This window comes from Hyperoodon ampullatus (assembly GCF_949752795.1).
Source record: "Hyperoodon ampullatus genome assembly, chromosome: 18".
NCBI classification, from domain to species: domain Eukaryota; kingdom Metazoa; phylum Chordata; class Mammalia; order Artiodactyla; family Ziphiidae; genus Hyperoodon; species Hyperoodon ampullatus.
The window spans coordinates 13,747,125-13,891,303 of record NC_136931.1 but is presented as its reverse complement, the minus strand read 5'-3'; the positions used below and the strand labels follow the sequence as shown (position 1 = coordinate 13,891,303).

At 45.8% G+C, this 144,179-nt stretch overlaps 3 protein-coding genes across 4 annotated transcripts; 1 reads left to right on the top strand and 2 right to left on the bottom strand.

The window, feature by feature from the left end:
* Nucleotides 1-36,994: 36,994 nt before the first annotated feature.
* SF3B3 (splicing factor 3b subunit 3) lies at nucleotides 36,995-81,707 on the bottom strand (the record flags this gene model as incomplete). The annotated part of the gene is made up of 25 exons (XM_079723789.1): nucleotides 36,995-37,579; nucleotides 37,982-38,086; nucleotides 38,703-38,846; nucleotides 39,522-39,620; nucleotides 40,133-40,345; nucleotides 40,772-40,897; nucleotides 41,864-42,020; nucleotides 42,119-42,324; nucleotides 43,032-43,206; nucleotides 47,697-47,851; nucleotides 48,584-48,706; nucleotides 51,175-51,318; nucleotides 51,824-51,979; nucleotides 52,994-53,149; nucleotides 53,456-53,607; nucleotides 59,098-59,170; nucleotides 61,961-62,056; nucleotides 64,326-64,491; nucleotides 71,724-71,827; nucleotides 72,621-72,758; nucleotides 74,901-75,013; nucleotides 77,080-77,221; nucleotides 78,158-78,330; nucleotides 79,035-79,361; nucleotides 81,638-81,707. 25 exons carry the CDS (start codon nucleotides 81,705-81,707, stop codon nucleotides 37,439-37,441), a joined length of 3,654 nt encoding a protein of 1,217 aa, XP_079579915.1. The 3' UTR covers nucleotides 36,995-37,438.
* Nucleotides 81,708-84,571: 2,864 nt separating this feature from the next.
* Nucleotides 84,572-111,318, top strand: COG4 (component of oligomeric golgi complex 4; the record flags this gene model as incomplete). Of its 2 annotated transcripts, XM_079722957.1 has the most annotated exons (19): nucleotides 84,572-84,742; nucleotides 86,626-86,708; nucleotides 87,406-87,520; nucleotides 90,233-90,407; nucleotides 91,657-91,850; nucleotides 94,120-94,225; nucleotides 94,754-94,911; nucleotides 95,642-95,700; nucleotides 97,775-97,908; nucleotides 99,609-99,727; nucleotides 100,288-100,454; nucleotides 101,256-101,421; nucleotides 105,515-105,577; nucleotides 108,185-108,301; nucleotides 108,902-108,994; nucleotides 109,836-109,919; nucleotides 110,122-110,223; nucleotides 110,472-110,600; nucleotides 110,823-111,318. In XM_079722957.1, 19 exons carry the CDS (start codon nucleotides 84,572-84,574, stop codon nucleotides 110,955-110,957), a joined length of 2,370 nt encoding a protein of 789 aa, XP_079579083.1. In that variant the 3' UTR covers nucleotides 110,958-111,318. The 2 variants fall into 2 exon arrangements, with proteins under 2 accessions (XP_079579083.1, XP_079579084.1); XM_079722958.1 differs by lacking the exon at nucleotides 105,515-105,577 and having other exon boundaries at nucleotides 84,584-84,742.
* A 347-nt stretch (nucleotides 111,319-111,665) lies between these two features.
* Nucleotides 111,666-126,025, bottom strand: FCSK (fucose kinase). The gene is made up of 23 exons (XM_079722881.1): nucleotides 125,926-126,025; nucleotides 125,419-125,570; nucleotides 124,275-124,325; nucleotides 123,184-123,309; nucleotides 122,782-122,854; nucleotides 122,279-122,376; nucleotides 121,797-121,877; nucleotides 121,190-121,309; nucleotides 120,839-121,010; nucleotides 120,311-120,423; nucleotides 119,554-119,655; nucleotides 119,262-119,432; nucleotides 118,709-118,773; nucleotides 117,594-117,964; nucleotides 116,705-116,915; nucleotides 116,364-116,530; nucleotides 116,048-116,269; nucleotides 115,564-115,707; nucleotides 115,281-115,400; nucleotides 113,505-113,692; nucleotides 113,324-113,423; nucleotides 112,598-112,821; nucleotides 111,666-112,422 (listed from the first exon to the last, which is right to left on the bottom strand). The coding sequence occupies exons 1-23, from the start codon at nucleotides 126,005-126,007 to the stop codon at nucleotides 112,336-112,338; spliced, it is 3,240 nt and encodes a 1,079-aa protein (XP_079579007.1). The 5' UTR covers nucleotides 126,008-126,025; the 3' UTR covers nucleotides 111,666-112,335.
* Nucleotides 126,026-144,179: the final 18,154 nt, after the last annotated feature.

The following is a 144,179-nucleotide window of genomic DNA, read 5'->3' as shown; positions in this document are numbered from 1 at the left end:
ATTTCAAAGTTCAAATAGAAAAACAAATAAGCAAGAGTAGCCTGAAAGAGATCTAAAAATAAGGGGCAGCCCTTCAATACACCAAAAGATATTTTTAAATATTGTAAACCGTAGCAAGCAAAACTGTGAACATAAATGAACATGAATAAACAGAGAAACCAACGGAAAAGAGTAGCAAGTTCTGAAACAGACCCACATATGTATGAGAAAAAAAGCTTATGATAAACAGCTTATGATAAAAGTAGCTTTTCAATTCAGCAGAGAAAAGATAGCCATCTGAAAAAAAAAAGTTGGATCTATACCTTACAGCATGCCTCGGGATAAATTCCAAATGGATCAAAATTTGGATGTAAAATCATAGAAGGAAATAAATAACATGTTATCTTGAAGTGGGGCAGACCTTTGTACCTATGATTCAACATTCAGAAGCCGTAAAAGAAATGACTGATAAATTTGACGGCAAAAAATAAAAACACATGCAAACAAAACCAACCAACCATCAACAAAATAAAAGAGAAACACTAAATTAGACACGACTTTTATCAAAGGTGAAAGGCCAACCTTCCCTAATAGATAATCAGTTCCTAGAAATAAAGAAAAAGGCGACTATACAATTTTTTTTAAGATTTTTTTTTGATGTGGACTATTTCCAAAGTCTTTATTGAATTTGTTACAATATTGCCTCTGTTTTATGTTTTGGTTCTGTGGCCTCCAGGCATGTGGGATCTTACCTCCCCGACCAGGGATAGAACCCGCACCCCCTGCATTGGAAGGCGAAGTCTTCCCTGGACTGTCAGGGAAGTCCCTACAATCCAATTTTTAAAATAAGCAGAATACTAATAGTAAGAGAGTCATAGAAAAAGAAATAGAAATGCTCTGTAAACACATATTCTAAGTTTAAAACTTTCATTACAAGTTTAAATGAAGACTCAATTGAGTCACTGTTTTTCACCTACCAGATTGGTAAAAATCCAATGATGTGACAATTTAATGAGCTGACAAAGAGGTGAGAAAACAAAAACTTCTCATCCAAAGCTGGTGGAGGTGCAAATTGGTACTAACTTAAGGAGGGCAAGTTGGCAATATCTCTTGAAATTACAAATACAGATACCTAGCAATCTCATTTCTGGGAATTTATCCTACACATATAATAAGCACTGGCAAAATGCCACCTACACAAGCAATGTCTGTGATAACAGAATGGAAACAACTGCTATCACACAATAGAATTGTGTAATATATTCAGTGAAACAAGCAAGGCACAGAACAGCACCGTGTATTCTAGTTTGTAACTTGTGTCGGCAAAGGTGACAAAACATTAAATATATGTGATATATGCTATTATATATAGTTAATATATGTTATATAGAACACATATATATATATTTGTATATGCTTATATTTGTATAAAGAGATGCTGTATTAGAATAATTCACACTAAAGTGTGAGAGAGTGGCAGCTCAGAACCTCTTAGAGATGGTGCATCCTTAAAAGAAGATGCTTGTAACCCAAGAAAATGTGTAATTTGATGGACTTTTTGTCAGGATGATAAAGTGAATTGGAAAAATGCATATACTGCAAGTTCAGAGATTTTGGGGGTAATGAGGGTAGCCATATATCAGGAGATTCCACAGCTTTGCCAAGGATCAGCTTTAATTAGGTTAAATCCAATAAACTAAAAACAGTTACCTGGTGGGGAACTTCCCTGGTCGTCCAGTGGGTAAGACTCTGCGTTCCCTATGCAGGGGGCCTGTGTTCGATCCCTGGTCGGGGACCTAGATCCTGCATGCGTGCTGCAACTAAGAAGTCCACATGCTACAACAAAAGATCCCTCATGGGGCTTCCCTGGTGGCGCAGTGGTTGAGAGTCCGCCTGCCGATGCAGGGGACACGGGTTCGTGTCCCAGTCCGGGAAGATCCCACATGCCGCGGACTGGCTGGGCCCGTGAGCCATGGCTGCTGAGCCTGCGCGTCTGGAGCCTGTGCTCTGCAACGGGAGAGGCCACAACAGTGAGAGGCCTGCGTACCGCCAAAAAAAAAAAAAAAGATCCCTCACAGTGCAATGAACAGCCCATGTGCCACAACTAAGACCCGGAGCAGCCAAAATAAATTAATTAATTAAAAAAAACAAAAACAGTTAACCTGAGGAGGGAGGTACTGGGTGGTTATGGAACAAGAGTAAAAGAAAAACTTTGACTACAGTCCTTTATTATATGATGTTTAAACCATGTGAACATATTATCTAATCAAAACAAGAAACTGTAAAAGAAGAGCTGCAGTTCATGAGCTCCTAAGCCTTGATCAAGACCCACAAAATCTATCCCAGTTCATGTTCCAAGAGCCTCTGTCATTTATCAACAGGTAATCTTAAATATTTATGAGGACTTTTATTACCCTGTTAACAGCTGACTTTGCCAGAAACATCTTACGTCAATAATACTATGCAAGACATTGTGAGATAGAAAGATCTTGGGAAACTCACTTAACCTCCCTTAAACTTCAGTTTTCTCTTTGGCAAAGCAAGATAAAGACAAAAGAACATCCCAGAATTGCTGTGGAGTGCAATGTGACCGTTTCCAGAACCGCAAAGCAGCTCTGAACAAGTTCTGTATACAACAGCTGCTCTACAGCCAAACCTCTGCTAGAATAAATGTTACTTGACTGAGGGTGCTTCTCAAAGGTCAGCGTGCTTAAGAATCACCTGGAGAGGCTGTTAAAACACAGGCTTTTAGGGCCGACCCTCAGAGATGTGATTCAGTAGGTCTGGAGCTCAGGAACTTACATTTCTAACAAGCTTGGGTGATAATGATGCAGCTGGTTTAAGAACTACATTTGAGTGGTCTTGTCCAGAGCAGGGCTCCTCAAACTGTGATATGTATACGAATGGCTTGGGAATCTTGTTAAAATACAGATTCATAAGGTCTGGGGTGGAACTCAGGACTCTGAATTTCTAACAAGCTCCCAGGTGTTGTAGATGCTCCTGGTCTGCAGACTATACTTTGAGGACCAAGGTTCTGGAATATCCAGCTCCATTTGTTTAGATGAGGAAGCTGTGCCAGGCAAAAAGTAAATGACTTGCCCAAGGCCACTTGGACGGTAAGGTGAAACACCGTCCAGGTGAAACCCCATCCAGGGAGGCTGCCATTCCTCAGGAGTGCCTTCCCTGCCGTGCCCAGACCTATATCACAAACCTGCCTGAGCCAGCAAGTGATGCCAGCCCTTTAGAAAATGGTATGGAAATTTACTAAATCATACACAGTCCTCTGTGCTTCTGAGAAATCAGTCACTTACCGGGAGCTTAGCTCAAATCACCAGTCTGTTCTTTACAAAAATGCACTTTTGGCCAAATTATTTCTTTAGCTGAGTCACTGTCCCCTCCAGTGACTCGCACCTCTGACAGGCACTGCTGTTGAAACCTGAGGAAGACACCGGCACTTCTCAACGTATCTGACTGTGGGGAGAAGAGGGTGAGGAGAAGCAGAAATGGGGGTGGGGAAGCTGATCCTTGGGAAAGCTGAGGAATTTCCTGATATATGGCTCCCTCATGCCCTCAAAACCCTACAGAATTGCACTGTATGCATTCTCCCAACTCACTTTACCACCCTGACAAAAACTCCATTGAATTACAGATTCATTGGGGTTAACAAGCATCTTCTTTTCAGGATGCATTGTCTCTGAGCTGCCAATCTTTCACACTTTAGTGTGAACTACTCTAATACAGGAGGAAGGGGGTGGAATTCTGGACATAAAGTCTCTGGAGCAATTCATGCACAGGGGGTCTTACCTGAGATGAAGCTTCATCTGGGAGCACAGCTGCTGGTAAACCACAGCTGCGGCATGGGCTCTGCACCACGTTCACCAGCAGACCTCACCCCATACCCCTGATGCCTTCTGGCTGTTGGGTAGTTCCTGGGCCTGGCCCTGCCACTAACCTGTTACATGATTGAGTAAATCACACAGTTTTAGGGACTTTCAGAGCTGGAAGTTTCTAAACCTAGAACCTCAGTTTCTAATCCAAAAAACACATGGTCTCTAATGGCCTGTCTAAGCTTGGCTTCCCCAGAAGCAGAGCCTGAGACGGGGTTCGCTTTTATATGAGTTATTGAGGGAGAGCTCGCCGGAGAAAACTTTCAGGTGAAGGAGTGAGGGGAGAGGATAGGGAAGGGCAGGTCTTGGGGTGTTAAAGCATTTTTAAATAACACCAGAGGACTTCCCTGGTGGCACAGTGGTTAAGAATCCGCCTGCCAATGCATGGGACACAGGTTCGAGCCCTGGTCGCAGAAGATCTCACATGCCGCGGAGCAACTAAGCCTGTGTGCCACAACCAGTGAGCCTGCGCTCTAGAGCCCGCGAGCCACAACTACTGAAAGCCCGCATGCCTAGAGCCCATGTTCCGCAACAAGAGCAGCCACCACAATGAGAAGCCTGCGCACTGCAACGAAGAGTAGCCCCCGCTCACCACAACTAGAGAAGGCCTGCGCACAGCAACGAAGACCCAACGCAACCAAAAATAAATAAATTTATTAAAAATAAATAACTAAATAAATAACAGCAGAGTCCTCCCACCCTAGGGCAAGGCGGCTGGGTTTTCATACCCGTGACTAGTCAGTGGCCTCCCCCGCCCCGGGGTGTGTGACCCCACCAAGTAACTCTGGCAAGGTGGCTTAGAGAATGACATGGGGTCTGCTGTTCGTGACAGCCAGGAAGTAGGTACAACAGTGGCTAAAGGGGACCTGGTGGGCACCAATACTTCCTTCCAGTTCTGAGAGTCCCTCAAATATGTTTCCAAATAAGAGGCCCCCCAAATCACAAAAGACAGAAGGTGAGAAAAGAATACAAGCATTTTTTTCATTTTCAGAAGAATCCTGGAATCTGCACTTAGAATAAGTCCTCACTGTTCCCCCTGACTTCCCCCACACACTGCAAGGTGACCCCTCCCCCAACTCCACCCACTGTCCAAGCAGACACTGACCTCCAGCTACACATCAAACCGACTCCTCCTTAAGGACGATGTCTGTTATCTCTGCCTAGAATGTCCCACCCCAGATTTCTGCCCAGCTGCCTCCTTCTTGTCAACTCAAACATCACCTGCATAGAGAGGCTTCTCTGACCTGCCCAGGTCATTCCCTGTCACACTCCCTGTGGCACTTCTGCATTTATCTTGGCTGTGTTCACTTGTATGTTATCTTGTAAGAATGGCCTCCAGAGCCTCGTTCTGACCTCCTCACTGTGTCCCCAGAGCCTATGCACACAGAAGACAGTAACATCTGATGAACAATATCTGAGTGAATGAGTAGGACATTTGGGCCAGATGCTGAAATGCCAACAGAGAAGGAGAACTAGGTCAGCTAAACCCTCAGCCCAGGAAGCTGGAGGAAAAGCCCCGCCCAAGGCCAGGATGGGGAAGGACAGAATCCACCAAGAGTTTCTTTGGCTACTTGATTCCCTTCTCCTCTCCCAGCTCCCTCTCTCAACTACCCTTCAACGTAGGACCAGAGTTAGCATCAACCCTGGGGAGATCCTTCACCTTTTAGAAAGGCACAAACCCCTCAAAACAACCAAGGGCGTCTGGATTCCAATTCTAGCTCTAGCTCTGAGGCTCCCCTTCCCTGCTGGTACCTGGGTGGGACGCAAGGATCATGCCAGCCTGGCAGGGTTGCTGAGAGCACCGGCCCGTGGCACAGTGGCACCGCAAACGCACATCACTGCACACTTAAACCAGGGCAGGGTACATTCCTGCCCCTGGCTGCTTCTGTGGCTCCTCCAGCTCCAGAAGAGTCTCCACCGCAGCCGCACCAGCTCTGGGCACCTGAGATGCCCCACATGTTACCCAGCATTTCCCACATGCCAGGCACTGTGCCAGGAGCTCGCTCATCTGCCTGGTGACACCGAATTATCATCGGTACCCACACCTCTTGGTATCATTATCTCCATTTTACAAGTGAGGAGACTAAGGCTGAGAGATTCAGCCACTGGCGGAAAGACACGGCTAGTGAGTGGGGGGCATCAGCTTCGAACATAGTCCATCGGCCACTTTTATCTAGTTTATTTAAGTGGTTTGGCACCATGGGTTCACTGAAGAGAGCAGTCCTGGAAGGAAGGATCATTACCTTCATTGCACACAGAAGGGAACTGCCGGCGCGCGTGTGGCCTGGTGGGCGGTCTCTGCTGCACTCAGGAACCCTTCGTGGGGCGCGCAGACTGGCCGCAGCTTGCGGCCTCCTGGGTCAGTGCGTGTGCTCTGGCTGCCCAGCCACCACCAGCTCCGTTTCGCAGATGCAGAGAACGAGGCTCCAGGAGATGCAAGGGCTGAGCGTTGAGACCCTGCAAGAGAGCCTGAGGTCAGGAACCGCCTCACCCCAAGAGCACACAGGCTGTGGGGAGCTGCCGCTGGGTCCCAGGTTGGCCTCTGGCTCAGCTGGGGCGGCTCACCTGGGGCGGCAGACGCACGCAGGCAGCTGGGTCCGGCAGTACGTGCTGGCCCCGCCCTTGCCCTCTGTCCCCTCCCGCCTTCTCCCCGGATGACTGGGCACTAAACCCAGTTTACTTGGAGGACAGTGCCCGGGATGCTCTGGAAGAACCTGGATGCCCACGTCCTATTCTAATCTCACATGCAGTACCAAGAATGAAGGGTTAGTTTCACATTTGAAAATCGAGCATTGTGAATCCCCCATGTTAGCAAACTAAAAAAGAAAAACTTGTGATCACCTCAGCAGATGTAGTAGATTTTGTCCCTTTGACAAAATCCAACATCCACTCTCAAGGAAACTCTCAGCAAATTATGAATAGAAGGGAATTTCCTCAACCTGAAAAAGGGCATCTATGAGAAGCTTACATGGTGAACGACTGAATGTTCTCCCCTTAAAACTGGGAACAAGATGAGCTAATAAACGAGCTCAGCAAGGTTGCAGGACACAAGATCAACATTAAAAAAAAAATCTACTGAATTTCTGGGGCTTCCCTGGTGGCACCGTGGTTAAGAATCCGCCTGCCAATGCAAGGGACGCGGGTTCGAGGCTGGTCCGGAAATATCCCACATGCCGCGGAGCAAATAAGGCGGTGCGCCACAACTACTGAGACTGCGCTCTAGAGCCCACACATCACAACTACTGAGTCTGCGCTCTAGAGCCCGCACGTCAGGACTACGGAAGCCCGGAAGCCCGCGCACCTAGAGCCCGTGCTCCGCAACAGGAGAAGCCACCACAATGGAAGCCGGCGCACCGCAACGAAGAGTAGCCCCGGCTCCCCGCAACTAGAGAAAGCCCGTGTGCAGCAATGAAGACCCAACGTAGCCATAAATAAATAAATAAATAAATAAATGTTCTTTTAAAAATAGTTCTGGAAGGGATAATGGTTACACAACATTGTAAATGTGCTTAACGTCACTGAATTGTACACTTAAAAATGTTTAAAATGGTATGTTATGTATATTTTACCACAGTAAAAAAAAAAAAGTAAAAGTAACTAAAAAAATATTGCATGTAAGTGGACATGTGCATTTGAGGGGAAAGAGGAGGGTTCTCTGCTTTTCTCAGCTTAAGGGGTGTCTGGAACAGCCCTCCTCCCATAGGACCGACAGCCTTCCCCTCTCACAGGACAAGACTCTCATGAACCTTTGCTCCATGGAGCCAGGATCAGCAGGGGGTCAGGCTCTCACCTCTGCAGCCCACCCTTTCCGCCAGCCACACGATGACTGACCTGACTGACCAGCCTCAATCCCTTTGCTCCTGCTGTTCCCTGAGCAGAATGCCCTTCCCCCTTCCCCTGCCAGCCTAATTCTCCCTCCTCCCCACCTCCCCTCCCCCACACCCATACCCTCCCAGACCCTCTCACACATGCTGCCCCTGACCCACATAAGGTGGCCAGTCCCCTGATTGCTCCAGCTGCCCCCCCTCCAAGGGGGCTGTCCCTCTGTACTCCCCCCCATGCCCCCTCCCCACCCTCTTCCTTTGACCTGATCAGAGTGTCCTGAGCATCTATTCACTGTCTCAGCTCTAGCTGGGAGGTCCTCAGAGTCTCAGACTTCTCCTAATTCTGTCTCCTGACTTTTCAATTCTGGTTTAGGGACAGCATAGCCAATCAACTGCCAGGACTCGGGCTGCGCCAGTCCCTTCTTTACCAATTCAGGAATGTCCCTAGTGGAGAACAATGGAGAAAATAGAAATCTCGGTGAACAGAGCAGCTTTGTTTCTCATTTTTTGGCTCACAGAGGATGGACTGTGAGGACTTGGGCAGGCTGAAAACAGTGCTGAGAAGCCTGGCTTTGGCTTCTCCTTCCTGATTTGGGACCTAGTAGAGCAAATTGGTTGTTTCTCTAGGTCTCACTTTACCCACCTGAAAAATGGAGCTTGAGAAACTCCTCTTCAAGCTGAGTTGAGAGGGAGGAGCGGTGGAGGGGAAATGGGGATGTTTGCTGAGGTCCTCGCTGTGGGGAGCGTCTTGGTCACACAAGGCCCAACTTCCCGCAAATGTTTGGCCTCACACTTGTTGAGTTTGGGTTCAAGCCCTGCTCTAACAAGGCTGCTGGCAGGGACACAGGCCCTGGCACACAGGCTCTGTTCTGGCTCATCATCAAACTTGCTCTGTTACACCTTCCAAGAGCAATGAGGCCTGTGTTTTATAACAGCTACTGCAATTGTAATTAAACAGGCATCAGTAGTTTCGCATCCATCCCCGCCCCCATCCCCACCGGAACATAAGCCCCACTGAATTCCTAGCTTAGTGCCTATCATGAGGCGAATTCAATCACCGTGTTAACTAATTAATGCAGGGAGGCCCGCAGTGGAGGCCTGGTCTGTCTTTTCTAACATGCATATATCGCAGCTAAAGGGGAATCAGACGCAGTCTCCTGTCCCCAAGCCACTTGGAACGGGGAGGTCTGGGGCCAGGGGAGAGTTGCCAGCCTCCACTCTCATCACACACACCAGTCTGACCCAGGACCCTCCCTGGTTCCACCACAACCCCTACTCTTGCCCATGCCACCTGTATGAGAACGTGAAACTTGTTAAATGAGTCAGAGTTAAAGTCTGTTCTGCATGCATTTGTGACCCGAGCCTCTCCCGTGTGCCAGGGGTTGGCACACAAGACAAAAAGCTACAAGCCTAGCCTGGAGCAGCTGACACTGGTGGGGAGGCCTGGTCACAGAGCAGGTGGGTGAGAGAGAGGGAGGCACAGAGAGGACGGGAGGCTGGGAAGGGGCGGGCCTTCAAAACCTTTCTAACACATGATGAGGAGCCACTCAAGGTCCCTCACAAGGGGACCCAGCCTGAGTAAGGAGGGTTCCTCAAGAACTTCCGGAAATGTCTGTTACCAGAGTCAGTGGCCCATAGACTGGAAGTCGGGTCCATCTCTCAACAGGGAGCACAGCAGTGGGCAGCCTCGGGTTCTATCAGCAACCCCCCCATTCTCCCCCTACCCTCCCCCCACCTTTCCCACAGTGGGCCTCAAACCCAAACACAGGAGTGAACCTAGGAAGAGACAAGGAGGAATCCAGCCTTCAGAGGGAGCATGGCCCTTGATTTCAGACTGCTACCGTCCAAAACTGTAGGAGATAAAATGTCAGGTGCACATTACGTGCCCCAACTTTACCTCACGTGTCTGGCTTTATGTCAGTTGCCAGCACCTGTCCTTCCACACCTTTCTCCTTGCTCACACCAACACATGAGCCCATATACATAGGGAGGAGGTATGCTTGTTTGTATGAATAAAATGGAATCGCCAGATCCATATAACTTGCTTTCTCCCCCACTTCACAGTGGGCATATCTGCAAGTCAGTATTCTAATTTTTTTATCCTGTGGATACAAACACACAATCAGTTTTCCTACTCCATAAACAGGATCAGAGCAGAGAGGCTGAAGGTTGAGTATTGTAGATATTTTCATTTGCACCAAAATCTTTTTTTCCTTCTTCTCTTCCTTCACCTGCAGCCCTGATGGGAAGCCTTCACCACCTTCTTCATGCTCATGTACCTATACAGAAATACACCGAATACAAGTGTGGGGTTTGGGGTCAAGTTTGGCTTTATTTGAAGTTTCTTTGCAAAAAGGGGATCATAATAGTACCTGTCTCTATTTCTTACTTTTCTCACTCAATAGTAAAATTCTTCAGGAAAATCCCTCCAAATCTTTTTTTTTTTTTTTTTTTTGCTTTTTTTTCTTTTTGGCTGTGCCACGTGTCTTTCAGCATCTTAGTTCCCTGACCTGGGCCCCTGGCAGTGAAAACACGGAGCCCTAACCACTGGATCACCAGGGAATTGCCCCTCCAAACCTTTTAATGGCTGCATAATATTCCCTGACTGAGGGACTTTTACTTTGTTTCCAGTTCTGGTGGTGGTGGTGTGGTGTTTGTTTGACAGTAAACATCCTGGGACATTTATCTTTTTTTTTTTTCTTTGCAGCAAAGAGAGGGTTTATTTGCAAGGCAGCCCAGCGAGGATTCAGGAGAACAAACCTCAAGTCCACGAAGGCAAGGGGCTTAGGGTATTGATGGGATAACAAATAAGAAAGCAGGGCAGTCTGAGGCACAGGAGAGCGTGGGGAAAGCTGATTGGAGAAAGGTGCACGGTTCTGCGCAGGCCTAAGCTCTGCATGTTCAAGAGGTCACTGAGGGGACATTGCACATGCCCAGCTGGAGGGGGGGTGGTCCTAGCCAGTCCTTAACCGACTCAGCTTGATCTAGACGCAGCTGACTCCAAGTTCCTAGAAAACAACTCGGGCAAACATCTTATTGTTAAGGCTACATGCCCCTCGGAGGACCTGCAAATCTTAAAATAACCTTGATTAGTGAAGGCAGGTGAAATGGATTTAACCATGTGAAACCATGGGCGTTTACAGAGGTAAGTTAAAATGAGGTGGTAAGGGTGAGCCCTAACCCAGTATGACTAATATCCTTCTGAAAAGGAGAAATTGGACACAGAGGCAGATGCAGAGGAAAGACTTTATGAAGAGAAATGGGAAAAAGAAGAAGAACTACAAGCCAAGGAGAGAGGCCTGGAACAGATCCAGCCCTTAGAAGATGCCAACCCTGCCAACACCTTGATTTTCTTTTTTTGTTTTTGCTGTTTTTTAATTTTTATTGGAGTGTAGTGGACTTACAATGTTGTGTTAGTTTCAGATGTACAGAAAAGTGAATCAGTTATACATATATATATCCATTCTTTTTCAGATTCTTTTCCCATATAGGTCATTACAGAATATTGAGTAGAGTTCCCTGTGCTACACAGTAGGTCCGTATTAGTTATTATTTTATATATAGTAGTGTGTATATGTTAATCCCAATCTTCTAATTTATCACTTCCCCCCACATTTCCCCTTTGGTAACCATAAGTTTGATTCTCTTGCTTTCTTTCTTGATCTTGCAGCTGACTCCCTCATGGTGGCTGGCTTCCTCATGCATTTCTAATTTGGACTGTTCAAGTTTGACAGGCATCCTGTGGGCAGCCTGAGCAGGCTGGGTTGAAGGTTTTGCTTTTGCTTCTTCCAGATGTTCCAAGGAGTACCAGGTAGGAGTAGTTTTGGGGGTTTTTTGTTTTTGTTTTTTTTGTGTGTGTGTGTTTTAAATTGTGGTAAAATATACATAACATAAAATTTACTATCTCAGCCATTTTTAAGTATGCAGTTCAGGAGTGCTAAATATTTTCATCTTGTTGTACAGTCAATCACCAGGACTCTTCATGTTGCAAAACAGAAACTCTATATTCATTAAACAACTCCCTATATACCCCTCCCCTCAGGTCCTGGCAACCATTCTACTTTCTTTCTCTATGAATTTTCCAGCCAGGAGTAGCTTTTATGATCACTTCCTGGCCTAGAGACTCTAGGATCACATGAGCAGTGTAAATTTGATCCCAAATCCAAAAGAGGGCAGATGTGTGATTATACATTTCTCAGAGGAGGTCTTCCCCTTCTCAAACCAGACCCAGGCCAGGTTAGAAAATCTTCCTTCTCTGCCTCTTCCAGAGGTTGAATTTTTTCTGGCCTAACTTCACTTAAAAGAAGCTTAAACCCTTAAGGGTCCCAGCTGTATGTGGGGGTCTCATTTCTACCTCCCTGCTTCATGTGGGTTCAAAACTTTGGCTGTAGTCCCTATGGCTATTCAAATCTACTTCCCTGGATATCCGGACCAGTGAAGGGCACTCAGGGAAGGTAAAGCAGCCTCACTCCCTCCCAACTTCCTTTACTGTCTTGTCCAGGGCTATCCTGATTCCCATGCAGCTCAGCTATGCATAAAAAAATTTGCTGATTGTTTTATATCCTAAGTTTCTGGATGTTTTTGTAGAGTTTCCCTGAAAAACTATCAAATCTTCCATTCTGTTGAAAAGGAACCTCACTTACATTTCTTTTTCTTTGTACTGGTTTTTAGCCATAACCTTCCATGGAAATTTGCCTTATTTTTCCAATGAAACTAGAGCTCTGGTGTTCACTCAGCACAGCCCCCAGTGGACACACAGGAGGTGCTCAGTGAAAACTAGTAGAATGAAGGAAAAAGAGCGAGAGCTCCCAGTCACGGCTGGGGATGGCCACGGAGGTGGTGCTGCCTCTGCTTCAGGGATGTTTGGGGCCCATAAAATCTGGGTTGACAATGTAGGCAGTGTCCATGAGAAGCTGGGGCTACCTGAGCTTGAATAAAGGGACTAAAGGAACAATGACGATCGTCATCATCATAATAATAGCTAATGTTAATCACTTTATGTCATTTAATCCCCCACCACCACACACACACATCAATACCAGAATTAGAAATTCTAGCCCTCATATTTTATTTATTTATTTTTAATTTTTATTTTTTTTGGCCGTGCCATGTGGCTTGCAGGATCTTAGTTCCCTGACCTGCCCCCTCGGCAGTGAAAGCACAGAGTCCTAACCACTGGACCACCAGGGAATTCCTTCACCCTCATTTTAAAGATGAGGAAAGATGAGGAAAGCAAAGCTCAGAAAGGTCTACAAGTTGCCAAAAATCACACAGCTAGCAAATGGGACAGCAAGCATTAAATCTAAATATGTCTGACCCCAAAGCCCTTGCTGATAACTCTACATTAGAGGGCAGTCGGAAGGCAAAAGGAGACCACATTCCCCCACCCAGCAGCTTTATGCAGCTGGAAGAGCCTGACTGTGAGGCCAAGGAAGGCCCAGCATATGGGATGGAGCCCAAAAGATTCTGGAGCTGGAGGGGTAACCTGAGCACCCTGCAACTTCAGAGTCAGGACCCAGAGGTTACCTCTGTGAATCAGCCTCTGAAGTAGCATATGCACAGAGGACAGGAATATGGAAGGAAGGAATAGCTGAATCAATTCAGAATGATTCAGGAAGCTTCTGGGCCCAATAGGGTACCCTCCCGTCCTTTTCTAGAATTCCCCACTACTCCCAGCATCCCTCATCTCCCCAAGCATCCTCCACTTTTCCCAGCATCCTCTCCTCACCCCGTGTCCCTTCATCTTTCCCAGAATTTCCTCATTTCTCCCAAATGCTTTTTCCCATGTCCAATCCAGAAACAGCTATCAACAGATTCTCTCATCAACCAGTAACGCCTTATTTCATCAAGTCTAATGCACAATGGATTATAAAATGCACCAATATTTTACGTGACACAGAAAGAGGAGGAAAAATCTATCAGTTAAATTGTGATTTGCCATTGATCCTGATTTCAGAGATGTTAAAACATGGGGAGTGGGGGAAACGTGTGAATCAGTGGAATATGGTAACACTAAGAGCCCTATTGTGCATTTGGTGCCTTGTCTGAGAGTTACAGAATGTTTCCATATACAGTGCCTCGCTATTAATGGCTAGTAAGCAGGCAGTATGCCCAGAACCATCTTAGACTCTCAGGGATTCAGTTTTCTCCCTTATGGAAATCACAGGCTAGTTGGCGGTCTTGGAGGCAGGCTGAGAGAACATATACAGAATGGTTCAAGGCTAGTCTTTATGGACGATAAATGTAATAAGTGTTTGAAGCAGGGATGGATCAAAGTTGGCCAAAGTGATCAAAGTAGGCTTCATGGCAAGGAGAAGGAGACTTAAACTAGAGGATGAAGGATGGAAAATGGGGACAAGAGAAGACACTGAGGGGGGGAGAAGTGGGGAGAAAGTGAACAAAGCGTGGAGATGAGGCCCACATGGCAAATGCTCGGGACAGCAGAGAAGGTCCTTTGTCTTGGAGCCGAGAAGTGGCATCAGGGAGTCATGGGAGTCTACTTTGGTCAGGCAGGCCAACACAGGACTACAGAAGGCCTTGAAAGCCAAGCAGCTCTTGAGTGTCAGGCAGCAGGGAGCCAGTACAGGTTGTGAGCAGGGGAATGACCTGGTGAACACACTCAGAGAACACTGATGTGCAAGATGAGCTGGAGGCCGAAGCTGGAGGCCAGGACAACAAACATTCCTCCAAGCCCTGCAGTGAAAGAAGGTGACCTCTAAAGAGTCTCTACTGGATGTTCATGTGCCTGGCAGGGCCTGGGGGACAGTTCTTCTAGGCGGTTTGAGCCATGCCTAGATGGAAAGGAGTCCTAGACCCTTTACAGAATTGTCCCTTCAGGGCCGGAGCCACCCGGGCATTTGCCTGGTATATTCCCAGGAGGTACAGCTATATGAAGAATCATCCTCTACTCAGTAAAATTGGTAACAAACACCTAACAGATGCAGGGGCTCAAGAACACATTGCTTACATTTGTACAGAGTGTAAATCACCATATAAGTAAATCCTTTCTGCCTATAGGAATTAAAGAGATGTATTTGGTAAGAGACACATATGTCTGATACATGCTCACTGATAAAATACTCCAATTTTTCTGGATTGGTCCTACCTGGCAATTTGTAACAAGAACCATAAAACTAGTTAAACCCTGTGAGGGGGTAACTCCACTTTAAGAGGTGGATGCCTAGGAAATAATCAGAAATGGCCCAAAGCAGTGCCACTTGGGAAGGTGGGAGCCAGAGAACCACCCAAGAACCTAAGAGAGAGGAAAAGGCTCAGATCAGCCAGGAGGGTCAACATCAGGCACTACCTGAGCTGCCTGAGTGAGGCACTTAACAAACGTGTCAAGTTGGGGAGAAGAACCCCAACTGTGTGTGCTGCTACCCTGGGTGCTGGGACCCTCTGGAGGCAATGCAGTGTTATTTGGCTTCAGAGCTCCCGCTTCCTCGTCTATAAAATGGGAATGAAATGTGCGGTTATTGGCCCTCAGCCTGGTCAGTGGTGAACTGTTATTACTACATGTATGACACATACAGATAAGAACAGCTCCACCCTCATTGCAAATGAACACAGATAATTTTAGCTGGGCTGGGGGATGGGTAGAGGGTGGCATATATGTGGCTGCAGGGCGTCCCTTGGCTCCAGTGTCTGAGGCAGACGTGGGAAATGGGATGCCAGAGAGCTCAGTGCCATGTCTAAGAGTGTCACCTCCAGCCTGGGAGGGAGACCCAGGCAGGAAAGCCAACTTGGCCCACATGTGCCACTCAGACACCTTGATCCCAGCAGCTGACTGCCTCTCCCCGGCTCTTCATCATAACCTCTCATGACCACAGTTCCCTCTGCACCTCTGGGGATACCTGATCACTCCCCTGGCAGGGTTACTCACAGTATAGATAAATCCCTTTCCTCCTGAGGTCAGCCAAACAAGGTTAGACTCGACCCAGAAGAATGTGTCTAAGAAGAAACCAAGAAACTAAGGAATTAAAATGCAGCCATCTGGGAATAGGAGGGCTTCCAAGTCATTAATCTGATATGAATCTGGCTCCAGACCAGGCTGGCAGCCTCCTTTAGCTGCTTCCTCACCTCCTCCTCATCTCCACCCATTTGCCTTAGCAAGAAGCCCTCCCTTCAAGAACCTGCTTCTTCTGGCCTTGAGCAGCCTTGCCCCTAGCTCTTGGCAGGACCAGCCTCTCTGCTTGAGCTCTTGGAGAATTTGGTTGGCCCCAGAGAGTCCTCCTTCAATCCTGAGCCCTTCCCACAGGGATAATACCTGCTGGGCAGAGTTCTTGTGAGGACTGGAGATCTAGTTGGTGATGCCAACTGCAACAAATGTAAACTCCATGAGAGCAGGACTTCCTTTTGTTCTCTGCCCAATCTCCTGTGACTGGCCCATCGTAAATGCTCATGGATGTCTGTCAAATGAATAATAAATATAAATATGAGCTTGAGTATATATTTCAATCTCTAGAAGGACCCACAGAACCTACTATCAGTGATTGTATTTGGACAGATGAAAACAGAGTCCTAAGGAATGGGATACGGAGAGGAAGCTACTTTTCACTGTAAACCAACCTTATCTTTTTTTTTTTTTTTTTTTTTTTTTTGCGGTACACGGGCCTCTCACTTTTGTGGCCTCTCCCGTTGCGGAGCACAGGCTCCGGACGCGCAGGCTCAGCGGCCATGGCTCACGGGCCCAGCCGCTCCGCGGCATGTGGGATCCTCCCGGACCGGGGCACGAACCCGTGTCCCCTGCATCGGCAGGCGGACTCTCAACCACTGCGCCACCAGGGAAGCCCCAACCTTATCTTTTGACTTTTTCTTTTTTTTCCCAGCTGCGCCGTGCGTCATGTGGGATCTTAGTTCCCTGACCAGGGATCAAATCCATGCCCCCTGCAGTGGAAGCATGGAATATTAACCACTGGACCTCCAGAGAAGTCCCAGATTTTTTTTTTTTTTTTTTTTTTTTTACTGTGCACATGTATTATCTACTTGAAATTAAAAACACACCACCAGGCTTCCCTGGTGGCGCAGTGGTTGGGAATCTGCCTGCCAATGCAGGGGACTCGGGTTCGTGTCCTGGTCAAGGAGGATCCCACATGCCGCAGAGCAACTAAGCCCGTGCACCACAACTACTGAGCCTGCACTCTAGAGCCTGCAAGCCACAACTATTGAGCCCGCGTGCTGCAACTACTGAAGTCCGTGCGCCTAGAGCCCATGCTCCACAACAAGAGAAGCCGCCGCAATGAGAATCCCATGCATCACAACGAAGAGTAGCCCCCGCTCGCCACAACTAGAGAAAGCCCGCATGCAGCAACGAAGACCCAACACAGACAAAAAATTAAAAAAATTAAATAAATAAAAACACAACACCATTTACATTAGCACCCCCAAAATGAAATACTTTGATATAAACCTAACAAAATATGTTGAAGATCTACATGATCAAAACTATAAAGCTGTGATGAAAGAAATCAAGGAAGACATAAATAAATCCAGGGATATTCCATGTTCATAGACAGGAAAACTCAATATTGTTAAGATGTTTGTCCTCCCCAACTTGAGCTATAGATTCAATGTCATCTCAAACAAAATCCCAGCAAGTTATTTTGTGGATATCTAGAAACTGATTCTAAAGTTTATATGGAGAGGTAAAAGACCCAGAATGGCCAACACAATATTGAAGAACAAATTTGGAGGACACACACGACCTGACTTCAAGACTTATATAAAGCTACAGTAAACAAGACAGTGTGGTACTGGCAAAAGAATAGACAAATAGATCCATGGAACAGAATAGAGAGCCCAGAAGTAGACCCACATAAATATAAGTAACTAATCTTTGACAAAGGAGCAAAGATAATTCAATGGAGAAAGGATAGTCCTTTCAACAAATGGTACTGGAACGAGTGGACATCCACATACCAAAAACAAACAAAAAAAAGAATCTAGGCACAGACCTTATACCTTTTACAAAAATTAATTCAAAATGGATCTTAGACCTAAATGTAAAATGCAAAAGAATAAAACTTCTAGAATATAACATAGGAGAAAATCCAGGTGACCTTGGATTTGGTAATGAGTTATTATGTACATTAAAAGCACGATCCATAAAAGGAAACATTAATAAGTTAGACTTTATTAAAATTTAAAACTTCTGCTCTGCAAAAGACACAGCTAAGAAGATGAAAATATTTACGAAAGACCTGATAAAGGACTTGTATCCAAAATATACAAAAAACTCTTCAAACTCAACAAGAAAAAACAAAAGAACCCAATTAAAAAGTGGGCAAGAAATCTGAACAGAAACCTCACCAAAAAGATATATGGATGGCAATAAGCATATGAAAAGATGCTCAACAACATATGTCACTAGGGAATTACATTTACAACAACAATGAGATAGCACTATATACCTATTACTTGTGGCTAAAATCCAAGAAACTTACACTACTAAATGCTGACAAGAAGTAGAGCAACAGGAACGCTCATTGATTGTTGGTGGAAATGCAAAATGGTACAGCCACTTTGGAAGACAGTTTGGTGGTTTCTTACAAGCTAAACATAGCCTTACCATATGATCCAGTGGTAATGCTCTTTTTACCCAATTGAGTTGAAAAGTTATGTCCACATAAAAACCTGCACACATATGTTTATACCAGCTTTATTAATAATCACCAAAAGCTGGAAGCAACCAAAATATCCCTTAATAAGTGAATAAACTATAGTACATCCATACAATGGGACATTATTAGGCACTGAAAAGAAATGAGCTATTGAGCCACAAAAAGATATGAAGGAACTGGAAATGCATATTTCTAAGTATAAGAAACCAATCTGGAAAGGCTACATACTGTGTGATTCCAACTGTATGATATTTTGGAAAAGGCTAAACTACAGAGATGGCAGAAAGATTGGTGGTTGTCAGAGGATGCAGGGAGGGAGGGAGGAATAGGTGTAACACAGAGGATTTGTAGGGCAGTGAAACTATTCTGACATTGTCACTATTTCATTATACATTTGTCAAAATCCATAAATGTACAACACCAAGAGTGAACCCTAATGTAGACTATGAACTTTAATAATGTTTTAATATACTAATAATAATGTATTAATATTGATTCATCAATTGTAACAAACTTACCACACTAATAACACGTTAATAACAAGGGGCACTGTGTGACTGGGGTAGGGTGGCCATATGGAGCTCTTTATACTTTCTCCTCAATCTTTCTGTAAATCTATTGATAAACTGTCCTAAAAAAACTCCCACGAATTATTTTTTAAAAGCTTAAAAATTATAAAATAAAAATTATTCAGTCAATGTTACGGGCTTTGCCAGCAGACAATCCAGGGTTTAAGTCCCAGATTCTGAACCAGCCTCAGCTTCCTCCTCTGGGGTTAACAGTCACGCCTTATAGGCTTACAGGTTCCAGAACTCCGTTGCTGCAGCCTGACAGTCAAAAATTATGTTGCCTATGTGATTTCCACAGACAGGGAGAAGAGTGGTCTTCTCTTGGCTGGGAGGGGAACCAGGGCAAGTAGGACCAGGAGGCACCCTCTGCAGAGATGTCATCCAAGAAAGGTTTCCCAGCTGCAGGAGGACACTGGAAAGCACCTGGCCCCAGCCCAGCCTCTGCTGGGCCAGCTGGTCTGCTGGCCTCTGTGCAGAGCCGCTTCACTGGGGCCTGGGACAGACCCTACAAAGAGACAAGCAGGAGGGCTACGTAGCCTGAGACCCAGTGCAGTGGAGATGGGAAGAGGCCTGCAGCAAGGGGGGCCAGAAGGATCACCACCCTGCTCTGGTGTACCGCTTCCACTATGGGACCGTGGGAAGCCCCTAATCACCTTCTTCATCCACAAAATAGCACTACCCAGGCCCACTCCCAGGGTGGCAGTGAGGGTACCAGGAGGGAGGAGGAGAGCAATCTTAAATGTACAACTTCTCCACCAAGCAGCAAATGGCACTAATATTACTGCTATCGGATCAGCTACCAATGCAAAGCCTCCAAAGCAGCAATGGGGAGAAAGATCTGAGCTTCTGAACACGTGACTTAACCTCTCCAAGCCTCAGTTGCCTCATCTGTAATATGGGAAAATTGCAGTTCTTCACCTCCTGGGCTCTGTGTGAATTTGGTGAGATAGTGCCTGTACAGATCTTAGCACCCTACCTGGCATGGAGATGTCTTTGAACGGTAGCTCCCTGCATCTTCATAAGGTGTGAATGGCATCCCCACTAACTGGGTCGTTCTGGCTCAATCGCCGTCCCTGCCAGGGCTTCCTCTGTAATTCCAAAGACAGAGGAGGCCACCGTATTGCCACCATTAGGGGTAGCATTTATTGACTTGCGGGTGCTAGCCTGGGAACTTGGACAAATTGAATCATGTGGACAAGGTCTTGGCACCCAGAGAGCTGGGCTGGAAAAAACACAATTGCAAAAAAAGGCAGAATGAACTCAACAGCTATGGGAAAGACTTGGAGCCCTGAAGAGAGTTGTCAAGGAGGGTCCTGTTAAACAGAAGGAGAAGGGGGACACTGAGTGACAAGGAGCCTGACTCCCAATAAGACCAGTGTTGTCTGCACAGTGTTATCCTTGAACCCTGGAGACCCAAGCAGGTGGGGTCTGGCACCGCAGAGAAACCAGCCAGAGTGAGGGGGGCAGCGAGGACTCACAGGGGGAGGTGGCAGCTGCTAACTCCCTACCTGTGAGTGTCAGGACCCAGGAACTATCAGCCAGGGGCAGCGTGGCAGGGAGTAGTCAGCTTGAGGAGACGGATTTGGAGACTTCCACCCAACAGAGAGGGCTAGCACCAGACCGCCTGGTTTCAAATTCCAGCTCACGGCCTACTGGCTGACCTTAGGCAGGAGATTTAACCCCTGGGCCTCAGTTCCCAGGAGTAAAATGGGGATGGCTGTAGCACCCACCATACAGGGTTGTGGTGAGGATCTGAGATGAAACCGGTTTAGCATTTAACAGTGTGTACCCAGAATAAATGGCAACTATTATTACTGTTGTTTAGGGGAAGGCTGGCAGCAAGTCTTCTCACCTGCCTGCCCCCTCCCTCTTACTTGGGTCCCACCTTTACACAGGCCTGTTACATATAACTTTGCCTGGACTGGATCACATTAGAGAGGCGCAGAGCCTAGGAAACCCTCTGATTCCACCCCTACTCCATGCAGGAGTCTCCTCTACAGCTTGCCCAGCCTCTCCTCACATGCCTCCTCTAACAGGGAGCTCACCACTCCATGAGGCAGCCTGTTCCACATTCGGACAGCTCTGGTCACAAGTCCTCTAGGCGGAGCTAAAATCTCCTCCCTGCAAACTGCCCCTTAGTGGAAGTGATTTTTTGCCAGGGACTTTCCGATGTCTGGAATCTACCCATCCCACAAATGCTAGGAACCCTCTGAGCAGTGAAGAGAGACTTCAACCCCATCCTAAGCATCTCATGCAGAATGGCGCAACTGCTCCCCACAGGGATACACAAATCTCCTCCAATGCCTGGGTCCATGAGGCAAAAAAGTCTTGGATGTTCCCAGATCTGACATTAATAATAATTCACATTCACTTGCCTCACTCAACTCTTACAAAACCCCTGTGAGGCATATATTACTTTCTCCCCCAAGTTTTAAAATTGTAGTGATATACATATAACATAAAATCTTAACCATTTCTAAGTGTACATGTCAGTGGTATTAAGTACATTTACATTGTTGTGCAACCATCACCACCATCTATCTCCAGAAATATTTTCATCTTGCGAAATTCAAACCCTAAATCCATTGAACAATAACTCCCCCATTCCCTCCTCGCCCCGGCTCCTGGCAACCACCATTCTACTTTCCATTTCTACAATCTGACTACTCTTAGGTACCGTACATAAGTGGGATCATACAGAATTTGTCTTTCTGTGTCTGGCTTATTTCACCTAGCTAATGTCCTCAAGATTCATCCATGTTGTAGCATGCATCGGAATTTCCTTCCTGTTTAAGTCTGAATAATATTCCAGAGTGTGTGTGTGTGTGTGTATACATACACATATACATATTGTTTATCCATTCATCTGTCACTGGACACTTTAGTTGCTTCTACCTTTCTGTCTATTGCAAATAATGCTGCTACAAACTTGGGTGTACTAATATCTCTTTGAGACCCCACTTTTAATTCTTTTGGGTGTACACCCAGAAGTGGGACTGCTGGGTCATATGGTAGTTCTAGTTTTAATTTTTTTAGGAATTGCCAAACTGTTTTTCACAGTATCATGGAAATGGATTGTACCATTTTACAATCCCACCAACAGTGCACAAGAGTTCCAATTTCTCAATATCCCAGCCAATGCTTGTTATTTTGTTTTCTTTCTATATAGTAGCCATCCTAATAGGTGTGAGAGGGTACAGGGAGATCCTATGCTTACTCCTATTTTACAGCTGAGGAAAGTGAGACTGGAGAGGTGCCCTGACTTGCCCAAGGTCTCACAGGCAGCATGTGGCAGAGCTTGGATTCAAGCTCAGGCTGTCTAAGCCTGTCCACTGCTCTCAACAGCTCCCATCCCAGCAAATCCCTGCAGTCCAACTGATCAGTGACCACCCTGGAGCCTCCAACATCCTCTGAGCTCCATCCAGGGAGCCCTGGCCAGGGAGGAGGGGTGACCTTGGACATACCCCCACCCTGCCCCAGAGTGCTAAACTAACCCCAGCCCCTGGATCGTTTCAGCAGAGGCCTTACCCTGCATGGCCCGCAGAGATGACAGCCTGGAGGCATCCTCTAGTTGGTCCCTGCTCTCAGGGCAGGAGCGGGGAAGGGGCCGGGGGCTCGCTCGCTCCACAGCTGCCTGACGGGCTGGTGGCTGCTTGGATTATCTTGCACGAGAGCAGGGACAGCCCTGGCAGCGCAGGGCAGCCCGCAGACTCTTGAATCCGGTGGGACCGGGGCTCGGCAGAGGCTGGAGCGCAGGGTAGGGCCTCTCGGGAGACGAGGCAGGGCACACGAGGTGACAGCAACCTATGCAGGGTCGGGCGTGTCCTCTGCACTGCCTCATCACGCCTGAGTGACAGTGGGAAGCTAGGAGTCCTCCCTGCACCTCAGTTTCTTCATCTGTAAAACGGGGGAGACTAAGTCAAACCTACCAGGGAGCTGTGGACATTAAATGAGCACCAGACACACACTGCCTGGCTGAAGAGTGGGCACCGACAGTGCTGGCCACCACTGCCTCCTCCCAGGCTCATGTGATCCTCCACCTACCCCACACTTGTCCCACCTCACCATTGGTGGGCTGGCAGAGCCTTGAGATTAAGTGTCCAGTCCCCCAGGTGACTCTGAGGACTAATACATTTGAATGTGTTAGTCCTGGTCTGATTCCTAGAAAGACAAATAAACACCATAACAGTAATTCCTTCAGGTAAACAAAGACATGGTGACAACGATGTTTGCGAATGCGTTTCTAACAGTGATAACTTGGTAGCACCTTAACTTCTTCCATAGGAACTAGCTGAATTACCATCCGACCACGCAATGGGATAGTACGTGGCCACTATAAAGAATGATGGAGGGCTTCCCTGGTGGCGCAATGGTTAAGAATCCACCTGCCAATGCAGGGGACATGGGTTCGAGCCCTGGTCCAGGAAGATCCCACATGCCGCGGAGCAACTAAGCCCATGTGCCACAACTACTGAGCCTGCACTCTAGAGCCTGCAAGCCACAACTACTGAGCCCACGTGCAACAACTACTGAAGCCCATGCACCTAGAGCCCATGCTCCACAACATAGAGAAGCCACTGCAATGGGAAGCCTGTGCACCCCAATGAAGAGTAGCCCCCACTTGCCACAACTAGAGAAAGCCCACGTGCAGCAACGAAGACCCAACACAGCCAAAAAAATAAAATAAATAGTAAAAAAAAAAAAAAGTCAAGTATAGAGGATCCCATAGGACATAGAGCTGTGTGTGTGTATACTTACAGACCCCTGCTCCTCCAAGTATGGTTTCCTAATCAATAGCAGTAGAATCACTTAAGAGCTTGTGGAGTCTTGGGCCCACCCCAGGCCTTTGTAATGAGAATTTAACAAAATCCTCAGGTGATTCATGTGCAGGTTACAGTTTGAGGGGTGATGAAGTAAGGCACTGTCTGGAGAGTTGCCCAGTAAAATATTATTAGGGGGTGGTTCCCTTTGGGGAGTGGGATTGAGATTTTCTCTTCTTCCTGTGCTTTTCTGAATCGTTGGTATTTTTTATAATAAGCACATATCATAAAAACAATAAAGCTATTAAATGCTTACACAGGCTTAAGATCCAAAACTATAAAACTCCTAGAAGAAAACAAACGTAAAAAGCTTCATGACGGGCTTCCCTGGTGGCGCAGTGGTTGGGAGTCCGCCTGCCGATGCAGGGGACACGGGTTCGTGCCCCGGTCCGGGAGGATCCCACGTGCGGCGGAGCAGCTGGGCCCGTGAGCCATGGCCGCTGAGCCTGCGCGTCCGGAGCCTGTGCTCCACAACGGGAGAGGCCACAACAGTGAGAGGCCCGCGTACCGCAAAAAGGGAAGAAAAAGAAAAGAAAAAAAAAAAAAGCTTCATGACATTGGATTTGCAATGACTGCGTAGATATGATATCAAAAGCACAAGCAACAAAAGCAAAAATAGACAAATGAAACTACATCAAAGCTGAAAACTTTTGTGCATCAAAGGACACAGCAACACAGTGAAAAGGCAACCTATGGAATGGAAGAAAGTATTTGCAAATATGATATGGAGTTAATATCCAGAATATATAAAGAACTCCTACAACAACAAAAAAATCAAATAAGCTGATTAAAAAATGGCAAAGGACTTGAGTAGATATGTTTTTCAAAGAAGACATACAAATGGTCAACAGCTAAATGAAAAGATGCTCACCATCACTGATCTCCAGAAAAACACAAATCAAAACCACAGTGAGATATCACCTCACACCCATTAAGATGACCACTACCAAAAACCCAGATAATAAAAAGTGTTGGCGATGATATGGAGACACTGGAACACTGTACACTTGTGGTAGGATTGTAAAATGCTGCAACTGCCATGGAAAATAGTATGGAGGCTCCTAAAAGTTAAAAACAGAATTACCATACGATCCAGCAATTCCATTTCCAGGTATATACCTCAAAGAATTGAAAGCAGGGTCTTAAAGAGATATTTGTATACCCATGTTCATAGCAGCACTAGTCACAACAGCTAAAACATGGAACAACCCCAGTGTCTATTGACAGATAAATGGATAAACAAAATGTGGTATATATACAAGGGAATATTATTCAGCCTTAAAAAGGAAATTCTGATGCATGCTACAACACAGATTAGCCTTGAGGACATTATGCTAAGTGAAATAAGCCAGATACAGAAAGACAAATACTGTATGATTCCATTTATGTGAGGTACCTAAGAGTAGTCAAATTCGTAGAAACAGAAAGTAGAACAGTGGTTGCCAGGGACTGTCTGGAGGGAGAAAGGGGGAGTTGTTGTTTAATGGGTACAGCTTCAGTTTTACAGTATGAAAAAGTTGTGGAGATCTGTTTTGTAACCATGTAAGTGTACTTTAATACCTTGGAACTATACACTAAAAAATGATTAAGATGGTTAAAAAGGGCTTATGAAGAGATGTTAATGATTTGAGAAAGTAGGAAGACAAAGAAGCAGGGAAGTTCTAGCTCTTGGGAAAGAGGGAAAGGCAGATGTGGCAGCAGGGAGGGGAAGATTGAGGAGAACTGTGGGTGATAGATAAAGTCAGAAGTGGGGGCTTGGATGTGGTAAAAGAGTCCTGGACCAGAATGTGGACATTCTCATGCTACGACAGATAACAGGCACCCAGAAAGCTTGAAGAGCAGGGCGTGACCTTTCTGAATAGCTGCCCACATGGCAAGTCCACATCTCTTTGGCCTTTCAAATTCTTCACCTTGACCTCAACGTTGCTAACTGTAGCCACATCCCCACTCATCTACCTCTTCATCACCTGAGATCGACCCAAGGGGGAAGTTCTGGCTGGTTCTCCAGGCGTTGGCTATTGAGCCTTTCCTGGCTGAGATGCACAGACAGAACACTCCCAGCAGCCCCTGGGAAGTTTGGGAGGTACGTTCCCAGGATGTCCACAGCCCTGTTCCAGGGCACACCATCCCCCAGTTGTGGAACAGGGCCCTCAGGCAAGCGTGCAGGAGAGTCGGAGCCCAGAAGCCCCCTGGGATTGTCACAGGGTTACAGGCCACAGTTCTCAGACTTCCATGGAGCCTCTCAGGGCCAAGGGGTCAGTCCACTTCAGACAAGATGCCTCTTCCTCCCAAGGCCAAGGCTGGGTCATGGACAGCCACCATGGACAGTGTTGCAGGGGTGGGGGGATAGGATGAATGCAGTCTCCAGAGACATTTTGCACACCTCCAAAAGGCAAGAGCTGTAAGAAACCGGACTGCCCTGAACTCTCAGCTGAGGCAGGAGAGGAGACCCTGGGTCTGATCATAGAAGATCTGGGACCAGAACCCCAGAACCCTGGGCCCCAACTTGCAGGCCAGGCTTCCCCAGGCCAAGTCTGTCTTGAGAATCCCACTCTCTGCAATGATTTATCTTGGGTACCATCAAAGCCCCTGAAATGGGGTGGAAGGCTGGGGGCATTCCAGGCCTCCAACATCATCCTCTACCCCCAAAGCTGCCACAACAGGCATCCCCAAAGCCACTTAAATCCCCATATACTTGAGACAAAGTCCAAATTCTCACCTGACTTTCAGGGTTTTTCAGAATTTGGTCCCCACCACTTCCTCTCATCTCCTTTTTGCAGCCCTCCTGAACTTCCCACCCTTTCCCAAATGCCATTGGGCTTTAGCACTTGCTTCCTCCCCATCTCTGCCTAACAGATTGTTCTTCCTTCTTAAGCAGGGGTCTGTCCTGAAGTGCCCAGGCAGCTGCATTCAGTCTCCTCTGTCCCTTGGGATGGGCTGTACACCTGTACCAAGAGCAGGGAGCCTGTGTTATATATTGGGTTGGCTAAAAAGTTCTTATGGAAAAACCCGAACAAACTTTTTGGCCAACCCAATATCTCTCCCTAGCTTCCAGCACCACGACCAGCCAGCCCGATAAATGTTTATTGACTGAGGCAATGAACATGAGTTTTCTGCCTGTCTTTTATGGCTAATTCTGGTACTTTCTCAAAGGCTCTGGAACATGGCCTTGACCTTCCACAGTAATGGACCCTTAAGTGCCAGCTGCTTTACCTATATTCTCATGTAATTCTATGGCACAGGTATTAACATTCCCATTTTACTGCTGGGAATTTGTGCAGCCAGGTTAGAACCCAGCCTATGCGTATTCCATTGTGCCTCCATGTGGCCTCCCAGTAAACTACCAGAGTGGGGAACAAAAGGTGTGTCCACAGACTTCCAAGGAATTCTCCACTCTGTCCAGTGATCCCTTAAACCTGCCCTTTGAGGAAGGTGGCTAAGAGATGGGACTGGTGGCATCCAGATCTGATGGCAGGTGGCTGAGTCTGGAGACCTTTGGAAAGAGGCTGATCTAAACTGCAAGTTCCCCGATGCCCAGTTCTCCAGCCTTAGCATAGATAAGGGCCCAAGTTAAAAAAAAGAAAGAAAGGGCTTCCCTGGTGGCGCAGTGGTTGAGAGTCCGCCTGCCGATGCAGGGGAAGCGGGTTCGTGCCCCGGTCTGGGAAGATCCCACATGCCGCGGAGCGGCTGGGCCCGTGAGCCATGGCCGCTGAGCCTGCGCGTCCGGAGCCTGTGCTCCGCAATGGGAGAGGCCACAACAGTGAGAGGCCCGCGTACCACAAAAAAAAAAAAAAAAAAGAAAGAAAGAACCTCTAACAGGTGGCTGAATTAGAAGAGAGGAAGGGGTCAAAAAGATGCACTTGAGATGACTCTCAACTCTACCCAGCTTCTAAAATGGCCCAGAGAAAGCCCCAGGTTTGAAAGAGCCTTCCAGGGGTGCTTATTAAGCACCAATGTTGTTTTACAAATACTATCTCTGCCTTTCCTATACCCCGAAGGAGTTTTATAATCTGTATTTTACATGTGAACTAATTAAAGTCATTAGGTGAGAGTTCAAGGTCAGGCAGCTACGCATACAAACCCAGGCTAGCCTGCCTTCAAAGGCCAAGTCTTAACCACTGCACTAGACTGCCTCCATCCCACTTCCTGAAAAATCCAGAGAAAACAAGTTACCCACCCACTGCCTCATGTCATCATGGTCCTGAAAAGTATTATGAGTGAGCTCATAATACCATGTGTAACATGAGCTGAGCTACGAAAATGTTCTTGGGTTTACCTCAAGTATTTATTCTGGATGTAGAATAAAATCTAAGGAGAGATTAAAAAAAGAAAATCTAAAAGACAAAGTTATTTCCACAGAGTTGCCCATAAAAGTCAAATTATTAATTGCAAAACACCTGGAAGCAATCTAATTTCACAATTGAGGGACAAAGGCTGCATATCCTGGAATGGGCTTGTTAACGTGGCAGACACCGCATGGACTTTAAAAATCACAGTTAGTTGGTTTATGTGCATTTATTAGAATAAATGCAAAGTGTAAAAGCAGAACACTTCATTTTAATTTCAGAATACCAACTGAATGAGGAAGGCTCATGTATGCCATTTTATTTTTTTCCTTTCCATTAAAGAATTTTAAATAAATTTTTGATAGGTAATTCATGTACATAAATCATGCACATAGTACATTAAGGTCTAAAGAACTAAAGCAATATCCAGTGGAACAGCCCCCAGTAACCCATGACAGCCATTTAAGAAAGTGGGTTTGCTGAATTACAAAACTCAGAAGGGAACGCAGAGAGAAGCAACTTGCTTTATGGTTATTTGGATGTTTTTCCCTACAAGGCTGATGAAAGCAAAGGTTTAAAAAAGAAACCCAGAGCAGAGAATTCACACCATTTTTCTGAGACACAATTCAGAGCTTCTTTCTGGGACTGTGTTTTTCAAGTCTAGCTCAAATCCCTCTTGCTGTGATCTGTTAAGGAAGCAAGCAGCTAAGTTGGGGTGGTCAAGTCAGGCAAAGGAAACCATGTGAGAGAAAATCGACCGCTTTCTTACCTGTTCACATACCAGGATGGAGTTTTCTAGGGCTTGGAACAGGTACCTAGGAGCTGGGGGCAGTGGGTGCCAGGTGGGAAGAGCTGTGGCTTCCCCCAGCCCACAATCCAGGCTTCCCGACTGATGGGAAGGGCGGGGAAAGCAGGCCACTGCAACTGACTCAGAAACTGGAGCCAGCAAGGGCGGGGCCGGGCCACGTGGCCCCAGCCTGCCTTGGAGAGTGGAGTAGGAGGGGGCCACAAACCCAGACGATCAGCCTGGAACTCTTCTGACCAAGTGCGCCTGGCACGTTCACGGTGGCAAGTTAATGGTGGGAGTCCGCAGAACCAAGTCTTGGCTCCCAGGCAGGCTAGGTCGTTTTAAGGGGCTACCCCAGCTCCTCTCCAGAACACGTTTACTCTAACAAAAACCCTTCTACCAAACTTAATAAAACTGGGTGATGTGGTAGTGACTGGAGTGCATGTGTACATAGGGGGACAAACATTAGATGGAGAAAAGGCCTTTGATGAATATCATCAGTGTTGAGGACCAGTCAATTACCCAGTCTACAGATGGAGACATGAGCCCAGAGATGAAGTATCTAACCCAAGATCACACAGCCAGAGGGCTTCCTTCCTTACATAACTTGGCCCGTCCTGGTGTAATACGTGATCTGGCACAGCACTTGTGGGAGTTCCTGATGACATGAAAGAGAAATCCTTTGCTCAACCCGATCTCCAAGGACAAGGGGCACTCTCACTTTGCCTGCGTCAGAGAGCTGAGAATGGTTCTGCTAGCACAGTTCTGTGGGAACTTAAGGGGGAGCTCCATCTCTAACAAGCTCCCTGATGTACTTATGACTATATTTGGAATATTTAGGGGTGGGCCAATTCCCCAAGGGATACTTTTTTTTTTTTTTCCCAGCCTCACTGCATGGCTTGCAGGATCTTAGTTCCCTGACCAGGGATTGAACCCGGGCCACGACAGTGAAAGCGCTGAGTCCTAACCACTGGACAGCCAGGCAATTCCCTCAAGGCATCCTTTAGTTCCCCCACCAGCGGACAAATAGAGAGCAAGGGACAGGGGAAGGGCTGTGCTCAAAGCATCAAACTACCCAAGGTAGTTTGCATGTTTCCCTGAAAGTAAGCACAGAATCCTTTACTAAGGAGTCCCTTATTAACATCTAGGATTCCACAGCACCTGGTTTGGGAAATGCTGGCCTAGAAGATGTTAGCATATCTTATTCTGAATGTCAATGCCTGGCAAAAGTAGTTGTTCAAGAAAAGCTTCCCAAGAAATTGTTTCTCAGTTGTACTGACAAAACCAGATTCCTGGTTTGGCCAGCAGGACAATAATGCCCACACTGGAACTTCCAGCAGGACAATAATGCCCACACTGGAATGTGTTATGGCTAATTTCCCACCCCTGTGCCCAAGGCCGTGACTACACCGGCCACACCGTCAGCAAGGCCTTGCTGTATTTCTACCAAGCTGATTCATAGTAGTCAAGCAGCCCATGGGAGGGCACGTGGGGTGGAGGTGATGGGGGTACAGCCACAGCATATCACTGGGGTCTCACAGAAATCTGAACAAACGCCACTGTGCCCTCTCCAGGACCTCTTGTCTTAGAATGATGCCCCTTTCTTTCAAAGTATCGCATATAGGGCTACAATTCAAGATGGAAGTGGCTCCAGTTCTCCCAGCGCTTTTGGATCCAAGTTCTGTGGCCACACCTCCTCAGACACCCTGGAAGCTCAGTGGAAAGCACTTTGCTGTTACTATGACCCCTAGTAACAAGAGGTTGGTCTTATTCTCCCACTTTACAGAAGGGAAGCTGAGACCAAGCTTAGAGACTGGTGAACACAGGTCATGTGACTTCATATCCAGTGTTCTTTCTATGGACTTCACTCCTACTTGGCATTTGGCAGATGGGATCTTGTTTCTGATTGCTTTACGTGAAGTCGCCTTTCTCCAGTTGCAGCATCAGCTCCTTAAAGGCAAGAGATTCCTCAGTGTGCCTTGTTAACAGCACTAGACCCCCTAATGACTCACAGTAAATGCTAATACTTTTCACCATCACATGTCACACTAGCTTGTACACATTTACTCATGACCCCAAATTATTAACTTGTAAAAACTCTCCTGAAATGGCCTAATCAAAAGCAACTCTCATTCCCTGAGATTTTGCTTGCAGTTAGAAAAGGGTAAATTCTGCTGGGTGGGCCTGTGGGATAAAAATCTGAGGACCAGACTCTAAAAGACAGAGGCGGGGAACTGGGGTGGGTTTGCCTCTGGGATTACAGCCAAGCCTGACTGGGTGCTGACAGAGCTGCTGGATTTAGAGGGTGAGCTGGTGCTGACAGGGGCCTTTAGCTACGTCCAGTTGAGTCTCCCATCCTTGTGTCTCCTCCAAACTTGGTGTTTTCTTCTGCTTCATTTTAAACAAGAAGCGATGTTCCCTCATTCTCCTGGAAACCACCTAGTGATTTCCATGCTTGATTATTATTACCAGATTGTGTAATATACAGAGGCCCAGACATCCCCAGCAGAGTAGTCTGGAGCAGAACAGAAAAGCCACTGCAACAGATTTCCTAGCTTCCTGACCTAAAATCTTTGGCTGTCTACTCTCCACCTCCTCATTTTTCATACTTGGGACCTTCTGACTTTTCCCAGAAATCCCAAGGCTGTGCCTGTTTTATCTGAGAAAAGTAGAGACATGGGCCTTAGGATCCTGTGAAATTTGTCACCAGGCTCTCTGGCAGACCCAACCTCACCACCAGACTCAGAGGGACAGAAACAGCATGCCAAGTTATTAAAAACTCCTGGGTGTAGAGCAGATATTCAAGGAGGTAACACACAGTAGGTGCTCAGTAAATATTGGTGGAATAAATGAATGTAGCACCATCTTCTAGTGTATTAGGCATATCTCTTGATGTTGACTTTCAAAGCTTCTACAGAAAAGCTCTTGGTGATGCTAATGCAGAGTGGTGAAGGGGATTCTCTTGAGTGCTGTGTAGTCCGTATCTACTGATTTCAGTTCACTCAAACTTCATACAAGGCCCGCACAGTGGGTTATCAGATCCCCAAATATAAATCAGCCACTGACCACAGAGGTGTTTCTTCCCTACCCATATACCCCAGACATCGTCACCCATGTACCCCAGTCATCTGTATCCCTACATTGTTATTTTTTTGGACAAGGTTTGACTTCAGCATCAGAGCTCTAGATACAGCCCTTGAATATATTTTAAGGGTGCAATAAACTTAAAATATTCACATAGAATATTCCATATGCAAATCAGCAAGTGGACGATTCACACAAACACATGGCATTTCTATTTTGAATAGAAACAGAATTTAGGAATTAAAAAAAAAACAACTGAAAGCCAGGTTGATTCATTTGAAGAATTCTCCCAACATTTCTGGCTTCCCACTAATAACCTCAAGAGAGGCTGCAGTCATGGGAGCAACATGGATTCTGGAGACCAGAGCTCTCCCCATGAGGTAAGTGAACCCCAAGAGTCTTTCCCAGCCCCAGCAGCTGTCTTGCTAGCATTAAAAAAAAAAAGCCAACATTCCATCCACAGTCCAACTTGAACCCCCCTCCCCCAAAGGAATGCTATTCATAGCAAAAGATCTTCCAAATGAAACAACATCTGTGGAACCTCCACTTGTGAGGTCAGGGAAAAGTTGAGGCAGCTAAAAACTTTTCAGTCCTTTTTTAGACCCAAATTGCAGAGATTTAACAGCAGCAGAACAGGAGAAATCCTAATAACCAAGAGCAAATGCCTTGGTGGGGTGGCCTTCCTTCTCAGTTCTATGGCAGCCTCTAATGTGTTTTGCAAAACAGGACACAGTTCTCCATTTACCTGGTTGCACAACTAAACCAAAGGAGTTGACGTGGTCCCCTTAACACTCACACAGATGGGATTTGTAATTTAGCTGTATCCAATCACTAAATTTTACTAAACACTTTCTGTAGGTCCTACAGCAACAACTATGAACTAGACAAAACTGGTCTCAACATATTCAAGCCTAATTCCTTGTGCCTGTGCTCCTAAAATTCCACTTGTCAGCACCCTGTTTTGCAGAGAACAAGCAAACCCACTGATATGCAGAGAAAGCTCAATGGCGAAAATTCCTGGATACACCTAAAACACAAAACACAAGCAACAAAATAAAAATAAACAAGTGGGACTACATTAGACTAAAGTCACACAGCAAAAGAAACAGTAAAAAAGACAACCTATGGAGTGGAAAAAATTATTTGCAAACCATGTATCTGATAAAGGGTTAATATCCAAAAATATAAAGAACTCAGACAACTCAAAAGCAAAACACAAAAAATCCAATTAAAAAATTGGGCAAAGGACCTGAACAGGCACTTTTCCAAAGATATATGAATGGCCAACAGGTACATGAAAAGATGCTCAACAAAGCTAGTCATTAGGGAAATGCAAATCAAACCACAGTGAGCTAAATCACCTCACCTGTTAGAATGGGCATCATCAAGAAAACGTGAGATAAATGCTGGTGAGGATGTGGGGAAAAGGGAACCCTTGTGCAGTGTTGGTGGGATTGTAAACTGGTACAGCCACTACAGAAAAGAATATGGACAACTGTCAGAAACATAAAAACAGAACTACCTTATGAAAGAGCAATTCCACTTCTGAGATTGTAGCCAAAGGAAATGAAAACACTAACTCAAAGAAATGTCTGTACCCCCATGTTCATAGCAGCCTTATTTACAATAGCTAAGTTATGGAAACAACCTAAGTGTTCCTCAACAGATGAATGGATAAAGAAAGTGTGTGTGTGTGTGTGTGTGTGTGTGTGTGTGCATGTGCGTGCAGGACGGGATAAATCTTGAGAGCATTATGCTAAGTGAAATAAGCCAGACAGAAGAAGACAAATTACTGTATAATATCACTTATATACAGAATCTAAAAAAACAAAACCAAAAAACTAAACTCACAGAAAAAGAGAGCAGATTTGTGAGGGAAGGCGTTGGGGGGCAGAATGGGGGGGACAGGACACCAGAGCAAAGTGGTCAAGATATAAACTTCTAGTCATAAGATAAATGAGTACTAGGAATGCAGTGTACATGATTAGAGTTAACACTGCTGTATGATATATATGAAAGTTGGTAAGAGTATATCCTAAGAGTTCTCTTCACAAGAAAAGTTTCTCTTTTGCTTTTTCTTTTTATTGTATTTGTATTGTATTGAAGAGATGGTGGATTTAATTAAACTATGTATGTCAAACCATTATGATGTATACCTTATACAGATATAATGATGTATGTCAATTATATCTCAATAAAACTGGAGAAAAGAAAATCTTTCCAGCTGTGAGAATTCAGAGGAATCAAGTCCAGAGAAGGCCCCTCAGTTATGGAGCTGAAATGCTGTCTGTATATCCTTCAAAACTCGTATCTCATCCAGTACCCATTTGGCCACAACGGAGAACATGACAAAGTCAATAGACACATCAAAAGTAAAGCAATGGAAGGGGAAAAGAGAACATCACTGTGATGTGTGAGGGGTGGGAAGGGAAGGAGATCCGCATCCATGGTGACTCCTAAAGGAAAATGGAAGACTTCACTGTGCTGATCCAAGCCCCACATTATTAAGGGCTGGGTTTTGGATCAATAAGAACCTACAACATGCTGGGCTGACTGCTGGGTGTTTTAGGTATATGCTCTCATTTTATTGTGACATCAACCCTGTTTATCTCCATGTTATGCACGAGAAGCCAACTGGCCTGACCAAAATCGTGGATCTAATCAGAGGCAGAAACTTGACTGAACTCAGGCCTGTGAGTTCATGTCTAGACTTATTTACAAATTCCATTCCAGATTTAAGGGGGAGACTCCTAGGAATCTATATTTTTTATTGAGTGGCCTAAGGGATGATTTTCATGATTAGGAAAATTTGGGGAAAAAAATAAAACAAACATACAAACACAATTTGTACTCCCAAGAGATACAGGGTCACTGACTTGTTGATGAATGTTGGGATTCTGAGGAACTAAGATGCTGTTTTAAGTCAGGTTGCGCTACATACGTAGGGACTTCTGTGCAGCATATATTACATCTCTCCTTTCACTTTCTACAGTTGGGGGAGCCAAGGCTCAGAAGTTTTAATGGCTTGCCCAAATTCACTCAGCTGTTATTTGGCCCAACCAGATCAGACACGTTGCCTGATTCTAGTTCTCTTTCTACTATAAACATATTTGGCTGATTATTTCACATGTGTAAGCCTCCTCTCCCCTACTAGAACGTCAAGTTCAACTGAGCGAGCCTTGAGAATTTCTCACTGTGCTTAGCACAATGCTCAGAGTATTAGCTCATGATTTGCTGTCAGCTATCAGATAACATTTTCCAATACACACCCGTATTTCCCTGACAATTCCACTGAGTTTGTATCATTTTCCCCGGGAATGGAAGAGAATCTTGTAATACACTGGAAGCACAAGACGATGATCCAATGTGAAATTCACCCTTGCCTGGCCTACCGCTGGCTCTCCAGTGGAGCAATAATCAGATGACCACACATTCCCAGTTATGGTGTAAGATCTAAAATTAAGGTCCAGTATCTCATGCTATAAAATCAGAAGGGCTTCAAGTGGCCTAATCGCCAAGCTTCCCTCCCCACTCTGTTCTCATGAATGAGGTTCCCTAGTTAAACAATCCTCTGTATCAAAGGACCAGGCACAGTTCCTGCCCACCTCTGGGGAGGTTTCAGTTCCTTGCCAGTCTGTGGGTTTATTCAAACAAGCCAATCACAACTTCCCACAAGAACAGAAGTTCCACCCTCTTGATATTACAAAGCCTGCCTCCCAAAGCCCCTAGTTGTTTACTGGGTTCCTGAATGCAACCCCCATGTTGTCTAGCATGGATGGCATGCAGTATCCCTGAGTGACATGTGGTGTCTTCCTCCCCTGGGTTGGACAATAGACTGCATAATAAAAACAAAAAAAGGGTGGCAATTCCTGATTCTATACAGAGATCAAGCTTTCCGTTCTTATGTAACCCCCCTACTACTGTAGGAAGAAGTATTTCAGGAGAGAGGCTAGGAACAAGGAGCCACTGCTCAAATATCGATGCTGAGTTTCTCATACTACCGCACATCAACATCATACAATCTGACAGGCTAAATGGAACAAGTTGGGGGGGGGGCGCCCCACAGCAAAAATGAGCCCTGGAATTAGACTATGCAAATGTAATTCAAAAGTACTGTCTACTATGTATACCCATGAACTGAGAAAATGAAGTGTTATTTAGGGATTCAATTCCTGGCAAAACTTAGGTCTCTACTGACTGATCCAAAACCAAGCTGTGATTAAAGAGATACACAGTTCCAGGGATAGCATCAGGAACCCTCTCTGCACTTGGAATGTGGGCTGTTAGAGGTCAAAGATTGTATCTAACCACCTCCATTCCTGACTCTAACCCAGTGCCTGCCAGACAATCTGTTCAATGGAAGTGCTGAGCACACACACAAAAAAAGGGTTTTACTCTGTAAAGTACTCAGAAAAGAAATGACTCAGGCCTCTCCATGTTCAATGAAGCTGACGGATTGCCTGGAACATTAAGGCTTCCCACACAGTTTGACAGGGGAAGGCTGAATTCTCAAGTGTGAATTGGAACACCTGAGACTGGGTCACGTCCAGCTGCTGCCTCCACATACTCCAAAGGCCCTCCAGAGCCCGCCTAAGATGTCTGTTGAAGACAGGCCTCCCCGCCCCCACCCCCATTACCCATGTGCCTTTAAAAAGGGACCACATGTACTGACTTTATTCCCAAGGGCAGGTTCTTCTGTACTTACTGATCCTTCCTAGTAGACAGATGGCAAATGATCATTTCAGGAGCTGTGGAAGTAAAAGGAGCATCTATTAAGAGACTAGGCAGCTGGAATTCATGCCAAATCCTTCACTCTAAGGCTTCAAAGTAGAAGGGAGCTAAAACAGGGAAGAAGAAACCAGCCCCCCTTCCTCACTATCCAATGGGAAGAGGTATGGATGACTATATAATTACTACCGAGCCCAAGTTTCATCTGCATAGTAGAAAAGACTAGAGAAAGCCAAAAAACCATCACAAAGCTGGGAGCATGAGGCCACAGGGTGCCAGAAGTCTAGGTTGGTAACTGGAAGGAGGATACTCAGTTCTTCCTGCTCCAACTTGGGCTCCAATCTCCCACCTAGATTCTCAGAAAAGACACACGGACATCAGCCACCTTAAAAGCTAGGTTTGTATTTCTGGTTAGGTTCCAGGGTGGCAGAACTCCAGAGCTGTACTATATCCAACCTGGTCCCCACCTCAGCTTGTCTCCCGCCTCCCACAAAGATAACACCATACAAAACTATATTTACAGATAAACCAGTTAAAAATTAAGGGTGTGTACAAAAGTAGAGAGGATAGCCAAAAATATCAATGCAAGAAAGCTTTGGGAAAAGGGACACTGTATTCCACACCGGAACCTGGGGGCAATGTATTATGTACCAGGCAAGGAGAAGTGTAGCAAATCTCAGTGCCAATTTTAGGGGAAACCAGTCACTCCAGGGGAAGAGTGGATGGGGGAAGAGCTACTAGCTTTAATATTACAAAGTCTTAATTATACAGCCACCCTTCTTCTGTCACATGGATTCAGAGCCAGGTGGTGAGGGAAATAAAGTCTCTGACAAGCCCCACAGGAAAAGGAAGGGCTCAGAAGGCATAGCGAGTCCGGATGTCCTCAAGCTTCTTGGACACCTCAGGTGGGGTTCGGTCCAGTTCTTCAGAGACATTCTTTTGTTTGTTGGGCTCCATGGAGTTGAACTGCTCACAGAGATCTCCATCAATCACATTCTAAGGCATGGAAAAACGAGAGGAAGAAAAAGGTTAGATGCCCAAAGAAAATGGCACATGCTAAAGCAGCAACTGCAAGGAAAGCATTTTATTCTCCCTCAGATACCTGAACTACATTTACAGAGCCAGGAATACTATTCTAAGTTGACCCTTAGTAGCCAGAGTTCAGATTAGCAAAACTGGGTGAAAACCTTTCTCTGGCTATGGTCTGCCCTGAGGGAAGAGGTCTCTGAATATGACTAACTACTCCTCTCCCACATTACTGCCTCCATCAATCCACATCCTCAATGCTCCTTCATTCAGGACTGTTCCGATTTTTAAGGGAGGGAGGCCCAGAGAAAAAGACTGGTTAAATATGCTGAGGATCCCCCTTTTCAACTCGAGTTTCCAAGAAAGACCTACCTTAACAGGGAAGTAATAGGAACGAAAACTGAGGTGGTCTCGCCCACAGAGAGGGGGATGCTCGGACCGGAGGTGCATTTCCACATGTTGGAAGAAGTCATGGTCCTGGCAAAGAAACAAAGAATCTGTCACTAAAAGAAAAAAGTGATTTCAACTACTAGTCTACAGTTTCCAAAGCACAATGAACAGAGAAGCTATCGATTTTTACCATGCAAGGAGATGTTAAGTATCTAATTGTTCCTCACGACCACAGGTTCTCCTGCTACAACAAGATAGCTAAAACCTGAAAGAAAACCCCTTTGTATTTGCAAAACATGAGAGAAAACACCATATGCAAAGAGTGGTTTGTAAAGTCAGATTCCTAACCACAGCTTCCTTGGCTGCAATTACATAAACCAAATCTAGTCAATCCAAGAGCTAACTCTAGGAGGCATTAAGTGCCCAGTCCACACCATCCCATCATTCCTGGTGTGCAGGGTTTGGTTCTGGGGCTTCAGCCTCTGACTAACCAAACCCTGGTACAGTATAAAACCAGACGGCTTTCCACAGGGGGGGAAAAAAATCAAGATTCCTATCTCCCCAGGCACTCCTGTCACCTTATAAAAATTGCACAACACTCCTAGCTGCAGATGGAGACAAAATGGATTGCCCTCTTAGGCAGATTTAGCACCAAGAAACAACCTTGGGAAGGCCAAAGCCAGACCAGTGTGGAAGATGTCACCTCATGGGATGTGAACGGGACAAGGATGCCAATTCCTCCTGACAAGGTGGTATAAACAAGCGATTCTGAGCCTCCAGGGATCAGCGTAGTCTTCTGTAACGAAAGTACTGTCTCGCCCACATGATAGTTCATGATCACTTCTGCCTGCAAGTTGAAACCAGAATAGTGACTATATGTGCTCTCAGGAGCATGTTCTATATTCCCAAGAGCAAACAGTGCCTCCAAAGGCCAGATTTCACCACCTTTGGAAATTCAAAAATTACTAAAATTTAAAAATACTTTGAAATGTCCTTAGCATTTACTTAGAGCTTAATGCCCTCACAAACATGCTGAAGTTAGACCATTTTTGATTTATAACTAAAAAACCTTTTTGTTAAATTATCAAGTTTGCAAAAAGAAGGTAACCACAGAAAAGTATAAAAAACAGCAATCTCTAGGCTTGCCCTCTAAAATGGATCTATTTTTAAAAGTCCAGAGATACAAAAGTATGTCTACAGGAGAAGAGAAAAGCGCAGGGCATACTTCAGAGAAGAGCTGGTTAGTATCTGGAATGAACCTGTGCAACCATCCTTTCTAAGGAACCCACTATGCAGAGATTTACACTGCTAAAATGTCTCACAAAAATTTCTATTCTATTGTCATAAAAATGGGATAGTAACTTGGTCACCTTGTGTCAAACCCACCCTGCATGGGAGAACACTCAACATAGTCACATGCACTGTGGATAATTCACTAAAGAAATGTTTCCTCGGTGAGGGTCATGAAGAATGTACTACACAGGCTTGTGCCCCTCCTTTGTGGTGCCTTCTGCAATCTTACCTTCTGAGAGGCCCCGTTGAGCAAACCCCGGTCCCACAGGGCTTTGTTTCCAGTGGGATCCTCATCCACTTCATCATTGGTGTTAGGTGGGAGCCTCACCTACAATGAAGTGACACAAATCACAGGGCTGGGTCCTGAACCTACTCACCTCGGTCACCAAGCAACGTTTGCCCCAGGTCCTTGCACGCAAACCTTGGGGCCCCGAATTTGGCGGAGGCCTGAGCCCAAGTCTCCTGCACCTGTTCTGATGGCCGAGGAGTGACAAACTCAAAAGCAAAAAAACCCAAAAAACAAAAAACTAAAGAGCAAAAATGGAAACCACAGAACATAAACAAGAAAAGCCAGACTGGGCTTTAAAAGATAAGCCAAAATTTTGGCAAAAAGTAAAAATAAATATTAGTCCTTAGCTCACACTAAATCTATCATTATTAAATCATGTTGCATGGGGAGGAGGGAGGTGAATGGGGTGTGGGTAGGGGAATCTTAAAGAATTTTATACCCATTTTTACTTTCCATATCAGAGAGCACAGTCTTGGGTCCTTGGCTTTACCACAAACAAACTGGGTCAGCTTTCTTATACATCACTGTAACCCAAGTAAACATCAACTTACGACACAAATGTTGCCAAACTTGTCTGCCCCAGCCACAGTATCGTAGTCCAGGAGGCTAGCTGTTGTGACCCATCGGGGGTAGGTATCATCAGCAAAGATGATAAGCTGGTTCTCATTACGCTTGTAGCGAACCCAGATGAAACTTTCCTGGACATCAGATACAATTACCCTATGTCCAATTGTCTGGATCCCAGAGATGTAATTGGCGATATGCTGGGAAAAACAAGGACAGCAATGGGTGTAACCTTGGGGTGCAGAATCAACAAAGTCCAGGTTACCATGACTGCAGCATATATGTGGTCTGAAGAATGTCACACACCAAAGAAAAGGAGTCAGCAATAAATTCCTAGAAGGTGGGAAAAAGAGCTAACTGGTTTTAATATAGTGGAAATATATGCCTGTCACAGTTAAATTCCTTACAGAAGCAAGGAGAGAAATCTGGCTCTTAGTGTAAAGAAGTCAAGAAACCCACCTACTCCTCCCCTTCTCAAGTCTCAAGGGCCTAATTCTTAACCTGGCACTGGAAGACAAAGAAGGTCCTGATAAAGACATATGATTCCAACAGTTGCTGTCCACCACCCCACCAGGGTCTCCTCCTTCCTCACTAGCTACATTTGGGCCCTCTACCAGCATGTTTACCTTGTTTTCACACTTTCGGAGTAACTTCTTCTTTCCCAGGTCATAGACTCGCAGAAGCTTCCCCACACCAATCAACACCCTCCCCTGGAATGGGGCAATGGCAGCAGGGACCTCTTCCACTGGAGTCTGTGAGAGGAAAAACAGGTGATGCAGCTATTAAAACATACAGCCATACCCCCTCAACCCAAAATGCCTTCTACAGGCATCTGTCAGGAAGACAGACAGCAACTGATCACCTTTTGCTCAGAGAAAATAAATCACACATACAACAGTCTCTATGAAACAGGGTGTTTGGGTAAACACTCCACTTCCGCAAGTGGATCAATGCCACAAGTGAAAAGAAGCCCTGGTACCTGATGAACACTTCAGAACCCATGTGAATTCAACTGGCACCATTAACTAAATTTGAAGCCTCAATATCAGAAAAGTGACTGTGGGACATGGACGGAGGGGAAAGAAGTGCTAGTTTAAGGGACATCTTAGTTGTAAGGGAGACACAATGAGTTTAGCACAAAGAAGCCTCTGTGAAGTACCTATTTCCTAGAGAACACTTCCCTTGTGGGATGCCTGGAGAAATCACATTCATGTGCCGTCAGTGTGGAAGAGAGAATAGGAATTTCTTCTATTTTAAAAATTATGGTAAAATATACATGACTTAATATTTAAGCCATTTTCAAGTATATAGTTCAGTAACATCAAGCATATTCACAGTGTTGCACAACCATCACCACTATCCATCCCCAGAACTTTATTATCTTTCCAAAGGGAAACTGTGTAACCATTAAACAGAAATCCACAGTCACCCCTGCCCCGAGAATATTAATTCATTAGAACTGCTGAATTTTGGTCACAAATTGCTGCCTACTTAGTAAGACTAGAAAACAAGGGGCTACACTTCAGTATGCATCTATTCCCCGTGGAGGGTGGTTAGCACACAGGCCTCCTGTGGGACCAGCAAGCAGCAGAGCTTCACTGGAGCATTTTCCATGTGCCACCAAGAGATGAATCAGAAAGACCTGATCCACAACTTACACAAAAGTGGAAAACTTTAGTAGGACCTAAGAACCAGGAAAACCACTGGCTGGTTCCTACCTTGTGCAAAAACTCCAGTTTTTCCCCAGTGTTCACGAGCTTGTAGGTATAGACAAAGCCCCCTGCTACAGATCGGGGGTTCAGTATCAGGTCTTTGGCCACGCCCACCAGCACATACCAATCATCGCCAGTGTTGGAGAACCTGCACACAGCCACACTGCATTTACAGAGAAAGAATCAGGAGTCAGGTATTAGTCACAGCCCAGAGAATTCCCATTCCAGTCTTCAAAACTCTGTATGTCCTGGGCTCCTTACCTAAAAGCAGCTTCATTCTGTTCCAGCTGGACAAGGTCCAGTGTGTTCCCCTGAATAGGATTCATCACTCGGATCACAGAGGCCCACTGTCCATTGCCAGCCTTAGGAGCTCCAAAAATGGACTCAGGGAGGTTTTCATTGAGGAAAGCTGCTGCCATCTCCGCAGCCAGCTCTCGCTCATCCTCCCCTGCTGCTTCTACCATTTCCTAAATCCAAAGAACCAAGGAAGAGTTGGTGTGTTCAGAGGTGGGTGCTGGGTGAGAAGTGGACAAGTAGCAAGAACACCTCCAGGGAGTGTTCATAATACACAAAGTAGCTAAGTCTGTCCACCAAAATCAGGATCAAAGGGAGAGGTATACAGACAAGGGGAAGAGGAAAGATCACTAAGGGGAAACTAAAGAACTAACATCAGCTGTGGCAAATACTTGACTGGTGGTCTGAGAAACATGAAGATGAAAACACCTTTTTTCTATCTAACCCATCTAATTTCTCTTGCTAAGACTACTTGTTTCCTCTTTTCTAGGCCAGATATGGTTTTACATAGTTGGGACCATTTGTTTTTTGCTGGGAAATGATTTCTGGAAGGAGCTGGTGTTCTGGGGAATACAAAAGCAGTCTCCTCTGGGCCCAAATTCAGGAAACAGACTGTTTTGGAAGTTCCAGGACTGAAGAACCGTTTCAGAGAAATAGCTGAATACTGAATAAACCCAGCTCAGCGTTTTAGTCTTAAGTCACAAGAAAGCCTCTAAAACCAAGGACTGTGGCAAAGGGCTCTGCTTGAAGGACCTGAAAAGAGCCTGGATCTTCAAATATAACAAAGACTACAGCCATCAATTACACAGAGGTTTAAACTTTTCAACACGATTTCACAGGAATGCCTTTTTTATTGAACGCTGAAGGTTAAATGCTTTACCTCTGCCATCTGCTGCTTCCTCTGAGCTTTTGTGGCCTCAGTGTAGGCATTGTGGTCAGTCTCAATGATGATAAGGTTGTTACTTTCAGGGTGGATGACAAATTTCCTGGGTGTGTACTGCAGTGGAAAGGCTACTTGATTGAAGACAGCACCCAGCTTCTCCAATGCCAAAATCCTATGGCAAAAGGCAAGGAGTTAATAGATCAGCCACTCAGGACCAAGAAACTGGTGTTGAAATGGTCAATAAGCAGTCACAGAAAACACATCAATCCCTAAAGCTCTAATGTTGGCATTAGACAAGAAACAATAGCCTTCTTATGTAGAAGATTACACACAAGAGACAAGGAGATCGGGGAGGGCCTTTACTTTAGCAACAGCCCATCACTGTTCATGGTGATTCCAGTTTCCACCAGTGAAACCTACATTAGAACCCTCAAAGGATTTTTTATCCCTCCAATGATAATGTGACAGTGAAAAGTTAAAATTCCCTCTTGATTATTACTGACAAACCCTGATATAAGGAGTACGAATTCCAGGGCTTCCCTGGTGGTGCAATGGTTAAGAATCCGCCTGCCAATGCAGGGGACACGGGTTCGAGCCCTGGTCCGGGAAGATCCCACATGCCACGGAGCAACTAAGCCCGTGCGCCACAACTACTGAGCCTGCGCTCTAGAGCCCGCGAGCCACAACTACTGAGCCCACATGCCACAACTACTGAAGCCCAGGTGCCTAGAGCCGGTGCTCCGCAACAAGAGAAGCCACCGTGATGAGAAGCCCGCGCACCGCAACGAAGACCCAATACAGCCAAAACAATAAATTAATTAATAAAATTAATTAACTAAAGAAAAGAGTAGTACCAATTCCACATTTGTTGTGAAGCACTGCAATTATCTGAACATATGTGGAACTTGTGTGACAGTGCTTCATAAAATAAAGTGGATGCCATCCTGAACGAAAATCACCTGAGCTTTAGGAAATCCACAATGATGCACAAAGAGATGGCAAGTATGAGTTCTACAACCTTTGTCAGAAGGGACAGAGATGTGCATTAAGCCAAATTATGAGCAAAATAGCAGAACCCGGATGCTCTTAAAAAAATAGACACTTGGTCTCTAACAATGGAGTTTTATTTTTAATTTAAATATTCTCTACAGATCATATACAGTCTGACAGCAGACCTAAAAAACAATGGAAGATAGGAAAAACCATTTCAAAGTGCTGAAAGAAAAAAACAGCTAATTAAGAATCATTAAGGGACTTCCCTGGTGGCGCAGTGGTTAAGAATCTGCCTGCCAATGCAGGGAACATGGGTTCAAGCCATGGTCTGGGAAGATCCCACATGCCGCAGAGCAACTAAGCCTGTGTGCCACAACTACTGAGCTTGTGTGCCACAACTACTGTAGCCCGTGTGCCTAGAGCCTGTGCTCCACAGCAAGAGAAGCCACTTCAAGAGAAACCCACGCACTGCAGCAAAGAGTAGCCACCATTCGCCACAACTAGAGAAAGCCTGTGCACAGCAACGAAGACCCAATGCAGCCATAAATAAATTTATATATATATATATAAAAAAAGAATCATTAAAAAAGAGTACAATATAAAAACCAGAACATCTTTTAATAGACTATGATTAACAACATTCCACTCCCGTAAATATACAAATATTCTGAGGGAATAATTAGCAAGGTCCCTTTATTTGCAGATATTAAATCAAATACTTTACTAACATGTGAGTAAAAAAAAAAATCAACTGTTAAACATCAAAAACTGTCATTCTGCAAGGAAAAAAAAAGTACGGCATAAACGAAAACCACAACCCCTGAGTTTTTTGGGTTTTTTTTTTTGTGGTATGCGGGCCTCTCACTGTTGTAGCCTCTCCCGTTGCGGAGCAGGGGCTCCGGACACGCAGGCTCAGCGGCCATGGCTCACGGGCCCAGCCGCTCTGCGGCATGTGGGATCCTCCCGGACCGGGGCACGAACCTGTGTCTCCTGCATCGGCAGGTGGACTCTCAACCACTGCGCCACCAGGGAAGCCCGACCCCTGAGTTTTGATTCTTCTAGTCCAACCCACACACTGGCCTGCTTTCATAAAGGCACTCTACCACACCAAAAGGCAGACTCCAGACAGAGGGAGCACCTGTCCTAAGGGAGAAACATAACATGGGAAGGGACACAGATGCTCCCGTGTTGTATTCTTCCTTGGAAAACATGAGGCTAGCCAGCGTTTGTCAAAGTGGGGCATATACCACTGCTGATGCCTAAGATGACTTCAGACAGTTCTCAGATGGAGTTTTTCTTTTTTAAATATTTATTTGGCTGCAACAGGTCTTAGTTGCAGCATGCGGGATCTAGTTCCCTGACCAGGGATCAAACCCGGGCCCCTGCTTTGGGAGCACAGTCTTATTAACCACTGGACCACCAGGGAAGTCCCTAAGATGGAGTTTTAAAAATATAATTCTTTAAAAAATAATTAGCCTTTTGTGTGCCAAAGGATACCACCAAGAAAGTGAAAAGACAGGACTTCCCTGGTGGCGCAGTGGTTAAGAATCCGCCTACCAATGCAGGGGACACAGGTTCGAGCCCTGGTCCAGGAAGATCCCACATGCCGCAGAGCAACTAAGCCCGTGCGCCACAACTACTAAGCCTGTGCTTGAGAACCCGCGAGCCCCAACTACTGAGCCCATATGCCACAACTACTGAAGCACACACACCTAGAGTCTGTGCTCCACAACAAAGAAGCCACCGCAATAAGAAGCCCACGCACTGCAACGAAGAGTAGCCCCCACTCGCCACAACTAGAGAAAGCCCACGCGCAGCAACGAAGACCCAACGCAGCCATAAATAAATAAATAAATACACACACACACACACACACACACACACACACACACACACACACGCACACACAAAGAAAGAAAGAAAAGAAAGTGAAAAGACAATCCACAGGAGAAAATATCTGCAAATCATATTATCTGATAAGGCAGTTGTATCTAAAACATAAAAAGAACTCTTACAATTCAATGATAAAAAGACAATAACCCAATTAAAAAACGGGCAAAGGATCTGAATAGACATTACTCCAAAGAAGAACAAAGAGCCAATATAAGCACATGAAAAGATGCTCAACATCATTAACCATCAAAGAAATGCACATCTAAACCACAATGAGATATCACTTCACACTCTCTAGGATGGCTAGAATCAAAAAGTCATATAATAACAAGTGTTGGTAAAGATGTGCAGAAATTGGAATCCTCAAACCTCACTGGTGAAAATGTAAAACTGTCTAGCCACTTTGGAAAGCAGCCTGGCAGCTCCTCAAAAAGTTAAACGGTTACCAGCAATTCCACTCTTGCAGGTACATACCCAAGGAAAATGAAAATATACACCCACATAAAAACTTGTACATGAGTGTTCACAGCAGCGTTATTCAAAATAACCAAAAGTGAAAGTGAATGGTTCTGACAGTAAGTACTATGGACAGTGGTGTTTAAACTATGTTCCCAAGAATTCTTCTTATATGTTTCACACAGCAGCCTTCCCTGATACTGTCCTGGGGGAAAAATGTTCTGCTGCTAAAAAAAAAAAAGTCTGAAAACCTGTGGAACTGTCAAAATTAATAAGGAATCAAGGGCCTCCCTGGTGGCGCAGTGGTTGAGAGTCCGCCTGCCGATGCAGGGGATACGGGTTCGTGCCCCGGTCTGGGAGGATCCCATATGCCGCGGAGCGGCTGGGCCCGTGAGCCATGGCTGCTGAGCCTGCGCGTCCGCAACGGGAGAGGCCACAACAGTGAGAGGCCCGCATACCACAAAAAAAAAAAAAAAAAAAAAGGAATCAAGGAGATAGAGAGCACACGTCGATAAAACAATTAGAGGATACAGGGATGAGGCTAGGCCTTGAAAGGCAGAGATGTGTGTGGGAAGCATTCCAAGGACAGGTGCAGAGATAAAAAACCAGGAAGGAATATATGGAGGTATGCAGGGAGAGTAGTTCTGCTGACGCATAAGGTATACAAAGGTGCTGACGCTTAGAAAGAGAGCGACAATGACTGAAAACTTCCAAAAGTTTTTGCAAACAAATCTGGCAGTTCACTTGATTAAGTAGCAAGTGACTCATGTATCAAGAGGTCAGAGTTCCACTGTAAACAGCCAACAGCTACAACCAGGACATGTATGACACTGGTGGCATTAAAGGGTTAAAAAAGAAAACAAACACAACCAACCGCCAAAACTTGAGACAAACTGAATAGGTTATTTTCTATCTTGCAATACAGACAGTGTTCACTCCAATGTGATCAGTGTAATCTGTCAACCTGCAAAAGGCCTAGATAATTTATACTGGTTAATATTTAAGATATAACACTGCAAATGCAAGACAGAGTGAGAAAAGATTATCAGTGAGCCAACAACACCTGCTCTAAAACCAATCCAATGGCATGGCCCTTGAAAAGAAGAATCTTAAATCTCAGAGACTGAACTACACTGCTGAGTATAAAAACTTGGCCCTGAAGGTCTAAACAGAAGCTAAAACTCCCAAACACCAAGACTTGGCTACCAGGTACTTAAATCCTGAGCCAAATGAAGGTTTCAATTACAACACACTAGTACCATGGCAAAGAGTCAGCTCTCTGCAGCCTCTTGCAGGGCTTCAACTGTGGGACTCTCTCACCTCAGGGTATTGGTGGAGATGGCCACAATGCCCTCAGGGCACTGTTCAGAGGCGAAGCCAGATGCAAATTCCAGGGTCTCGTAAGACAGGGGGGTGAGGTGGAAACGAGATTGGTAAGAATAGCTCAACCATGAGCGGCTTGACATGGCCAATACCTGAGGAAAGAAAAACATCTCCAATAAGCTTGGGAAAAGCCCAAACATGGTATGCTAACCAAATTATCCTATCCCCAAATTTCAGTGTGCAGAACATCCCAAGGAATTTTAGAAACCTAAAGGGCTACCTTAAGAAAAACAGGCCTAGAGAAGAGGCAGTATGGCTTACTATTTGCTAAAACACTGGCTATTAGCCAGATGACCTACTAATCACTCAATCTCTGAGCCCCAGTTTCCACATGTGTAAATTGGGAATACTATCACAAGGCTGGATAGTTGCAAGTATTAAAAATGCAGTAACAAGTAAAGAACTAGCAAAGCACCCGGCAACACTGATATTCTTAGCTACAAAGGACACAGTGTTTCCCAGCCTCTTTCACATTACACAGTAAGCCATGACACTGATACCAGGTTGCTCCTGGGTAGTGGTATCCTACATGGGAGGTTTCCAGCTGTCAGTGTACTCCATTTGCTCAGCCTCAGGACTGAAGGGATCAATATTCTAACTCACCTATAACCAAATCATGGCACAGTGCCATGGAAATCCAGTTAAGAAGCTGTAGATTAAGGGACCCAAGACTTCCCACATGAAGGAACCTAATCAAGATAAAGCTAATGTCAACTAACTACGACACTGGTGAATTAATGACAGCAAAATTTATACCAAGGGGATTTTTCTCAGCTGATGCCACTAACATCCAAAAACACTATCTGGCCCCTTTCATTACTTACTGCCTCCTGGCCTTGCATCCGGACACGAAAGAGTTTCACAGGACGGGACCCCAGGTACCTAGTGCGGGTGTCAGACAGATCCCCAGTGACAGGGTCCAGGACAGTTCTCAGCAACACACCATTCTAATAAAAAGGAGAGGAGTGGTTAAAGCCTATACATAATGGAAGCTTCTTTAGCTACTTTATTTAATTTCAGAGCAGATGGAAGGAAATGACTAGGTGGTTTAAATATATAGTGATCAGCGAGCCATTCATTCACTCTCTCCTAAATCACTCATTCACTCAAATAGCTGGTGAGTATTTACTAAGTGAAAAGCACAGTTACTTTTCACTGTATATCCTTAAAAATATTTTTACCAAGTACGTTAAACTCTTCTTCATAATTTTAAGTTTTAAGATATATGCAGTTTAATATCCACGCCTACTGTGGTCTCTAAATACCATTTCCCTTTAAAAGAATAAGAATCCTAAGAGAAATGGCTTCTTCAGGTCTGAAGCAAGAATGTTCCAAATGTGTGTGGAGCACTTTGTTGTGCCAGAAGGAAGCCCCCAAAGATAGTGGGGTCATGTTGAAAGGACAAAGGAGCCAACTTGAAAGGGGAACTCCCACTCATCAAAAATGTGGCAATTTAGCATCCAAAACAAAGACTACAATAGTTTTATGCACAAATATTATAAAATCTGCAAGTTCATAACGTTATTTTAAAAAAAACAAAACAAACACTTCATCAGTCTTCATTGGAGTATGCTACGGCACCAACTCCTTACTCTGAAAATAAGTGAGCAAAGGGGAAAAAATGAAATATTTATCCTTTCCCTATATGAACTGTACTTCAGGGTAAGCAAAGATATAAAGCAAATTTTGTCTCTAGAGAAAAGTTCCAGCTAATTAAAGAATGAAATAGAAAACCATCACTTCCCAACCCCTAATGAATCTAAGCAATGTGTATCACTGGCTGTTATTAAGTAAAAGATGGACAGGGAGCTTTAAAACAGATCATTCAAAATAGATACTAACATTCTAACATCACTAAATTAAAATGGGACAACCAGACTTCATATGCCACCTGATATAATAGGAAAACAAATGGCACCTATAAAAATATTCTTGTCCCTCACCAAAAACAAAAAAAAAAAACAAAAAAAACCTGCATCTGAATCTAATCAACCTCTTGGTCTGTGCTATCTAATACTATAGCCATCAAGCCACATGTGGTTAGTCAGAATTAGAAGTGTGCTATTTGGACTTCCCTGGTGGTGCAATGGTTAAGAATCCGCCTGTCAATGCAGGGGACGTGGGTTTGAGCCCTGGTCTGGGAAGATCCCACATGCCGCGGAGCAACTAAGCCTGTGCGCCACAACTACTGAGCCTGCACTCTAGAGCCCTCGAGCCATAACTATGGAAGCCCGTGCGCCTAGAGGCCATGCTCCGCAACAAGAGAAGCCACTGCAATGAGAAGCCCGCGCACCGCAGCGAAGAGTAGCCCCCGCTCGCCACTAGAGAAAAAGCCCGCGCGCAGCAACAAAGACCCAATGCAGCCAGCCATAGACAAACAAAGGAATTGTTAAATTTTGTTGAGCATGATCATATTAAGGCCTCCACACACACACACACACACACACTCACACACACACACATCTCAAGTACAGCTACATTCTCAAGTACTTAAAGATGAAACTATATACCATATTGGATCTGCATTAAAATACTCCAGGAAAAAGAAGGGGAAAAGACAAAGTGCTGATAACTGGTAATAGGTACATGGAGGTGCATTACATTAGTCTAACTCCTGGGCATGTTTGAGAAATTCTAAATTAGGAAGTAAAATTAAAAAGCAAAAAGTACCTGGCCTAGATGAAAACGAAAAGTATCAATACATGGTCAAAACCCCTGACAATCTCTGATCCTTAGGTTCCTGCCTTTCGGGCCATGAAGAGCTCAGGTGCTTTGACAACAGGGAACATCTAGGGGCCCTCTATTGCTAATGGAGCCCATTATGAACTGTGAGACCCTCCGTATCCAGGGGTTCTGAATTCACGGATTCAACCAACCATAGATCAAAAATATTTGAGGGAAAAAAAAAATTCCAGAAAATTCCCAAAACCGAAACTTGAATTTGCAGCAACTATTTATATAGCATTTACCTTGTATTAGGTAATTAAGTAATCTAGAGATGAGTTAAAGTATATGAGAATATGTAATTACTATGCCATTTTATATGAGACTTGAGTATCCTCAGACTTTGGTATCCAAGGGAGATCCCGGAACCAATCCCCCAAGGATACCAAAGGACAACCGTATTAGTTTCAAAAGCTGCATACTGTAAGAACTATAGGCAACCCTTAAGGACCCCATCTAGTTCTGCCACAGAACAGTGACTGCTAAGCATTTTTATCAAAAACTCTTCATAAAAATACTTTTTTCTAGGCCTGATTTGTTCTAATTAGAGCTGAAATAAGTGGAACACAGAGCAGCGCTGCTCACTTCTCATAAGGTGGGTAACTGAAACCATAGGCACAGTACTGAACAACGGAGTCATGAAAGTAAAAGAAGCCTTGACACCAACAATGTGAGCTTCTAGATCTCTTACCTGTAGCCCAATATTCAGGTATAAGAAGCCAATGGAGCCCCTCTCACCCAGCTCATCCTGCTTCTCAGTCCCACCCATTTCCACAATACACAAGGACTCAGGCTGGGCTGGGAGAGCTTGCATGCTCAAAGGTTGCAAACAGTCCTAAGAGGGAAAGAGAAAAGAATAAAACATGGGAAGTGACCAATTTTGGAAAAAACCTACCCAGAGAAATCTAATTCTAGAAGTGAAGAACAACTCTTTCTCATGGACAGGGAAAACCTGAAGAGGGGTTCTACTTAGACTGAACCTTAGAACAATCTCTGGGGACTGTGCTTTCTTTTTTCTTTTTCTTTTTTTTTTCCAGAAGTGGATAATGGTAAAAGTAAATAAGCAAAGGGCACCTCTTTAAAGTCATCCAAGGCCCTTTTCTGTAAACACAGTCGTGGATTATTTTTTGTTTCTGTTTAAACTAAAAAAGGGAATCAAGACATAAGCCAAAGAAGCAGGCACTGCAGAAGACTCCTGAGGTGTGCTGCTACAATATCAGGAGAAGCAGCAGGTGGAGATTTCAGGGTCCAGCCCAGCTGATCTCAGAGAGGGACATGAAAAATGGGTCAGGTGCTCAGGTTCCAAGTAGAAGATCCTTAAAGTTGAGAGTGACACTCACTGAGGGATCCAGGGAGATGATTCTGACAGTATTGTCCACCAGCCCCACAGCCAGGAAGCGAGACCGCTGCTCTCCAGGGGGCACATTGGCCAGACTCATGCACACCACATCTGCTGACATCTCCTTCCGCTCTGTGTATTCATTCAGCTGTCCTGACTACAGGAATGAAGACAGAGAGAGGTCACAAACCACTCCAACTTGCCCCCAAACCCTGGGCCTGGAGAACAAAAGGGGCTTGTTAAGTTCCTTTTTGCTTCCTCGCACTCTTACTATAATCAATGACCAAGAGTATCTCTACCTGAGGTTCCAAGACTAAACTCTACAGGCTAATGGAAAGCAAAATTACTAACAAGAGAATCAAGAGACCCTTGACAAGTATAATGCACTACAAATTTTCTAAGCCAACCTAGCTCTCAGGAAATGAAAATCCATAAAACTGTTTATTTGTTCATGAAAATACTCTGGGTGAAAGAGAATTCAAATATGGCAGTTAAAGACAAAAACCCTCAATCATAGGTACAGTTGGACTATACAAGTTGGCCACATCCAGAGACTTCTTAAGAACATAATTAAACACACCTAACATCCTTCCATATATAAAAGTAAAATAAAATTTCTGAAGTTGATTCAGATTGCAGAAACTAAACACATGGCAAGTATCTGGTGGAAAACTGGAGTGTGAAGGGCAGAAAAAGTGTTTCATTGCTAAGGTGGCATTTCATAACTCCAATCAGAATTAAAGACGTGAAAACATATCCACCTCCAACCCCCTTGTAAAGGGCTTTGGGATACTTTCCCTTCTCATTTCCCTTTCATTTTTAAAATTTTATTTTATTTTTTATGTTTTTAATAGATCTTTATTGGAGTATAATTGCTTCACAAAACTGTGTTAGTTTTTTGTGTGCACAACGAAGTGAATTAGCCATATGCATACACATGTCCCCATATCCCCTCCCTCCCACCCTCCCTTTCCCACCCCCTAGGTCATCGCAAAGCACCAAGCCGATCTCCCTGTACTATGCTGCTGCTTCCCACCAGCCAACTATTCTACATTTGGTAGTGTTCATTTCCCTTTCTTATGAATATATAATCTAGATACCTGGACTGCAACTCCCATCCTCACCTCTGAACCCTACATTAAGTCCCATAGTGAATGGTAAAATAACATACGGGATCCATTTCAAAATAGACCAGTTCTCCTCCTGTCAGGGCGATCACCACTTGTCGCTGGTTCACTGCACATTTCACAATTGTCTTCTTTCCAGGAGTCTTCCACTCATTGACTCTCTTGTCTGCTCGTATGTGCCGAATGCCGTCAGGATACACCTTGAGGCAGTTAACAGAAAGGAACCCAACTTTAGCAATTTGACTCATCACTCAAGCATGACCCTCACACCTATCAGATCTGTCAGATCTAGAGGCACTGTATTTGAGGTACCAGATGGGTCAATGACAAAAAAGAGTTAAGAGGTCCCAGGCAAGGTTAACTTCAAAAAAGTTCATGTTTTGCAGCATCCATCTCAAAGAAGTTCAAAGCTCCTTAAATGTGAACCCAGCAATCTACACCATAATGAGGTCAAAGAAAGGACAAAGTAAGGTGAGCAGGTTAAGTAGCTCTCTGAGAATCCTCACCTGCACTAAGGCATCATCTCCTAACAAGGAGCAGGACAAGGTTGGGGTAGTGCCCAGAAACCCAGAGTCAGTCACTTCTTCTACAGTCTCTCCAATGGACAACACAAGTGTGGCATTCACGAAAGACACAATGATGTAAGCATCAAACTCATCTGAAAAGGAAAGAGAAGAAGTGGGTTAGCCAAGAACTCATTAGTTACAAAGCCAAATGAGACACACTAAGCATTCTCTTCAGAAACCTTCCAAGGCACTTCTTCTATGTGTAGTCATCACACACAGTCATGTGGCAAACAGCACAGGATGATCCAAAAGATAATTAAAGGTCATAACAGCCTACAGATATACTTTGCTTCCTTAAATGGCTAAACAGTACATAAAGTAGACATGCCCACATCTAATACCTTTGAAAATTAATATTTTCTTGAGACATTTGCTAGAAAAATGCAAGAGAACAAAGCAAGAAGAAATTTTGTATACAATATTTATATGTACTGAAGCTAGAGTTTCAAATGCCAATCACAATCCATTCTTAAGAGATACTCCCTATAACCAAGAAAGGTCCCCTTCTTCTTCCAAAAGTATCTTATATGGGAACACAAGGCTTAATGAATAAAATAGTGATTACTTAAGCCTCCATGAGACTAAGTCATTCTAGGGCTGGAAACTGAGAATCCTAGGATGTCCCAAAAGGAGTATGTAAGAACACTGGATAACCAGGGAGGGGTGGTGGTGGTGGTGGGGTGGTAGTTTATACTGTCAGCCTTTGAACTCTAGTTTTTCACATGTAAAAATATAACCATTCGATGGTCATGAGCAATCCTATTAGAACTTGCTTTTCATTTAATAAAATGTACTTGGATAAACAAACACCAACAAGTTTTTCAAGGAGGTCAGAGGTATACAGGCAACCCCGAAAGTTTCTCACACAGATCCCATAGTTAAAAGTTGTCTACTTCCTACACATTCCACCCTACAACATAAAACAACTTCTATATGTATCTCCCACGTCCAGCACAATGTTTGGCATAAAGCTTGATAAATGCTGAATAAATGTATGTTCATTTTTTTGAGATGAATTGAGATTTTCCTACATTTGAATTTTCTATATCAATTCCCCTCTTCCTGTCCCCTTCACACAGAAATCAGGCAAACAAGGCATAGAATGACAAGTAGACAAGGTACTAAATTGGAGTGGCTACCTCACTCTTAGCAGAAGCTGAAGGATCCTGCTTGCCTGAGTCCTTGTCAGAGCTCAACACCATAGGCCTGATCCACCCCACTCACATCAAGGACACAGTCTGGATTTTGATTGCTCCAAGGGTCATTCAGCTAAACTAAGATTACTCAATGAGTTCAGCAGAATCAGTGCTCTTCACAGAAAAAGGGGCCAGATGAAAATGTATTATTGGTATAACCTACAGTAGCGTTCTGACCTATTAGCAGGACATAAAATCAATTTGGTGGATTGCAATCAGAATTTTAAAATACAAATATATAGAAATAAATATAATTTATGAGGATGCCTCATAGTAAGGGTAAGTACTATTCTGCAAAACTGTTGCTTCAGTTAATGATACGTGTGCACTGAATGAGTGGCTCAAAGGCAAGGATCAAAGATCTTTCCTAATGGGTATAATCTAATGGCTACACCAGGAATCCAGAGCAAGGGTTCCATCATAAGGAATAACACTGAACAAGCAGATAATTGGTTTTAGATTACTTTATTATAACTGTCACCATGTATTGCATGCCTGGGGACACGTTATAAAATGGCTTTGTAAGAAGACTGCACTGTTCGCCATCATAAAACATGGAGTGCGGACGTGGTTGTCTCTGAAATGGATGCCTTAATAGCGCACAACAAAACCATCTTCACTCTCCACACAACACCAAGCTTGGAAGCTTTGTTCCAGCTCTCAGTTTTTGAGCTGGAAATTTCTGGTATGTAAAAGTAACAGGAATTGCTTAATTTTAACATTATATAAATATTGTGTCCTTTCTCATGTTCTCAACACTGAAACCCTGTATCTTAAAAGCTGTGCCAGGGCAAATTAAAGCCAAACAAAAACGGGCTCAAACTGGTCAGGATTTCGGCCTCTTCCTTCAGTCAAGGGAAAAGGTGAGCTTCCAGAAAAGAAACCATACATTTATAACTTACATGCAGAGAATGAGGGGAGTGAGGAAAAAGGGCTGCCTGGGCCCTTATCCTTCCTCTGACCCAAGGCCCCAGACTGCTCAGGTATAAAAATAGAGATGCTCAGTGGACTTAAACAGGGTCTTATGTTTGCTGGGCAGTTCAGCAAGGAGTAAAGCAATGACTGACATCTGAAAGCTGCTTTACATCATGGATTTCCTCAGAATATCCACTACCCTGTAAATACTAAGCACACTGTAACTTCTACCCTTTCCATTCTACGGCCAGGAGGACCAGAAACAGATAAGCTGCTCTTGTGTCCTAGGCAGGTTATAGGTTAAAAGGTGGACTTCAGAACAAAATCAAGCTTCAGTCAAGATAAATGACTATGAACTATGAAATCTATGTTGCCTTCTTCCAGAGGTTTCAAATTTCATATAAAAGACTATTAGTTCATACCTCAGTGAAGAATCTATTAGGATATGAGAACGCATCTTTGTCTCAGTTAAACAGGACTTCTATCTGTCTGAGCAATACAGAAGCAGCCCACAGAAGAGGGAATGCTTTCTTCTTCTCTCCCCCGCCTTAGTATCTCAGGCTCAAAAAACAGCTCACTACTCCAAAGGGAAAAGTGAGTGACCATCCAGATGATTTAGGCCTCCAATGTCTCACTCTCACTCTATACTCAGACTACTCAGTGCTTGTCTTCCCTCAGCACAGTCTTAATTATACTCAAAAGAGAAAAAAGGGGGGCTTTTTCCAGGACGTAATCTTTCAGTCAGTACACGTGGAACATACAAAAACATCAAGGGAGAGTATGAAGTTAAGATTTTCTAGCTACAGCCTCTTTTAGCTTAATGAGAGGCAAATTAATCCAATGTTCCATATTCTGTGGGAGAAAGTGATTCCTGCCTCAGACTATTTAACATACAGGCAGATGGGTGTGCACCACTAACACTGCACATGGAGAGCCAACTGCAAAGTTACCCTCTGAAAGATGCTACCAGGGCAGCCTCAATATTTTGTGCAGGTCCCTCTCCCTGGGTAATCTCTAAGACCCCACAGTAGACCCTAGCGATAGGTACAAGGTACACACCTGTGGTGATCAGCACCTTCACCAGCCACCTGTGGAAGAGAAAAAAAGGCTTGGTATTGGTAGTGTGCATCACCAAGTACCAGCCAAGGTTAGTAGTTGCCTGGAAGACTGCAGCATGTGTGGACATGTGGAATAGTCACTTAGGGTATCTGGAAAGAGAATGAACAGAGAGAACTTGACCTGTTTTGTGGGTGATCACCTAAATTATAGTTTCTAAAGAGTAAAATTTATCAGGATGTAATCATTTCCTAGATTTTGGTATCTAGAGAACAAAACTTTTCAGCTACAAGTTCCATCATGCAACATACCACTGATCACAAACTTATCTAACTTACCCCAAAAGCCTTTCCTGATTCTCAAACACATGCCTGTTCCCTCTCCTCTAACCCCTCCTGGCAACACGTTTGTGCCTTTCATCACATCAGAACACACAACAGTTTTTTTTTGTTTGTTTGTTTTTTGCTGTACGCGGGCCTCTCACTGTTATGGCCTCCCCCATTGCGGAGCACAGGCTCCGGACGCGCAGGCCCAGCGGCCATGGCTCACGGGCCCAGGTGCTCCGCGGCATGTGGGATCTTCCCAGACCGGGGCACGAACCCGTGTCCCCTGCATCGGCAGGCAGACTCTCAACCACTGCGCCACTAGGGAAGCCCAAAACAGTTTTTTATACTTATCTTCTTTTTTAGATGGCACATGCCCTTAGAATAGAGTCCTATCTTTATTTTATTTTTATTTTTGCAGTATGCGGGCCTCTCACTGTTGTGGCCTCTCCCATTGTGGAGCACAGGTTCCGGACGCGCAGGCTCAGCGGCCATGGCTCACGGGCCCAGCCGCTCCGCGGCATGTGGGATCTTCCCGGACCGGGGCACGAACCCGTGTCCCCTGCATCGGCAGACAGACTCTCTACCACTGAGCTACCAGGGAAGCCCTAGAGTCCTATCTTAATTACAAGGTAGCAGGATGAGAATACTGAACTTATCCTAGAAAACCAGCATGACCCAAACTCAGTACAGGGTTAGTCAAATGAACACTGGATTGAGATTCGGGAGACACCGCTTTCAGTCTCTATTACCTAGGTGCCCTATCTTGGGACAGTCAACGCCTGTGATTTTCGGCCTTCTTCATAAAAATGAGGGGTTAACTTTCCTGCAAATCTAAATTGACTTTACAGTAAAGTTTAATAAGTGAAAACAAAAACAAACAAAAAAAGAGGAGCAAACTAGGTTTTATCTCAAAGGCTCTTTCTAATTCAAACAGTCTGGGAAATGTTTTCAAGAGCCTAAATGTCAACCAGCCAATCTGCCACCAAGCTAAAGGTGAACATCAACAGTGACCAGTTTCTTTATGAAGACATTACACAAAATGGGGAAATCTTTCAAAACCAATCATCCAATAATTACCTTCTCAGCTAAAATGAACCTACTAATTTCCTATTCACTTCTTTTTTTCTTTCTACTCAACTCAGACTGGATTCCAATGCTTACATGAAGACAAAATCCACTAAAATGTGTACTCTATTAATAGAAATGAGATTTCCCTCCTCCACATTTCCCAGCTCCCTTAAATTTGTTCCATACAACCAAAACATCTAAATAGCAGGAAGATTTCCAGCTGTTTTCTTGAAAAAGCTTTGTATATGGCCAGTCCCACATTCCTGAGGGAACAAGAGGAAAATGAGGTCTAGGAATAGAAATGACCTACGATCCCAAAGAATCAAAGGGAAGATGAGAATTGAGTTTCATCTCTAAGGGACTGAAATTCAGTTGTCACAAGACTTTCCTGCTATTGCACTGAAATGAATTTTCGCATAACTTTCAATTTTTTAGGATGAGGTGACCATTTTTATTCTGGAGCTCAGACTTCCTCTTTCCTCCATCCCTTCTTTTCCGCTCACTCTAAAATTCTGATTCCATTCAATCAACCTCCGCTTTCCTTAAACACAACTACTATGCCTATTGAGCAGGACATTAACAAGCTTTACCAATCTCTTAATACCCAGAATACTACCTTTAATTTCACTGTGATTTCAGCACAATAAGAGAGAAAACATCATTGAAGAAAAAAGAAGAACTTTCCCTTACACCATACTCCTCACACAAACGGAAGGAGTATCTTAAAGATGAATACATTCAAAGAACACAACATACAACAACTCTATCTATGATACTCAAGTGTGTATGTACTGAATATTAACAGTTACCCTATGCTCCCCTTACCCATGTGTACACAAAGTAGTAAGTGAAGGCGCCCTGATTGGGAGAGCCTCAAAAACATGGTGTTGAGTCAGAAGAAGTTTCTAGGATATGGTGCTAGATGATGCGATACAGAAGCATTATGAATGCAGTCTCTTAAGCCTTCTATTGTCAATGGCACCCAGACCCTCATTTTGACTGTTGGGAAAGGGCTGCTTACCTTCAATGTGCCGACGCACTGTCCAGACAGCATTGGGGTTACCAGGTAGCTCTGAGACAGCCATTTCTGATACCTGACAGGAGAGGAAACAAACCACAGATCCAGTGAGCATGAAACTCAGCTCCTTGCTTACAACTACACTAGATAATACAGTCCCAACACAGCAAGGCTCACACTGTATACTTGATTAAAACATTGGAACCATCTAATCAAAAAGAACGTAAGAACCAAAACGCTAGAGGTACTGGCAATTCCCATAACAGACTTCAGCAAGAAGTGATGGAACATCTAGGACAGTTGTTGCAGCCAAGGCCAAACGCTTCCTTTGGGTATAACATGCCTGCATCCTCCTCAAAGTGAGCATGTGGGAATGAAACAGTCCATCTAAGTTAGCATCCCATTTCTTTCTTTCTTTTCTTTTTCTTTTTTTTGCTCCTTTCTTTTTTTAAAAACGTATTTATTTAATTTATTGTATTGTATTCGTTTTATTTTTGGCTGCGTTGGGTCTTTGTTGCTGCGTGCGGGCTTTTTCTAGTCGTGGCGAGCAGGGGCTACTCTTCATTGCGGTACTCGGGCTTCTCACTGCAGTGGCTTCTCTTGTTGCAGAGCACAGGCTCTAGGCGTGCGGGCTTCAGTAGTTGTGGCATGCAGGCTCAATAGTTGTGGCTCACGGGCTCTGGAGCGCAGGTTCTGTAGTTGTGGAGCACGGGCTTAGTTGTTCTGCGGCATGTAGGATCTTCCCGGACCAGGGCTCGAACCCGTGTCCCCTGCATTGGCAGGCGGCTTCTTAACCACTGCACCACCAGGGAAGCCTCCCATTTCTTTTCTTTGTTCCCTCAAGGCCAAATTCCATCTACCTTCACAGAACAATTCAAATGCCACATTCTGTAGGAAAAATCTTCCCTTATTCTCTTGGCTGGCAGTCATCTCTTCCTCATAAATTCTCACAGGAATCACAATCACCACCTCTTAGGACACTTACCTAAAAAGTGATCTGAGGAATTGTTTTGTCCTTCCTACTAGATTCTTATGCTCCTTAAGGTCAGAGTCAAGAATCCTCTGAATGTCCTATAGGCTCTCAAACGAGAGTAAATGCAATACATAAGATGAACTCAAAATGATCTAGAGGAGAAAACTAGGTGTGGGTTATACATTCACTGTCTGTAGTATCTTTGCAATTTTTCTGTAAATCTAAAACCATTCAAAAATAAAAATTTTATTAAGTATTTTTAAATGACCTAGAAATAAAAAATTAGGCAGCCTATTATACTGTACAGTGGAACTACATCTTATAGGAAGAACGCAAGTATATACATGAAAGATATTACCCTTTTGTTGGTCTACTGACGTAATAATAGCAGGAGTACCTGATCGTGGTACAGGAGAATCTTGGAAAACTTCACCGTCAGTAAAACGTAAATGTCAGGTATACCACACTCTATACACTAAATGTAGTATCTGACAGTGACCTTGTTCAACTGAGACCATCATCTCGCTAGACAACAAGGCTCAATAAATAGATGTACAGGAAGAAAGCAGTGTCCAACAATTTGAAACTCGTTTTATGTAACATAGTTTTTAATAGCGTTGGAAACACTTGGGGGGAGCAGAGGACTCACCAACAATGGCTCTGAATCGGGTCCTTCATCTCTCACACGGTACACAGAACCTTCTGTTAATGCATGTATGTATTGTTTGTTGAGCGCTTGCTTTAATCAGATGCGTGACAGGATCCAATTGGCAGTAAGTAACTAATCAAGAACTACAGGTCTAAATTGGGTTCAGGTCATCGAAAACTTGGTGACCTGATGAATACTTGGGCAGTCAAAATTTTTTGAAGTCTCTGAAACTACAATTCTAATAGCTAACATTTATTGAACAGTTACTACATGCCAGAACTTGAGCTAAGTGCTTCATACACATTCTCATTTAATTCACACAACAATCCTTTAAGGCAGGTCCTATAAAGCTTAGTAATAGCTATTAAATAGTAGAGCCAGAATTCAAAACCAAGGTCATCTTCCCTGTGTTCCAATAAAAATTTCCAAAAACAGGCAGTGGGCCTCTAAGAGCCTGGAGTCTGCTCAACCCCAACCTCTAAGAGCAAACTGTCAGAGAAAGCTTTATTTTACTCCTAACAAAATCAAGTCCAGTGCACTAGCTAAAAGCCATCAACACTAGAACCATGATGAGAAGAGGGTGTGGGATTTGAGAAGGTAATTTTCAGTATCCATATCACCTAAAAAGTCCAACAATAAATGATTCACTGCGGGAGGTGGGAGGGTGGAGGGATGAATTGGGAGATTGGGACTGACCTATATACACTAATATGTATAAAACAGATACATAATAAGAACCTGCTGTATAAAAAATAAATTAAATTAAAAAAATAAAGGATTCATTAAATAAATTCTAATCCACCCACTGTGGAGATATATTGCAAAAACATTAAAAATGACGTGACATAAGAGCACACAGTAATCAGGAACGTAATAAGATACAAAAATATATACACAATATTAACATAGCTAAAAATATAAGTATCTAAAAGCTACGAAAAAAGACCAACACTAAAAGGAAACGGGGTAAAATGTGCCATGCAGATTTCCTAACTTCCACATAATGGCGACTGAACCTGGAACTAACAGACGTGTTTCTCCCCTTTGATCCCTATTTGCCAAATTTTTAAAATGTGCCTACTGTGCTAACATGTTAAAGGATAGGAAATTTAAACTCTAAACTTTATGGAAATGGGGAGGAAGAAAAACATTTTTCTTTCATAGAAACATTAAATACAGCCTTAGGCTGCTTTGTCAATGCTTTCCTCCAAACCCTGCATATGATCTAGAAATTCCAATCTTACCTCAAGTCCATGCCTTAAGACTCTCAGAGATGACCTCGGTCCCCTACCACAGGCCACATATAGCTGTGGAGTGTCTTCATTGGCCAGGTCAGCTATCTGCACAGAGAAAGGGGAAAAAAATGTCTACTTCTGCTCCTTTTCCATACCCAACCCTGATTGTTCTCAGGGCGACAAACGACTTTTTAGTTTATTAGGCTTAAATATTGCTACTGGCCCTGGGGGCATGGAGTGGAAAAGACCCAATGTTCCAAAAAGCAAACAGTTTGAAGCAGCAAGTTTTACCAACCAAAAAAGCTTGTTCTTGGTTTTTTTTGCCATGCTGCGTGGCATGTGGGATCTTAGTTCCTTGACCAGGGATCAAACCTGTGCCCCTTGTAGTGGAAGCGCGGAGTCTTAACCACTGGACCACCAGGGAAGTCCCACCTGTATCAGTTCTTGAGTTAACAAAGTATTTCTTACAATTAATGAAATTGTTATATAACCTCAAACTGAAATCTCAGCATTTCCTTCCAACTAAAAATATAGACATTATATTATCGTTATCCGTGACTTTGTCACCAACATTAAAGTTTACAGACACCTCCAAATATCATTTCCCTTATCACTATTTCAAAATTACATTTACTAGATCTGCTGTTAGAACGCACATGATCACAGCTGCCCTATCTACTATAGATGTTCCTATGATGTATCTGACCAATTACGGGGTAACTCTGCACCTGGCTGTTTGCCACCAAATGGGGAAGCCATGTGTTCTTGTACTAGTCACCCCAGACATCTAGCTGCTTTCCAGTACAAATATTTGTTGATCAACATGTGGAAAGAAGTTATTTGTATTGTAGTTTTGTCAAACTGTACAATTCAAATGAAAATTCTTGACTGTAAGGCAGTGCAGCCTACTGTAACATGGATGAGCATGTGGGTTGTAAATGTCTACAACCTTCACACTGACTTCTTCAAAAAATTAACTCACCTATTTTAAATGCACTTTCCTGTTATTTTAAGCCCATTACAGAAGCACATATACTAATTTTTCACAGTTTAAAAAATAATTTGCTCTCTTGGCTATGATGTTTATTACTATATGCATTTAAAAATATTATTCACAGAGGGGATCCAGAAGCCTCACTAGGCTAGTAAAGAGATACATGGCAAGAAATGCTTATAGCCCTGCTACAGATACCTGAACTTCCTGTTAATTTTATTCTTGACCTACAAACTATTTACACAATTATCTCCTCAAATTCCAATGAAAGCAGAAAAAAAAATCAGTAAAAATCCAATTAGGAATTATTCATACTTATTTTCTATTGCCCTCAGGACTAACCCTTTCTCAAAAAGAAAGAACAAAAGCAGTTAACTTCAGAACTGCTAATTTTACCAGTGCCGGAAGAGTGCCTGAATACTGACTGTGTGTCCCTGGCACAGTGAGCAAAACTCTTCCACTAAAAGTGTCATCATCTAGACAGGGTAGGGTGATGCCTAATGGTCACTGGAACCCCAGGAATCCAGGATGCAACAGCATGGTAAAATTTCTGCTACACTTGAGTGCCAATAGTGAGAAACACAATTCCCATCTTGGGCCACCTTGGTTTCCCAAAAAGATTCTGTTACTGACTGATCCCAGTGTCTCTGGAGTACTTCATGGAGGAAGTGAGTGTTAAAATGAGATACAGATATTCACAGATTGTTAAGTGATAAAAGGTCTACTTCAGAATACTGTAAAGGATATGAGCATATTTACATTAAAAAGAAAAGTGTAACACACAAATGCTTACAGATGCAGAGAAAATGCCTGGAAGCAATCACAGGAAGCTATTAATGGCACAGCCTCGGTGGAATAGAGGGTTGAAAAGATTGGGGGTTGGACTTTAACCTTCTATCTTTTGTACGGTCTGAATTTTTATAAAACATGATTTTTATCATTAAAAAAAAATTTTTTTAAGCCCAAGGATTTATGTAATGGTTTTTAATTACCCCACTACCTTTAGTTGCTTCACCCTTATACTCTGGCAATACCACAGATATGCTGATGAACCTCTTAAACTAAACCTTAATTTAATTGGAGTTAAAACTTTTTTTTTTCCCCCCCAGTACGCGGGCCTCTCACTGTTGTGGCTTCTGCCATTGCGGAGCACAGGCTCCGGACGCGCAGGCTCAGCGGCCATGGCTCACGGGCCCAGCCGCTCCGCGGCATGTGGGATCTTCCTGGACCGGGGCACAAACCCGTGTCCCCTGCATCGGCAGGCGGACTCTCAACCACTGCGCCAACAGGGAAGCCCTGGAGTTAAAACTTTAAACTCATTCAGATTCAGAAACAGTTGGCTAGCACTATTCATTACGGAGTGACTGCAAAGACCCTCACCTGGCAAAACAAAATGGGAGAGAGGCTGTCCAACTCATCAACCAGCACAAGGTTTTTGAGTGGTCTTGGCTGAAAAAAGAATGTATCTCCTTCTTCCAGAGGCATGGCAGATGAAAACTCAGGTTCTTCATCATCATCTCCAAGATGTGCAATTTGATATAAGTAACTAGGGAGAAGCAAAGACTTTAGTTAAAATATTTTGTCTGATGTACAACATGACAAATATAATTAACACTGCTATATGTTATACATGAAAGTTGTCAAGAGAGTAAATCCTAAGAGTACTCAACACAAAGGAAAAATTTTTTTTCCTATTTCTTTAATGTTGTACCAAATGAGATGAACTGTGATAACCATTTCATAATGTATGTAACCCAAGTCATTATGCTGCAACACCTTAAACTTATACAGTGCTATATGTCAATTATATCTCAATAAAACTGGAAGGAAGAAAGCAAATAGCGTTTAAAAAATATTTTCTGTCTGAAGATGTTTGCCATCAACATAATGCTCATAAATCACTTTAATATTGAGTCAGCATCTATAGTTTGAGATCTCTGCTTATCTGACTGGGGTTTTCTATTTCTTTAAAAAGAGGGATAAAGAAATTAAGACTACTAAATTCAAACTGGTAGAGTGGCAGGACCTTAGCATCACAGTGGTTAAGAGTACTGGACTTCCACTAGAGTGCCTGGGTCTGAATCCTAGCTCTGCCGCTTAACTAGCTGCATATTACTACTTAATCTCTCTTTGCCTCAGTTGCCTCATTTATAAAATTGAATAGTACCTTCCTAAAGAATTCAATGAGTACTTAGAACGTTGCATCGCACCTAGTAAGCATAGTTTTTGTCAAATAAAATGAAATATGGATAAATGAAACCCAAAGAAAATCTATAACCACTTCTTATTTTAACCAGTCACCAGGCCAAATCTAACAAAAAACAAGGATTGGTGATTTCACAAAAGTATGCAGATACTGTAGTATTATTCCTGAAACAAAACATAAACATATCCAGAGATAATAAGCAACAAAATCATCTTGCCCTTCTCCTGTCTGTCCTCTGGGGGTCTGTAAACTGATTCAAAGGCAAACCACAGAAAAAAAAATTAAAAAGGGAAAGCAATTTGGGAGTAGATAACCTGTAAAATATACCATCATAAACTGAGTGTGCAATGAGCACACTTTTGGGAAGCAGCTCAATTAAAATAAAATCACACTGCTGGTCATATTTATTCTTTAAGTCATATATCAAACCTTCAATACAAAGCACTTTGAACAATCCAGTGTAGCTTTTTAGGAGCAAGATAAAATGATTAAATCGGGGTCTGAAATACATAAGACACTCAATAAATGTTAGCCAAATAAACCTCAGCATATAACCCTCTGGTAAACTCATCAGATTCTATGCTAAATTACAAAAAAGCAAATAGGGTTATTATCCTTGAATGATTTACAAACACATTGAAAAGAAAGAAAAAGTTAAATAATACAAACTTCTTATTCAGGCAAGATGTCCATATACAGATGATAAAGATCACCCATCAAAGACACTTTCACAGATAACCAAGAGGATGCTGGGTTCACTACCTCCATCACAAGAAAGGTTGCTTCGGCTGAATCTCGACAAAACAGTTTCTGTGATTATAATGTGCTTCAGAGCAGGAACTTTGGAACCAGGTGGTCTGGCTTTGAGTTAGATTTAGTTGTGTGATCAAATTTCTTACACTCTCTGTGACCCCAGTGCCCTTACTCTAAATGGGTTAACAGCACTGTCTTACAGGGAATGTTATGCATCAATATTTGTAAAGTACTTAGAACATAGTAAATGCTATAGTAAGTATCTGATTGATAAATAAGTTTGCTTTATGAGTTAACACCCATAGCACATGTTTCTGATGCCCCAAATCCCCACTCTTAAGTCTTCCAGATTTCAGGTGCAACAGTAATGGATAATTTCTCACAAGTTCAAACCCGTCTCACTCTAACAAGCATCCCACCTGTGCACTGCAGTCTTTCTATTCTCTGCCCTCAGAGCATCTATCCGTTGGGGGCTGCCTGAGCAACAGGATGTACAGGGGACTTCATACCTCCAGGGGTAACCTTCAACCCAAGAGGGAGAGGAACTGGTGTTGTTAACCCTCAGGTGGGCAATTTTCAAAGGCATTCTGCATGCTTCTCAGCAGGTCTTGACAGAAGCCAGTTTCTAATGTCCACAGCATGAACCTCAGTAACGTGCCCTTAATATTGGCTTTTCCTCTTTTCCCTGTCTCTCCCCACTGATCCCTCACTCTTGCTTCCTGCAATTACCTCCCAATAATCTAACCTTGTCTCGGGCTCTGCTTACAGGGGAGCCCAAACTGAAACAATATAAGAAAAACGTTTAGAACAGTGCCTGTTACATACAGACAAGTGCTCAACAAATGTACACTATGATTCTTTAGAACAAAAGGAATCATTGTCTGTATTATTTCTAAAAAGACTTTTAGAAGACTTAACAATTAGAATGTGTAAATCCCAGCAAACACACTATCTGCACAAGGTAATGAGCAAGAATAGAATACCTTATAAGTCTGCAGCTACTGACTCCAACCACAGCCTGATCAAGACAGGTTATTATCTAAGTTTTTAATGTCTGCCAATCGGCTAGGTGAAAAAACAAATGCCTCCTGGTGTTTTTTTTTTCTTTTTTTTGGCCACACCTTGAGGCACGTGGAACTTCCCGGACCAGGGATCAAACCCAAGCCCCCTGCAGTGGAAGGCAGAGTCTTAACCACTGGACCAGCAGGGAAGCCCAACACCTCATTTTTTTTTTTTTTTTTTAATTTTTTTGCTGTACGTGGGCCTCTCACTGTTGTGGTCTCTCCTGTTGCGGAGCACAGGCTCTGGATGCACAGGCCCAGCGGCCATGGCTCACGGATCTAGCTGCTCCGCGGCATGTGGGATCTTCCCAGACCGGGGCACGAACCCGTGTCCCCTGCATCGGCAGGCGGACTCTCAACCACTGCGCCACCAGGGAAGCCCCCAACACCTCATTTTGACTGGCATTCCTTCAATTATGAATTAGCTTGAAAATCTTTTTACATATTACACTTCTAGACCACTACTATTTCTTTTACTATGAAAGGCATGCTCAAATCCTGCACCCATTTTTCTATTGACTGAACTGCTCATTTTTACTCAATGATTTTTAAGAGCTTATTAACTCTCCCTTTTTCATGTAGTGAAAAGAAAAAAGATTTCACACACCATTGGTGGGAATGTAAACTGATGTCATCTTTTGAAGTACAATTTGGCATTCCCTATCAAAATTTCATCCCACATATAGAAAGTTAAACTATGGCTTTATTCAGCTAACATGCAAAGATACACCTACAACGTTCACTATAACAATGTTTTTTTTTTTTTGATAGGTAAGAAGTGGATTTATTTAGACAGAAACACACTCCACAGACAGAGTGCGGGCCATCTCAGAAGGCGAGAGAACCTGCAGTACTGTCCATAATAGCAGAAGTACAGACAACCTAAATATCCATCAAGAGGGGGTAGAGCCGTCAAATATTACGTAGCCACTGAAAACGTCTTCTCTACACCGAGTGCAGCGTATGAGTCTTACTGGGATCCTGATCCAAACAAACAGACTTACGAAATATTGAGACAATACAGAAATTTGAATACTGACTGGTTATTTTATTATATTAAGAAATTACTGAACTTCCCTGGTGGCGCAGTGGTTAAGAATCTGCCTGCCAATGCAGGGGACACGGGTTCGAGCCCTGGTCCAGGAAGATCCCACATGCTGCGTACCAACTAAGCCCGTGCGCCACAACTACTGAGCCTGCACTCTGGAGCCCATGAGCCACAACTACTGAGGCCGTGTGCCACAACCACTGAAGCCTGCACGCCTAGAGCCTGTGCTCCGCAACAAGAGAAGCCACCGCGATGAGAAGCCCGCGCACCACAACGAAGAGTAGCCCCTGCTCGCCACAACTAGAGAAAGCCCGTGCGCAGCAACGAAGACCCAATGCAGCCAAAAATTAATTAATTAATTAATTAATTTTTAAAAATAAATTAATATTATTTGGGGGAGGTATAAATAAGACAAGACTGGCCATAGGTTGGCCTTTGTTGAAGCTGAGTGATGGGCACACATAAGTTCATTAATTATACTATTCTCTCTTGTTATGTGCCTGTTAGAAAATTTCCATAATAAAAAACAAAATAATTTTAAGTGAAAAATACAGACTTATTGACATGGAAAGATTTTTAGGATATACTGCATATTTGAAATAGTACACTAATAGTTTTTTATAGACTGATACAGTTCTCTAAAATAAAACTACATATAAATACAAGAAAGTAAAAACACTGTAAGCAGATACGATGTTAAAAAGTAACTATTCTGGAATACTAGGATTATGGGTGATTTTCATTATTTATTTGCTCTTTTATTCATTTTCCAAAACTTTCTTCATTATCAGAGTAAAATAACAAAAATGGGAGTAGTCAACATTTACTAAATGCTTACAACAAAAAGTACTTATTAGTGTTTGGCATTTGTATGAAACACCCACAAAAACCCTCATACATTAGAAATGTAAAATGGTGCAGCAGCTATAAAAGTTTAGCAGTTCCACAAGAAGTTAGAGAATTACGGTATGACCCAGAAATTCCACTCTTGGGTACATACCCAAAATAAATTAAAACAAAGACTAAAACAGATATTTGCACACCAATGTCCAATGCTGCATTATTCACAATACCAAAAAGGTGGAAAGAACCCAAGTGTCCACTAACAGGTAAATAAACAAAATGTGGTACATACATACATACAATGCATTATTATTCAGAGATAAAAAGAATAAAGTGCTGATACATGCTACTACATATGAACTCTGAAAATATTATGCTAAGTAAAATGAGCCAGACAGAATAAGCACAAATGTTATATGATTCCACCTAGGTTACCAGACGCTGGAGGGAAGGGGAATGGGGAGTTATTCCATAATGGGCACAGAGTTTCTGTTTGGAGTGATAAAAAAGTTTGGAAAAATGGCAGTAATGGTTATACAACACTGTAAATGTAATTAATGCCACCAAACTGAACATTTAAAAATGGTTAAAATGGGAAATTTTGTTATATATATTTTACCACAAAAAAGTGGGGGAGAGAAAAGGTGCTAATAAAAAACGAATGTTAAAGATCTGTACGTATTGGTAAAGAAAAATATGTATTATTTACTACTGTATAAAAAAAGCAGGTTACAAAACAATATATAGTGCATAGTTGCAATTCCGTAGAAACATTTAAATATATACACACACAGGAAGGCTACACAAAGAAAAATGTTATCTTTGGGTGGAAGGATTACAGGAGACATACCTGCTTACATGAACTTTCCTAACTTTTCTACAATGAAAATTCCTTGTTAAAAAAACTAAAAAATTAGAAATGGATGAAAATAGTCATAATAACAGGCTAAATGAAAAATGCATCAAAAGACGTATACAAACCGGGAAAAGGAGTAATAAAATGACAGTTGGAATAAAGTCAATGAGGAAGAGTAAAAGGCATGTTAAAGAAAGGGAGAACAACTGGAGACAAGGCAAAATTGGAATAGAATTGCAGAATTCTAGACAACACTTTCATTTTCATTACGAAGAAATAGCATTAGGTAAGTGATCTGCACACACTTTACCACATACTGGCAAAACCTGAACTAGAAAGCAAGACCATGGCGGCTTATCTCATAAGCAATTTGGAGTCTTCAATACTGGTCTTAAATTCAAGGCTAGAGTACAGACTTAAGCCATTTGTCAATGAAAAGCCATCAGAGACTGTAACACGGGATGGGGAAATGATTTCATCAGGGTTGTGCCTTGTCTGCTTAATGAGATGACTCTGTTAAAGGTCAGGTTTTACAGGAAAGACAATGAACTGCAATAAGCAAACTAGGAAACTAGTTCAGACTAACACCAAAAAAAAGGGATATAGAAGTAAAAACTACTTGGCATTCAACTGAAAGTTGTAGAGGACAGCAAAATCGAGACTTTACATTCAAGTTGCTGGAACTGCCCCATCAGACCTTAACAGAAATACTGAGAATGGCAATAGCCAAGACATGGAAACCAACTAAATGTCCATTGACAGAAAAATGGTTAAAGAAGATACAGTACATATATACAATGGAATATTACTCAGCCATTAAAAGGAATGAAACTGTGCAACTTGCAGAGATGTGGATAGACCTAGAAACTGGAATAGAGTGAAGTCAGAAAGAGAAAAATATCACATAATATCACTTATATGTGGAATCTAGAAAAATGAAACAGATGAACTTATTTATACAGCAGAAATAGAGACACAAACGTAGAGAACGGACATATGGATACTGGGGGGGAAGGGAGGTAGGATGAACTGGGAGATTGGGATTGACATATATACACTACTATGTATAAAATACATAATTAATGAGAACCTGTAGAGCACAGGGAACTCTACTCAGTGCTCTGTGGTGACCTAAATGGGAAGGAAATCCAAAAGAGAGGGGATATATGTATATGTATAGCTAATTCACTTTGCTGTACAGCAGAAACTAACACAACATTGTAAAGCAACTATACTCCAATAAAAACTTTAAAAAAAAAGGAACAAAATAATGCCATTTGCAGCAACATGGATGCAACTAGAGATTATCATACTAAGTGAAGTCAGTGAGTAGGAGAAAGACAAATACCACACGACATCACTTACATGTGGAATCTAAAATATTACACAAATGAACCTATTTATGAAACAGAAACAGAATCACAGACATAGAGAACAGACTGGTGGTTGCCAAGGGGGAGGGGTTGGGGGAGGCATGGATTAGGAGGTTGGGGTTAGCAGATGTAGGCTTTTATATACAGAATGGATAAACAAGGTCCTGCTGCATAGCACACAGAACTATACTCAACATCCTATGATAAACCATAATGGAAAAAAATATTTTAAAAAAGAATGTAAAAAAAAAAGTGAGGTTGGAAGGGTTGGTGATGTGGCTGGAAAGCTATGGGTTCTGATGAGCTTCAACTTCAGATCTGTACAAGTGAAGTGTCTGTGGAACATATAGTTAATACTAAGTAGTTCAATAGATATTTATTCAATGATATGTCCAGCAAAAAGCTTAGGAGAGATCACTTTTAAAGCTGTTTTTTTGCAGCTACCCACAGGTATTGATTGAAGCCACTAAAGTAGAGGAAGTCACCAAGGGAAAGATATAAAAGGGGAAAGAGAGCAAAACTTGTTCTGAAGAAACTATAACATTCTTGGGAAAAGCTCCACAGCCTTGAAACTACATCTCCCTCCTGCCAAGTTTTATAGTAACCAGGGCGAAATGGGGTAATAAAGGATTACTCACTGGTTTCCAAATTCTGATGCTACGAAAAGGAAGCCTGTTTTAAGCACACACATGGCAGCAGCAACAGGCACAGTATCAAAATACTTGAGCCGGATCTCAGTAACCTGGAGTGGAAAGAGAAGAAGATTCCAGGGTATAGGCAAGTGAAGCTACGCCATGGAAAATAGCCCAGTATTATAAGATAGTGTAATAAGCAAAGTAGCAAATAAAATACTGTCCTTCATATCCAAACCAGCGGTCAGCAAACTACAACCCTCAGGCTAGCCACGCAGTTTACACGGTGCTTACGGCTGCTTTTGTGCCACAATGGCAGAGATAAGTAGTTGAGACAGGGACCACATGGCCCACAAAAGCCAAAAATGTTCACTACCTGGCCTTTACAAAAAAAAACTTGCCACCTCCTGAGCTAAACAGGTATCTAAGAAATCGCCCGGTGTTCAGCACTCCTCCAGGGGATGAAAAAAGTAACATTTCATGTATATTACCAGTGTTCAGTAGACATGGAGAGTTTTCTCTTGTTATTCACTAGAAATAGCATTACCCATTCTCACATTATATGGGATCAGACCAAAAATCTGTTAACCAGAGGGAGAAAACCTACATTCATGTACCAGTTCCAAACTTTAAAAGCTTTAACACCTTAGGCAACCACTTTTTAAGGCATTCTGTTTCCATTTTTTTTAACTTGTAAATTATCCTTTCTATCTCAGAGTAGTTGTAATGAACACATGGTTTATAAAACCACTCTGTAAACCTTAAATGCACATATCAGTTTTTAAAATAAGATTACTTAATTATATTAAAATTAGGATGAAACTTTAGAAAGTTTCATTAACTAGACTAAGCACAACAAATAGGTTTTTTTCTTTTTTTCCCCTCCCTCCATGGTCTACTTACCATATCTTCATCTGTCTCCAAAGTGATCTTAAAGATATCTCCCTGCTCAGTTTGGGCCAAAAAGAAGAACATTGACTTGGTCTTATGGGTGGCAGAGCAGACAAAAATCATTCCTCTTTCAGGGTCATCCAGGTCATTCTAGGAAAGTCAAATACACAACCAACATCTTGGAAATGAGTACTCCTTTTCTGGAATTCAACACTTTACTGACAAGGATCATACAGGCCATCCAAGGCCTAGAGGCATCTGGAGCCTCTCCATGCAAGCTTTGACCCAGAGCAGCCCACCAGTCACAGGACTAAAACACAATAACCAAAAATTCTTGTCTACTATAAATACATAATAAAGCTTACGTTTAAAAAAAAAAAAAGCCACAATTCCACTCTACAGCCTAATCAGATCAATAAGGCAAGAACTACCTCCAGAGAAAGATGTCAGAGAAGAGACATGAAATTTAAAGAATCATCATTTCAGGCTGTGAATAAAAGACTGTTACAGGTTCACAACAATACCATTCAAAGCATCATCATCAGCCCTGATTTCCAAAGGACATTCCTCCTTGGCTGGACTTTGGTTTTCTTTTTTAATGTTTCCAACATTTTGTATTTCTCTCAGAGTAAGTTCAAGAGCAAAACATGTTTTATACTTCTTTGCAGCCCCAAAGCCAAGTACAGCACCTGGCAGTCAGGTGCTTAATAAATTTCTGATCAACTAAACGGAAACACTTATCACTCTTTACCAAGAATTTAACTTGCTAATCTTACCAGATATTCTAAAATTGATGGAATCTTACTCAGATACCATGTACTAGATAAACTAAGTCCTAAAAGATTTAACCTCGGCAACTATAAATTAATATTAAAAAGATAAACAATCTGCAGTGAGAGAAGAGATTGAGGAAGCAGAGATCAAATAAGATTACCCATGTGCTGTTGATAACTGCTGAAGCTGGGTACACAGAAGTTCATTATATACACAATCATCCCTTGATATCTGCAGGGGATTGGTTCAAGGAGCCGCCACAGATACCAAAATCCACGGATGCTCAAATCCCTTATATAAAATGAGGTAGTACAAGGAATAGTCAGCCCTCCATATCCATGCATGAGAACCCTGCAGATATGGAGGCCCAATTGTATGCTTAATGATTTCCACAGTAAACTTAAAATTAAAAGCAATAAAGCACCATTTTCAACCACCAGTGTAGTAACTGATTGAGAGGAAAACCACTGTGTGAAAAGATTTGGGGGAAAAGAGTATTTACACAGTCTCAAAGTTCACTAGTTTCCACACCAATTACAAAAAGGAAAAGGTACCTTTACAACCAAGAGAAGTAGTAGGTGATCAATTTAGCATTACCAATACTGCATCAAATCAGCATTATGTGCCCCTGATGTAATGTAATGAGAAGTATGTATCAACACCTAAGTAATAATTCTATCAATGTTATCACGAGGAAAGATTATGGGACAAACTACAAGAAAATTAACCCAGACTCTTAAAAAAAATGTATCATAAAAAAAACAAAAACAAAGGTGAGAGGAAATATTCTAAATTAAAGGAGACTAAAGATAGGTATAAGGGAACTTTGGGAGACAATGAGAGAACTGTACATAAGATAATTGTATTACTCAAAATGGTAAATTTCTTGGGCACAATATTGATAGTGTAGGAAAATTTCCTCCTTCTTAGGAGCTACATCTTAGGAGATTCTTGCAGTGTCATACAACCTATCTCCAAATGGTTTTGCCTAAAAAAATTTGTAGATACATGAGAAAGAAAAGGCAAATGTAGCAAAGCAGTATTAATTGGGGAATCTAAGTGAAAGGTATACAGGAATTCACCATTCTCTCCTTTTAGATTTTTCTGTATGTTGGAATGGGGTGGGGTGGGAGAGAATGAAACACAATATATCTCCAATGAATACACTTGGATTCTTCAAACTAGAAACTTTCAGGAATTTCAAATTGATAATCTCCATAGGTTCTTCGAGAATGAAAACTGTGTTGGCTTTTTTTTTTAAATTGAAGTACAATTGACTTACAGTATTATGCTAGTTTCAGGTGTACAACATAGAATTTTGTTGACTTTTAACTCCCTTTCTCAAAGATTTTGTTTTGCTTTTGTTAAGGTATTTTACCGGCTTTATTAAAAACAACATTTACAAAGAAACTAAAACTTGATTAACAGATAAATTAAGAGACCACACTGTAATTATAAAAATTAAGTTCATTTCACAAACACAAATATATTTTCTCTTATGGCAAACAAAGACCTTACCCGTCTCCTGGGAATTGGACAGCGGATATCTGGTTGGTCACCAAAGTTCTTATAGGTGATGTAGTTTTCAGAGCAAATCAGCACTCCACTTGGACCATCTGACCCCCCTGGAACTGTCACGAGAAAATGAAACTCGGCAATGATTTGACGTAACCATGAATTACAATTTAGCCTTCAATTCCTTCCCTCCTTCAGCACAACTTGAAGGTACAGTGTGCCTGAAGGTGATAAACATTCAATGTTTCTTTTCCCTGATAGTTATGCTAGACAAGGATAGGGCACCATTTGGGGAATCTCAGCCTGTCCAGATCTCTGATAATGCATCTAAGTGTTTAGCTCCAAGCCCAAAACTCAGTTCTTAGGTTCAGACCTATAATCCAACTGCCTCCTGGACACTCTCACATGGATATTCCACAGCAGCTTAAAAATGAACATACTCATAAACAACTCCAGAATTCCTTCCCAAACCACCTCCTGGGTTCTCCACCTTAAAGAACACTGTCATCGACCAACAGACAAAACCAGAAACAAGGATGTCATCCTTCAATTCTCCCCTCTCCCATAGCCCTATTGATTCTCCTCCTTAGTAGTCCTCATGCTGCGAATCTCTCTTGGTTTAGTGAAACAGCTTCCTGACCAATCTCCTGGCTTATTATCTTCCATTCCATTACCAAAATGTAAGCATGTGATCTTTTAAAAACGTTCACCTTTAACATGTCATTATTTTCCTGCTTAAAAATCCCTCAGTAGCTACCTCCCACCTCTACCCCATCCCTTTACCTCCAATGATCCAATCACAATGAGCTTTCAGTTCTTTCAATGAACCATGTTTTTTTCCTGCATTTCGGCTTTTGTGCATTCTGCTCCATTTGGCCATAACAGAAACTCCTCCTCCGCCCCCGTTTCACTTAGGTAACTCCTAACTAGTCCCCAGTTCTCAGCTGAGAGCACTTCTGAAACCTTTCTCTGACGCATTGCCTTCCTTCCCTAGGTTAGGGACCCCTCCTCCATGCTGTCATACCATCTGGCACACTCTGGAAATTTTTTGGTTACCATCATATATTCACCACTACACTCAATCTTGCATAAAAGGAGACACCACATCTAATTTTTCATCACTGCAGTCCCAGGGCCCAGTAGACGGATTTTGCACATATTGATTGTAGAGGCTCAGTAAAAATTTGTTTTAATGAATGAAACCCTCATAAATGAGAAATACAATAATACATTACAGCAAGTAATTAAATACAATCTATTTTCTAAAATTCTTCTGCTTAATATATAAGGAGTCTCTTCCTAAGACTTAATGCTCAAAGACAAGTGCTGTTTTCTATTTTTCTTCTCTAAAATCCTCCCCCAACAACTGACATATTTCACTTTAGACATCAATTCAAGTGCAAATGACTTGAAACAGAAAGGACTGCATCACTGTCTTACTCAAGCCTGATGAAATTTAGATTACCACAAACACAGTTGCCCTCATTTAGTCTTTTAATATGAATTAAACTAATACTTATTCTTCATAGTGAACATCTTTGAGCTCCTACAAAAATCATACTTTGCTCCGGTGCATCTAAAACACTGTTCATCTGATTTGCTAAAATTTAAGATTTTTGCACCCATAGTCACAAGTATAACCAGCCTGCAAATTTTTCTTATTACTATCCTTCTCTATTTTTGGTACTGAAGTTATATTAGGCTCATACGACAGTTTTTATTTTTTCCTAATCTCTGAAGAAATTTAAGGTCCCTGAAAATTCTGGACCTTAAATCTTCTGAGAGAAAGAAACTTTGGATTATTGTTCCAATTTCTTTAACGAATGCTGGTCTATTCAGGTTCTTAATTTCTTCTTGGATCAATTTTGGTAACAGTTACATTTGTCTTTTCACAGAGCCAGGTTTTGATTTTTGTAATGAGTGAAAGATTGACTACAGTTAAGACACCAGAGCAACTAATAGTAATCAATATTCCAAGCTGACTGCTCTCTTTTCTTCCCTGCCCCCATTAGAGGATAAGAGTTAACCACATGAATTTCTAACCTTGCCAAAACATAGACAAGGCACTCAGGTTTACTACAAATGGATTACAGTTTCCAAATCATATTAAGCAAACAGTGCTAAGTTTGAAAATAAAATGGACCAAGCAAAATGGTACAGAGCAGCTCTAAGAGAAAAGTACCTGTAATAAGGAAGTTTCCATGTTCCTCCAAAGGTTCACTGTATTTTCGGACCACATGATTTAAACCAAGGTCTAACTCATAGAAAGTAAGTGTCTGCTGGGTATTAGCCGCTGCTTCCCCAGTTGGATCATTGTCTGCTTCCTACAGAATAACAGTGGCACAAAGACTAATCAGTACCGTAAAATCAAACTTTTAAAACTGGAAAGTAAAAATGGGTGGGGGCTTCCCTGGTGGCGCAGTGGTTGAGAGTCCGCCTGCCGATGCAGGGGACACGGGTTCGTGCCCCGGTCTGGGAGGATCCCACATGCCGCGGAGCGGCTTGGCCCATGAGCCATGGCCATTGAGCCTGTGTGTCCGGAGCCTGTGCTCCGCAACGGGAGAGGCCACAACAGTGAGAGGCCCACATACCGCAAAAAAATAAAAAATAAAAAAAATAAAAATGAGTGGATATATGCATATGTATAACTGACTCACTTGGCTGTACACCTGAAACTAACACAACATTGTAAATCAATTATACTCCAATAAAAATTATTTAAACAAACAAACAAACAAACAAACATAGCTGGAAAGGGCATCAGGATTCCTCCATTTCACAAACGAGGAAGCAGAGGTCCACAGACGCCAAATGGTCTGCCAAAGTTCACACTAAGTAATGGCAGAGTGAAAGCAAGAACCCAGGTCTTCTATTTCTGAGACCAGGGTTAGCTCTACTAGAAAATACTGCTTTCCTCTCAAGCAAAAGAATGGCATGCCTCATCTTTCACTATCTCCCCGTGAAAAATATCCCAAATACACTTTCACCTCCTTTTTCAGGGAGGTTTTCCCAATAAATACCCTGTTTCCACAGAGAGACTATTCAAATCAGGTAAATTCTGAAACACTCCACAGTATTTCGGAAAGGTATTTGGAATAGAAAAAAAAAATTGTGAGCAAGTAAGATATAAGAAATGCACAATGAAGGAAACAATCTCAGGAAAGCACCAAGGTGAGTGGAAGAAACCCAAAGGAGGGAGAGGGGGAGAAGGGAGGGGAAGGAAAAGGTGGGTAGAGAGACTGAGACCCCCCCGCCATCACCTCATAATCCATTTCCAGACAAGCAAACATTGGATTTTCAAATCCCACATCTACTCCGACCACATGATACACTAAAGTGTTCGCTTTGTGGGCCTCCAGGGGAGATGAAATGGTAAGCCGGGCTGCAGCATCTCTGTTCAAGATATACACCAATTTCTGTTTCTCAATGGCACCTGTTGAAGGAGAAAAAACACAGAAAAACTCCAGATAATGAAACCAGAGGCTACAGAACAGCTAGATTCACGTCACAATTATTTTCTGAAAGTTCGTTAGTAGTCAGTACTAACTCTACAAGTGTATGCATGCTTTAGGATTTTGCTCTCTGTCATTAAAATAGACAAGAGCATAATTTTACCCCCCTCCTTCCTAACAGGGATCTTAATATCCCACTAACTCTTCAAAAATTTTTAGGACAAACTGAACAATAATTCATAGAATTGCCAGCTTTATTCTCTGAATTAGATCTAATGATTTTGTGACTGGTGAAAGAAGGTTGCCCTCTGGAAGCCGGATCAGATACACAGAATTTTCTTCAAGATATTTATCAGAGAAGAGACATGAATGTGAATCATCACTTCAGGCTGATGAAAGCAACCATATTCATTGTCTAATAATATAAAATCTTACAGTGTAGCCTTTTTGCTACAGTTAAAGAAATAGAAAAACACCCATTTCCAACTAGATAAGAAGTAGAAAAGGTGTGTTAAAACTTCTCCCATTGTTTTAAAAGGAAAAGCAACTTTAAACTTTAAACATCCAAAATGATCCAAACTTTACCCAGCTGAGTGATTTCTTGGCACACTATCAAGATCCCAGCATTGTTATCCTGAACTGAGCTTCTTTAAGAGTCAAAAAGTCAACAGAGTAAGTCACTCACTAATCATAACAGCTCGCCCTTTGGGATCCACAGCTAAGAACTGGCCAGGAACAATGCGGCGGCATCCACTCTTGCCAAAGGTTTCTTGGTGAATTTTCTCAAACATATTCTTAGATGGCTGGTATTCCAGGATAACAATCCGACCTGAGTCACTGCCAACCACAATGTAGTCTTTTGTGCCACCTGTCAACCTAAAGGCCATGAGTGACCGGATGACACCAAATACTTCCACAGTTAGTAGAGTGTGTACTTTGCCAGTGTTGGGGTCAGGGCGAAGCAGCTCCAAGATCTTTCCCCGGGAAACAACAATTTCCTGTTGTTTGGTTCCTGAAAAACATGAAAAATAAAGATCACGAACAATCAGAACTAGTAACCTGAATGGATCAAAATTCCACTAAAGGGACTTCCCTGGTGGTCCAGTGGTAAAGAATCTGCCTTACAATGCAGGGGACACGAGTTCGATCCCCGGTCAGGGAACTAAGATCCCACATGCTGCAGGGCAACTAAGCCCACATGCCACAACTACTGAGCTTGTGCGCCTCAACTAGAGAGCCTGCATGCCGTAAGCTACAGAGCCCATGTGCTCTGGAGCCCGCGCACCACAACTACAGAGCCTACGCACTCTGAAGCCCGCCCCCCAACAACCAGAGAGAAAAGCCCACGGGCCACAACAAAAGATCCCGCCTGCCGCAACTAAGTCCTGCCACAGCCAAAAAAATAAATTCATTAAAAAAAAAAAAGCCACAAAAGATAAATATAACTGAGCTGGCGGCTTAGTATTTTAAGTTAATTTATTCTACTTTAAAAGGTACTTTTCCTGGGCTTCCCTGGTGACACAGTGGTTAAGAATCTGCCTGCCAATGCAGTGCAGGGGACACAGGTTCGAGCCTTTGTCTGGGAAGATCCCACAGGCCACGAAGCAACTAAGCCTGTGTGTCACAACTATTGACCCTGTGCTCTAGAGCCCACAAGCCACAAGTACTGAGCCCGTGAGCCACAACTACTGAAGCCTACATGCCTAGAGCCCATGCTTCGCAAGAAGAAAAGCCACCACAATGAGAAGCCCGCGCACCACTACGAAGAGTAGCCCCTGCTCACCGCAACTAGAGAAAGCCCGCGTGCAGCAACAAAGACCCAGCACAGCCAAAAATAAATAAATAAAATAAATTTAAAGGCAAAAAAAAAAAGGTACTTTTCCCAGAATTTAAAACATCTAACAAAAGTGGCATCAAAGAAGAACTTTTCAAAAATGGTCACACAAGTTATTTTTAAACTTCCTTTGTATTTTTCTGAGATTTGCCATCAATCTGCATAATTCGGAGTTGTCTACAAACGATATTAACATATAATGTTTTGGGGACTTCCCTGGTGGCGCACTGGTCAAGCATCTGCCTGCCAATGCAAGGGACACAGGTTCAAGCCCTGGTCCCTGAAGATCCCACATCCCGTGGAGCAACTAAGCCCACGCACCACAACTACTGAGCCTGCTCTCTAGAGCCTGAGCCCCAGCTACTGAGCCCGCGTGCCACAACTACTGAAGCCCGCGCGCCTAGAGCTCGTGCTCCGCAACAAGAGAAGCCACCGCAATGAGAAGCCCGCGCACCACAACGAAAAGTAGCCCCCACTCGCCGCAACTAGAGAAAGCCCACGCGCAGCAACAAAGACCCAATGCAGCCAAATATAAATAATTTAAAAACACAACAGAAAAAAACATATAATGTTTTGCTTCGTAAAATTAAAAATTACCAAAGGCTCTTTCTAGCCCATCTTTAAGGCTATTGTTCTAAGAAATCATATTAACTTTTTGGGCTGTTAGCTGTAATATCTCAAAGACCTTTTAAAGCTACCACCTAATATATGCTGTTTATTTCTAAACTGACTCCTAAAAAGCTCACTTGTTTTCATAACTGCAATCAACACCTCCAAATACATAACAGTCAACTTGTCCCCATCTCTCCCTGCTATGTAATTCCACCCAGATGAGTTGTCATCACCTTTAAACTAAATGTTTAAAATATCCAAGTTCCTCCTTCCCCAAACACACTCTCTGGTCTCAAGTAACCTGCTATCAATGTTACTGTCATTTTCTCTGCCACCCAGGTTGCAAACTCATATTTTCTCTTTCTTTCTATCCTCACTGCCCTAATACAGATCCTCACTATCTAATGCCTAAATGACTTCCTATCCTATCTGATATGCCACTCCTACCCACCTCAATCCATTCTCATTTGCTCAATGCCATCACTTATCAGGCCACCTTATTTTCCAAAGGTCCTTTGGAAGATCAAGTACTCCAAAGTGCTTTAGAAACTGTAAAGCATCACATAAATTACAATATTCTCTAATGATTAAAAGATTTTTTTCATAATTTGTTTTAGAAAAAAGGTTTGATATTGAAAAAGTAATTTGAAGCATAAAACTAGTAATATTAAAAATGCTAGGAATTCCCTGGCACTCCATTGGTTAGGACTCCGCACTTCCACTACAGGGGGCATAGGTTCAATCCCTGGTCAGGGAACTAAGACCCCACGAGCCGCGTCATGTGGCCAAAAAAAAATTTTTTTTAATGTTAAGCTCAGAAAGATAATAATAGAAACACTTACCAGAGAAGTTGCCATGAATGGCAAAGCTGATGCCAGTGGCTCGCTGCAAGGTCAAGTTGTAGAGGAACATGGTAGCAGTAACACTGAGCCACCCACAACTCCACAATCCAGGCCTTGGTTATACCAAGTCAAAGTAAGCTAAGAGCACATAAAAGCAGAAAAATATCAGCTGTGCAATTGTTATTTTAACAGACATTTCTGTGTGGGAACTTCTGGCTGAAGACAGCAGAACCAGGAGAGTAAGGCCTATTGAGGAACAACATACTTATAATTAAGAGTGCCTTCTACATACCAGGCACTATGCTACTATACACTCTGTTTCAACCTCACAAGAAACCTATGAAGTACTCAATATTACACTAATTTTACAGATAAGAAAATTGAGCTAAGAAATTAAATAGTCTGCCTGAGGTCACATAACAAGTAGTAAAATCGCTAGGAGCTGGGATCTGTACCATTAAACCAACACTGTCTATTTGACTTTGTCACAGAAACTAAGTAGGTCTATATTTACTTGTATTTGAATAGGCTCTACTTTCACATGGTTCAGAACTCAAAAGCACAGCAAAAAGCTGACTCCATCCATTCCCTAGCCAACCAGTTTTCCTCCATGGAGGAATCAATTTCACCAAGTTATATTGTGTCCTTCCAGATATTTTCTGTATGTACAAAGAAAAACATATATTAATACTGTCTATTATCCCTTTTTAACTAAAAGTTGGGCACTGTATATCATACACTCACATCATAGTGCAACTGATTTTTTATCACTTTACCTATCTTTTGAGATAGCAACAAACAAAAGGCTTTCTCATTTTTATTTTACAACTACATAGTATTCCATTGAACGGGTATATCACAATTCATTTAGCCAACACCCTATTGATGAACATTGTTTCTTCCCAATCTCTTGCTATAATAAACACTGCTGCAAAGAAAATCTTTCATATATAGGCCATTCGTATGTGCATGACTGTATCTCTAAACTGAAGTGTCACTTCAGGAACAAGCCTCCCCAAAGAAGTATACGGTCACAGAAAAGGATTCTTCTCATCAGACAGAAATGAAGACTGCAAACTGATGCACTTCTACCATAAAAGAATTACCAAAACTACATCTATACACAGTCACTGCTGGAAAATAAACTGAGCTATTTTTCCTCAATTACAAAAAGAAGGAATCTTGAGAAATTCAAAGTGATCACTGTGTAATTAATGTACGAGTTTGGTTTTGTTAAATGAGAAAAGAAAATTATGAGCAAATGTCCTTATAAATAATAATCATTTTGGGGCTGGGCAAGAGCAGGGTGCCTAAGATCCTTCAGTCTGGAAACAGGTCCTGAGAGATATACATTCTCCTACTTGAAACCAAGGAACATCAAGGAAACCAAGGAATGTTCTTCTAGGATCACAGGGAAAGAAGGAAAAAGTCTTGAGATGGAACAAGAAGGGAGTGAGAAATGACCTACAAGAAGAAAAACAGAAAAAACATAGACACAGAGACGTAGATACACACACACCCAGAAGGGCTTAGACACTGGGAAATTTCCAGGGAGAGTTGTGCTCAGCTTAAAGTCTGGGTAAAAAATAGGCAGAGAATGTGTTAAAGCTGCTCTCTGAAAAGTAGTGAATGTGATTCTCAGACATAATTTATTCTGTTGCATCTTGCTCTTATTATAAAATTTCAAACATAATTTCAGATCTCCAATTATCAACAACAGAATTTACAATGAAAGTCCTACCATGTTGTCAATGTGATCCGTGTTGCACGACTGATTACGTTAAAAATAAAGAATTTTTAAGAAAACAACAGAGGAAACCACAGGCCACTTCTGAAACCTGGAAAAGCTTTACAACCTATGCTATCCATTACTATCTTTGGAATTCATTTTCCCCAAACCTAGTTGGATCCAGGTGCCCCAAGTATTGTTATATTGGGTAATGGAGGAAGTTGCAATCTGGAAGCAGACCAGCCAAGAACAATATACCAGGAACCAGTAACGGCCAAAACTTGGTAAATTTTGATTTCCCCGCTTCTATCTCTTGCCTGTGAATACTAGGAAATGAGCCTGTGATTGCTTCTCCACCCCTTCTCCATGTGCCCAAAGAACATCACCGCATGAGGATCAGAGAAGGAAACAAGTCGCCCAAATGTCGCCCAAATACCAAAATACAAATACAAAAGTCTTGATTTCAAAGGCTGTTTCCATTACTTACACTTTTAACACCCTCGATCTTTCCACCCTCCCGTGTGTCGTTTACTTTCTCCAGAAGACGTCCCTCCTGCTCCTTCTCACACCTCCCCCAGCGCCTAAAAGGTACGCAGTTTCTAGAAAGCTTATTTTGAGCCAGGCCTGGTTCCCACACTGTGAACGTAAACGGGAGACGATTCCCTAAAGCCGCCCCAAGCATTCCCTTTCCCGTACCTCTCGGGCCTAGCTGCCTCAGAAACCCCTGCCACAGGCTCGGCCCACCCTCCTACATGGCCGCTATCCGCCTCCCCGGTCTCGGGGAGGTCGGGGAGCTGTTTCTTTACCCTGCAGCCAGGAGGATGGCGTAGATATCCGACAGATCCTCAGTTTCCTTCAAGCCCTAAACAACCACCAACGCCAAGGCGCCGGCGTCCGCCATTAGCTCCTAAGACAGGGACCTTCCGGTTGGCGCGCGACGGAAAAAGGTCCCCCAACCGGCGCCTGAAGAATGTATATATAATTTTTTTTTTTACTGCTTCTTTCTTGCTTCCACACAGCACTGAAAATTACTTAAATATACTTTATGACCGTCACTTTTTCCAGGAGAATAGGAAATGAATTGACCTTTTAAAGTAGACTTTAAAAAAACAAAAAACTACAAATTCATTGGGCACTGCCGTGGGCAGCCCCAAAGACGTGACGCGCCAACGAGGCGGGGGTCCTCGCGGGGCCGGAAGCGAGGAATGGGGACCAAAATGGCAGACCTCAATTCCTCTCAGAAGCTGTTAGGGGTGCCTCCGCCGCCTGACGGCGTGGGAGGAGGCAGCTGTTCGGGAATATCCACTGAACTCATTCGCTCCCTGACCGACCTGCAGGAGCTGGAAGCTGTGTATCAACGGCTCTGCGGCGAGGAGGTGGGGGGCTGAGCTTCTTTTTCCAGGAGGATGCAGGGGCAGTGGGCTTAGGAGCCGTCAGTCTTGGGAAATTCAGGCTGTGAGAAGGTCTCTTCTTGCCGAGGAAACAAAAAAGCACCTACTCGAGAAGCAAGCGTGTAGTTGAGTGTAGTTGGGGCGACCTGACTTCTCTGTTCACTCGGTCTGATGCCCCCAAGCATGTTTTCCTGTCATCTAGGCGACCTGCCCCCACTCCCCCGTTGATTTCCCTGGCCCTTAATCTCTAGGTTTCTCCGCCAGAGTGAAGTTAGATTTGAGGGTATACGCCGACTCGCTTGCTTTTCAAAATAAGAGTAAAGGCTCTCTTGCAACGGCTTAGCAATTTTAAAAATTATGAAATACTTTTACCCCATTATCTCATTTAAGCGAGAAATCATTGCAAATAACCTTGAAGCGTTTTAAGATTTCCTCCTGTGGGGAATGAATTTGGGGGTGTAATTTTAGTGTTTCGGTTAAATGCAGGGCTTTATAGAAGCTTGAGATTTTAAGACTCAGGCACAACTGTCTAATCTTGGACAAGTCACTTCATCTCTTGTACCCATGCGTGGTGTCAAATGAGGGGCGTGGGCTATATTCTGTCAAAGATTCATTCCTTGCAGCCTGCTTCACTTTTCCGTGCGACTTGGTGATGTCAATACAATTTTGAATGCCATTTGGGCTCCTTGCCAGTCAGAAGAAAGATCTAAACTCTAATCTAAAAGTTTAGTAGCTGTTTCCTAAACCAAAGTTTTATTAAGGTTGAGCACAAAAGGCAATTTCATACTGGAGCAGAGGTGGTCATTGATATCTTGAGAATTTTCAAATATAAATTAACTTATACCAACTTTAGCAGTTTCTAATACATTTTTCAGCAAGATGTGCTTTATAAAGTTCAGTACTAAGCTTGCATTCAATGAATGGGGGGGGGGGGAATGAAGTCAGTCTTACGAACAGAACAAACAATATTAGTTTTGTATTTGTATTTGATGACTGTCAAGGACATGTTTTCCTCTGGATCCTACTGGACTATTGTAGTAGAAACATATAACTAATACTAATGGCTTTTGTTGAGCCATATGCGACATGCTATGTTAAGCACTTTATATGTGTTATCTTGTTTGGCTCACACAACAGTCGTATGGGGTATATATTACTGTCCCTATTTTACAGATGAAGAAACTCAAGAATAAGAAGGTTACATTAGTTAAGGTAGTGCAGTAAATGACTTGGCTGAGAGGAAATTATATTTATCACTTCTGGCTACTGACTATACACTAGAAGAGACTTTTTATAACTGCCACTTTAGAAGTTTCATTTGTTTATTTGAGCCTTTATATTTTATTTTATTTTATTTATTTATTTATTTTTTGTGGTACGCGGGCTTCTCACTGCTGTGGCCTCTCCCGTTGCGGAGCACAGGCTCCAGACGCGCAGGCTCAGCGGCCACGGCTCACGGGCCCAGCCGCTCCGCGGCATGTGGGATCTTCCCAGACCGGGGCACGAGCCTGCGTCCCCTGCATCGGCAGGCGGACTCGCAACCACTGCGCCACCAGGGAAGCCCATGCTTTTATATTTTAAATGCCTTCCTGTGTTAGGCACTATGCTAATGAAATTGAATAAAAGTTTATGTTCTCCCTTTGTTGTGTTCATCTCGTAGACGGAATAAGATACACGTAAGGTAACCATTATTATGTAATATGGTAAGTGCAAAAATGAAGCATTGTTTGTTAAAGTCCTAGGGGAGCTTAGTGAGAGGAAAGAAGACATTTGAAATGGGATTTACCCTTCAGCTAAGTGGTTGGCTTAGATAACTCTTGAGGTTCCTTCTGATCATACTAATGACAGGTTGTTTCTCTGTGTTTCAGAAAGTGGTGGAGAGAGAGCTGGATGCTCTTTTAGAGCAGCAAAACACCATTGAAAGTAAAATGGTCACTCTCCATCGGATGGGGTGAGTCTCATCTCAGCAAGACCTATTGTTAATTCCATTAGGGTCCACTGGATAAGTTACTATTTTTCCTAACTTTCTGTTACACAATGCAAGTTGAGTTTGAATTGAAAAGGAGCATTACCTCCAGGTAAAGTGTTTACCTAAGGGTATAGTTAAGCTGTTCTCAAAGTGTCCTTGGACCAGCAAGTATCAACATTTGGAAACTTGTTAGAAAAGCAAATTTTGGGACCTCACCCCAAACCTATTATACCAGAAACTCTGCGGGTGGGGCCCTAGAATCTCTAGCTTAATGTGCATACCAAGTGGTTCTGACATATAGCTCAAGTTTGAGAACCCCTGTTTTTACAGATTTTGTATAGTTTCTAGTCATAAAAATTGCTCTTTGATTTCATCATCCTCTTAGATTGTTGGTTAGTGCATTTTATGCTCACTTAACAATTGGGGGAATCTAGGTTCTTTGGCAGTACCTATTTAGGGGTGTCTTTAGTAGTTATTGAAATTAATTTATTATTAAGTATAGGCCTGAGTTTTCACTAAAACACTCTTGAGGAAAAGCTGTGAATAGAATGAACAGACCTATGAGTTGTAGGGAGGTACAAAAGAAGTAGAAGACGTAGTCTCCATCTGCAAAAAAATTTTTCCATCTCTTCTACTGTCTACCCCTATGGATATGTGTGCTGACAATGTGTGTCTCCAGTCCCAACCTGCAGTTGATTGAAGGAGATGCAAAACAGCTAGCTGGAATGATCACCTTTACCTGCAACCTAGCTGAGAATGTGTCCAGCAAAGTCCGTCAGCTTGACCTGGCCAAGGTAATCCCCTTGAGCTTTTGATATTTGAGTTAGTAGAGGGCAGTAGAGAAGCTACCACATTAGAAATTAGAGTAGCACCATCCAATAGAAACCTAATGCAAGATACCAAAACCAGACAAAGGTCTCACAAAAAAACTCCAGACCAATAGCTGTTATGAATATAGGCATACAAATCCTCAAAAACACTAGCAAATCAAATCCAGCAACGTATATAAAAAAAAAGACTATACTGTGACCAAGTGGGATTTATCCCAGGCATGCAAGATTGGTTTAGCCTCTGAAAATCAATGAATGTAACATATCATATCAATAGAATAAAGGACAAAAACCATATGATCGGGCTTTCCTGGTGGTGCAGAGGTTAAGAATCCGCCTGCCAATGCAGGGGACACGGGTTCGAGCCCTAGTCCAGGAAGATCCCTTAGTTGCCACAGAGCAACTAAGCCCACGTGCCACAACTACTGAGCCCGCGTGCCTACAGCCCATGCCCCGTAACAAGAGAAGCCACTGCAATGAGAAGCCCATGCACCACAAGGAAGAGTAACCCCTGCTCGCCTCAAATAGAGAAAAGCCCGTGCGCAGCAACAAACACCCAGTGCAGCCAAAAATAAAAATAGGTAAAATTAAAAAACACAAACAAACCACATGATCATCTCATAGACTCAGAAAAAGTATTTGACAAAACCCAGCACCCCTTTTGATAAAAATACTCAACAGACTTGGAATAGAAGAGACTTCCTCAACCTGATAAAGGGCGTCTGTGAAAATCCCACAGCTAATATACTTATTGATGAAAGACTAAGTGCTTCCCCCCAAGTTCAGGAACAAAACAAGGATGTTAGCTCTTGCTGCTACTCTTTAACATTGTATTGGAAGTTCTAGCCAGGGCAGTTAGGTAAGAAAATGAAATAAAAGTCATTCAGATTGGAAAAGAAATCTAATATGAACCCCACATGTGATGTAAAATTTCCCAGTGACCGTTTTTAAAAAGCAAAACAGAAATGGGTGAATATAATTTTAACAATTTAAAAATAACATTTGTTTAACCCATTATATCAGAAATTACTATGAAACGGTATCAGTGAGATATTTTACCTTATTTTGTTCTAAGTCTTTGAAATCCAGTATGTATTTTACTTGTATACATCTTCATTTGGACTGGTCACATTTCTTGTCTTTTTTTTTTTTTAAGATAGTTTATTGCCACATTTATACCTCTTTTTTTCTTTAAGTTTTTATTTTTATTTTATTTTTTTTGGCCGTGCTGCACGGCTTGTGGGATCTTAGTTCCCAACCAGGAATTAAACCTGGGCCAAGGCAATGAAAGCACCAAATCCTAACCACTAGACCACCAGGAAATTCCCCATGGACTAGTCATATTTCAAGCACTCATTAGCCACAGGTGGTTTGTAGCTGCTGTATTGAACACAAGCACAGGATCTGGGTTCTTGAAGAAATCAGTCCCAGCCTCAGGTTTCCCCTGTGAAATAGCATAACTCTTCCCTATCTATTTGTTCAGATTCTGCCAAAATAATTTACCATGAAACGTTATAGCCACACAGCTACCAACTCACATATTAAAGTTTTCTTAAATGTTATTGCTTCTTTAAAACAAAAATACTGGACTTCCCTGGTGGCACAGTGGTTAAGAATCCACTTGCCAATGCAGGGGACACGGGTTTGAGCTCTGGTCTGGGAAGATCCCACATGTCGCAGAGCAACTTAAGCCTGTGCGCCACAACTACTGAACCTGCGCTTTAGAGCCCGCGAGCCACAACTGATGAAGCCCGCGTGCCACAACTACTGAAGCCTGTGCGCCTAGAGCCTGTGCTCCACAACAAGAGAAGCCACTGCAATGAGAAGCCTGTGCACCGCAACGAAGAGTAGCCCCTGCTCGCCGCAACCAGAGAAAGCCCACACACAGCAACGAAGACCCAACGCAGCCAAAAATAAATAAAATAAAATAAAATAAAATAAAATAAAAGGAATCCACCTGCCAATGCAGGGGACATGGGTTCGACCCCTGGTCTGGGAAGATCCCACATGCCGCAGAGCAACTAAGCCCGTGCGCCGCAACTACTGAGTCTGTGCTCTAGAGCCCGCGAGCCACAGCTACTGAGCCCACGCTCTAGACCCTGTGAGCCCTAGAGCCCCCCCACCCACCGCTCGCTGCAACTAGAGAAAGCCTGCTTGCAGCAACAAAGACCCAATGCAGCCAAAAAAAACAAAAACAAAAAATGAAACGCTGTAACATTGTAAATCAACTATACTCCAATAAAAATCTTAGGAAAAGAATGAAATACTGATAAAGATAATATATAAAAAGTAAATAAATAAAACAAAAGTACTTTTCATGTATTTTCCATATTTTATTACCTGGTTTACAATATCATGTCCCCAAAATGTTAAATACATTTTGATTGTGTTATAAATTAAACAATATAAGCCAAATATAAATATGGATTATCCTCGTTCCTACTTCCATTAAAATAAATGATCCGGTCAATCAAACAAAATTGTGTGATACCCATCAGTAGTACTGACCATCGTCAACAAGTTTTGTGAGTGGTAGTGGTGGTGCTTTTTGGTTTACCAGTGAAAGCTGAAAAGGACCTCTGGTTAATCACATTCAGCTCCTGAAACTCTCTACCTTCTGGAGAGAGATTTTTGAAAGAATAGGACATTGTTTCTAACCACCAGGTCTTTTTGCAGAATCGCCTCTATCAGGCCATTCAGAGAGCTGATGACATCTTGGACCTGAAGTTCTGCATGGATGGAGTTCAGACTGCTTTGAGAAATGAAGATTATGAGCAGGCTGCAGCCCACATTCATCGCTACTTGTGCTTGGACAAGTCAGTCATCGAGCTCAGCCGACAGGGCAAAGAAGGTTGGCGTCCCAAACTGTTGATTTGTAGTTTAGTTACAAGCATCTGTAATCTAGTTTAAACATCTGTAATTTCTAGTTTAGATACAAGCATCTGTAATCTGAACTAGGCAGTCTCAACCAGCAAAAGGACATCTGTTAGGAAACTTCCTTGTCTGGTACTAGACCCTACGTAGGTCCTAGACTATCACGAGGCAGAGGTTGTTATTCCTACTTTACGGAAAAGAAAACTGAATCCAGATCTACTACCCGTGGGTTCTTTACACTTGACCATGTTGCCTGCTTATAAAATTTAAATTAGGGGGCTTCCCTGGTGGCGCAGTGGTTGACAGTCCGCCTGCCGATGCAGGGGACACGGGTTCGTGCCCCGGTCTGGGAAGATCCGACATGCCGCAGAGCTGCTAGGCCTGTGAGCCATGGCTGCTGAGCCTGTGCGTCTGGAGCCTGTGCTCCGCAACGGGAGAGGCCACAACAGTGAGAGGCCCGCGTACCGCAAAAAAAAAAAAAAATTTAAATTAGGGACTTCCCTGGTGGTCCAATGGATAAGACTGCATGCTCCCAATACAGGGGGCCCGGGGTTGATCCCTGGTCAGGGAACTAGACCCCACATGCCACAGCTAAGACCCAGTGCAGCCAAATAAATAAATATATATATTTTTTAATTTAAAATTAAATTTTTAGCTTGGTATTCTGGGCCTTCCATGATCTCAACCCACGCTGTCTTTCTAGCCTTATTTCATGCCATTCACTCATGCATCCATCCATTGTGCACACATTTATTGAGCTCGTCTATATACCAGGATATGTACTATCTGCAATACTCAGCAAATACTCTGCATCTTTCTGTTTCTAATCCTTTGCTCATTTCATTCCCCTTGCCTGGAATGTATGTTCCCCCTGCTCAGGTATCAAAATCCTGCCCGTCTTTGAGAGATGGAATATCATCTCTAGGAAGCCTTTTCTGATTACTTCAACCAGAAATGTGACTTGTGGGCACCTTTCTTATGACACTTACCATACACTGAATTTTATTACAGTTATTTGCACATAAATCTTATTTCTTTCAGTTGATTGTAATTTCTCTGACAATAGGATCATGGCTGATTCATCTCTTAATCATCCATATTGTTAGTACAGCATCTTACACACACTAAGTGCTCAATACATATTTTTGGAATGTGCAGACCAGGTGGCATATACCTGACGTAGTACCATTCTTTACGTTAATTCTCATTTTCTCCCCATTGTGCAGGCAGCATGATTGATGCCAACCTGAAATTGCTGCAGGAAGCTGAGCAGCGTCTCAAAGCCATTGTCACAGAGAAGTTTGCCATTGCCACAAAGGAAGGGGATCTGCCCCAGGTGGAGCGCTTCTTCAAGATCTTCCCACTGCTGGGTTTGCATGAGGAGGGACTAAGCAAGTTCTCAGAATACCTTTGCAAGCAGGTATGGCTCCTGATTGCTTGGCAGGATAATGTACAGTTCTCCACCTGCAGATTGGGGCACTGGATGGATACATTTTCTGTGGATACTTTTTTACCTCTGGATTTGACTCCTCTTTTCTGCTGTATCCTGGCAGGACTGGATGCATACATTCATTCAACACTTACCTATTACCAGTCTACTGTGTACCAGGCATGGCCTGGACATCTGCTGCTGTACATTTATTTCCAACAGACCAAGTGAAAGTATAGGAAAATTAAAATGCAGATTCTCTGACAAGTCGAATCACCCTTTCCAGGCTGTCAACCAGGGACTGGCTTATTTTAAGAGCATTCAGAGAAGTTGGTTAGTGGTTTTAAGACTTCATAACCAAGCTTCAGTCTCAAAATAAGACTTGGTGGTGAGGGGGGAACCCAGGCTTACGTCTCAAAAATTGAGATGAAGCAGGTGAGGTCACTTAAGATTAAAACTGAAAAAGAAACAGGCTTCAGTTAGTCTCAGCTCGTCTCCGCCCAGCCCATCCTTAGATGGAGAGAAGCAAACATCAGTAGGCATATGTGCACAGGGTTGTTGTTATTTTTTAACTATATGTCACAGTGCATCCTGTCCCCACCCCCTCAATTCTATATAATGGAACATTATTTTGCCATTAAGAAAAATGAGACAGTTCCATATGTGCTGACACATTTTACTCTCTAACATGTGGTTGGTTAAGTTAAATAACAGTGTGCTATCATTCATGTTTAAAATGAAGGGAGTGGCAGTAAAAATGTATGCTTGTGTAAACATAGGATATTTTTGGAATGGTTAACAGTGGTCGCCTCTCAAGAGGAGACTTAGGAGACCAAGAGACATAGGTAAGATGAAGAACGACTTTTCACCAGACCCTCCTTTGTTTCTTTTGAATGTTTAAGTATGTTTTACCCATTCTAAAAATTAATTAACTAAAAATAAAATATAACTGCTTTATGGGACTTTTTCTTTTTAAATTTATTTATTTTTGGCTACGTTGGGTCTTGGTTGCTGCACACGGGCTTTCTCTAGTTGCGGCGAGTGGGAGCTACTCTTCATTGCGGTGCGCGGGCTTCTCATTGTGGTGGCTTCTTTTGCTGCAGAGCATGGGCTCTAGGCACGCAGGCTTCAGTAGTTGTGGCACATGGGCTCAGTAGTTGTGGCGCATGGGCTGTAGAGCGCAGGCTCAGTAGTTGTGGCACAAGGGCCTAGTTGCTCCGCGGCACGTGGGATCTTCCCAGAACAGGGATCGAACCTGTGTCCCCTGCGCTGGCAGGCGGATTCTTAACCACTGCACCAGGGAAGTCCCTATGGTACTCTTTTATCAGTATTTTTTTTTTTTTTTTTTTTGTAATCAGTACTTTGCCATCCGAAACCTGGAAATGGTTTCTACTGTTAATCCCTTAAAAATCTCTTCCAAGTACCTAGATTCCTTCCCCTGCTCAACGAAGCACCATTAATAATAATGATAACTTTGAGTTATACTTTGAAACAATATTTGAAACTTGGGACTCTCTCCCGAGTTTAATGACTGTAGATGTTATCAAAGAAAAGGAAAGCTTTATTTATACCTCTGAATGGAAGAAGAGTTAACAACTGTGTTAAGTTCTTTGTCTTCCCTGAGGCCTGGACAACCCAGAGCCCCCAAGGGATGTTCCTGTGTGCTGCCTAGGCTTTCAAGCATCAAGGGAAAAAGAAAGCCAATGGGAGGTCTTTTTGGAAAACTGAAGCTAGCCTTTGGTCTAAGAAATATATGTGGGGACTTCCCAGGTGGCACAGTGGTTAAGTGTCCGCCTGCCAATGCAGGGAACACGGGTTCCATCCCTGGTCTGGGAAGATCCCACATGCCGCAGAGCAACTAAGCCCGTGTGCCACAACTACTGAGCCTGCACTCTAGAGCCCACGAGCCACAACTACTGAAGCCCGCATGCTCTAAAACCTGTGCGCCGCAACTACTGAGCCTGCGTGCTGTAACTACTGAAGCCCGTGCACCTAGAGCCCATGCTCCGCAACAAGAGAAGCCACCGCAATGAGAAGGCCGCACAACGCAACAAAGAGTAGCTCCCACTTGCCGCAACTAGAAAACGCCTGCACATAGCAGCAAAGACCCAATGCAGCCAAAAATAAAATAAAAAAAGAAAAGTTGAAAAAATAACTTTAACATTCTCTTCTTGTGCGTATATGTACGTATATATGTTCAAAACAGAAATATGAGCAGTTAACCTTTTTTAAAAAAAAAGTGGATTTTCTACTTTTTCAGGTGGCCAGTAAAGCTGAGGAGAATCTACTGTTGGTTCTAGGGACAGACATGAGTGATCGAAGAGCTGCAGTCATCTTTGCAGATACACTCACTCTTCTGTTTGAAGGCAAGCCCCTTTTTCCACTCTCGGGAGACTGGAGACACTTATAACACCTGCATCACTAGCTTTTCTTTTCTCCTCGCTAGCCTGATGCCTTTAATTTAATCCTGTGGTTTGCTATGTGTTGACTTATTGGAGAATTAACTTCCCAATTCAGTACCTGATTAGCAAAGATTAGTTAGCGTCTCTCAGATGTTTTGATTCTCCTTAGTCTTCAAGACCCAAACTCTAAGAGTGAATTTAACCCCAAAATAAATGACTGGGAAGAGTGATGCTTATTTCCAAAGATGCTCCTGTAGAAACTATTAGCATAATTTATCAAATGCCTGCTGGTTTACTAAGCACTGTGCATATTTAACAGACAGATTTGCTTAGCACCTCCTGGCACTGACGAGTACAATTTGTGTTCATTTTGGGAAGTAAGACAGCCAAAAAGGGTTGAATTAGACCCCAGGTCAGTCCTGGATGGAAGAAAGGAGTTTATCTTGTGGGAAGAATATTTGGAATACAACCCTCTCACTTTTTCCCTTCTAGGGATTGCCCGAATTGTAGAGACCCATCAACCAATAGTGGAAACCTATTATGGCCCAGGGAGACTTTATACCCTGATAAAATATCTGCAGGTGGAATGTGACAGACAGGTGGAGAAGGTGGTAGACAAGTTCATCAAGCAGAGGGACTACCACCAGCAGGTGAGCAGGGGAGGCTTATAGGTGGTTTAGTAGCAGTATTAGCGAGCAATACTGAATAGAATAAATTAGGGAGGGGAGTGAAAAAAGGTGCAGCGAGGAGAAAAATGGCAAATGCAGACTGGCCCGCATCTTGTCCCTCACCAGCTTACTTTGGACTTGAGGTGTTGTCAGGTTAATTATGGCCTCAGTACATGACTGAGAAGGAAATAGAAAGGGCTTCCTAAAAGGAACACAACAGAAACATTAGACCACTTCTCTATCACAGAATGTACAACAGTGCCTTCTAGTGATTTAATGGAATTTTACTTCTTAAGGTCCTATTCAGTGTTAAGTAATTTGTCTCAAATTTCTCCTTCATTCCTTAAGTGCTATAGGTAACATTTTCTTTTTTAGAACTTTGTTTCTCCATTCCTTTGAGCAGATAAACTAAGAGTAGGACTTAGAAATAGGAGTAGCCCCATACAATTTTATTTCTAGAACTCTGGGAGACTCTAGACAGTAGTCCATTGGAACAGCACTAGCATCACTTTTAAGTGCAATAACAGAGGTGAATGTTAGCATTATAAATCAAAAGGAAGTCTTTGGCTCCTCATCCTGAGAGCTTACTTTTGGCTTGTCTGTTAAACAAAGTAAACCTAAACATACTTATGCCAGAAGTTTGGAGTGACCAACGAGGGGCAGATAGAAGGAGGGAGGGGAAGAGCATTCTCATTTCTGTGGTATATTGCAGTTCCGGCATGTCCAGAACAACTTGATGAGAAACTCTACATCAGAAAAAATAGAACCAAGGTAATGATGCTCTTTTCTTCAGCCCATAGAAGTTTGAATTGGTAATCAAGTATCATTCAGAGACTGCTCTCTTACAATGTGGTTTATGTTTTAAAAATACTTTATCTATGACTCTTTTTTTAAATGGAATATAGCATACAAACAAAAGCATATGTATAACATATTTGTGTTTTGTAAAGAATACTAGATCGTTACCAATACTTTTGAACTCCCCAAAGTGACTCTCCTCCCCCAAAGGTAACTACTATCCTAAAATTTTTAACTTTTACTTTTTTCTAATAAAAGTAACATATGCTTATTAAAAGAAATGCCAAACATAAAAGTGTATTCATTCAATCAGTAAATTTTTACTCTATACATATTACGTGCCAGGCACTGGTCCTCGGTACTGGGGATATGTCAGAAAGCAAAGTGAACAAAACAGACATAATTCTTTCTTTGTGGCATTTATGGTCTATAAAGTAGACAATAATAGCTAACGTGTATATAGTGTGTACTGTCTGCCAGACATTGTTCTAAACACTTAACCGATATTAAATCATTTAATCTAGGGTTTCTCAGCTTCCATACTATTGGCATTTTGGCTGGGTAATTTCTTTGTTGTGGAGAACTACCTGTGCATTGTAAAATGTTTAGCAGCATCCCTGGCCTCAACCCACTAGATGCTGGTAGCGTGATATCACCAGACACTGCCGAATGTACCCCAGGAGGTAAAGTCACCCCCAGTTAAGATCACTGATTTAATCCATAAACACTTTTTACAGATGAGGAAACTGAAGCCTGGAGAGGTTAAGTGACTTGCCCAAGGTCGTTCAACTAGAAAGTGGCAGAGCCAGGAATAGAATCCAAGCAGTCTGAGTCTAGAGTTGGTGCTGTTAACCATTACAACATACTGAGCATAGAGTACAGGGAAGCATGTAATAAAGGGATGTAACCTAAGCTGATGAAGTTCAAGAAAAAAAATCCCGAGGAAATGACCTTAGATCTGAGACTTTAAGAGTAAATAGGGGACCCCCTGGTGGCGCAGTGGTTAAGACTCTGGGCTCCCAATGCAGAGGGCAGGGGTTCCACCCCTGGTTGGGGAACTAAGATCCCGCATGCCGTGCGCCACGGAAAGAGTAAATAGGAATAAGAGGTAAAATGTGTAACACGTAGAGCAGGGAAAGCACGTGCAAAGACCCTGTGTATTTGAAAAACCCAAAGAAGGCCAGTATAGCTGAAGTGCAGAGAGTTGGCAAGAGCCTGCTATGAGATGAACCTGGTGAGGTTGTTAGAGTCAGGCCATTCAGTGTCTTGTATCCTAAGAGCTATGGAAATCATGTGATTACAATATGACCAGATTTATGTTTTGAAAAGATCTCTTGGACTTCAGTGTGGAAAATGAGTTAATTTTTTCTATAATGTGAGGGAGGGGATCAACTTCATTCTTGGTAATGTGGATATTTGTTATCCCAGCACAATTGTTGAGAAGACTACACTTTCTTCATTGAATTGTCTTAACATTCTGGTTGGAAATCTGTTGACCATAAACGTCAAGATTTCTGGACTGTTAGTTAATCTATATGTCTATTCTTATGCCAGTAAAACCACACTGTCTTGTTTGCTGTAGCTTTGTAGTAAGTTTCAAAATTGGAAAGTGTGAGTCCTCCAAGTCCTTACTTTTCCAAGATTGTTTTGGCTATTCATCTGGATAGATGAATGGGTGTGAGGCACAGTTTAAGGATGTACCCTAAAAAATCCCAGCACAGCTACATGAGGGCTTAAGGAGGTGTGATTTCTTTCACATGAAGCATAGATCATTTTAAACCACTAACAAAAATACATCTCCCAATCTCTTATTTAGCCCGGGCAGGATTTTAGGAGGTGAATAGTTCAGGTGAAACATGTAAATGGGCTATGTGGTTGACAGCTGTCTCTGATTATAATTGGACCAGCAGAGCCAGGAGGTCCATTGGGCAGAGCTGACCCTTCTGGGCCCAGGGGGAAGGGGAGTTTGGGACTATGTTTGCCCTGTAGCTCTTAAATCTGAAGGAATCCAGTGTCCTGCTTATTCTTTCTGCTCCGTGTGTCTCAGGGAACTGGATCCTATCCTGACTGAGGTCACCCTGATGAATGCCCGCAGTGAGCTGTACTTACGCTTCCTCAGGAAAAGAATCAGCTCAGATTTTGAGGTGGGGGACTCCATGGCCTCAGAAGAAGTAAAACAAGGTAAAGGCATTTCCCATGTTCTCTGGGATGGGTTGGGGTATAGTTGGCTCTGTTTTGTAATACTTAAGTCACAGATCTTTTAATAGGGAAATAATTGGGGCTTATTAGTCTGTGGGGGGGTCTATGGACAAATTGACTCCCAGGAGGAAATCTAGACTTACCAGATTTTAGAATTGGACTGGCTCTTTGAGGCCATCTAATCATTTTACAGATGAGGAAAGCTAAAGGCAAGAGTGGTTCAATGATTTTCCTCTGCTCTTTTCCCCACACTATGCTTTCTCAGCAGCTCAGATTTAGGGATTGGTGTTTAAGTAGGTGATATGTGCACAAGATAGATGGGTAGGTAGATAGAACAAAAAATATATACATAATTTCATGAGGGAACTTAAAGGAGTGATAGAAATGTTCTAAAACTGGATTGTGGCTATTGTTACAAAACTCTATAGAATTTCTAAAAAAAAATCATTGAATTGTACATGTACAGTGAGTGAATTTTATAGTATATAAATTATACCTCAATGTAGTATTGAGGTATAATATTGAGAAAAGAATATGTAGTATAAAGAGTATACAAAAAGAGTACATGGTATAAAGAAAGCCTGTCACTCCCTCCCTCAGTCTCCCAGTTCCTCCAGTCGCAATTTCTGAAGGGATAAGTATGTTGAATAAAAAGGTGTGCCATAGTCCTATTTCATGGACAAATTGACTCTCCACGTTTTTAAGACCATTTAATTCCTGCTGGTTGAGTATAGGCAGGATTCCCTGAACTGGAGACCTGAAACTGACCCAACATCTGTGGCATTCTGCATGGCTTGTATCAATAATACACGGCAAGGGAATTATTTATGTGACCCAGGTGGTTTTTTCTTTTTTTTTTTTTTTGGCCACGCTGCGTGGCTTGCGGGATCTTGGTTCCCCAACCAGGGATCGAACCTATGCCCCCCTGAAGTGGAAGCACGGAGTCCTAACCACTGGATCACCAGGGAATTCCCTGAATTGGTGTTTAAAGGAGAATACATGCTCATTTAGAGTTTGGTGCTTATTGCTGTTATAATAATAACCATATGTGTTCAAATTTGCACTGTTTAATACAGAAGCCACAAGCCATTTAATTAAAATTAAATAAAATTAAAAATTCAGTTCCTCAATCATATTAAGCACATTTCAAGTACTTAATAGTGGTACTACATTAGACAACAGATACAGAACATTTTCGTCATCACAGAAAATTCTGTTGGATAGCACTGGTTAGAGAATGAAATGGTCTGTACCCAATATATTTGTCTTTGGCTTTGGAAGCTTACGTCTTTTGAGTCTTACCAGTTAATTCTAAGGAAATAATGGAAAAGAAGTAAAAACTTCTTTGTACAATAACATTAACTAAAATCTCCAATGACTATGATTTTCAGTTATCTCTAATAATGGCAAAATGTTTGGAAATAACCTAGGTGTCTAAAAACAGACCATCTACATGATAAGACACCACACAGCCATTAAAAATAAGTAAGCTAAAAAGAAGAAAAACTAAGCCATGTAGAAACATTGAAATATTTGTGATATAATTTTTAAGCAGAATACAAAATTTTATTGGTACTGTGATAACCATGTAAATCATGTACAGATTTGGAACAGAGACTAGAAAAATGATCTATTTCCCTTGGGGAAGAAGGGTGAGTATTCCTTTCTTGGCTGTCTGCTAGAGCACCAGAAGTCCCTGGACAAACTCCTCAATAACTGCCTACTGAGCTGCACCATGCAGGAGCTAATTGGTCTATATATTACCATGGAGGAATACTTCATGAGGGAGACTGTCAACAAGGTAGGAGAGAGGACACATCCCTGGGAATTGGGGCTTCCTGTCCAAGAAGCCAGGCTGAAGGGAATGGCCGAGGCATGTCATAGTTCTTGGTCCTGCTTTGAGAATACCCTTGCATGCAGACTGAGTGTACTGCTTTGAATAGTTAGAGGGCATCTTTGGAGTGATCAGGCTCTTTGTGGACCCAACTGGGACTTCTTTCCCAAGGATCACAAAAGAACACCTCAGCTCCTCAGGGAACCTACCTGTTCCCTGCCTCCCTGGAGGTATGTGGGTGAAGAGCCCTGGGAAAGAAGGGCCTTGCCTGGTGTCTTACAACCTACGTAACAGATGTTCCCAAGGCAAACGCCCTAAATACTTAATTTCCTAACGTGGTGATCAGTAGGGAAGTGAGCTATTTTGTCAAGGAAGAACCACACCAAGCTGTGACCAGAATAAGCTATGTTGGGAAAAACATGGACAAGGTACAGAAAAGGGGGCAGAGCCAGGGCCTGTTCCAGAACCATCTAGAACCGTGACATACAGAACTGGGGCCCTCATTGGGTGCTTTGCCTTTTGTGTAGGCTGTGGCTCTGGACACCTATGAGAAGGGCCAGTTGACATCCAGCATGGTGGACGATGTCTTCTACATTGTTAAGAAGTGCATTGGGCGGGCCCTGTCTAGCTCCAGCATCGACTGTCTCTGTGCCATGATCAACCTCGCCACCACAGAGCTGGAGTCTGACTTCAGGTACACTTAACACCCTTTCTGCTTTCTAGGAGTCAAAAAGGTCCTAGTTGTACTTGCTTCCTGAGGCCCATTTTGTTTCTTCCTTTTTTTCCTCATGACTGTAGTTCAGTTCTATACAGGATATAAGCTCCCATCCGTAGCACAACATCCTTGACTCCAGGCAGTTGTACAGCAACCAGATATGTTATAGGCCAAATCTGTGTTCCCTGGACTGGATTGGAGGAGTTATTGGCCCTCAGACCTAGGAAAGAGACCAGGCAGCTCAGATGAGGGCAGTAGTTGTAATATTAACAATGATAATTACCACTGCTACAGCCCAGGCACTGTGCTAACTTCCTGCTCCTGTTCAGTCCTAATAGCGACCCTATGAGGTAGGAACCATTAGCTCTCTTTTGTAAATGAGGAAACAGGCTCAGGGAGATCACACATCTCATAAATGGTAGAATATGGAGTAGAGTGTGACATTCAAAACCTATTCTCTCAACTCTTAAACGGTACTGCCTTTCACCAAGCTGTACTGCCTTCTCGAGTATTTTGGAGCTCAGTGGCATTAAGTGAAAGCCTCATAGGGACTGAAGAGTTGGCCAGTCTCCTCTGTATTCTTTCATATCAGTGCCTTTGAGAGGCTGCTGGCCTCTCCTACCCTGGCTGCTCAGCGTCTCGTATGGTGATCTCAGGGATTGGTTATTCCCTGGAAAGAGCAACTTATGCTTCTGGGTCAGGGTAGTGAGCCCTTTGGGGATGCTGAACTGGAAGCCAGGTTGAGTGCTGTCAATCCTCATATGCCAATCTGTCCCCCAGGGACGTTCTGTGTAACAAGCTGCGGATGGGCTTCCCAGCCACCACCTTTCAGGACATCCAGCGTGGGGTGACAAGTGCTGTGAACATCATGCACAGCAGCCTCCAGCAGGGCAAATTTGACACTAAAGGCATCGAGAGCACTGACGAGGCCAAGCTGTCCTTCCTGGTAGGTAGCCCCACAGGTTGGGAGCCGCTCAATTAATCTCAGGGGGTTGAACTGTGTCCTCTAAGCCACAGTATAACAAGGCTTCAACTGGAGACTTTTCCTCCAGTGTCTATATACAAGGAAAGCTCCTCCTTTAAGGAAAGCTCCTCCTAGAAGGTTGTGAAACCATTTCTTACCCAGGGACCTATTTCACAGCAGCCCGAGCCAGGACATGCACTGCACTGTTCCCTGCCTGGAAGGCTAGGTGCCTCAGCTCTCCCCAGCGCTTATTCCCAAGAGCACTACCCAGCTGTTGAGGGGCTCCACTAGTATCAAGCTTGGATTACATCTGTGCCAGGCCCCCAGACCACTTCCCTGAGGACATCCCACAACATGGGTTGGGGCTGACCAAACTGCTTAGGCCTACCAAACTGCTTTTCTAGCACACTTCTCAGGCTCTCAGCTTCTTCAGAAAGGTGACCTTCTTAAAGTCCTGCTACACAGAACGGCAGTCTTACCATTGTGTGACAGCTGGGGAAGGAGAAGCGTGGAAGGACGAAGGGATTTATACAGGGTAACAACCAATTTGTGAACAGCCAATTTGTGATGAGCCAGAAAGAATGCAGATGAGCCCTGGGCCTGTGATCAGGCGTTTCTGGCACATGGTGTCTTTTCGTGTGTGGGTACAGCACCGTCAGAGGTCATTCTGCTCCACCCCCACACTGGCCAGGCCCTGAGTCTGCTTGGCTTCTGGGGTTCAGAGACCTGACAGAAGCATCCAATAGCAGAGCTGTCAGTCAACAGTCCACAGATGGGGTCTCTGAACACCTGGGGGTAGGATGCAAAAATGTATACCCTTTTTTTTTCTAGAAGCAAGGTCCTTAGCTTTTATCATTCTTAAAGGGGCCTATAACACCAAAAGAGTTAAGATGTTGCTTTCAGAGACAGAAGCCTAAACATGCTAATATCTACCTTGCCCCTATGCAGGGGGGCCCACAGTAACTAGTCCTCAGACAGATCCAATGAAGTCTATTTAGGAAACCTTACTTTCTCCTTGTCATTGAAAATATCTTCCCTGAGTATGGGTTCTGTCTTTTTAGGATGTCATGGTTGTTGCCAAAAAAGAGGATGAACTCCAAGAAACTATTGCCTCTGAAATATGGTACCTTTGGAGAACTTTGCCAAAATTTCTGGCAACCAGCTTCATATGATCATGAACTGACTTAAATTTTTCATTTTGTTTGCATTCTATTTCATTTTTTATAGAACTTATTTTCATCTTTCATTTCTCTGCTCAGAAATGACTCCTTGCTACCTACCATATTAAAACTAGACATCTTTGCCGGACAGTTTGTTGAAGGCCTCTAGAATCTGACCCATCCTGTCACTCTAGTCCTATTTTCCATCCCTTGGCTCCACGAGTCCCCAGTAGGCTGGCTGCTGTGTTCACACATTTGCTGCTCCCATTCAGACAGCTTCATTGTTTGAGGGCCCAGAAGATAAGGCCAACAAGAAAAGGTGATGCTAAATGCTTGGTGACAGTTTTCTGGTTTTCCTGATGCCAAGTACTTAAAATGTCATCACTCCCATTGTAGGACCTATTTCTTATGTCACCTTGATTCATTTGGCTGTCAAGATGAATTCCCCAACAGTGCTGATGTATCATTCACCATGAGCTAGGGATAAGCCCAGTGAATCCACGCTTACAAGGACTGTCAGTACAAGGAAACTTTGACATCAAAGTTTTTGGTATTTGAAATCAATACCATTTGAACTCAAATCCATTTTTCCCTCATGACAGATTTTACTTATGCCCTCCCCTCAAGTGCCTTGGAAACATTTATGTTGTGGCCTTCGTCCTTGAGCTGTCATGACAGTGCAGTTATTTCTCTGGAAGTTTGCGATGTTAGCAGCCTTGTGCTGTGGCATGCTAATGAAAGACCTCAAGTCTCATCCATCCACCATGTAAGTGGTCTTAGCAGCATTGTCAGCAGTATGATCTTGTAGTATTAGCTGCAGGACACTGACAAGGGCAGTATTTTTGTGGAAGACAGGAGGGACATGCTAATCTCAATCCCTGGGGTTATGGGATTCTTTTTTCACCCTGAAATCCTGAAGCTTCTGACTCATCTCTTGAAATACTAGCCCCTCCCTGCCTCACCTCGGCCTTCCTGGTCATGGCACCAGCACACCAGTTCAAAGGCAATGTGATCTTCTCAAACTCTAATTTCTCCCACACAAGGCCTCTAAATTAGTATTCCCAAACCAGAGCTGTGCTCGTGTGGCATTCACCCGCTTTAAATAATCGTCAGTGCCACTCCATTGTCCACAGGACAGCATAGCTCCCAATTCCCAGTCTGACTTCACCCATCTCTGCAGCTCCACCTCTTGCCATTTCCCTGCACATGTCTGTGCACTGACTCTGCTGGTCCCCAAATACCTTTTTGGATTTTATGCCACTCTGCATTTGCTTATGTTATCCTTTCTCCAGAAGACAGTCATTCACTCATTCATTCATTCAACAAATATTTATTGAGAAACTTCTATATATCAGGCACTGTTCTAGGTTTTTGAGCTGCACTGCCCAGTATGGTGTGGCTATTTAAATTTAACTTTAAACTAAAAATCCAGCCCCTGAGTTGCACCAGCCACATTTCAAGTGCTCAGTAGCAACACATGGCTATTGCTACTGTACTGGACAGTTCAGATTTAGAATACTGCCATCGTCAAGAAAGTTCTCTTGGATGGTGCTATGCTAGAGATACAGCTGTAGAGAAGACAGACTAGATCCCTGCCTCCTGGAGCTCTCATTCTAGTAGGAAAGGGAAACAAGAAACAAACAAGACAATATCAGATAATCCTAAATACCATTAAGATAACATCAAACAGGACACCGGACTAGAGGAGGCCGATGGGGGTGGAGAAATGTACTCACCCTCCCCTCCTATCAGAATTATGTTCCAACCTTTTAAGTTCCACTCAGTTCCCTACTCTACCATGGAGTTTCCTAGAATGCCTCAGACCAAAACATTGTGTCTTTCCTGTAAATGACCATAGCAGTTTTTACCGTAATTGTCACTTTTGTCACATGCTGCTTTTTATGATTGGTGTTTCTGCACCAAGCTCATAAGGCCATTGAGTTATGAAGGAAGGAGCCCTTGGCCTAGAGTGGGGAGACCTAAATTCTAATCCTGGCTCTAATCCTGTCACTCTTTGAATTGCTGTCCTCCTACCCTGCTTTATTTTTCCTCATGGCATTTATCACTACCTGACACTTATTTATTGACTTCCCTTCTGGAATGTAAACTCTGCGAGGGGATAGATTTTGTCTGTTAACTGCTTTCTTCCCAGTACCTAGAACAGTGCCTGGCACATAGTGGGCACTTTAAATATTTGCTGAATCAGAAGTTGACTGACCTTGGTGAATTATTTCACCTTCTTAGGAGTCATGTTTCCACCTGTGAGCTGGCTTGATAATACAGTTGACTCTTGAACAACACAGGTTTGAACTGCACAGGTCCACTTATACGTGGATTTTTTTCAATGGTAAATACTACAGTACTACACAATTCACAGTTGGTTGAATCTACAGATGCAGATACGGAGGGCCAACTCTAAGTTACATGCTGATTTTCGACTGCATTCCTAACCCCTGCGTTGTTCAAGGGTCAACTATACTTGTTTTGCAGAAGGTATTCAACAGAGCCAAAGAACTAATGATGAGAAAATGCCTCATAGGTGGCAGGCTCTCAGGAAGCATTTCTTTAATCAGTGTCAGCCGTTGCATCACTGACCTGGGCTTGGAGGTTTGGAGCCCAAGGACTTCTCCGAGACTTGCATGCCTAAACATGGAACAAAAAGACCTGAAACCTTGGGTCACTACCTCTGAGGTCAGATGGCTTTGCTGCCTTTGTGTCAAGCCCAGGAGAAAGGGCGAGCCTGGTTCACCATTCTGCCCACCGAGACCTGAGCCCCCTGCCTGATGACACTGGTGTGGGTGGTCCTTAGCGCCCCCCACCCAGCCTCAGGAGTGCAGCTGTCAGCCAGTCTGGCCTTGGAGTGGGTACAAATAATAGTGAGCAGGAAGTCACATTCTTCTGTCCTTGTCTCCCAGGTGACCCTGAACAACGTGGAAGTCTGCAGTGAAAACATCTCCACTTTGAAGAAGACACTGGAGGTACGGGGGAAATTGCCTATCAGCTTTCAGTGGCTGTAGCCTCCCCAGGCCTCCTTTTGAGAGTGAGCCCTGTGCACTCCTCCTAGTGGGGGCTATGGCATTCCCTGGCATTGAGCCAGCTCTTCTTCAGAGCATTTGAGGGGATTCATTAGTGAATGACATGGTAGCAGGACATCTCTGAACTATGGGAAGAGCTCTGACCCATGAGTTAGGAGATCAAAATTCAAATTAGCTCTTCCAGCACATACTTGGCCTGTGACCTTGGACAAATCCCTTAACTCCCTGAGCTTCAGTTCTCTCATCTATGAAACAAGATACAGATCTCCATGGTGCCCTGCTTTGGGTTTGTTGGATGGCCCGATAAAAAATCAGGATTGAAAGCACTTTATAAAAGTGATAAAGCCCTCTATAAATTTTGAGATTAAGATGATATGGGGGGAATTCCCTGGCGGTCCAGTGGTTAGGGCTCTGTGCTTTCACTGCCGAGGGTGCAGGTTCAATCCCTGGTCGAGGAACTAAGACCCCACGAGCTGCGTGGCATGACCAGAAAAAAAAAAAAAAAGATGATATGGGGTTCACTTAACCCTGTACAGAGCCAGTTACTGTTGTCCTTTTTTAAAGGAAGGCCATGTAACAGTGGAAATTGCTTGGGCTTGGAAGTCACATACCCCTGAGTTCAAGTCCCCACTTGACCACTGACCAGTTGTGTGGCCTGAAGCAAGTTCTCTAACCTCCCTGAGCCTCAGTTTCCTCTTTTGTATACAGGGGTAATGCTCTCTGCCCCACAGGTTTGTTGTGAGAATTGAACGAGAATATAAAGCACCTGGTACATGAGCGGCATGCAGTGGTAGTTAATGATTGTATTAGTAGTTATACGTAACATCATGGAGCAATCACTTTGTTAAGTATTAGAAAACGAAGAGCCCAGCTCTCCACCACTCCCCAACTCTGCCTCTGGGAGAAGAGGGAAGCCAGAGTCCTGCCTCCCCAGCGGACACTCATACCAGGGAAGATGCTTGGCTGCAGAAGCGTGGGGCTCAGTGCCGAGGCTGGTGCTGAGTGTTGGCTTTGGGGCTGGGCAGACTGAGGAGGCCGGGAGCCAGCACGTGAGAAGAGGGCCTAGTTGCTGACGGGGTTCCTGAGGGAGGCTCGGAGAGAGCAGTCAGGTGGGGGTTTACAGTGTCAACTGGACCAGATTAGGAATTCACCCCCAAAAAGGCCTTAAAATGGAATAAAATAAGAGCAGCATTCACAAACTACCAGCAGCACAGTGTCTCTCGCGTTATAAGTGTTCAACAAGGTAGTTGTCGTCATTGTTTTTAAGTCATGGCACGTTAGATTGTATTCCAGACTTTTTCCTTAACGTTAATTAGTCTGTTGGATTTTGAAGTAAATTTTTGGGAAATGTTAGGAATTCAGAACTGAGCCAGCAGAATTAGCCAAGTGAATGAAAAGAAGGATAACAAAGAGCTGGAAAAACAATTCCCATAAATCGCGCCCCCCCTTAGATTTGCATTTCACATGTATTCTTTCTCAACCCCGTCAGCAGTCCTTTGAGATAGGCAGGTCAGGTGGTGTGATGTCCCTTTAACAGATGAGGTTAAAAGGCTAGTTAAAGATAGTAAGTACTGGAGCTGCCACGGGGACCAAGGACCCCTCCCTGCTAGATCAGTCCCTTTGCAGCTCTTCCTCACAGCTGCTCCTCCTGTAGCCAAAATGGCACCAACTGTTAGGAGGCTATAGGAAATGCAGGCAGCTCCTGCCAACCCAAATCAGCTCCCCCTGTGGCATTCTCTACAGCTAGACCTTAGTGTGGGATTAGGAACAGGTGCTCTGGAGCCATAATTCCCAGCTTGAATCCCAGCTTCACGAGTTACTGCTGTGTGGCTTTAGGCAAGTTATTAATTTCCCTGTGCCTTAGTTTCCTCATCTATACAGTAGGGATAATAATAGTACCTACTCCATAAGAAAGGTACTTTAATTAATAAAAGTAAAATGCTTAAAACCGGGGGCCTGGCACACAGTAAGCACTTAAATCTTACCTATGGTCCTGACAATATCCCCTGGGCAGCCAGACCAAATTATTTAGAAAGCAGATCCTATTACAATAGCTAGTGTCTCCTTAGTGCCTACTACGTTCCAAGCACTGGGCTAAGCACTTTATGCATCATCTCATCCAACTCTCACAACCACCATGGGAGCAGGAATGTGTTCCCACTTTATGGCCAAGGAAATTAAAGCTCAGAAGCTTTAAATCACTTGACCAAGGTCGCTCAACTAATACATGGCTGAGGCAGGATTTGAAGCCAGGAATGCCTGACTCTAAAGGTGTGAAAAACTTCTGATATTTGTGTTTCTTACTCACACCCCCTGACACCAATACCCTCATATTACAAAGAGGGAAGTGGGAGCCAAATGACTAGCCACAGGATCAAATGCAGGTTTCCTGAGACCCAGCCAGGGTTCCTGCCTTGGACTGACCAGAGCTGCTCCCAGAGAAGGCTGGAATAGGAGAAATGGCTGGTTTCATGTTGGCCTCTTCGCCCTCCTCACATGCCCACGGCCCAGGCATGCTCAGAAGCCTGATGGCTGGGTGTTCTCCCCTAGAGTGACTGCACCAAGCTGTTCAACCAAGGCATTGGAGGGGAGCAGGCCCAGGCCAAGTTTGACAGCTGCCTTTCTGACTTGGTTGCCGTGTCCAACAAATTCCGAGACCTCTTGCAGGTAAGCCCCAGGTTCAACTGCTGCCTGAATCCTGGGCCTGTGTCTCACTCTGAGAATATTGTCACTGGCTTATCATGGGCTTCGTGCATATAAGGAAACGGGAGGGGGGAAGAGGAGGCATGAGGGAGCCGAGTGGAAGCCACTGCACTTGTGCGAGTCCCTTGAAGACTAAAGGTTTCTCAGCAGTGCAGCTGTCACGTTGACAAGCTGCATTCTGGTCCTCTAGAATCTCCAGTGCCAGGAGCCCTCAGAAGGGTCCTCAGAGGAAATTGAACCATGTGGGTACTGAGATCTGCTTGGCCTTAGCCGAAGGTGCTGCCTAGTACCAGGTACTCAAATCTCTTCTTTCTAGAGTTTAACAGACCAACCCCATGGTCTCATCTCTGGCCTGGACCTGAATCAGAATATATCTGGAAAGGAACAGGTTTTTCCTGGCGTCTTTGATTAGCATTATTTCTGTTAGACTTCAGACAGGGCCTGCAGAAAAGCCTCATGGCTGGAAGGATGCCCTGACAGTCAAGGGATGGGTAGAGCAGGAGAAAGGGAAGGGATGGAGGCATGTGTCTTCTGTGTCTGATGCGTCTCTGCCTTGTCCTACAGGAAGGGCTGATGGAGCTAAACAGCACAGCCATCAAGCCGCAGGTGCAGCCTTGGATCAACACCTTTCTCTCTGTTTCCCACAACATCGAGGAGGTCAGCCTGACCACGGACGGCCACCAAGCCCAGGATTACCCCTCATTCCCCGGCCCACAGCTGGAGTGCAGTGGAGCTGTCTGAACAGACCAGACCTTACATATTTCTCAGGCCCACTTCTCTCGTGCTCGAAGGCTAGGTTCCTCCCAGAAACAGGTGGTTCCTCCCAGAAACAGGTTGTTCCTGCAGTCAGAGGACTCCGAAAGACATCTAAAGGGAGTTTGCCTTGACCTGACGCATTCTCATTTATTGAGCCTCTTCTTGCCCCACATTTTATAGACTTGGGACCGCCCTCCCTCGCCCTCCCTCGCCCTCCCTCGCCCCCCCCCCGAGTCTTCATTGCTGCGCGTGCACTTTCTCTAGTTGCAGTGAGCAGGGGCTACTTTTTGTTGCGGTGCATGGGCTCTAGGCGTGCAGGCTTCAGTAGCTGTGGCACGTGGGCTCTAGAGCGCAGGCTCAGTAGTTGTGGTGCACAGGCTTAGTTGCTCTGCAGTATGTGGGATCTTCCCAGACCAGGGCTCAAACCTGTGTCTCCTGCATTGGCAGGTGGATTCTTAACCACTGCACCACCAGGGAAGCCCCTCTAGCCTAATCTTTTCATTCCTGTATAACATGAGATACAGAGGGGATAAACTGCCAGGAGCTTTGCCATGTTGCATGGGCCACTGCTGCAGCCCAGGGCTGTTTGCTGGTCAGAAGTGTGATGCAGAAACAGCAGCAGTTTCTGCCAGCCTGATTTTAAGCTGATTTTAGGCTAGATGAGTCATAAGCTACGAGGGAGGGGGGTGAATGATCCTTCTTGGAGACGCCCCTGGTGACCCACCTTGCTTCCTGATAATAGGAAGAATTCAATGACTACGAGGCCAATGACCCTTGGGTACAACAGTTCATCCTTAATCTGGAGCAGCAAATGGCAGAGTTCAAGGTGAGCAGGGGGTCTTGGGACCAGCCTATAGAATTACCCACCTCTGCCCCAGTCAGCAGCCTGAGGCTTCTCATCACACTCCTGCTGGGAACCCAGGAAGCTCTTCCGAGCCCCAGGCCATAGAAATACTCCCACAGGAGAAAGACTCCTGGGAGGCAGAGGGGTGAGGTGGGCCCCCCTCTGATGCCTAACCTGTTTGCAGGCCAGCCTGTCTCCAGTCATCTACGACAGCCTGACCAGCCTCACGACCAGCCTTGTCGCAGTCGAGTTGGAGAAAGTGGTGCTGAAGTCCACCTTCAACCGGGTAATGTCAAGGGAGCACAGGTCCCCCTGCTCTGTTGCTTTCCCTCTAAGGAAGACAAGTCTGTCCCCTCTGTCTGCCCAGGCCCTGCATATCTAGGCTCAGTCCTGCCCTGAGGCAGTGGGGCCAGCTGAGGCACCATCTGAGGCCCAGCTGGCCTTGTAGCCCAGCACTGAGCGAAACTGGGGGCCAGTTCTGCTTGGCCAGAGGGCCAGGCCTTAAACAGTGACTGGGCCCGTGTTCCCTTGCAGCTGGGCGGTCTGCAGTTTGACAAGGAACTGAGGTCGCTCATTGCCTACCTCACCACGGTGACCACCTGGACCATCCGAGACAAGTTTGCCCGGCTCTCCCAGATGGCCACAGTCCTCAATCTGGAGCGGGTATGTAGGGCTCCCTTGGCCTAGCCAGGGAAAGGTGACTGGGAAGAGAGGCAGAGACAAAGTTTGAATCCCGGCCACTCCCTCAAAACCAAGTCTCCACCAGCAGCCCAGCCCTGCAGGCCACCTTCTTCCTGGGCAACCCCTGCCCTGCCTCTGGTGGAACCCAAGGCCTTCTCTCAAGATAGCCCCTCCTTGCTGACTCGTCTCTGTTCTTCCCTGTAGGTGACTGAGATCCTAGATTACTGGGGCGCCAACTCTGGCCCACTGACGTGGCGCCTCACTCCTGCTGAAGTACGCCAGGTGCTGGCTCTGCGCATAGACTTCCGCAGCGAGGACATCAAGAGGCTGCGCCTGTAGCTGCCAGGGTGACCCCACCTGGCCCATCACGCTTTGGGGCCCATTCCCTAAGTGGCCACAGCCCAGACTGTTCCACTGCTGGCAGCATGGAAACAAGGCCCCAACGCAGTCCACTCTCTGTTCTCAGACCTGTCAGGGTGCTTTGGAGGACAGTCTCTCCCCACCAAGTGAGGTAGGTCCCCCTTGGCTCCTAATTAGGTGGGCAAGACAGGGCAAGCCAGTCTCCTGCACAGGTAGTCATTCTCTCGTCCTTGGACACTACAGCAAATGGGCTGCCTCCCTGCCAGTCTTAAAGGACTTAGGTTTATCTAGGGACCTAAGGAATTAGGTTTATTCCGAGGAGAGGCTGTGATGCTTATGATCACCCTAAATAAAGATACTCCTTGAAGAGATGCCAGTGTGCTGTTTCCAGGAAGGGCTGGATGCTACAGAGCAAGACAGGTCCATCAGTTGCACTGAAATGTGAAGGCAATAGCCTAAATCCTCAGCCTCCTCCCACACCCAGAGAGGCACATGGCCACCACCAGGACCCACATGATAACAGGTGCCTCATCCAATCCCAGACCCTCATCCCATCTCTTGGGCCCTCAGCACCAGAAGTTGGATCATTCCAGGGGCAGTTTCCCACAGTGCCAGGGTAAGTGGGAATTGCTCCCAGCAGGAACAAAAAAGATCTTTATGAGGACAACCTTGAAGAGCAGAGTGAATTTATTCCAAGAAGATTGCAGTCCTGAGAACTCACGGCCCACAGGCACATGGCAGAGTTGCTGGTTAAGGCCACGATTAGCAGTGACTTGCTGCAGGACTGTACTGGCTCTCTGCCACAGACACGAGTGTGGACCCTCATCCCTGTTCCCACTCCCCCATTAAGTCAGCTTGGGAGTGAGTGTGGAACAGGAAGTCTCTACTCAGGCAAAAGCCTGACCTCTAAGGAAGGCCACAGGAAATGCCTCAAAGGGCCTCTTCAGGGTCGGCCTTACCAAGGGAACCCAGCCATCTGCCAAGGCTGGTTGTCATCCCCTTCTTCCAGGCCCTCATGGAGAGTGAGAAGGCCAAGGCCCAAGCTGGGCCATCAAATTTGTAAAGGTCACAGTGGACACTGAACTTAGGACCTTCCTATGTCCAGATGGAGCAGACATCAAGCCTAGGCCACTGTCAACCAGGAGGTCACAGTCCTATTCCCAAGCACTCTCTGTGCTTCACCAACTTTTAGAAAGGGCTGGGCCTGAGCTCAGGTTGGCTTCCTTTGGAAGCAGATTCACAAAGAAGTGGGTGGAAAGTAGAAGACTGAGCGCTCCCATGGGGGAAGGAAGGGAGGGCCTGCTATAGCTTCAGGCTTTCTCCTCTTGCAGAGGGACAAGACTCATGAGAAGGGCCATCAGGCTGAGGTCTCAGTTCCCAGCAGCCGCAGGCTCAAGCCCTGAGTGTCCACTTCTACCAGGTGGATGCTGTAGTTACCGAGGCCCTAGGAGCAAAGGACAGGAGGTGCTTAGAGGGTTCTGGGTGGGTTTTAGGCTTTCGGGAGGCTGGACTGTGGCTGCAGGGCCAAGGGGACTTATACCTGTAGCTGCTGGTTAGCTGGTGGGCCACAGGGAGGGCTGCTGTCCCACACCAGATACCATACCCCGACCACACCATACCTCAGTCTTGGCCAGCACAGCCTCCAGAGCCTCCTTTTGCCGCGGCTCCTTGGTCAATAGGTAGAGAAAGCCCCCGCCACCTGCCCCTGCCAGGCTCTGGCCATGCACGTGGGGGGCCAGGACATCCATCATACGCCGCACAGCCAAGGGCTCACAGCCTGGAGCCATGAGCTTCTTCTGCTCCCAGTATGATGTCAGGCACTGGCCCAGCAGAGGCAGGCTCCCTGGAGCGGGGGCAGAGAGGGGAGTCGTGTGCCTGAGCCAGGATATTCACTCAATGCCCATCTGTAGACTGGATGGGGTGCCAAGAGGCACTTCTTAACCAGTGTCATAGTTAAGAACCTGGGTTCAGTACTGGCTGGAAACAGGAGTGATAAAGCCCACCTCACGGGGTTGTTTGTGGACTAACGAGCACAGAGCAGTTGGCGTGGTACCCGGCTCAGTGTTCACTGAACTGTGTAACCCTAATCAGCTCTGACTCCCTGGAACTCGGCTATGGAACCAAGCCTCTTCCTCCATCTGCTTCCTGGTAGGTGGGGCTGGAGGCCTTCCCCAGGATGCAAGTGTTGACCTGAGATGTGACTCCCACCTAAGTGTGGGACCCTGCAGAGGACAGAGGCTTCATACCTAGGGCCGGTGCCAAGTCTGCAAAGGCCCCGGGCGTCAGACCCACAGGCAACAGGCACTCACTCCTGGTGCCTGAGCTCCGGGGAAGGAGTGCCTTACCTTGGCGGAAGGCTTCAGCGCACTCCTCGGCGTGCCGCACCAGGTTGTGAGCATTCTGCACGACGGCAGGCAGCCGGGCATACCAGCTCCTCAGCACGTCCTACAGATGGGGCAGGAGGGGTGCGGTGAGACAGCCTAGCTGAGCCGTCTCGCGTCCCTCCCTTCTGGGGCCAGGGCTCACCTGCAGCAGATTCCGGGCCAGGCGGGTCTTGCCGGTGTACACCAGGAGCAGGTGGTCATTGAGCTTCTGGACAAAGCCCACAGGCACAGTGATCTCTTCCACTTCCACCTTCAGCGGCAGCTGAGCCCGGGAGCGCCCCACCTTGATGCCAGGCATTAGGCCACCCACTTGGTCCTGCCAGCCACCTCCTGCGAGAGCCCGGGCCAAGTCACTGTTGGAGCCTATCTGGCCCAGCTTCCCTCTCCCAGCACAGGCTCCTGGCCTTGCATCCCTGGCAGGGACCAGCGTGGGAAGGCAGCTTCCCCCCACAACTTCAGCTGGGCCAGGTGAGCTGTGCAGCTTCTGCCCCCGCGCTGGGAGCAAGTTGAGCCCAGCAATGAATGGAAGGGGCTTCATTCTGGAGCCAAGCTTAGAATGCACAAGGCCTGAGTTTTGTTGCAGACCTAATGTATACTTGGAATTGGGGTAAACCACATCAAAGGATTAAGACCTACACTAACCTTTCCCCCTGCGGAGGGATGACATAGGACTTTCCCTCCAGCCTAACAGTCCCTGCACCCTGGCTTGCCTGATAAAGAGTGTTGATGGTGGAAATAAGCTTCTCAGCATCTCTTATCAAACTTAAAATAGCTTGTTTACATTTTGCTTTACTAATGAAAGGTATGGATCTCTTTTCTTCTTGCAGCTATATAAAAATGTCAAAACTTGAGATGAGTCTGGGATAGGCCTTTGATATTTGGAGAAGGGCCTGCAAGGATTTCGAGTATAAAATGCAAATGGAAGGAGGCATCTGGAACTTTACAGCCAAAATGTGGTTAGTGTCAGGCCTGGAATGTCAAGAACTCCTTAATTACACCCCTCTCCTTCAGAGCACTTAGCATAGCTTGTAATTATACATTTATTGGAGTGGTTATTGATCAGTGTTTGTCTCCAATAGACCGTAAGACTTTTGATGGCAGGGATGCTGTTTTTGCTCATTTTATCCCCAGGGCCCAATACAGAGGGGGTACTCGATAAATAGGTGTCATTTGACCAAATGAGAGATATGAACAGTGTACCTTAAAAGAAAACTAAAAAAGCTTCCCCATCTGCCCCTTTTGCTAATGACTACCTATTATGGGATGTGAGTCATTACAATGAAAGGAGGGAACCAGGCTGCAAAGTGGCCAGAGAAGATACCATAGTCGGGCGTCTATACATCTTTGTGGCAGTTTCCCTCCCAGAGTCATGCTGAAGATGAGGCCTGGCATCCTGAGGTGACCAGAGCACCCTAGAGCCAGACAAACCTCTGGCTGCTCTCCATTGTGCATTGATGCTAGGGGGCCACAGTGATGAGTAGGAGAAGCTAGTGACATTCTGTATGATCACAGCCATGCACTGGGTACCCCATCATGTGGTGGGGGAAGCGAGGCACAAGCGGCCCTAGCCCAAGGGAGAGGCACGGTGCTGAAGAACAGGCTGAAGGCCCTGTCCCCTAATCCAAACCCAGCCCTGCCCTGAGGGACAGCCCTGGGTAGGAACAGAGACATGAGGAATACCTAACACACATGAAAGGTGCAGCACAGACTCTAACACTTAGGAGGTGCTCCTACATCAAGTCCTTTGAGGTAGAAATACTTCATTTTGAAAACCACCAGAGAGAGTGTGTCAGAGTGATAAGAGGGAAGCCCTAGCCATTGTAAGGAGCAGCACAGTTCTGTCTGCAGGTCCAGGGAAGCCCCTGGAGGCCCCTGAAAAAGTTCCAGTGACCTCCCTCTGCCCTGGGGCAGTCCATACCTGTGGTAAGCACCTGCTCCAGATGCAGCACTGCATGGATCAGGGCCTCCGTGCCCACCGCCCGGCCTGCGGCCCGCTGCAAGGCAGCCAGGGCAGCCCCTGCCAGGATGCTGCTGGTGCCTGCAGGGCATGGAGGAGAGTACCAGCCATGAAACAGCTCTGCCCAGCCCAGTCCTGCCCCACCCCCTCCCTCTCCACGGGGCAGAGGCTGGGGAGAGGATTGGAGGCAAAGCTGAAAGGGAGAACGGAGTCGGTGAGCAGCAGGGAGACAGGGCCTGCTCACCAAGGCCAGAGCCATGGGGCAGCTCAGACCAGGTATGCAGCTCAAAACCGCCCCCAAAGGTACACAGCAGCTGCTCACTCAGCGAGAGCTTGGAGTGGACACTCACGATCCCCGCACAGATGAAGGCCGCCTTCAACAGCGCCCCTGTGGAGTGAGCAGCATCCGGCAAGGAATTTGGTCTCCAGGGGTGGAAACAGACACCCCACCCATCTCAGCCTGGCCTGGGGCTCATCTAGGGGATAAAAGCCCAGCAGCGGTGCAGACCCCATCCCCAAGCCACAAAAGGTCCTCTGCGCTCCATAACACCGGCAAATGTGCCAGCTCTACCTCCTGTGCCTGGGCAGGGTAACGTCAGGGCTCCTCCACCAGACTGGCTCACCCTCAGGCCAGGCACCCATGGCCTGCAGGTCTCTCGGGTTCTGCCCCCATCCCCCAGCTGGCTAGGTGTGCCATCCCCACCTGCACAATTCACAGGTGCCCTGACCTGGGGCATGGGGCTGGCAGTAATCCTGCAGGTCATCCAGGCTCCCGCATACTATCTTTGTGGCCATCTTGTCCTGCTGAGGTCCCACTGCCAGCCACAGCTCGGGCTCTGGGATGCGGCGAGCCCTGGCCCCAATGGGCCGGCGGCCATTCACTCGCACAGCCAGGCCCAGCACTGCCCCACCAAGCTCATAGGCAAGGGGTGGCGTGTCACTCCAGCCCCCTGTGGCAATTGAATAAGACCAAGCTGGTCACAGGGGCTGCCAGCTCAGTTCTGGAGTGGCTACCCTCACCCCTACCCCCTCCAAGGGGCTCACCAGAGAAGTCCACTCGAGCCGGGCACTCAGCCACCACCCACTGCCCAGGTGCTGGCAGCTCTACCGGCACCGAGGAGACAAAGTGCTGGGCTGACATCACAGCCTGGCGGATCAGGATCTGCCCAGCCCCCTCGTAGTGGCGGGCAGCTCGTACTAGTAAGGCTGGTCTGCCAGGAGGGAACGGAGAGATGGTGGCATGGAGCCCCAAGCTGGGGGCGGGCTGCTTGGGTTTGGGGACCGACTGCCCTAGGTGACCTGAGGACACTCCACCTCTCTCTGGGTTTCCACCTCCAAGGATGGCAAGGGGCTGCTCCAAGGGTTTTGACATCATTAGCACCCACCTGCTCAGCCACTTGTCCCGTTCCTCGGCGAGCGCTGCCACGCCCCGCGCCAGGTCTCCACACTCCAGGTACAAGAAGGGCCGCACCCACTCAGGGTTGGCAGCTGGCCCACTCCGTAAACCTCCTTGGCCCTCTGCCATGCAGCCCAGGACATCCGCCACACAGGCCAGTGCCCGGGCTGCCACGCCAGGGTCTCCCACACCAGCTGCCACTGAGGGACCAGAAGTCAGGAATAGCTGGGGAGGAGGCCCGCCCTCAATGCCCCCTGCCCTCAAGCACCCCAGACCCATCACACCTCTTCACTTTTGCCCAAGATGTATCCCTGCCTGGAAATGCTCCCCACTCTTCTGCCTGGCAAAGTTCTCATCCCACCAGCCCCAGCCCAGACATGCCTCTGCACCCCCCACCCAGGATGCCCTTAATGAGTAAGAGCTCAGGCTTGGGGGGCAAACCACCTGGGTTCAGTCTCAGCCGCCCACCAACCAGCTGTGTGGCCGTGAGTGAATAACTGAAATGGGGAATGAGGCAGTCTCTGTGAGGCTAAGGCTGAGTCCCCAGCCAGAATGCCTGGGTCCCACGCAGGGCGCGCCACATCCCCCTGGGGCTGTGCTGGAGCTCCTCACCCACATCCAGCCCCCACGCACAGAACGTGCAGGCTTTGCCAACGCTTACAGGACCCAGAGGCTCAGCCCCAGGCCTCCGCCTCTCACCAAACTCCCCACTAACAGGGATGGAGCTTCCCAGAAACCTAAAAGTTAAGTCCATTTGTGTCTTTCCCCTGCTTTAAAGTCTCATGACTCCCTAGTACCCTCAGGTTGATGACCTAGAGGGCAGACAGGGCAGGTGATGCTGGGTCTGGCTTCCCAGCATGAGTGCCCAGCACACTCACCCTGGTCCAGGGTGGCCATCAGGGGCCCAGGACAGCCCTCGCGCACAGCAGCCTGGATCAGTGGGCGCAGGCTGAGGTCCTGCCGGGCCTCCAGCACGTGCCGCGCCTTATGCAGGGCCTGGCGGAAGAACAGGTCCCGGCGGGAGGCCAGTGTGGCAGCCCGGTCCAGGCACGGCTGCAGCTGCTCCCAGGACAGACGCCAGGAGGCTCGCCAAGCCCGCAGGGCCTTGTTCCCATCCTCCTGGGGGTCCAGCATCCACAGCATGTCCTGGGGCCCCAGGGCCCTCGAGGGGTGGAGCACGGGAAAGAGACGGGCACTGAGAAGGCAGCGCTGAATGGGGGGCATGTCTGGGTCCCACAGGTCCCAGTCCCTGATGTGGGGAGAAGACACATGAGCAGGAGGGAGGCGAGTGCTCCTGCCTGGTCACCAAGCCCTGACCACCTGTCAGCTGGGGGTTGGCTCATTCACGGGGACAGGACGAACTCCAGAGGCAGCACAAGCAGGCAATTCAAGGAGGGAGGCCCAGCTGCCCTGCCTCCTTTCCCAGGCCACTGAACAAAATCCCAAAGCCTGAGCTTGGCCAGGAATTTGGAGTTGCCCAGGGAGAAGATGCTAGGGCAAATCAGGCTGCTCAAAACTACCCCAGGGGACTTCTCTGGTGGCACAATGGTTAGGAATCTGCCTGCCAGCACAGGGGACACTGGTTCGAGCCCTGTTCCAGGAAGATCCCACATGCCATGGAGCAACTAAGCCCACGAGCCACAACTACTGAGCCTGCGCTCTAGAGCCCGCGAGCCACAACTACTGAGCCCACGTGCCACAACTACTGAGCCCATGCACCAAGAGCCCGTGCTCCGCAACAAGAGAAGCCACCGCAATGAGAAGCCCGCGCACCGCAACGAAGAGTAGCCCCTGCTCGCCACAACTAGAGAAAGCCCGCCCACAGCAATGAAGACCCAACGCAGACAAAAATAAATGAAATAACTTAAAAAAAAAACAAACTACCCCAGACCACAGTGATGGTGAGGGGTGGGGCAGGAGCAGAATGAGCCTCCAAGCAGCTACCACCCTGGCTGCCGAGGCCCACAGAGGCCCGTGGGGCCACCAACCCTACCGAATGCCTGTCTTCTGGAAGAACTGACTCCAAGACATGTTGAGATACGTTCCTGTCCCCTGTCTCTGGGGGAAGAGAAGGAAGCAGTCAGGGCTGCAGGGGCCACAGGAAGGGGTTAAGGGCAATAAGGCCAGAGGACCAGGATCTGCTCAAGAGGGGACAGGAAAAGAGACAGGGGCACTTAGGCAAGCAAGTTCTGAAACAGCGTCAAGTCCTGGGGCTTCCACATTCCAGCCCGGGTGCCCGGAACTTGGAGCAGAATCCTGGCTGTGGGCCTGACCCTCCGTCACTGGCTCTGCAGCCCAAGGCAGGTCACCTCCCTCTCTGAACCTGTCTCCGGCCTGAAAAATGGGGATAAGAATCCCCACCCAGCCTGCGTCAGAGCAGCTGAGGAGGGAGGTAAAGGCCTGTTGAGCCTCTACCGGCTACACTCTCCTCACTGCCTATCCCTCAGGTGAGTGCTCAGAGAGCCCTGCAATGAAGCTGGGCTAGGACCCCCGGTGCTCCCCACAGCCTAAAGAACGGGGGCGACGGGAGGTAGGGCAGCACCTACTTCCCAGCTGTCCAGACGGCCAACGAGGGTGAAGGCCCGGCTGCGGGCGCCGTGCAGCTGCACATGGTGTCCCTGCAGGACGAGGTCATGCAGCTCCAAGCCGTGCAGTGCCTCGGACTGGGCCACGTCCAGGCCACTCACGAAGCAGCCGGTGCTGATGTGAATGGGGCCCTGGCAGGGGAGCGGGCAGGCGTCCTGCGTGGGCAGGGGAACCCCAAGCACGCCCACAAAACACACAGGACCCTGGCTCCCGTACCCTTGCCCTCCCTCTGCCTGCCCTCTCCGGCCTCACCCGCAGGTGGCAGTGCTGCAGGACACTCCCAGGACCCAGCTGGACGGGGCCCTCCAGCAGGCAGCTGACCACAGAGCTCCCGGCCCCCAGTAGCTGCCGTTCCTGTGAAGCCAGGGAGAAAGCTGTGAGGGCCCGGGGCGGGGGCTGCCCCAATTCTCCTCCACAGCCAGGGCCAGAATTCCTGCTGCTCCCCGCGCCTGTCGGCCAGCCAGATCCCTCTCGATACCTCCCTGGCCCCAGCCTCAGGCTGACTCCCATCCCATCTTGACTGCTGCTGCTCCCCCAGGGGCACGCTCTCCCTGCCTTCTCCTCCAAAGCAAATCTGCACCCAGTAGTGGAGGTCCCACCAGATGACAGCTCCCCCAGAAAACCTCTCCCACCTGTCCAGCTACCCCTACCCCCGCCACCCTGAGGGCCACCTCTGAACTCTACCTGCCCCATCACCATGAATTTGCCTGAATCCCCAAGCAGACCCTTCAGAAAGGGTGGGGGGAGGAAATCTTCTCTAACTGCTCACTCAGACTTGGATGTAGAATCCTGACTTGGCCACTTACTGGCTCTGTGGTCTTAGGCAAGTAACTTAACCTCTCTGAGCCTCCAGTGACTCACGTGCAAAATGGGGATAATAACACCTACATGCGTAGATAATCTGTCCCAAGCGTGAGCTATTCCCTCCCCTCCCTGCATCCCCCATTCCTACCTGTCTCCAGGTACCCCATAGGCCCCTCTGCTGGCCTTACCTCCAGGCAGGTCTTACCTCCACCTGGGAGTGCACGACCTGGGCCCCAGGAGCCCCCGGGAATGTGAGAATGTGCAGGAACTCACTGGCTGAGTTGGTCATGTAGTTGTAGCTGCCGTCAGGGACATATGCTGTAAAGATACAAGTACTGACCCCAACACCCTGCATGTTGCAGCTCTGACACCAGGCTGAGCCTCCCACCAGAAGACACATCTTCATCAGGGCCTGGGAGGGCAAGCATGGAAATGAGCCCGCTGTGCCAATGGGGAAGCTGAGATCCAGAGAGGCTCAGCAACCCGCCCAAAGTCACACAGCTAGAAAGTAGAAAGACCAGGACTGAGGCCCAGGAATGAGACAAAGGAAGAAGAGGAGAGTTACCTCAGCAGGGGACTTTGAACTGGGAGAGGGTAATTGTCCAGTCCATGCACTCACTAGGCCTGCCTGGTCCAGGAGCCTGGGGGCCCGGCAGGTGGGGTGGGAGCCTCATTCTGGGGGCTTTCACTCCCATGGCCTCCCCATCCCGGAGAGCCAAGAGGCAGTACCCACCCACTGTGAGGGGCTGATCGCGAAGCTCCCTCCACAGCTCAGCCCGGGCTCCATGCAGATAACCTGCGATGTCCGCATCACCTTGCCCCATCTCTGGGGGCCGCCCCACCAGGAAGTCCTCCCTTCTCACGTTCCGGGCCATGCAGAGCAGGATGTCAAAAAATAGAGACAGCTGGGACAAGGGTGGGAAGCACTGCTATTAGTGGGTTCCTAGGCTGAGCTGGGGCGGTTCCATCTCTAGAGACGCTGACATAGAGAGGGGAAAGGACTGGCCTGAGGTCACACAGCCAGGCTGCCAGTGTCAGTGCCTCTTGCCCAGGCCAGGACCTGCCAGTCCCCAATCCCAGTCACCTGGACAGGCCGGGCTCCGGAGTCCAAGCCCATGTAGGTGCAGGCGTCCAGAGGCGGGCTCACATGGGTGGCCAGGAGGTGCTCAGCAGTTTCCACAGAGAAGAAGACAAGCCCAGAAACCTGGAGGGGCCCCCACAAGGGTCAGGTGGGAGACCCTGGGGCCAGCCTTGTGCCTGAGTTGGGGAGGGCCACATGCAGATGGGCCAAGCAAGGCTGACTGCCACACCGGACAGGATCATTCATCTTCTGGGCCACTCCAGCACCCAGACTCCAGGCTTACTGGAGGCAGCTCCACCAAGGGCCCCTCAGCAGGCAACTTCTAGGACCCCCTAAATTTTCAGGTCTCCTCCCAAACCCAGTTCTCCATCTTCCCTATAGTCTAGTCCCAGGCTCTTATCCACCACTTGTACCTTTGTCCTTCATTCTAGAAGGATCCCCTGAGTCTGGTTCCAGTCTTTCTCATTTGGGACAAGACCCTGAATTCCAAGGCTACGCCCTCCTCAGATTTTGGCTTCACCTGCTCCCCTGAATACCAGTTCCAGATCTTCCTCAGATTCTGGTTCTAGCCTTCCCCAGAAGGAGTGGGGCTCTGCCTTGGCAGCCATACCAGTGGCACCCGCCCATCAGGCCTGGCACATCGTTGTATCTCTGCCTCGGTGCCTTGGTAATAAATGTCCAAAACGAAGCCCTACGTGGGAGCAGAAAACAGAGTTAGGGAAGGGAGCAAGAGAGGATTATGAAAGAGGGCATGCAAGGGTGTCCTCCAGATGTAAACCCAGGATGCAAGTCTGACAGGCCCCAGCATATTCCTGGGGATACAAGTGCCTGAGACCTCCCCCACCCTGACAGCAGAGGGCAGGCTTCAAATGTCTCCACAGCCCCAAGCCTGGGCACAGAGCCTGGCACGGGATCAGGGGCAATTCATGTTTGGTAAAAGACTAAGTGAGCACAAGAGCTGCTGCCATGGGGCGAAACTCCTCCAGGTCCAGACCATGCCAGAAAGTCCAGGACGAGGCTGCCCAGAGCACAGGACCAGGAGACCATCCCAGGATGGCTCAGCTGCCCACGCTGCTGCCCCAGGGGCACTACCTGGGAGTCAGTGAGGTAAACACCATGGTTCCGGGCATAGGCCGTGCTCCCTGGAAGGGCGATCACTCTGGCTCCCCGGAAGCCGTCCCAGCTGATCCCTGCAGGTGGGGGAGTCAGGAGGCTCTCCAGGGACCCCAACCCAAGGAATGGGGGAATCCCTTCCAGCAGGAAGGCAGGGGCATCCAGGCACCTCTAAAGAAAATATGGTTTCCAAAGCCAAATGGACATTCCTCTGGGAGAATGACAACACCTCACCCCCAAAGTTTGTCCACAGAGCCCTTTGGGGCAAAGGGCGCAGGGCTGGGTATCTCTACTCTACGGACAGGCAGACTGGCCCAGCGGGGGAAGCCCTGCCTCCTGGTCTAAGCTCCATCCTTCAAACCTTAGAGCTGCCCTTGTGAACAGGGCAGCAGGCCAGGCCCAGAGACGGGGGGTGGGTGGGGAGAGGCAGAGCCCCGTTGGCCGTGGCTAGGGAAGGCGGTCCCAAGCCTTCTCAGGCTCACCTGGGTCTGGAGGAACAGACAGCAGCATGTCGGTGCTGCAGACCCACACGCCTGGCGGGGAGCCTGGGCCCAGCTGTGGGGAGAGAGAATGAAGCTGGTGGCCAGGCCCAGCCCTTCCTCTGCTCCCACACAGCACAGCCTCGGCCTGTTCCAGGGAGACTCGGGCTGCTGAGGTAACAGGGGCCTCCCTATATCCATGGTGCCGATGCCAGCCCTCCCGCCTACTTCCTGGGGCCGTACCTCCCCCCAGTGTGGCCAACACTAACATCCTGAAGCTCTAACTAACTCCAGGCACCCAAAGCCATTGTTCCTGGCATCCCCTGTCTGAGCCAGCACAGACTATGGCTGGTGGCTCAGCAGGAAAGCAGCAGGACAAGGCCCCATGGCAGCTGCCTGTCTCACCCGATGGCTCATGATGTCCAGCAAGCAGTCCAAGTTGCAGACCACGGCCTCCACAGGGGCCTGGGGATTCTCCACAGGGAGGCAGGTGAAGGCCCGGCCACAGTCATCGAAGGGGAAGTCTCGGCCCTGGGGCGGGAGCAGGGACAGGCAGAAGAGCTTGAGGCAGAGAGCCTGGGCAGAAAGCCAGCAAGCTAGAGGACTTTTACAAAGTGTGTTCTCATGTGATTTTTTAAATTACATGATTATGGTAAAAAATTAGCAAATGCAGATACACAAAAAGAAAAACAGTCCCTCAGGGATAATAACCATTGCCCTCATTTTGAGGTTATGCCCTTTCATATACCTCATATGCATACTGTTTTTTTTTTTTTTTTTTACAAAAATGAAAAAGATGGAGACAACAGAACTTCACACACACACACACACACACACACGAGTACAAGTCAAATTGGAGAAAGACTGGGAACCATATCAATGTCAATATCCTGGCTGTAATTATACTATAGTTTTGGAAAATATGACCATTGGCGAGATCTGGGCAAAGTTTACAGAGGCTTCCCTCTGGATTATTTCTTAAATGTGGATCTACAATGATCTCAATCAAACTTCCAATTAAAAAGGCTGAGATCATTCTATACAAACTTGTGCGGCTGGCCTTTTTCACTGAACAATGAAAATATATTCACCGATGCTCCCAGTAAGCCAGGCCAGGCCCCAATTTAAGCATTTGATGGGTCATCTCAGCACATCCACATGAAGTAGGAACTGCTGCCATTCTCATTTTACTAATGAGGAAACTGAGGCCTAGAAACAGTCAAGTGACTTGCCCCAGGTCACAGAGCTGGTCAATGCACAGGTCGGTGCAGAGAGTTAAATGGACCTTTCAATCATTGTCTAATATTCCACCAGGAGGATATGCTGTTTATATTTAACCGGTTCCCTATTTTGGACACCTGGATTAATTGTATTTCTGATTCTTCAGGATTTGCACAATGCACACTGGCACACAAAGGCAGAAGACCCCTAAAGTCCCATCCAACCCCGAGGACTGACCATCCTTCTGCATGGCCCCTGCCCAGCATTCTACTGACCATGTGCAGGATGAGGATCCAGGCCGAGTGCAGAACATCTGATGTGACGACCTATCAAAAGTGGAAGAGCACTGTTCACAGAGGTCTGGGCGGATGGCACCCTCTTGTGCAGGGAGAGACCCCAGCACAAGTCCACACAAGAACCAAAGGAGGGACTACCCTGGTGGCACAGTGCTTAAGAATCTGCCTGCCAATGAAGGGGGACACGGGTTCGATCCCTGGTCTGGGAAGATCCCACATGCCGTGGAGCAACTAAGGCTGTGCGCCACAACTACTGAGCCCGTGCGTCACAACTATTGAAGTCCACGCTCCTAGAGCCCGGGCTCTGCAACATGAGAAGCCACTGCAATGAGAAGCACGCACACTGCAACGAAGAGTAGCCCCTGCTTGTTGCAACTAGAGAAAGCCCGTGCGCAGCAATGAAGACCCAACGCAGCCAAAAATAAATAAATAAAATTAATTAAAAAAAAAAAAAGAACCAAAGGAACAACCAGCAAGGTCAAGACCAATGGCCACAGGCAGGCACGAGGCAGCCCTGGCCACTCCTGGATAAGGAAGCACAGCAGCCTTCCAGTTGGGCCACTCCCCTGTCCCGTTTTTAGGGAAGGCTGCAGGCAAGAACGTGGGGCTGGCTGGCGGGTGACTCACAGTAAGTCAGCTTCGTGGCAACCACACAGTGGTCCCCTCCCCTGCGGGTGCCACCCCCACTGCCAGAGCGTGTCCATGCCTGTGACCACCCTCACTGCCTGTGCCACGGTGCCATGCAGGCAAGGTGACCTCGTGAAGTGGCTGGGTGTGTGTGGGACGTGGGCCCACGCTCTATGCACTGGGGGCCACTGCACCTCAGTTCCAGCAAACCACTGCTATGTGGGAAGGAGAGTCCAGGGTAGCAAGATGAGAGTTCTCAAGGGAAGCCCGAAAGCCTAACTCCTAGATACTGGCCCTGACTTTCTAAAACAACTACAAAGGCTGCCCCTGCCTTCTGCCCTCACCTGGACGAGTCTGCTCAATCTACAGATGCAAAAACTGATGCCAAACCTGAACTGGGCAGGAAAATGGAGCCCGAAGAGCTGGGGACCTTGGAAAGGCTCTGTTTGAAGCCCCATCCCTGCTGTGCCCAGGGGGGCACTTGAGGAGCACTCACAGTGAAGCCTGCACGGGCACTCAGGTGCTCAGCAGCCACCAGCAGGGCGTTGAGGGTGGCTCCTCCACTGCCCACACGAACCTCAGGGTCTTCCACGGCCAACAGCAGCGTCCTGGTGGGGATCTGCTCTCGCTTCTGCCGTATCTCCAGCTCTGTGGTCAGAACATGACTGGGACCTGCCCCCCAGCCTCTCCACCCTGGTCCCAAGCACCTCAAGCAAACCTCCTGACAGCCATTATTTAATCTTCTTTGACTTAGCAGCTTTTCATCTAGTAGCTCATTAGATCTTTTCCCAACTCAGTCAGGTAAGTACAATTACTCCCATTGCACAGATGAGAAAACCGAGTCTCAGTGAAGTGACCTATGTCTGAGGTCACGTGGCTAGGAAGAAGCAGAATCTGGGTTTGAACCCGGGTCTGCCCAGCTCCTGGGGCTGTAGGGGTATGTGACAAGGAAAGGGGAGAGGGTTCCACATTAGGGGCAGAGTGGAGAGGGAGGGTCAACTACCTCTCTGGAAGACCTCGACGCTGTCCTTGTACTGGCATGTCAGGATGATGACCGTCCAATCAACTCCCTTCGGCTGCTCCATTCTGGCCAAAGTTGAGGGGCTTCCAGGGCAGAGATACAGGTATATGTGAATGTTTTAAAAATTATCATACCCTAAAATTGATTTTTTTCGTTGTAAGTAGTTTTATGAATTTTAATACATGTATGGATTCTTGTGGTTACTACCACCATCTACATCTAAAAAAGCTCCCACATGCTAACCCTTTACAGTCACACCCTCCTCCATCCCTCACCCCTGACAACCAGCCATCTGTTCTCCAAAGCTATAGTTGGAATGTAATCTTTGGAGATTGGCTTCTTTCACTCAACATAATGCCTCTGAGATTCATCCAAGTTGGCTATGCATATCCATAGTTCTTTCTCTTTTTTTGCCAAGCAGTATTCCGTCGCATAGACATCGCACAGTCTGTTTCTCCACCCACCCACTAAAGGACATCTGGGCTGTTTCCAGGTTTTGGTAATCAGGAATAGAGCTGCTATAAACATTCATGTGCAGATTTAGCGTGAACATAAGACTTCATCTCTCCAGGCGGACACCTTGGTGTGGGATTGCTGGGTCGTGTATCTTTGACTTCATCAATATGGGTGCATGATATTTCCTCAGGAGAGGAAGTAAGGGGAGCGGGGTGGGGTTGACAGGGGGTCCCACCTTAAAACAAGGGGCTGCCCTTTCTGTACCGCAGGCCCCTCATCATCCAGTCATTGGCACTGAGCTGCAGGGAGGGAGGCTCTAACTTCTAGTCTCCTGAGGCTGAGGGCAATTCCCCGGAAAAGAGGTGCACCAGTTTGTTCAAGCGCAGCATGCTAACAGCACCCACTACAGGGACCTCAGAGGGGACCTCCCCTCCCAGAGGCTCCAAGCCAGAAGGGGGCTGCAACCCCACCTGTCAGCAATCTTCCTCCAGGGCACTCTGAGCAAGTGAGGGGAAGGTGAAGCCAAAGCTATGGCTTCACCCACTCCTATCTCCCAACACTCCTTTCCTGCCAGATAAGAAACCAATCTGACTGCAGAGGCCCTGGCCTCCCCAAGACCTCTGTGGACGAGTCCCTAGGAGCGCGCTGGCATCTACCTCTGGCAGGGTCCCAGTTGCGGTCCCATGCAGCAGCCCACCCCCACCTCTTCCCTCCAGCCCCCAAAGCTCAGTGTGGGGAGGGCCGGTGGAGTGAGCTGCATGCCACCCCAGAGGTGCCCTGAGCACACGTCCATCTGCAGTCAACCCTCACCCCAGCCCGAGCCAACAGGAAACTTGAACATCAGTAACGGTTTCTTCTTATGTCAGACTCTGCTGCCACCAAGCCTATGGTTAAGGCTGACAGACACTGCCACTTAGCAACACCCATACTCCCACGAGCTTTCAGGGAAAGCTTCCACCACTAACAAAAATTGCTCTGTTCCCTGTTCAGCTCAGGAGGGAAATCCAGAGGGGAAACCTGAGCTAGAGATCTTGGCCAGGCATCTGAGGTCAAAGGCATTCCCCAGGTTACCCATCTGGCCTTCCCAGTAAAGGGGGTGGCTGGGGATTCCAGATTGGCCACCAACTCCCTGTGTGATCTTCGGCACCCCTAACCCTCTCTGGCCTCCTGTGGTAGGGAGTGTAACGGATAGATGCCCCCATCTTGTTCACACGGACGCCATGCTTCCCACCAACGAATGACATGAAGAAGACAGACCCACTCCTACAAGATGGGGATCCTCTGATAGGCACCCTTGGCTCCAGAACGCCCCATCAACCCAACAGAAACTGTCTTAGAACTGCACTGCAGTCTGAGCGCCTTTCTTCCTTCCGGTGCTGTCACAGGAAGCAGAACTGAAAACTGACAGCTCTCCCTGCTTCCTCCAGCTCCCTCCCCTTCTTCCCTCCCTCAATAAATCTCTTGCAAGTCTAATCCCATCTTGTTCTCTGCTTCTCTGAGGAGCTAAACCAACATGGGAGTCTATCATCTTCCTCCTGGGACTGCCAAAGGAAAAATTACTGTAAGAACCTCGAAATTAATATCTGGGAAGTACTTTCTTTATCCTTAAAGATGAAGAATCTGAGGCACAGAGAGATTAAGTGACTTGACCAAGGTCACACAGCTAGCAAGTAGTAGAGCCAAATTTGAACCCAGACACCTTTTTTCCAGAGTCCATTCTCTTAACCCCTCCACTGAATCTACTTTGTAGGATGGAAAAAAGAACAGACGTACTAAATATATGTAAAGTGCCCAATACAATGTGACAATGAAATGGGGATGGCATTAATGATAACAGCCACTAGAAGTGAGCTCATCCACCCATTCTGACCCATAGTTAAGACACTATGATTTTTCATCTTCACAACACCACTGCCAGGTAAGTATTCTGTCCACTTTACAACTGCTAGTTGATGCTGCATCCATGACTGGGACCTGGGTCTCTCAGATTCTTATTTAGGTGATGGTGATAATGATGTTTGATCCCAAGCAAACGTGCTAAAAGAGAGCAAGGAAGAAATGCCCCAAGGAGAGTCCAAAGGTCTGAGCCCAGTCTTGGTCTTGGCATAGTGACTGAGAGTCATGAGCAGATGACAGGTCACAGGCAGAGGAGGGAGGACGGCATGATCTGGACTGTTCTCTACTAGAAACTGGAGCAGAGGAATAGTCCTGGGCTGGGAATCAACCCCCAGAGCCTGTCCCCAACTCTCCCTCTTCCTGTGTGATCTTGAGCAGGTTACTTAACCTCTCTGAGCCTCAGTTCCCTAACTGAAAACTGGGGCCAACCTCCTAGGATGGTTGCATTAAATAAAACATAAAAATATGTGGCACACAGCAGGAGCTCAATGAACGGTAGTTCTCTCCAGTGAGGAAAAGCAACAGGAGAGTTCGACTTGACCCTGAAGCAGGTTGGAGTGAAGGCTCTGGTATATTCTCTGGGTCAAAGATGCCCCTGTAGAAGAAAAAAATCAGGGAAGACCTGGGAAAATCAACCAAGGCTAAGTAGCATGCCTTGCCCGATCAGACTAAAGGGTATTATGAGAACACAAAAGGTGGAACAGTACTGGTAGCATAGGGAGTGTCTTCTTCAGGCACCACGCCAAAGACACGTTGAAGTATCAGCTCATGTGACCCACTCAACAGCCCTGTGAATTGAATTTTACCACACCTACGTTATATATAAGGAAATTGTAGCGTAAAGAGATGAAATAGGCTGCCCAAGGACATATACAGCTTTTACAGGCAGGTCAGGTGTATCCAACTCCAAGATTCTTGCTCTTACCCACCCTGCAGAAACAAGACATCTCTCCTGGAGTCTTTAACCTCTGTCATACCTGACATTTGTACAGAAATCTTAGATAATACAGGCCTCTATCCAATATTCTGCATACTTCCAACAGAACTTTATCTACTGAGGCCAAGTTGAAATAGTTCTTGATGTCCTCAGCCACACGCTGCCTAAAATTAGGATAAGGAAGGGGAGCCAGGGACAGAATAAAATAGTAAGGCCTCTTCATATTTGCTTTTGGAAGAGAAGTGGGGCAGGGATTTTGCATTTTAAGGGGAAAAAGCAGCCCCACGGAGGAATCTGATTTGTCTTCTGGGAAGCGAAAAAAGGCAGAAGGAGGGTGACTGGGAGTAAAATTACATTGCAAATTACACAAACGTCCTATAATTGAGATTTGTGGATAATGACGAGCCCCGATGGGGTAAACGGAGGCAGGAAAAGCGACCTCAAAGGAAAAATCACCAGCGCCAGCATCCAGAGGCCCACCTGCCTGTGGTCCCTGTCCCGGGCGTCCCCAGGTCTCGGAGCTCCTGTAGAAAGACCTAGGCCAACGGGTAGAAGCACCCGCAGACGCCTCTTGGAGCAAGTGGACGCCCGGGGGCGGCTGCAGAGTTCCCCGACGCTCTTCCCTATCTGGAACCAGGCAGCCAGTGGCCCGGCTCAGTCCTGCGGGTCCAACAGTGTGGGCGGGAGGCGGAGAAACGGCGCAGAACACTGGGTGTGCTGTACCAGTATCCGCGCGGTCTGACATACGTGCCTCCGCCGGCTCTCTGCGCAGCGGGATCTTTAACGCGGGGCTGTGCGTGCCTTTCGCGGCGCACCCTGGGAAATGTAGTTTCAGCCCTCCGCTCGCCCCGGTTTGTCCTCCCCAAAAGCCCAGCTCGGAGCTATCGCCTGGGCCAGCGGAGATGGTCAGGGCAGCGCTTTCCTAAAGGGCAGTGATTCTTCCCTTCGAGAAGTGAGGTGAGGTGGGAAGGCGGCTCCGCTGGGCAGCAAAACTACAACTCCCGGGCTTCTCTGGTGGCGCAGTGGTTGAGCGTCCGCCTGCCGATGCAGGGGATACGGGTTCGTGCCCCGGTCCGGGAGGATCCCACATGCCGCGGAGCGGCTGGGCCCGTGAGCCATGGCCGCTGGGCCTGCGCGTCCGGAGCCAGTGCTCCACAACGGGAGAGGCCACAGCAGTGAGAGAACCGCGTACCGCAAAAAAAAAAAAAAACAAAAAAAACACAAAAAACCTACAACTCCCAGAGGAACCAGTGCGTTGTAAAGACAAAACTCGTTTTCTGAGACTCGGGGTTCCAGGTTTGTGTTTTGTTCGCTTGTTTAACCCCCGGTCGGGGGCGTGGTGCCGCCGCGTTTCCCCGAAGAGACACAAATCAAACCCGGAGGAAAAACCCCACAGGTGTCGTTCGAGCGTAAGCGACTACCGTTGGATTGGCAATTGGCCATGCTTTCGCGGGTGCGTTACGTGGGTCCTTCCGGTAGAAACTTTTCAACTCTGTAGTGGGAAAAAGATCTGTGGCTTTTTTGGAAAAGTTATGAATGGCAGCATTGTTCGTAATAGCGGAAAACTGGAAACTCTCTCTCCAGGGTACTGGGAAAATAAACTAGACACACCCATGCAATGGAATACTATGCAGCAGTTAGAAACAATGAGCTAGATCTACATGTGCAATAGGGGAAAGTGTTCAAGACACTTTGTTAAAGAACATTATGTATGGGAATCTACTCATGTCAAAAATAATGTATGCGGACATATAGTACATGTGGATAGGAGCCGGACTGGAAGGAGCACACTCTGAGGTGGAGACTGCCAGGGATGGGGATAGGCAGGGAGAACTTGAGCTTTATTTGTATTGTTTGAATTTTTCTTATGAGAATATACTTGCCAAATCTAGTGTCCTTAATAGGGAGCCTGCGAGGCCCAAGGGGTCAGTCTCAGAGAAGATGAGGGATTCTGCTCTAACTCTGTGTAAGCTTGGCCAGTCACTTGGCTATTCTGCCTCCTTGTCTTTATCTGTAAAATGGGGTAATAATAGTGTCAAATGCCTAAGATTCTTTTGAGGATAAGATAAATAAATTCTTGACTCCATAGTAAATGCTCCAAAAATATTAGCCATTATTATGATGATTGTTGTTATTCCCATGCGGACTCCTTAAAGCTGGATCAATGGTTTGTTCACTATTGTATCCTCAGTCACTAGAACGTGCCTAGGACATTGTAAGTGGTTAAAACAATTTGGGTTTGTATTGTTTGTTTTTTTGTTTTTTGGGTTTTTTGGCCGCACCACACGGCTTGCCGGATCCTAGTTCCCCAGCCAGGGATCAACACCGGACCTTGGGTCCTCGGCAGTGAAAGCGTGGAATCCTAACCACTCGCCCGCCAGGGAATTCCCAACAATTTGTTGAATGAAGGAATGAATAAAGAGCAGTCCCCTGCTCAGCTCCTACTACCCTGCCTCCTCCCCCAAATCTCTCTCCTTCTCTCAGTCTCCTCCCACTAGAGTCATCCCCCCTCTTCACTGGGCCCAGGTCTCATCCTCCTTCCCCAAATTCAGCACCTGCTCCCTTCTACTGTGAACCCAGCAGGCCTCCAGGGAAGAGATGAGCTGCCTCCCACTGCTGCTGTTCTCAGCAACGCAGATCCCCGCTCTGCAGTGGAGTGGATGGCAGGGATGCCTGCAGCCACAGCGTGGCGGGGGTTCAAGGAAAACAGCTCTGAGGAGCTCAGAGGCCAAGGGCTTCACCCCACCTCCTAGGGCGGGCATGCTGACCGGGTAGGGAGTGGCTCCAAGGCCACTAGCAAAGATACTCACAGAAGGCTTTTTAATAAGATAAAGCCCTCAGCAGCAGACACAAAAGCATGTAGCTCTCCACCCCACGGTCTGGGGTAGACAGAGCCATGAAAAAACATTCTGATGCTATAATATAGGGTAGATTCTAGTGGTTAAATACAGGGTTTGGAATCAGACAACTCCTCCCCAGTTCTCATCACTTTCTGACTGTGAGCAAGCCACTCAAATTCTTTGAGCTCAGCTTTCTTCCTCAGTCAGAATACAACAGTATTTGCCTAACCAGGTTGTTGGGAGGATTCAATGAGCCAATGCATATAAAGGGTCTAGCACAGAGTAGGCATCCAACTTCCTTATTAAACAATCATTCTGCCAAAATGTAAGGGTGCAAGTCTGGAAGGCTTCTTGGAGGAAGTACAATCTGCAGGACCCTGCATGAGATATGAGGCTGCTGGTAGCAGGAAATCCCTCTGGAAGCCAGGACTACCCACAGGGATATCTTAGGTTGAGTTCCCTAGATGCCTTAGGTTGAGTCTCAGAGCCTGAGAAAGGAATTCTTGTGCAAATGATCTCTTAGGGCAGTGAGGGAGGCAGGACAGAGCAGGGGAAGAAGCCAAGCAAAGATGTCGGTTCAGCTAAGTCTAGCCTCAGTCTGACCCTCTGGGGAGCTCTGGAGCATAAAATACATCACAAGGGGGGCTTCCCTGGTGGCGCAGTGGTTGAGAGTCCGCCTGCCGATGCAGGGGACACGGGTTCGTGCCCCGGTCCGGGAGGATCCCACATGCCACGGAGCGGCTGGGCCCGTGAGCCATGGCCACTGAGCCTGCGCGTCTGGAGCCTGTGCTCCACAACGGGAGAGGCCACAACAGTGAGAGGCCCGCATACCACACACACACACACAAAAAATACATCACAAGGTTTATCCCTCTTAGAAGCAAGGGAGCTGGACTTTTTACCCCACATCAGTCATTCATGGGCTGTGGGCAGGCCAAGGGGAGGTAGGGAAGGGAGGGCATCTCCAGGCAAAGCAGCTCACAGGGACTGATACCAGTTCTTCAGAGAAGGGTGCATCTATGAGACATTAGCAGCCAGCACTCACAACAGCAGGGGAATGGGTGCAACCATCCCTGTAAAGATATATAACCAAGAGTATTTACAGCCAGGGGACTGGCAAAGAGATGGGAGCTGGATGAAGAAAAGGGGGAGAGGATATTAAATTCTCCTACTGGGTCTTCCAAGGAGAAATTGAAGCAACCGATACGTTTTTGTTTGTTTGCTTTTATTTTTTGCCGTACCACACAGCTTGCAGGATCTTAGTTCCCCAACCAGGGATCGAACCTGTGCCCCCTGCAGTGGAAGTGCAGAGTCCTAACCACTGGACCGCCAGGGAAGTCCCTGGTATGGTTTTATAAATTTATTTAATTATTTATTTTGGCCGTGTTGGGTCATTGCTGTGCGCGGGCTTTCTCTAGTTGCGGCGAGCGAGGGCTACTCTTCGTCGTGGTGCGTGGGCTTCTCATTGCCGTGGCTTCTCTTGTTGCGGAGCACGGGCTGTAGGCGCACGGGCTTCAATAGTTGCGGCGCGTGGGCTCAGTAGTTGTGGCTCGCGGGCTCTAGAGCGCAGGCTCAGTAGTTGTGGCGCACGGGCTTAGTTGCTCCGCGGCATGTGGGATCTTCCCGGACCAGGGCACGAACCCGTGGCCCCTGCATTGGCAGGCAGATCCTTAGCCACTGCACCACCAGGGAAGTCCCCTGGTATGGTTTTAAATAATCAAAACCCAGACCTGATAGGATTACCAAATAGTTAACCCTTTCTGGGGAGCTAATAAGTGTACTTTATAATTAAGTGGCCCATCTTCCCCAATGCCTGATTTGCCTTTGCCAAATATCTTATGCAGTATTTTTCAAAAGGTGCTTCTATAGGATGTTAACAAGTATTGCTGTAGAGGAGGTACAGATCCATTAAACAAAGGTAGACAGGTTTATTTTCTTCCCACAACTTTTAAACCAATATACTGGATAAACAAAAACAATGGAATATTATTCAGCCATAAAAAGAATGAAATACTAATACATACTGCAACATGGATGCGTTTTGAAAACATTATGTAAAATGAAAGAACTCAAACACAAATAACTACATATTGTATGATTCCATTTATATGAAATGTCCGGAATAGTTAAATCCATAGAGACAGAAAACAGATTAATGGTTGCCAGGGACTGGTGGGAAGAATGGGAGGGTGATCGCTTAATGGATACAGAGTTTTCTCTTGGGATGATAAAAATGTTTTGGAACTAGATAGAGGTACTGGTTACAAAACATTGTGAATGTACTAAATACACTGAATTGTATGCTTTAAAATGGTTAATTTTATGTTATGTGAATTTCACCTCAATTTAAAAAAACAATCAGGACAAGCTCAGTGTGCTTGTTGCTAATGGGGTGTCACTGTTCCCAGGCCTTCTCAGTGGACACAGCTAAGGAAAAAAATACCTATACGCATGGGGAACCTCTAGGCTAACCTATAAAGCATTTCACAAACAGGTTAGGGAATCCTTTTTTGAGAGCATCTCACAGGAACTATAATGTAGAAGGCTGACCCAGCGCATGGAACATTGGTGGAAATGTTTTTGTTTGTTTGGGGTTTTTGTTTGTTTTGGGGGGATGACTTTTGGTTTTGGCCAAGCCGCAGGTCATGCAGGATCTTAGCTCCCCAACCAGGGAACGAACAGGAGCCCCCTGTGGTGGAAGCGTGGAATCTTAACCACTGGACCACCAGGGAAGTCCTATGACTCCTGTTTTTTTTTTTTTTTTTTTTTTTTTTTTTTTTTTTTTTTTTTTTTTTTTTTGTGGTACGCGGGCCTCTCACTGCTGTGGCCTCTCCCGTTGCGGAGCACAGGCTCCGGACGCGCAGGCCCAGCAGCCACGGCTCACGGGCCCAGCCGCTCCGCGGCATATGGGATCCTCCCAGACCGGGGCACGAACCCGTATCCCCTGCATCGGCAGGCGGACTCTCAACCACTGCGCCACCAGGGAGGCCCTGACTCCTGTTTTAATCAGCACTCTTCTTCTGCCTTTTTGTATATCTTTTGAGAAACTGTTTCTCTGAGCTGGAACTTACTTTATACACCAGACCAATGGTCTCCATTGGTATAATTGAAAGGACTGTAAAAAAAAGTTTAACACTTTTAAAGTCTGTCAGAGTACTTTACTAGGTTTCAAGCTCCAAGAAGATAGGGTCTAAGTCTTCTATATCAGTAATTTTCACAGTGCCGGCCTGTGGGCTTTCCACATAGGCACACACATAAGAATAGGTAGTACACACATAGGAATAGGTAGTACACATTCTATGGAAGACCTTGGACCAACCACTTTACCTCCCTGAGCTATCTGCCAATTTAGTTCTGCCAGAGGCTAAGAAATAATTAATTTAATCAACATTTCTGGAAGGTCTGTTTGGACCTACAAAAGCCGGTCCTCTGCTCTGCAATAGTCTGTTATCTAGTGAAGTAATGATAACAAAAGACACCATCAGTTGAAGCTTCCCCAGCTCCATTCATTTAATCTTTAATCTGGATCATCAACATTTAGATCATTTTTAATCTTTGCTCTTACAATGCTATAACAGATATCCATCTCTATATGTAACTAAGAACATGTGCGGATAGGATATCTTCCTAGAACTTACTAGGTCAAATCGTGTGTGCATGTGCAACTTGAAGATATTACCAAGTCTCTTTTCGTAGAGGCTGTATGGATTTCCAGCCACATTGGCAGTGGCTGAAGAATCCTTGTTCCCCACACACTTGCCAAGATAGCTATCAAGCTTTTTGATCTTTGCCAATCTGATAGGTTGAAAAATGATATCTCAGTGTGGTTTTAATTTGCATTTCTTTTATTAAGATTGAAGCTCTGAGAAAATAAGTGTTGCTTAGAATGTGGAGAAATTGGAACACTTGTGTACTGTTGGTGGGAATGTAAAATGGCACAGCCGCCGTGGAAAACATTATGGTGGTTCCTCAAAAAATTAAAGACAGAATTATCATATGATCCAGGAATTTCACTTTTGGAATATATCCAAAAGAATTGAAAACAGGAACTCAAAGAGATATTTGTAAACCCATGTTCATAGCATCATTGTTCACAATAGCCAAAAGATGGAAGCAACCCAAGTCAAGTGTCCATCAATGGATGAATGGATAAAATGTGGTATATACATACAATAGAATATTATTCAGCCTAAAAAAAGAAGGAAATCCTGACGCATGCCACAACATGGATGAACACTGAGAACATTATGCTAAGTGAAATAAGCCAGACACAAAAGGACAAATATTGTCTTCATACTTACATGCCTTGATAGTCAAATTCATTGAGACAGAAACTAGACTGCTGGTTGTCAGAGGCTGGGAGGAGAGGAAAATGTGGGGAGTTATCCTTTAATGGGTACATAGTTTCAGTTTGGGAAAACCAAAAAGTTCTGAAGATAAATGGTAGTGTTTGTTGTACAATAATGTGAATGTACTTAATGTCACGGAACTGTACACTTAAAAATGGTTAAGATGGTAAGTTTTATGTGTATTTTAGCACAATTTTTTTTTTTTTGTTTGTTTGTTTGTTTTGTGGTACACGGGCCTCTCACTGCTGTGGCCTCTCCCGTTGCGAAGCACAGGCTCCGGATGCGCAGGCACAGCGGCCATGGCTCACGGGCCCAGCTGCTCCGTGGCATGTGGGATCTTCCCGGACCGGGACACGAACCCGTGTCCCCTGCATTGGCAGGCGGACGCTCAACCACTGCACCACCAGGGAAGCCCCTGACTAAACTTTTAAAAACCGTTTTATAAATTATAAGTTAGGAGTTTGGGATTAACATATACACACTACTGTATATAAAATAGGTAAACAACAAGGACCTACTATGTAACACAGGGACTATACTCAATATCTTGTAATAACCTATAATGGAAAAGAAGCTGAAAAAGAATACATATATATCCATAATGGAATCACTTTGCTGTACGCTTGAAACTAACACAACACAGAACTGTGTGCCTTGCTCTGGGTCACACAGGCCATTAGGGTGGGAGCTGCCAAATGGGTCAAACAGAAAGGCAGGCAGGGAGGGAGCCAGCTCCACTTTGCACCTTGCTACTTAGTAGCTGTCTGCCTCCAAAGCCCGGTGCTCACATCCACCATGTTCACTTCCTGTTCCACTGCTTTCCTTGCTCTGGATGCTCACCAACAAAGGTAGGCTTTTAAGAGACTGAGGCAAATTCAAGTGCTACCTGAGGGGTGATGTTCACCAGTGGCTGTGCGGCTGAGGCAGTTGGGAAGAACCTTGTGGAAGAAGGAAAACTCAAGGTAGACTTCAGAGAGTCAGGCAGAGTTTGGATGGGTGGAGAGGAGAGGGTAACACAACCGGCAAGGGAAAATGGGTAAAAACCGATTTGACATCTAACTGAGAGGTAGTCAGGGTGATGATGGGGCTTCCTGTTGGAGTTGAGGGATAGAGAGGGTCTGTCTGTCTTGTCCATGAAAGGACATCTTAATTCTGCCTGGGTAATCTGCTAACAGAGCTTTGGGAGATGGATGTAAATTCAAAAAGGCTAATTACCTTCTGCCTGTGAGGGAATGTTGCCATTGCATGTGACTCGGGTACAGAGGCAAAGCCCTTACAGGAAGGGCCTGGCAGCTGGTTTTAGGGGCAGAGCATGGGGTTGCATGTGGATTACTTAGCCCCTCTATGGCCTGTGACGGGGACACACACACACACACATGCACACACTCCAAAAAAAAAAACCCAGAAAAGCATTCAAGGGTCAACATTAGTTAGGGCCCAATGCCTCTGGTGGCCTCTTGGCTACTTCCCCAAGGACCTAGCAATAACTTGCCCTTTGGCCCTTGGTGGATGGGAGGAAGGCTAGAGCCTGGGGCCCGAGAACTCATAGCACATACCCACTTTGTCAAAGATAAACAAAGCCGGGCACTAGTTAAAGTAGTAAGGGCAGATTTTAACCAATATACTGTCGCAATAGTATATCGTAACTTCAATTTGCACAGAGGTGACTGGGCCTTTTTAAGGGAGAATGAGGGAGTATGGAGGGAGGTGAGCAGGGGCTCCGTGGAGTCAGGGAAGTGAAAAATTACAAAGAGTTGGTCAGTGTAAATGCTGATTAGGCCAGCTGTATTTGTTAGCTGGCAATTATTGAAGTTAGGACTCCACCCACCCACAGAGCCTGGGAGACAGAGGCCCTATCCATTCCAATGATTACATTTCAAGGGAATGGCTTTCAGGTCCTTGAGAAAGACACATAATACATATACATCTGATATACACCTCAAAGGGACAGGAAGAAGTCACAGTTGTAAGCCCTTTTTAGTACATGCTCTAAGAAAGGGGTGGTGGTGGGGAGCTTATTACAGGTGTTGTCTAGAACAAACAGTAAATTCTGGAGCTTTCTCTGGCAGGCAGTTTAAAGGGGGTTAGGGTCATTCTAGGGATGTGGCCTTGAGGTGTTAGAAACTAGGTTATTGGGTTTAAGTCTTTTAATGTGGGCGGAGGAGGGTGGATAAAATTATTTGTGTTGAGAGTGTAGGTTTTGTTTGTGGGGTTTTTTTTTTTGGCCGCCCCTCGCGGCATGCAGGATCTTATTTCCCCGACAGGGATTTAACCCATGCCCCCGGCAGTAGAAGCTCGGAGTCTTAACCACTGGACCACCAGGGAAGTCCCAAGAGTGTAGTTTTTATAGGCCAAGGTTGAGGCCTATTGGAGAAGAGGGCCCAGAGGAGCCTGGCTAGAGTTTGGTGGAGCAGAGAACATTTGTCATCTCACAGCTGAAAGAGTCTGAGATCGTGCCTGAGGGTGAAGGTCACCAAGTTCCCCCTTCTGAGGTTTGTAGCTCCCAGAACATCATGTGGTAAGTAGGGTCTACCTGGGTAGGTGTGAGAGTCACTCTCTGCTACCTGACAAGTCAGGAATCCACCTCCCCACCTCTCAATCCTCTGGCCTGTTATAGGTCATCATACACCCAGAAGCATAGGATACCACTGAGCTGACCCTATCGTATAGGTTTGAGATTTCAACCCCTGGCTTGCACCCAGAGCTTGGGGAGTAGCACCAGGTATACCCCACCCGTCCCTCTTTGAAACAGAAAACTTTCCCAGCTTTGGAGAGAATGCTAAGGGCTAACGTCTGGAACACCTTTCAGGCCCATGTAGTATTTTCCTTTTACTGCATGAACTGATTTATTTATTTAAATTTAAAAGAGCATTTCTGTGGTAAACTAGCCTGAGACCCCGCTTTCTATAGCCTGGTTCTTCAGAGGCTAATATTATTCCACAGCCGGCCCATCCTTGAAGGACAATGCCAGAACTCTAGCCAACAAACGCCAATAGCAGCAGTTCTCAAAGTGGTTCACCAAACCAGCATCACCTGGGAACTTGTTAGAAACGCAAACTCTCATGTCCACCTGGAGTTAAAGAAACAGCAACTGGGGGTATGGGTCAGCTGTGTTTGAACAAACTCTCCAGGAGAATCTGATAGACGCCAGTTAGAGAACCACTGGTTTACAGGCCTCCCCTCTGCCAGAGGGGATGAAACTTGGAGGGCAACCTGGGGCTTCATTAAGATTGAGGTAGGAGGGTTTCCCTGGTGGCGCAGTGGTTGAGAGTCCGCCTGCCGATGCAGGCGACACGGGTTCGTGCCCCGGTCCGGGAAGATCCCACATGCCCCGGAGCGGCTGGGCCCGTGAGCCATGGCCGCTGAGCCTGCGCGTCCGGAGCCTGTGCTCCGCAACGGGAGAGGCCTCAACAGTGAGAGGCCCGCGTACCAAAAAAAAAAAAAAAAAAAAAGAAAGAAAAAAGATTGAGGTAGGTTTGGAAATTGGGGGAAGCACGTGCTAAGAGAAGACATGGAAAAATATTTAAAATGTGTGCACTTTGCCCTAAACAGCTGGGAGATAAGGGCACCAACCAGAGAGTGAGACTGGAATGAGAATGGTGCCCCAGGGGGTGAGCGCTCCAGGAAACCCACAGACACTCGGCCCCTTTTTCCCAAGTCGGGAAAACCACACGCCCACGTGGCTCCTGGTGTTCTCTCTTCTCCCGCCTGTGCGCAGCGGCCCCACCACAGCTCCAGCTTGCGGAGCCCGGGCACGAAGCCAAGCTAGCCTCAGGTCAAGGCTCTTTGCGAGCGCAAATGGGAACGGTACCCGGGGCGCGGTTCTCGGGCCGGAGGCTTCCCCTCTAGTCCCGCTCGGCTGCAGCTGACCACAGCCGTGTCTGAGAGGCATCCTCGGCTGCTTTGCATGTCGCTTGAGATCCAGGTATTCAACCCGGGTCCGGGGCATCGCAGACCCCACATCCTATTTCCACCATCGCGAGCCCGGCCTTCTGGGAATGGAGCTCTCCCATCCCCCTCTCCCCTCTTGCGCGGTAGAATCCCTGAGCCTTGGCGAAACTACAAAGCCCACAAGCCCTAAGGCTCACGCGCTATCTTGTGGGAGTAGTAGTTCTGGATGCCGGACACTCCTAGCGGCCTGGCGCAGGCTGGACTCCATATCCCAGCATGCCCAGGGGCGTGAAGGAGGAGGTGGGAGGGGACAGACCAGGAGGATGTGAATGGGGAGGGGGCAGTTGCCCCCCTGCCCCCACCCTTCCCTTCCAGCCGGGCTGGGGTGGGGGGAGGGGCCGGGCTGAGGCGGCGGCGGCGGCTCGGCTGCTCGCTTGGGGAGGGCACGGCGGGCAAGGGCGGGACTGGCCTGCTGCGGGCGGACTGGGGAGCCGCGGAGATAACGGGTCCAGACGCTGGCGGCGGCGGCGGCTTTCTCTGCACTGGCGGAGGCGGCAGCAGGAGCGGCGGGTATGGCCCGCGCGGCGCTCGGCGCTGACTGAGGTGCGCGGGCGGGATGAGGGCGGGCGGGATGTGGGGCGCCCCGGGCCCCTCTCTGCCCCGAACCCCCTCTGCGCGGGCAGCTGGCTCGGCCAGCGGCCCACACCCGCCCGGTCCACCCTGGCAACTTCCCCTGGGTCGGGGCGCTGGGCTCCCCCGTGGGGGCGGGGGTCCGCTTACATTGGCCTCAATCCCCTTTCCCCGCCTTCTGCTTCTGCACCTCCAGCCGCTCCCACGCGTGGCTGTTCCACTCCTTGGTGGCAGCCCCCAGCCCCAGCCCCAGCCCTGGGAAGCGCTCCGTGCCCCACTCCCGACTTCAGTCCACTGTCTAGTTCGCGCCGCCAACCCCCGCGCGCGCTCCTGGCCTGTGCACTACTGAGAGACCGCTACCCCGCTTCTGTTGGCCGAAGGATGTCTCTGCACCATCAGCACCTCTCTCCTCTTTCCCCTACCTGGCACTGCCCCCTAGCCACCCACAATGGCCCAGTTCTCCCTGATGAGACCTAACTGCTTGACCTCCTTCCCACTTTGGAGAAACTGAGGCTTGGCATAAACCAGGAACTTGGCCAAGTCCATGCCCCAGTTCTGTGGGGCTGGTCTGAGCCCATGTCTTGGCATGGAAGAGTCATTTCCTCCCTCCAGTCATTCCTAGGTGACGGGACCAAACTTTCCAGCTCCCTGCTGTAGCTCTGGGCTGAGCTCACTTTAGTCTCCCCTTTGGCTTTCTCCCACTTCTGTTTCCCCCTCCTTCTTCCTGTATTTCACTGCTGGCCTACTCTGCCTGTAGGGTCACCCACCTATTGCTCGTTTACTCAAGTTAGCCTTTTGATTTTTATTTCTCGCCAACTGCATCCGTCTCCCATCCTGCATCTTACTCTACAGTGCTTTATAAAGCACGGCAGAACAGAGTCTAAGGTGGTGTTGGGGGGAAAGGGGAGAGAGAGGGGCTGGTGGTGGAAAGGGAGTGGCAGCCTCTTTCAACCAAAGCTGCCGAGGGGGGTTCAGGGCACTCTGGGGTCCCTGGGTGAGTCAATCCTAGCCAGTAACGCACACTCCCATCTCGTCTTTGGGACAGTTGTCTGGAAGCTGGTTGGTCATCCCTTCCTCTTATTAGGCCTGATGGACTCCAGCGTCCCCCTGAGATGGAGGGAACCTCCTACATTGGTGGAGATGGTGGTGTAAGAGGAGTCTGGGAGACCACACCCCTAAGCCTCATCTTGCTTCTGCTGCTAACTTTGGAGGGGCTTGCCGGTTCAGGGAAGGATGCCTGCTAGGTGCCCTGAGCTCTTTGTGGAGGAAGATGCAGTGACTGTAGGTGGTGATCTCAAGTTTAGTCGTGGTGTTCTGGATTTGAAGGAAAGAGGGAGCCAGGGCTCAGAGAGGTGGCACAGACTTGCGTGTGTAATTCAGTTTTTTGTCTTCCTTTGGCAGATTTGCCTATGGGTCGCCCCTTCCTAGCCCAGTCTTCAGTTTCCCAGTGGGAAGTTGGGGGAGGGAGGGAAATCTATGAGCCATCAGGAAGGCAGGCTCTGGGAGTTCCGCTGGGGTCCTGAATGAGCAATCTTGATCTGAACCAGATGGTTCTCTGCTTCAGCACCCCTCTCTCATCCCTCCCCCTTGGCTGTGAATAGGACGCCTTTAACCTTGTAACTTGAGAATGGAGGAAGGGAGGCCGGGGGCCAACTGTCTGTGTGCGTGTTTATGTCTGCATCTGCACTCACGTGCGAGCTTGCCAGGGACCTGAGGGAGTGACCCTGCATGGGAATGCGGTGTTGTGATGTGCTGTGGCATGCTCACAGCTCTCTAGGAACTTTCTGAGCCCAAACCCTAGGTAGTGCCAATTTCCAAGTTGCTAAGAACCACTAGGTATGGCCTCGTGGGCTATTTCCCCATGAGCCAAACCTCTGGACCTGAAACATGCCTCAGGGTGAGGATCACTCTTCTTCAAAAAACTACCTGCAATTATGAGGAGTCCGAAATAGAAGCATGGGGGGACCACTTTCCCAGAACTGGAGTTCTCTTTTTCCCCGGTCATGGCAAGAGAAGATCTGAGGGGTGGAGTCTGGAGAGAGGGATGGGAAGCTGATTCCGTTGCTTTGTTCTATACCCCATCCTGCCTTGTGTGTTTGTGTACTTGATTTTGACCACCATTAAACTATGGAAGTTCTTCAGACGTGGCCTCATTTATGAAATATCACCACCCGGCTTGGTCCTTGGCGCGTAGTAGGTGTTCAGTAATTTGAGTTAAAGTGCAGAGTCTTGCAGTTAAAGGGCAGGATCGCTCATACTTGATCAGACATCAGAATCCCCCTGGAGAGCTGTTTAAAGCACAGCTGGCTGGGCCCCACTCCCAGAGTTTTCTGGTTCAGGCAGTCTGGGTGGGGCGTAGGATTTGATTTGATTTCTGCCCAGTTTCTTGGCCATAACACTTGAGAACCACTGGTTTGGGGCCATGACGGTTGCTTGGGTGATTAATCCAGGCAGATGTAAAGTCTTTTTTTAAATAAATTTATTTATTTATTTATTTGGCTGCGTTGGGTCTTCGTTGCTGCACGCGGGCTTTCTCTAGTTGAGGCGAGCAGGGGCAACTCTTCGTTGCGGTGCGTGGGCTTCTCATTGCGGTGGCTTCTCTTGTTGCAGAGCACGAGCTCTAGGCGCGCCGGCTTCAGTAGTTGTGGCGCACGGGCTTCAGTAGTTGTGGCTCGCAGGCTCAGTAGTTGTGGTGCATGGGCTTAGTTGCCCCGCGGCATGTGGGATCTTCCCGGACCAGGGCTTGCGCCCGTGTCCCCTGCACTGGCAGGCAGGTTCTTAAGCACTGCGCCACCAGGGAAGTCCCCAGATGTAAAGTCTTAAGAGAGATTTCCTCCTACCTTGCTTCGCCACCCAGGCTTGTTCTGGCAGCTGCCCTGGATTAGCCTTTTCCTTCCATTCTCATGCTGCCCAGTGTTGGCTAGGTTGATGGTAGGGGTGACTTGTGGGGCCTGAGCTCCCAATCCCCCTGTAACCACATAGCAGTCACTGCCCTATGGCTATTTGAAAGAAGGCCCCACAAAAGCAGGACATTTAGGCCCCAGGGCTTTGGAAAAGAGGTGGCTGCATGGACATGGAGAAGCAGACGCCAAACCTGGCACTCATCTGCCCTGTCCCTCAGAATGAGCAGGCTGGGGTGCTGGCCATGCTGCACACTGGACAGGATGCCTGGGAATCTCTGAAATTTAGAAAAACAGGAGGAACCCCTTACATTGTGCTTTTACTTTGCCAAACATT

Excerpts from the sequence above, each read along its gene's own strand:
- FCSK (XM_079722881.1), bottom strand. The coding sequence starts at position 126,007 with ATGGAGCAGCCGAAGGGAGTTGATTGGACGGTCATCATCCTGACATGC. Across the intron at positions 116,270-116,363 it reads GGCTCGAGTGGACTTCTCTG|GGGGCTGGAGTGACACGCCA; the intron begins GTGAGCCCCTTG and ends CAATTGCCACAG. Across the intron at positions 115,401-115,563 it reads GCCCCATGGCTCTGGCCTTG|GCACCAGCAGCATCCTGGCA; the intron begins GTGAGCAGGCCC and ends CATGCCCTGCAG.